At 43.5% G+C, this 102698-nt stretch overlaps 1 protein-coding gene and 1 pseudogene across 1 annotated transcript; one reads left to right on the plus strand and one right to left on the minus strand.

Moving 5' to 3' along the window:
- The first annotated feature begins 7637 nt into the window (after positions 1-7637).
- LUZP1 (leucine zipper protein 1) lies at positions 7638-102419 on the plus strand. Its single transcript, XM_028090844.2, has 4 exons — positions 7638-7686; positions 68409-68510; positions 93762-96949; positions 98491-102419. Exons 3-4 carry the CDS (start codon positions 93881-93883, stop codon positions 98644-98646), a joined length of 3225 nt encoding a protein of 1074 aa, XP_027946645.1. The 5' UTR covers positions 7638-7686; positions 68409-68510; positions 93762-93880; the 3' UTR covers positions 98647-102419.
- Positions 49924-50442, minus strand: LOC114199077 (ATP synthase peripheral stalk subunit d, mitochondrial pseudogene; annotated as a pseudogene).
- Positions 102420-102698: the final 279 nt, after the last annotated feature.

The raw sequence follows: 102698 nt of genomic DNA on the forward strand, positions 1-102698 counted from the left end.
CTTAATTACAAGGGGTGCTGGAAAATGTAGTGTGGGCTGCTTTTCTCTGAAACAACTCTACCCATGGAAGGTGAACATCTTGGGTGAACAGCTGACATTATTCCAGTTCACAAGGAACTGAACATTTTTGAGCCATCGGTCCTTATAAAATGGCTAAGAGTACCATGCAATATATACTGAAGCCACGAGGAGGGAAATGGTCTTCCTTTATTTATAGGGAGCCAGGAGCACAACGCAGTATTTCCATTTTGGACCAAACATATTTGTCCAATAGGAGAATGTGCTATTATGGAAGAGAGAGAATTCATCACGATAGAAGTATTCAAACAGAGGCTGAATTTTCACTTGGCTGAAGGTTCTTCTTCTTCTTCTTTTTTTTTTTTAAAGATTTTATTTATTTGACAGAGAGAGACACAGCGAGAGAGGGAACACAAGCAGGGGGAGTGGGAGAGGGAGAAGCAGGCTTCCCACGGAGCAGGGAGCCCGATGCGGGGCTCGATCCCAGGACCCTGGGATCATGACCTGAGCTGAAGGCAGACACCTAACGAAGGCCTGAGCCACCCAGGCTCAGGTTCTTCTTAGAAGGAGTCAAGCTAGATGCCTCCTACCAGTCCTTCCAACTTTGAGCTTCCATGCTGGGCTCCACAGTCATCTCTGAGCACCTATTTTGTGCCAAGCTCTAGGTGGGGTTTTGGAGACCCAAAAACAAATGAGACAAGGTTCTGGCCCTCAGGTTACTCGGCTGTAATGTGTTGAAGTAGGATATCTGGGAAGCAGGATAAAGGAATGGTCTGAGCTCTGGAAATGGGAGACTGGGGTTTAATTTCTTTCTTTTTTCTTTCCTTTTTTTTAAGAGTTTATTTGTTCACTTGAGAGAGAGAGAGAGAGAGAGATAGAGAAAGCATGAGCAGGGAGGAGAGAGAGAAGCAGGCTCCCCACTGAGCGGGGAGCCCAACATGGGGCTCCATCCCAGGACCTTGGGATCATGACCTGAGCTGAAGGCAGACGCTTAACCGACTGAGCCACCCAGGTGCCCCTGGAGTTTAATTTCTAACTCTGTTGATTTTAGCTGTGTGACATTGGAGAAGCCACTTGGCCTCTCTGGTTCTGTTTTCTCATTTCTAAAATAGGGACAATGTTATCTTCCTAGCTTCTGAGGACTTAAATGGCACAATTATATTTAGAGCATTTGCAGCACAGTGAAATGTAGTAAGCACTTTATTTTAGTCCAAGTAATACGTTAATGATGACCTTGGGTAGGTCATTTCAATTTTGTAAGCCCCAGCTTTCTCATCCCTAGGATGGAGTTAATGCACTCACACCACGGGGCTGGGGGGCTGGAATCTTGCTGTGTTGCGGGGTCTGCGGTCTGCCGGTCTGCCGTTTCATTTCGCGGCTTCCTCCCGGGGTAAGTGGGTCACATCACACCCAGTTCGTAAGGACTGAAAGCTTGGGGATGGCAGTCAGCACCTTCCGGCGGAGAGGAGGAACCTGAGTTAACGAGGACGCGATTTCCTGGCGGCGCTCCCCGGGAAGGAGGTTTGTGCTGGGTCCCATCCCCCGGCGGTCCTGCTCAGGAAACGTGGAGAGAAAGCCAGGAACCAGGCCTGCCAGGCGCCGGGCCCCTCAGCGCCTTCCCTCCTCCCCGGCCCTCGACTGCAGGAAGCCGGCTGGCGGGCACGCCCTGCCCGGAGGGTGGGAAAGGCCGCGAGCGCGCCCCGCACTGCCGGCTTCCCAGGCCCGCTGCGGCGCGGAGCTGTCCTGACCTGCGGCAGACGCGCCGCCTCCCCCGCCGCCCGCACTCCCCGCGCGGCGTGCTCGCACATCCCGATTCACCGAGGCTGAGTCTCCCAGGCGCCGCCGCCCGGCCCGGCTCGGAGCCCACGCCGCTGGGGCTGGGCTGGGGAGGGAGAGGTCGCTGAGGCCTGAGGGTTTGTAGGTGAGTGGTCCAAGGTCACGGCTAGCCAACAGCGAGGCCGGAATTCGACCCTCGGTCTGCTGCACTCTGAAGTGTGCCCCTTCAGTCTGCGGTCCTGGTCCAGGTTCTTGAAGGGCTCAGGGGGTTCAGGTTCAAGTGAAAGCTCATGAACAGGAGGTCTGAATCCGGGGGCTCCCAGAGGTCTGTGAACCTCTTGATTTTGTGTGTAACATGTTGTGTATTGCCTTTTTGCTCAGAGTTTTAAAGGTGTCAGTGACCCCAAAAGGGTTAAGAACCGTAGCTTTCCAAGGTCACGGGTTCCTCAGTGGGGACTCCAGCTTTACGAGGACTTAAGGTTCCTCAACAGCCTGTCGCACCTTGGAGAATATCTCTGCAGGGCCCTGCTGCTACTCTGGTGGGACCTGGGTTCTCTACAGGATCCCAGGATCTTCCTCCTGGATCTTGAGAATCTTTCCATAGAGTTTCTGGGGTCTGTTTGGGGATTTGCGGTTCCTATGGAATCCTGGAGTCTCTTTCCAGAGGTTCTAGAATCTCACTCTAAGGTCCTATGGTCCTCCATGGATGTCCTATGGTCCTCCATGGATGTCCTATGGTCCTCCATGGATGTCCTATGGTCCTCCATGGTGTGAGTTCTAAACCTGGGCCTTAGGATGCCCTGAGATTGTGGGCAAGATATTGTGGGTGTGTCATATACATATAATTCCTGGGAGAGGTTTCATAGATGTCACCAGACTCTCAAAAGGGTGTCTGATCCCCAAAGCTGGGAAAAACATTGCTTTAGAGCATCCAGTGTTAAACAGACCTTACTCCTCTTTCACCAATAAGAGTGAGGGAAGAATAAGATGGAGGAGATAGAAGGCAACATTCTCTAGAAGGTGCAGCATGGGCTTTGGAGTCAGGCGTTCCTAGGTTAAAATCCCAGCTTTTGTGCTTAGCAGCTGTGTGACCTTGAGCAAATTTCTTAGTCTTTCTGAACCTCAAAGCCACCTCCTCCAGGAAGCCTGCCCTGTGTCCTGGATTCAGTTAGGTTCCCACTCCACATCCCCCAAACCTGATGCTCTGTGGTGCTTAATGCAATTGTTTTTAAGTAACAAGTTGTATTTAATGTTATTTTGTCTCTCTACCCCATCAGCCATGCTCCAAGAAGGCAGGGCCCTTTGTTGTCTTATAGTCTGTGCAGTGCCTAGCCCATGTTAGGCCCTCAGCCATTTACTATGAAATACATAAAAGAGGGAGGGAATGGAGGGCTTCATGCCAGATGCTGCACTGGGAGCAGAAAGGGATCAGAAATGACTAAGTGTCGTTTCTGTCCTGGAGGAGGTCCCAGGCTGGTGGGGGTAATGACAGAGTTCCTGTAAGGAACCCTAAATGTGCTAAAGGGGATAAATGCTAATGGAGAAAGCACCAAGAGATCTAAAGATGAGTGAGACTCAGTCCCTCAAGAGCTGATGGAACGATTTCCCTTTGTATTACGTGTTATGACTTAAAAAGCTCATACCATACATAAAATATCTGGGTAAACCCTTATTTTGCAGAGATGGGGACGCGGCTGCTAAGAAGAGTTCAGTGACCTGGCCAAGGCCACCCACGCAATAATTGCTGCCCAAGGACATAAGTCATTCGCTTTGGAAGTCAGCCCACATCCTTTAGGAAATGGGCTTTGATGTTGTGAAGGTCTCGGTTTAGAACCCACTAGATGTGAGACTTTGGGCATGTTACTTCACCTCCCTTGAGCCTTGTTTTCCTAATCTGCAAGGTGGGAATAATGACCTCCATAACCTATATGAGATGGTATCTGTAAAGTGCCCAGTAGGATGCTTCGTTTACAGTAAAGGATCCCTAAGTATTTGTTGAATGTATGAATGAAATACACGTCTTGGTGGGTGGCCTGCAATGTGAAGGACTGGAAATCATGCCATTGGGGGGACAGTAGGAGAAATTGCGGGCAATTTTATCCCTTCCCACTCTCACTTTCTATGATTCCTATGAAATTTAGCAGTGGCCTCAACCACATTGTTATAGTTTATTGTTTGCAACCAACAAAAGTGGACCAACACCAGCTTGCTTAGCTTTCCTTTTATACCTATCTTTACTGTATTTTTTCTGATGACCACATAATGTATGCTCCTTGTAAAAAATTTAAATTGCAGAAAAGATAGGAGGAAAAACAGAAGTGCAAGTTTAGGCAGTAGACAAAAGATGCTGACATATTGTTATTTTTTGGGAGGGCCACAGGACAGGCAGCAGAAAAATTCTTCCTACTTTAAAGTCTTTCCTACTGGCCTTGCCATGGCTTCTGGAAGTTTTGTTAGGAGTCTTGCCTTTGGCTGTAGCATTGAAAGTTCAAGTGTAGCTAAGGGCTGGAGATGGGGAGAAGGAGAATTGTCTGGGCAGGGGCTTTCCCTGGAATGAGACGGACACTGTGGAACTTTCTATGGCAGTATGCACAATTGGTTCAGATGCCCACTGCTGATTGCCTCGTGGCACCCTCTCTCTTAGAATTTAGTAGAGTCTTTTTTTGAAAGTTCCTGCTATACACACACACACACACACCACACAGAAAAGCAAATCAGAAAGAAAAAAGGTGAAAACATCCTATTTCATTCTCTGTATTTTCCACCTTTATGCATGTACTGAGCATATAACATAACCATGAGATCCCACTACACCTATAATTCCGTACCTTACTCTTATTCTTTTTCTTTTTTTAAAGTTTATTTTTTTAAGTAATCTCTACCCCCAATGTGGGGCTTAAACTCAAGAGTCACATGCTCCTCCTACTGAGCCAGCCAGGTGCCCCAGACTTTTTCTTTTTTCACTAAAATTTCTTCCTTCCTTAAGAGAGGTATCAGTCTCCAAACAATAGGATGCGTATTTGTAACTGAGCTTTCTATTGCACTGTGGAAGCCTTCTACACTGTTGTCTGGCTTTGGCATATTGTCACATGTCCCTTGATCGCCGTTCCAAAGCTCTCTGGGAAATGTGGGTTCAAAACTCTGTGCCCCTGTACAGACCATTATGAGGGCTACGATTTACATAATATAAAAATAGGAGTCCTGAGTCAATGGAGAAATGAAACCAAACTATCTACCAGTTTGATGAAACCAAACTGTCAACCAGTTATTTTGATCTTTTATGGAAAAATTGCCTGAGGGCCAATGGGTTATGTGGTGAAAATGTTTACAGCAGAATTGCTTTGCAGGAAAAGTCCCTAGAACCAAAAATCTACCCCATTCCTTGTACTGACTGAGATGCGTGAGGTCAGGACTCCCCTGTTCACCTTACTGTCAGCCCAAAGGCCAGCACAGGACAGGCCTTACTGGGAGGATGTGTTGAAGTAGTAATAGCAGCAAAACCATATTGGGGCATGAATGAGGTGCTAGGCTCTAAACTAAGCTTTTCCATGTGTTATTTCATTTAATCCTCACAGCCACTATGAGATAGGTACTATCATTATTCCCACTTTTCAGATGAGAGGCTGAGGTGCAGAGACTTGAAAGCCTGAGGTCACACAACTGGTAAGTGACAGAGCCAAGATTTGCATCCTGAGCTTTTCTGTGCCAAAGCCTTTGCTGTGAATGAGCAAATACATGATTGATGGGCTTGTGGGTCTCGGAGGGAAAGTTCTACCTTCAGAACCTCCCCTGTGTGTCCTAGGTTCTCTCTGCTGATGGTCTGCAATGCTTGGAATCAGCATCCCCACACAGGAGGAACTCAGTAAAGGCCTTTTCTTTGCCTGCAGCAATCCTGTGGCCGTGCCTATTATTCATGGGAAGTAGCATTTTTTAATCTCCTCTTCTAAAAATAAGCTGCAATTTGTTAGGGGCCCTTGAGAACCAGCCCAGGCATTTCAGGACAGCCATTTGCTTGTCTGCAGCTCAGGAAATTAATCAGAACCCCAAAGCCCTTTCCCTCTTCCCACAGGCCAGCACTCTGGAAACGCCCAGTGCCTTGCTGCAGCTCTCCTCGAGGACTGCAGAGATGCCAAGGGCAGTTGAACACAGATCTATCTCTTTGTCAGGGAAGGGAAGTGAGAGCAGAAAGGCATGAGGGAGAAATGGGTCAGCTCTGCTGCAAATAACTTGCAGAGAGAACTTGAAGCTGTCCTCCACTTGGACGGGTGCTGAGTGACAGACACCCTGGGGTGTCAGATGTGACTCTGCAGAATCCCCCTGTGGTCTAGAAACTGGAGTGTTGGTTTCTGTTCTAATGACAATGTTCTGCAGGTGACTTTTAGTGAGCCTCTCCCTCTCTCAGGACCTCCAAGTCTAACCCTATGAAATGACTGGGAGGATTATCACTAGGTGTGCTGTGTGCTGTTAGGAGCTGGAAATAATATTGATGATGATGATGAAAATAAGAATGACAACTACATCATTTCTGGAACACTGTGCCCGGTGCTTTCCACACAGTGTTTTATGTGATTTCAGAACAAACACTGCAAGGACTATATCAATATCCCCATTTTTACATATGAGAAGAATGAGGCTCAAAGAGAGCTAGCATGGGCCAGAACATGGGTGTATAATTCCAGGGTTTTCTGGCACCACGAAACATGCGTGGTTTCTGACCTCAAGGAAGTGAGGAAGTGCTAAGAAACAAACAGGAGGTCAATTTGACACAAGTTAAAATGTGTTCATGCCCACATGAGCGTCAAACACAATGCACAGGTATTTGGGTATTGAGAGCAGGGAGAGTGGGCTCTTGGTTGGGGGAAACTAGGAGGAGCTGTAAGTTGAGATGAGACAGCAGCGGAAGAGCACGAGCCATGGGGCAGATGTGGGAAAGCAGTGGGAGTGCGAGTGGAAGTTTGGATAAACTTCACAGTGTGTGTATGTCTGTGTGTGTGTACAAAGGTAGGAAGAGACCAGACCAGGCCAGGGTTTTGGCCCTAATTCCACAGGTAATAAAGAGCTTACACAAGAGATGTCTTAAGAGACTAGCTATGCTGCTGCAGTCAGAGAGGTAGCAACCCTCCGCGCATCTGTGTCCCGGCTTGTGAGTGCAGCTCTGTGCCAGCACGTGGGAGGGCATCTATGGGGAGAGTGCATCTGTGGCTGTGGCTGGGTTTGGGCTCCCTTCAAAGGCCCCCCCCTTCTCTGGGCCCTAGGTATCTTGCACATAGTAGCTCCACTGGAAATGTGTCATAGAATTATGGGAGGGACTTTTGAGATCATCTGGTCATCACTCCTTCCCATCTTAAAGAAGGTAAAAGTGAGGAACATAGATGGAAAAAGACGTGTCTAGGGTCACACAATGAATTAATAGCAGAGCTGGGGACTGGAACCCATGCCTCTATTCTGAGCGCCTTTTCCACATTTGCTGAGTAATAGAAATAGTATTCGTTGAGTGATTACTCCAGACCAGGCCCTGGGCTAAACACCTTTACATGGATTATCTCATTTAATCCTCACAACCCTCCTGGGAGTGCTCCTCTTGAAAGCAGGACATCCTTCTTGTCTGCCATTTCGATTTCGCACCGCGCCTAGCACAGGCCCGGGGCATCTAGCTAGGCAAGCAATAAAAACTTGGGAAAGTCCAAGTCCTGGGAAGGGGGTTAAAGAACGGAGGGGGCGGGACTGCCGGTCAGCCCCGCCCCTCAAAACAGGCCCCGCCTTCCAGGGCACTGACGTCACAACTGGCCCCGCCCCTCATTGTCAGTCCCGGGGAGCCGGAGGAGGCGCCGGCCGCCGGGAGCGGAGCGCCGGATCCCTCGGCGGGCGGGAGCGCGGGCCGGAGTCGCCGAGGTGAGGGGTTCGCGGGGAGGCGGCGGGCGCGCGGCGCGGGAGACTGGGGCGGGCGGGCGCGGAGGAGGGCGGCCGGAGGGGGCGGCCTGCCCGGGCAAGGGGTCGGGGCACCCAGGGGCGACAGGACAGAATCGGTGGGCGCACCCGGGGAAGGGCTGGGGGGGTATGAAGTTGAGGCGTGGGGCAGTTAGAGCGGAATTTTGGAGAAAGTGCTCGCACGGGGAGATTTTTTGGGGCGAGACCTTGAGAAATTTCTTGGAGTTGGAAATTTTTCTGTTGGAGGGGGAGGGAAGGTTCTGAGAGACTTTTGGTGGGAGCGAGAATCTGAGGAGAAATGTTTGGGGCAGAGAGCCGAGGGGACATTTTCGGGGGGCGGAGGAGTTTCGGGTCGAGTTTGGGCTTCAGGGGGAGGGAGCGCGGGGCGCGGTGGGGGCGGGGAGCGGCGGGCCGGGCGGGGGGCCGGGACCGCCGGGGAGGGGGCTGCGCGGGGCCCGCGGGCACCCGGGAGGAAGGAAGTGATCTTACAGGAAGAGCCCAGGAGCTCCCGAGGAGGAGGAGGACGAGGAGGAGGGACGTTTGGGAACGCTCGGGCCGGGCTGCGGCGACCGGGCTGCGGGGGCGCGGGCCGGCTGGGGAGGGGTCCCGCCGCCGCAGCTGTCGGCCCGCCGCGACCGCCCGCGTCCCGGCCGATGCTGGTCTCGCAGCCAGACCGCTGGGCCGGGAAGGAATTCGAGGCATTCGCTTTGTTTAAGTTGCCAGTAGACAGTCCTTAGGACTAATTAATGGTGGAATCTGCAGGGGGACGCGGGCGAGCCGGGCCGGGGCCGCCCCCCGCCCGCCGCTGCCGCTGCCGCTGCCGCAGCCGCCGCCGCCGCGGTGAACTTTCCGCAGCGCGCGCGGCCCGCCTCCCTGCGCACCCCCGCCCCTGCCCGGGCCGGGAAGGAGCCATGGCTTCCCGAAGCGCAGGAATGAAGTGCGGTTTCTGGGGCCCGTGGCCTTTGGCTGTGGAGGCTGCCTGCGGGGAAGCCGGCGTCCCGGAGCAGCCGGGCTAGGGGTTCGCAGCCCGCGTGAGAGCTCTCAGAGGGGCCTGCGGTTTCTCTTAATAACCTTGGAGAAGGCTCTGCGAGCCGAGAAAAGACCATCTTGCTTTGGAGCATCTGTTTCTTCGTCGCGTCAGCCCCTTTCCTAACACTGCAGAGCTTGTTGTGGCTTGTTTCGGAAATGCCGAGACCAGTGCTCACACTTAAGGGTGGGAGAAGGGAAGAGACTAGGCGCCCCCCCCCAACAACCCTGCAGTGTAATCTCCAGAAAGCTAGAGATTGCTTGCAGATTCTCCCGTCGCACCTTCACTGACTTGAATGACCTTGGGAAAGGAATTGTGCTTCTGAGCTCCTGGTGCCTTATCTGTTGATTGAGGAGAAAATACTCTCTGGACCTCCCTGCCTTTTGGGGATATTTTGAGAGGTGTGGTTAGTTCAGGGCATTTTACGGACTGCTGCAGTTCTGGCCTAAGGAGCTGGATTAGAGTCAGAGTGGGGGGAATTCAGATCCACTAGTAAGATTTTATTAGCTCAGATTAGGTAGGGAAGGACAGGTTTGGATTTTAGGAGGATATTTCCCTTTGGAGAATCTGTACAGTATGTTCCAGATTGTATTCTCTCACTTTGTGTGCAGCTTTGGTGGTATTCGTGTGGTTAAATTAAGTAACTCCCATAGAAAACTCTTCTGTCAGAAATAATTATTTTGCTCAGGATTCCCCTTGGGGCAGATTAAGGTTTTGCTTAATTTACTCAGAAGAATTTTCCAGGTTTCTAAAATTAAATCACTTTTCTAAACATAGTAACTAAAGTTTGAAAAATTGGAAATAGTGGGATGGGGAGGGAGTTGATTAGAGTATGAACAAGGCAGCAAATACAGGTTCATTGTTGTGCTGTGATTACTAACAGGGATTATGAATTAGCCTTGATTAATAGGTATTTTCTTACTCCTAAATAGTTTAAGACCAAGAAAGGGAGCTTATTTTGTTGAGTTGCTTACTGTGTGCCCAGTAATTGTGCTAGGTGGTATATATCTCCTATAGTTTTCACAACAATGTTGTGAGGTGATAGTTGGCATCCCTGCTTCCCAGATGGGCAAACTGAAGGTCAGAAGGTAAAATGACTTCCCCAAGTTTACACATACAGCTGGTAAGAAGTGGAGCTGGAATTCAAACCCAAGCCTGTTTCTCAGGTCCACGGCTATCTCCATTGTGCACACTGCATTAGTTTCTAGGCCTTTGCCTCAGCCACTGGGTCACATTGGACTGTAGAATAAGTCAATTAAGTCTATTCCCCAGTAGCATTGCCTTCTTTTTCTTCCAGCAATGTTTTCAGTATGCTTTTGAGATGTTTTTGGCTTTTGGTAGAAAAACAAACATACAAGGTTGTGCTAGTGGTGTGTCCTATGTACAGTAGGTGCTTAATAAATATATATATGTATTTTTTTTTACGATGGAAGCATTTGTATTGAAATGCAGATACCTGGGTGATCATAGATTTCATTTATATAATGGAAGATGATGGATAGCTAGTGGTCCTTTTGTAGAGGCCATCATTAAGGTGACATTCATGATCAGAAGCAAGAACCATTTTTCATGTAATAGGGCTTTTTGGGACAGTGTCAGCTTCTGAGTAAGGCACATTACTTACAGGTAGGACCCAGATAGTCAAGCTGAGAAATTTGGTATAAACTTGGAAGCACATGATAGATGCTCAGTAAATATTTGCCGAAGAAATACATGCATTATTTATTTATTTATTTATTTAAAAGATTTTATTTATTTGACAGAGACACAGTGAGAGAAGGAACACAAGCAGGGGGAGTGGGAGAGGGAGAAGCAGGCTTCCCGCGGAGCAGGGAGCCCGAGGCGGGGCTCGATCCCAGGACCCTGGGATCATGACCTGAGCCGAAGGCAGACGCTTAACGACAGGCACCCAGGCGCCCTCATTCTTTTTTTAAAAATCAGGTTTATTGAGGTGTAATTTACATACAATAAAATTCATCAATTTTAAACGTGCAGTTTGATGAGCTTTGACAAATGTATGCAGTTGTGTAATCCCCACACTGCCATCATTTGTTTAAACTATGTGTTGTTTTTAAGGTATTGGTTAGCAAAGTGATCCCTGGGAATGTTGTTCTGTGTTCCTGATTCAAACCGGTGAGCTCAGGGTGAGTACTAAGAGAGTCAGTATGCCGACTTTGTAGGAAACAGGGAAACCTTTGGTATTTATTGGTGAGGTGCATGAGAAGAGTAAGACAGGTAGAGATAGGGAAACTTGGCAGATCAGGGGAAAGAAATTCATGAGGGACCAGGTTTTCATTTTAGGACGAGGATATACATTGTGGGGGGAAAATTACCCAAAGATTTATTAAGGAGTTGAACTTACATTTTTGTTTCCTTTTTGAAATGATACCTTCTGAAATATAAAACTTCAGCATCTTTGGCTATACTTAAGTGCTTTACACCTTATAGTTCAAATAATTCTTAAGGGTGGGGATGCTATAAAATAATTGAAGGCCTTGCCCTTCCACCTATGGCAGAATATCCTTAGTGTTTATCTCTAACTTATTTTAGTTAATATTCCACAAAGGGAATACATCAGTTAGAAATTGTGTCTTTCTTGGAAGACATAAGATTATTTTTTCCTTGTCATAATTTTTAAAGATTTATTTATTTGAGACAGAGACAGGGTCGTGGGGAGGAGTAGAGGGGAGAGGAAGGGGGAGAGAAGCCGACTCTGCGCTGAGCGGGACATGGGGCTTGATCTCACCACCCCAAGATCATGGACCTGAGCTGAAATCAAGAGTCAGATGCTTAACCGACTGAACTACTACCTGGGCACTCCTCCTTCTCATAATTTCTTAGGTCGCTGAACCTGTCCCAATCTGCTGCTATAGCTCAAGTCTGTCTTAGAAAAAGTCTGAAGCCTCTGTTGCCCAGCTTCTAGAAGCAACCCCATTAAAAAAAAAAAAGATTTTATTTATTTATTTAGAGAATGAGCGTGAGCGAGTGTCAGTGGGGGTGGAAGGGGCAGAGAGAGAAGGAGAGAGTCTCAAGCAAACTCCGTGCTGGTTGAAGGGTTTGCTATTAGGACCCTGAGGTCATGACCTGAGCCGAAATCAAGAGTCTGATGCTTAACCTACTGGGCCATCCAGGTGCACCTAGAAGCAGTCCCATTTTTATATCTAACTCCTCGTATCTCTTTATCCATTCTGTTTCTACATGTTGACTATTTTATAACCCTTCTCTCCCACCTGTCAGTCTTGAGAATGGAACCTCATCAGCCATGGGCCCTCCGTATATCATTAGGAAATAATAATTAAATTAAAATACCAGTCTACCAACTCAATATTTTGGGTGATGATAGGGAGAAAATAATAACTGTGCGGTAGTCATTATCCTCTTTATACATGAGGAAGCTGAGCTCAGGGCAGTTACTGCCTGAGGGGGAGAGACCATTGATTTGAACTCAGAGTGACTGGTACTCAAGTTTGGGATTAGTTTCGTTACAGTCTCTGTGTATTCGGGTTGGGGGAGCAAGCGAAGAGCTTGGAAATACCATATTAAAATATAAGCCAAAACATAAACAAGCATTGCAAATCTTTTAGGCTTTGCTATGTGTTATTATTATTATTATTATTTTAAGATTTTATTCCTTTATTTGAGAAACAGCACAAATAGGGAGGAGGGTCAGAGGGAGAGGGAGAAGCAGACGCAGACTCTCCGAGGAGCAGGGAGCCGGACACGGGACTCTGAGATCCAGCCCAGGACCCTGATATCACGACCTGAGCTGAAGGCAGACGCCCAACCCACTGAGCCACCAAGGCGCCCTCCCCCCCAATTTTTTTTTTTTAATAAAGATTTTATTGGGATGCCTGGGTGCCTCAGTCCATTAAGCGTCTGCCTTCGGCTCAGGTCATGATCCCAGGGTCGTGGGATCAAGTCCCACATCAGGCTTCTTGCTCAGCAGGGAGCCTGCTTCTCCCTTTGCCTGCTGCTCCCCCTGCTTGTGCGCTCTTTCTCTCTGACAAATAAATAAAATCTGTAAACAACAACAACAAAAAGATTTTATTTATTTGATTTTTTTTAAAGATTTTATTTATTTATTCACGAGAGACAGGGAGAGAGAGAGAGAGAAGCAGAGGGAGAAGCAGGCTCCCAAGGAGCAGGGAGCCCGATGCGGGACTCGATCCCAGGACCCCGGGATCATGACCTGAGCCGAAGGCAGACGCTTAACCATCTGAGCCACCCAGGCGCCCAAGATTATATTTATTTGAGAGAGGGTGTATGCATGTGCATATATATAAAGAATACAATTTGATTTTTTTTTTTTTACAAACAATATATCTAGATCAAAACAGTATTACTCGTACCCAGAAGCCCCCACCAAGTTCCTTTCCAGTTCCTGTCTCTCTTCCATCTCCCAGCATGACTTCTAACAGCATATATTAATTTTGCCTGCTTTGTACTTTTGCAAAAATGGAATCATACAGCAGATATTCTTTTGGGTCTGGTTCCTTTTGTTCAACAGTATGTTTGTGAATATGAAAAAACTTTTAAGGGTTTTCTTTAAGGCTTGGAATAAAATCCACATTCAAACTCTTTATCTTGGCTTATGATGTCTTATATAACCTGGTCCCGCCTACCTTTCCAGCTTCACCTTATACCAATCTTGTTGCCCATTATGCTTCAATCACATCAGCTTCTTATTTATCCTTAACAAGCTCTTTCCTACCACAGGGCCTTTTTACGTGTGGCTCTCTCTTCCTTGAACACCCTTTCCCCTGCTCTTTGCCTGGCTGCCTCTTTCAAGCCTCAGCATATGTATCAGAGATACTCTCCCTCATTATTTTATCTTGCGAGTCCTTTTCCATTATTCCCTGTTGCTGGAGTCTGTTGCCTCCTCCCTTCATAGCACCTATTACGGTTTATAATGATATATCTGCTTGCATGATTTTTTTTTAAGATTCCATTTATTCATTTATTTGAGAGAGAGAGACAGCATGAGCGGGGAGAGGGTCAGAGGGAGAAGCAGGCTCCCCGCCTAGCCGGGAGACCGATGCGGGACTCGATCCCAGGATCCCGGGATCATGACCCAAGCCGAAGGCAGTCGCCCAACCAACTGAGCCACCCAGGCGCCCTGCTTGCATGATTTTTATCTGCCTTCCCCATAGACTTCACAAGAGCAGGGAACTCATCTGCTTTGTTCATCAGTGTGTGCGTAGTACCTGACACAGTGACTGACATGTAGTAGGTATTTAATAAATATTTAATGACCACATTCCAATTCAGCATCTTTGTTCCCATTATCTTTTGTCCTTTTCTTATGCGGTTTAACTATTTAAACTTTCCTATCCTTCAAGGCTCAGCTCAGTTCCTTTCTATGAAGTCTGTGCTGACTTTGAAGTAGTAAATCTTCTCTAAAATTTTGACATTTATTGCTGATAGCCCTCATGTTCTTGGTAAGTCACACTGGCATGTATCTTATCTGCCTAATTGGATCCAAAGCTCTCCCCCACCCCCCAAATCTTGCAGCTTGTAATGCCAGTACCCCTTATATTCTTGGTCAATTTTACTAGTTTGTATCTTTACCTAATTTGATCAGAAGCTTCTTCATTAGAAGCTAAGTTGTTTTAGCTGGTAACTCCCCTCAATTCTTTTAAATGAGCTTTGCACATAGTAGGCCCTCAGCAGAATTTTTTTTTTTAAGATTTTATTTATTTGACAGAGACACAGCGAGAGAGAGAACACAAAACACAAGCAGGGGGAGTGGGAGAGAGAGAAGCAGGCTTCCCACGGAGCAGGGAGCCCGATGTGGGGCTCCATCCCAATCAGGACCTGAACTGAAAGCCGACGCTTAATGACTGAGCCACCCAGGCACCCCCCCCTCAGAATTTTTGATGATTGATCATAATGAGGCTTATGTATAGGTATCAGTTTTAATTTTTTTAAGCATTTTTTTAAAAGATTTATTTATTTATTTGACAGAGAGAGAGAGACACACACACACAGTGAGAGAGGGAACACAGCAGTGGGAGTGGGAGAGGGAGAAGCAGGCTTCCTGCAGAGCAGGGGGCCCGATGCGGGGCTCGATCCCAGGACCCTGGGATCATGACCTGAGCTGAAGGCAGACGCTTAACGACTGAGCCACCCAGGCGCCCCTCAGTTTTAATTTCTTAGGCTTATTAACATGGACTATTTTGCTTCTCTCTCTCCTCCCCCTGCTTGTGCTCTCTGTCAAATAAATAAAATCTTTAAAAAAAATGGACTCTTTATTAGAATTCTTAGGGTTTTCTCTAATCCAGAGATTGGGAGTGCTCCACCTGCTTCAGGTTGGTATGACAATTATCAGGGTGTGAAAGTACAGGAGTCCAGTCCTGGTACCACAAAGCAGATACTCCTTTGGAATCTGTCACTGGCAAAGAACTAACTATGCACAGTTCTTTCTTAGAAAGATGCTTAATCAGTGCTTGTCTGATGCTCTCAGATTGGAGTTATTAACTGAAATGAGAGACTAGGTAATACCTCACTTGAACTATTTTGTTGAATAACATTTTATTTTAATGGCAAGGGTGACTCCAAGCTTCTCTACCAGCTACCTCCTCTGACTTGCCAGTGATCTCTCTCAGTAGTAATTCTTCCTCTTTTATTAAAGGCAGAAGAATGTACTAATATTGTACATACTTTAAGCCAATTCCTGGTAACTGGGATGATTTAACTTAATATACTTATGTGGCACAATTGGGTGATACATGTAAAACTTTTTTTTAAGAGATGCCTAATATGTATTTTAAAGCAATGATAATTTTGACTTTATTTAATTAAAAATTTTAAAGTAAGCTCTACACCCAACATGGGGCTCAAACTCATGACCTGGGGATCAAGAGTTGCACGCTCCACTGACTGAGCCAGCCTGGTGCCCCATTTTGACTTTTCTAATGGAATTATATCAGAAGATTGTGGAGTGATGTAGTAGTTATTTCTATGGAAACATTGGAGCAGAGGTACTTAAGGAAGTTTCTGAGAGATGTTGTTGGAGTAATTTTGTTCACAATCATTCCTAATCTCTCACTGTTATTTTTTTCTTTTAACAACTTAGAAATATTTTATGAAACCAGCCTCTTTACTTTTTACCCCAACTAGGTCAAAATAAAAAGTAAAAGTAGAATGCATTTATATTTATCCATACTTCAGACTACCGCTGGACTTCAATAAACTTTTTTTTGAAATGTGAGGAGACAAATGATTAACTTTGGGGAATTCATTAAAAAAGTGACTTTCGAGGACACCTAGGTGGCTCAGTTGGTTAAGCATCTGCCTTTCGGCTCATTTCATGATCCCAGAGTCCTGGGATCGAGTCCCGCATGAGGCTCCTTGCTCAGTGGGGAGCCTGTTTCTCTCTCTGCCTGCTGGTCCCCCTGCTTGTGTTTTCTCTTTCTCTCTGACCAGTAAATAAGTAAAATCTTTTAAAAAGTGACTTTCAGAATGGATTACAAAGTTAGTATATACTCAACCCAGTCTCTTGCACTTTTCATATTCACAGTTGTTCATAACATTGGCTTCTAGGCATCAGGAGATCTTGGAGTATGTTTCTGAATCATTTAGTTTTATTCGAGTAAGCTTTTATTAAGGTGATTTATTATATTCTGATTCTTTGACAGTTGGTTATCTATTTGTGTCTTATTCTCATTCTTTGACCATTTTGGTTAAATGGCATTTTACCTCATAAGGTTATTTAAAACTATATAGTTTAAATTGCCCGCTGATCCCCCTGCTTGTGCTCTCGGCTGTAGCTTCAGAAAGGCTCAATTTTTCCATCTTTACGATGGGAGGTGTGGTTGTGAGGATTAAATAATTTATTTTTATTTTTATTTTTTTTAAGATTTTATTTATTTATTCATGAGAGACAGAGAGAGAGAGAGAAGCAGAGGGAGAAGCAGGCTCCCCGCAGGGAGCCCGATGTGGGACTCGATCCCAGGACCCCGGGACCATGACCTGAGCCGAAGGCAGATGCCCAACCATCTGAGCCACCCAGGCGCCCGAGGATTAAATAATTTAATGTACAGAAGCATTTAGAGCATAATACCTGGTACATAGTAAATATTGGCCATTATTTCAGTTTTACATTTTTGTTTACCCAAAGAATAGAAGAAAAATTTCCTGTTCTTAATAGGATTTAGTCTAAAGTCAGATAACATCTTTGTATACTGGGCAGACTAGAAGAAACTCAAGAATATTCATTCATTCATTCATTCATTTATGAATGAAAGACTTGATTTATTTATTTGACAGAGAGAGCACAAGTAGGCAGAGAGGCAGGCAGAGGGAGAGGGAGAAGTAGGCTCCCTGCTGAGCAGAGAGCCAGTGTTGCTCAGTCCCAGGACCCCTGGATCATGACCTGAGCCAAAGGCAGACGCTGAACCAGCTGAGCCACCCAGGTGCCCCAAGAATTTTTAAAAGCTTAATTTTAACTTGACTAATTTCTGATGAAGTTAGGGACTTTCTCAGTGACTAGTATAATTTCCTTTATTCATCTGTTTTTCTTGAATGACTCATCCTTAGACCAAGTGTTTGCTGTGTGGTTGTAATTGGTACAAATGAGAGATAATTTCTGGTTGTTCTAGCCAGCCCTTCATCACTTAAAGAGAGACCCTGCAGCTGGAAATTGAGACTGTTGGTAAGATAATACGTGAGACTATTTCAAACCATTGTAATTTTTGAAAATTATTTATTTGAAAATCATTGAAAAATATTAAGTCTGGTTATAGAATCTTGGGAGAGTGATATTAATATTGTTAGACATTTTTTTTTAGCCGTTTATTTTTGCTTATTCTAGGTAAAGATTTCAAGTGATTTTACAACATTAGTTATATTTGTCAGGTACTATCTTAAGCATTTTATGTGCATTATTTCATTTACTTGTTCATTTAACAAATATTTGAGTGCCTGCCATGTGCCAGGCACAAGCTCATTTAATCCTCACCACACCCATGAAATAGATACAGTGTTTATTATTTTAGCCCCATTTCACAGATTAGGAATTGGGGCACAGAGAAGCTGTGTATCTTGTCCAGTGTCACAGCTGTCGAGGGTCAAATTTGGGATTTTTAAATTTTGAATGACAGTTGCTGAAATATTGGCATAAATTAATTCAATGCCAGATTTTTTTTTAAAGATTTTTATTTATTTATTGAGAGAGAGAATGGTAGAGAGAGAGAGCATGAGAGGGAAGAAGGTCAGACGGAGAGGCAGACTCCCTGCTGAGCAGGGAGCCCGATGCAGGACTCGATCCCGGGACTCCAGGATCATGACCTGAGCCGAAGGCAGTCGCTTAACCAACTGAGCCACCCAGGTGCCCCTTTTTTTTTTTTTTTTTTAAGATTTTATTTGTTTGACAGAGAGAGAGATAGCAAGAGCAGGAACACAAGCAGGGGGAGCAGGAGAGGGAGAAGTAGGCTTCCTGCCAAGCAGGGAGCCCAATGTGAGACTCAGTCCCAGGACCCTGGGATCATGACCTGAGCCGAAGGTCTGAGCCACCCAGGCGCCCCCCAGATTTTTTTTTTTCTTTAGGAGAAGGATATTAATCAAATTTTGAAGTGTGTGCTAAATAGGTTACAGTCCAGGTACTTGGAGCAGGATGTGTTAGGTTTAGGTGAGCTAAACTGGGATAATTTCCTCTTAGTCCAAATCCATCTCTTTAAACGACCAACAAAAGAACAAAAGACAAGTTTGGGTTTGGGGCGCCTGGGTGGCTCAGTCGTTAAGCGTCTGCCTTCGGCTCAGGTCATGATCCCAGGGTCCTGGGATCGAGCCCCGCATCAGGCTCCCTGCTCGGCAGGAGGCCTGCTTCTCCCTCTCCCACTCCCCCTGCTTGTGTTCCTGCTCTCGCTATCTCTCTGTCAAATAAACAAATAAAATCTTAAAAAAAAAAAAAGACAAAGACAAGTTTGGGTTTTTTTGGTTTGTTTGTTTTTCCAAAAGACAACTTGGAAGTTCCTTCTTTTCGAGAATTCCAGTTTACCCAAACCAGTGTGAACCAAATGTAAATTTTCAAGAAGGATGGATGTAAATAACCGTATTAAACACTGTTCTTCACAGGCACTCTGGGAGCCAATGTTATGGAAGCACGATAGTTTGATTGTTTAAATTAACTTCAGTTGTTATCCACAGTATCATTTTGCTGCTTTTGCATAGATCTGTTACGATATTTCAGACTTCCACTTTTGTTAATTGTGCTTTTATGGTCATCTCTGTGGGATATTTATAGGGTGATATGACTGCTTTTTATTTTTATTTTTTTAAAGATTTTATTTATTTGACAGAGACACAGAGAGGGAACACAAGTTGGGGAGTGGGAGAGGGAGAAACAAGGCCTGCTGAGCAGGGAGCCTGATGTGGGGCTCGATCCCAGGACCCTGGGACCATGACCTGAGCCGAAGGCAGACACTTAACTACTGAGCCACCCAGGCGCCCCTATGACTGCTTTTTTTTTTTTTTTAAAGATTTTATTTATTTGACAGAGAGAGACACAGTGAAAGAGGGAACACAAGCAGGGGGAGTGGGAGAGGGAGAAGCAGGCTTCCCGCTGAGCAGGGAGCCCGATGCGGGGCTCGATCCCAGGACCCTGGGATCATGACCTGAGCCGAAGGCAGACGCTTAACGACTGAGCCACCCAGGCGCCCCTTATGACTGCTTTTTAAAAACAAATACCAGACGTTTCCAAAATGGGAAATAATTATATATTTATTTCAGTGAGATTTCCAAGCTGTGCTATACTTCTTTTGAATTTGCCTTTAGAACATATTGCACATTTTTAATCCTGATAAGTCTTCAATTTGGGGGAATTTACCTTTTGAAGGTAAGCAAGTCTGGTGAATGAAGTGAGTAATCAGTACGGTTTTTGGTCATAAATGAGTTGTAATTCTAAGAGGTGGAGATTAGGAATTTTGTGTGTGAGGTTTCATCTTTGAGAATCTGCAAATAGAATTTCAAAAAGGTTTTGAGCCTTGGTGGCATTGCTGGAAGAGGGTCTTGCTTCCCAAGATGACTTGAAGAACAACACTTATTTTGAACCTATAAATAAAAATCATTGCTTGAATGTAACTTATTTAACTTGTGTTCTTGATTGAATTGAAATTGTCTATAATGAAAATATTATCTTGTACTAATATCAGTATCTTATTTGTAGCTTTTAAAAGTTAGTCTCTTTTTTCTGTCTAAAAGACAGTTTTTTAAAAAGGAGAAGAACACGGGGGCCCCTGTGTGGCTCAGTCGTTAAACGTCTGCCTTCGGCTCAGGTCATGATCCCAGGGTCCTGGGATCAAGCCCTACATCGGGCTCCCTGCTCTGCGGGAAGCCTGCTTCTCTCTCTTCCACTCCCCCTGCTTGTGTTCCTGCTCTCTCGCTCTCTCTCTCTGTCAAATAAATAAATAAAATCTTAAAACAAAATAAAAGGGAAAAGAACATTTTTAGTCCGCTGTGAGGCAAAATACATATAGGAACAGATTTGAACCCCTTATAATTAAAAGGTGAAATGTATTTTCCTGACCCACTTACCCAGGCATTATGTGTGTGGCCTCTCTGTGGAGGCTGAACAGTTCAGATAGAAAAATGGTATCATCCACCTGGGTCTCACAGCATATCCTATTTCTAAAAGTAAAGAAATCTCTGGTTTTATCCAGTTTCAAGTTAACTGGATAAGTTAAATGCTGAGCAAGATAAATGTAGTTAATTTTTGGCTCTTTAAAACCCTGGAACAGCTTTATCATAATGTATGTTCTCCTAATTACCTGGGGGTGTTTGTCTTGTTTAGGCCATGTTGGTGATTTGTATCTAGTATCAGTGAATAAGCAGAATTAGAATTGAAAATTTTCTATGGATTCTTAGTCATTGAGGACTAATAATAATACCTAACATTACTGACTATGTGCCAGCCGCTGTATTTAAGCTCTTTTTATATCTTTATTTAATCTTCTCAAAATCCCTTGGGGTAGATATTATTATCCCCATTTAATAGATAAAAATTCCTTAATATAGGAGATCAGTATGCCTAAAGTCAACACAGCTGATGAATGCCAAGCTAGGATTTGATTCCTGAGCTTGCAGTTGAACATTACAATGAGCACATGATGATTTTATGAACTATGTGCATTTAAGATCATTCTTCCCTAAGTAAATGAGGCCAACGTTGGCTTATGTTACCTAGGAGAGGAAGAATATCATTTTTAGATCTTGATAAACTTAAAGATGTATTAAATGTCTTTAAAATGGAAGACTGTTCCTGAGTATACAAAAGCTGATTGAATTTGTAAGATAACTACCGAGGTAGTTTAGGCTGTTTGTGTAACAAAGTAATGATTGCTGGTTTACATCGGGAATACCAGTTGTTGTTTTTTTAAAGATTTATTTATTTGGGAGAGAGAGAGAGACAGAGACAGAGAAGGGGGGAGGGAGGGAATCTTCAAGCAGACTCCTTGTGGAGTGCACAGAACCTGAGGTGGGGCCCGGTTCCCGATCCCGCGACCCATGCATGAGACCTTGACTTGAGCCGAAACCAAGAGTCGCGGCTTCAACCGACTGAGCCACCCAGGCGCCCCAGGAATACCAGTTTTTATACTTTCTGCCACAGCTGTACTGGAGTACGATATGAGATACTCTTTTTTTTCTTTTTAAGATTTTATTTATTTATTTGACAGAGAGACACAGCAAGAAGGGGAACACAAGCAGGGGGAGTGGGAGAGGGAGAGGCAGGCTTCCCGCTGAGCAGGGAGCCTGACATGGGACTCTATCCCAGGACCCTGGGATCATGACCTGAGCTGAAGGCAGACGTTTAGCGACTGGGCCACCCAGGTGCCCCATGATATGAGATACTCTTAATATAATTTGATAAAATTAGATACTTTCCAGCATATGCTAATTTTTTTTTGTAGGAATTTGAGGACTGTTGATTATGTTAGACTTTTTTAATACTGGATCCCACCGTGACTTGAAAGAGACCATCAGGATCATAAAGAAGTATGATGAAAAAATAGATGGCTTAGTAGTGAGGCAATTAATGGAGCAGGGAGGAATAATAAGGTAATGGGGGGGATAAAATTTCTGATCATAAAAGGCAAGAGGAGTGGGATTAGGGCAGAAATAGGGGAAGTAGGTGGCTGTTCATTAAGTGGGTACAGTCGAGAAGAGTGCAGAGAATCTTTAGGGAAGAGAGGTAGAGAGGAGACAAGGAACACTGGCTTCATTTACATATTTGGTCAGGTTCACATCATATTTATTTATATATTTATTTATTTTAAAGATTTTATTTATTTATTTGAGAGAGAGAGAGAATGAGAGATAGAAAGCACGAGAGGGAAGAGGGTCAGAGGGAGAAGCAGACTCCCTGCTGAGCAGGAAGCCCGATGCGGGACTCGATCCCGGGACTCCAGGATCATGACCTGAGCCGAAGGCAGTCGCTTAACCAACTGAGCCACCCAGGCGCCCGGTTCACATCATATTTAAAAGCCAGTAATTTAGTCAGTTCTGTTCAATTTATAGTACCTGTTATATATTTAACCCAGGGCTAATTAATGTGGACAAAGCAAGTATTGTATATAGCCCTTGTTCTAAGGAATTTAACATTCTAATTGGGGAGACTACCTGGTTTTTGAAACGTTCCATGACAATATTGGATCATATGTTAATCCCAAAAGGCGTGATACTGACTGGTGATTCTGGAGCTTTCATTTGATAAACCATTCATATTTCAAAAGACTTTTTGTTTTCCAAGTAAGGACACAAAACTGAAAAACAGCCTTCTCATCTAATACCACTGTTTCAGAAAAGATGGGACATTTTAAAACAGAAATGAAAGGGCATCATCTCAGATGAAAGTCTTTATATTGAATAATTTAGCCTTATGGAAAGCTTAGTATTCTTTGGTGAAAATGTCCCTGATCTATTGTACAGTGGTACCTGCTCTAGGAGGTCTGTTATGCTACTAACTTAGAATGACAGGTAAGAGTTTACTGAGATTAGTCTGGGCTGAGTGATCTGTGAGGTCTTCATGGAGGCCGTTAGAGTAGAGTTTTACAATGATGGATAGGACGTGAATAGACAGAAAGAAGGGAATGGTATTCCAGGCCAGGGCAACAAAAGAACAAAGATGTTGAGATTGGGATAAACTTGTATTATTGATTGGACCTAAGAATACTTGTCTGCTCTACCCTTGAGGATCATTGTTGGGGCTTCCACGAGCTGGCAGCTTTGTTTCTTTGTTTTCCTGCCTCAGAGGTCTGGAGTTGCTGGGAGCCCCCGCTTGGTCCACACCAGGCATGCCGACCCCACAGCCAGGCTAGGATCTGAAGTGGTAGCACCGGGCTTGGGGCCTCTGGCTCTCCTTGGATAGTGCCAGGCTCTCATGAGCTGATCCTGGCCTGTGTTGCCCCAAAAGTAGCTTGGGCCCCTGCTTGCCCCATAGGCAACACCTAACAAGTAAACACACCTAAACACACAAAGATGCCTGGGAGTGGGGCCTCTCACCTCCTGCTCTCCTACTAAACAACTGCTTTGGCCCCAGGCGATATCACTGGGGGAGGAGAGGGTGTCCAAAAGTGGGGACTTCTGTTGTGGAAGGGGTGTCCGAGGCCACTTGAGGAGGATCACCATTTTTCCCTCCCTGGATTAGCTTGGGTGCCGGCCAGGCTGCTCCGTCCATCCACTGAGAGCTGTGTCTCCTGCATAAGGTCCCATACAGGATTGTGAGGCGCGGGGTGGTAAGAAGCCATGAGTGGGTGGTGAAGAAGGAGCGCCGCAGGCCTCAGGGCTGGGAGGTCAGACCTGACACTCAGTACACCGGCCGCAAATGCAAGCCCTGCTTCTAAGCCCTTAGCTGGATCTAATCGGGCAGCTCGAACTCCACACGCTTGCAGGTGGGACGTTTTCTCTGTTGAAGTGCCTACTTCATCAGTTGCCAAAATAGTGTTTTAGAAAAGTTTTCAACCTTTTTGTTCTAAAAGTTCTAACAGTTTTTCACTAACAGGAGTTCTGAAAGTATCTTATTTTGTTCTAAAAACAATAAACCACTTTCTCTGGAACTGGAGGAGGGGGGAGAATACTTGTCTGCTCCAATAATAGAGTTTAGATTATGGACAAGGAGGAGATAAGATTAGGGAGGTAATGCTTGAATTATGAACAGTCTTGAACATTATACTGGGGCATTTGGACTTGATCTTGCTACCATTTAGGAACCACTGAAGGTTTATAGAGGTAAGGCATTGATAAATATAGACTGATTAATCAGGAGGTGTTAGATAGATTATTGGAAAAGAGGTCACTTAAGGATTTTTGTAGAAATTCAGATGTGCATACTATGAGGACCTGAATATAGGGACTTAAAAAAGAAAAGGAGTATATTAGAAGTTTTGAAGAGGGAAGAGATTGGAGTTGTTGATGCGGAAAAAGAAAGGTAAATGTAAGATTATGAGATTGGTAAAACTGGGGGGGGGGCATTTGTGATAACCAGTTAACTGAAGTTGGAGAAGGTGAAAAACGAGATAGCCTTTTTGCCTCAAATTCTCTGCTAAATATTACTCTATATCCACACACTTTTATGACACCATTTATTTAAGATTTTGAGGGCCAGAATCTCAAGCAGACTCTGCGCTGAGCGCTGAGCCAGACATGGGGCTCGATCTCATGACCCTGAGATTGTGACCTGAGCCAAAACCAAGAATTGCGCTTAACCAGCTGAGCCACCCAGGTACCCCACGACACCATTTATTTGAGATATGTTGAGAGTCTCTAAAATTGCCTTGGGATTGAAGCGGAAGTTAAAAGTTTTCCTTTATTTTGGAAACACTCTTTTGGAAAAAAAAGTATATGTAGTACATTTCAAACCGTTAAACATTGTATAAGTTATTAGTTATAGAAATTGTATCCTAATAAATAATACCATTGTTAGATGCCCTAGCAAGTATGGAGGAATTTTTGGAATGCATTGGTGACTTTAGAATTTTTTCGTTTGCCCTGTATACATTGACAACACAGTGTGGCAATACACTGGTTCATCTTGGATGGTTTAATTTATCATGATAGAGTTAAAATAGTCTTCCGGTTTTTGTTATTGCAGCATGTTACAGTAGAATATGTTATCTGTCATTTCATTAGCATCTGCTGTGTAGCAGGTACCTGATGTCTACTAACTCTTCAGTGTTTCATGAAATGGGTACTGTTACTCCTACTTTGCAGATGAGGAAACTAAAACTCATAAGGGGTTTAAGAAATGTCCCTTGGGGAGCAGTAGAATTATGATTCTCCATCACTGTGACATAAAATCCATGTTCTTTCTTCTCCTCTGTCCTTGGAGTAGAGGTCATAAGAATAGGAATAAGGAGAGGGGAAGAGGGGCACCTGGGTGGCTCAGTCAGTTGAGCGACTGCCTTCGGCTCAGGTCATGATCCTGGAGTCCGGGGATTGAGTCCCGCGTCGGGCTCCCTGCTCGGCGGGGGGTCTGCTTCTCCCTCTGACCCTCCCCCCTCTCATGCTCTCTCTCTCAAATAAATAAATAAAATCTTTAAAAAAAAGAGAGGGGAAGAGATAATTGATTAGGCAGTAATTCAAATCAGTGAAGTGCTACGCACGTATTAATTGGTGTTATCTAGCCTTTTCCATCCTGTGTGTGCAGGAGTGGGGGGGAGGGCTTCAAAGACCAAATATGATCTAGCCCTAGTTCTTGTCAAGGATAGTCACTTTTGGATAATGTCTCTCATATCTTTTTGTAGAGCTTTCAACAAATCCTTCATAAAAATAAATGTCCGAGGGGCGCCTGGGTGGCTCAGTCGTTAAGCGTCTGCCTTCGGCTCAGGTCATGATCCCAGGATCCTGGGATGGAGCCCCGCATCGGGCTCCCTGCTCGGCGGGAAGCCTGCTTCTCCCTCTTCCACTCCCCCTGCTTGTGTTCCCTCTTTTGCTGTGTCTCTCTCTGTCAAATAAATAAATAAAATCTTTAAAAAAAATGTCCGATTCAGAAGACAAACACACACTTGACACAATTCGGCAAATTGCTAGTCTGGCAAATGACATCTAAGGAAGTTGCAGGGTCCATCTTCTGGGAAAGTGGGATTTGAAGGTCATTCTGCTTGAAAGTGTAGTTAGTGCTGGAGACTAGCTGTCATTGATATCTAGCACTTTTTTGGGGGGTATCTGCCTTTCTTGATTCTCCCCATTATCCACAGCCATAAAAGTTTTTAGCTTTTCTTCATGTGTGCTGTTGATAATTTCTTCAGTGTTCTCTCTTCTCAGTATTATAAAGCTCAACCCCACCCCTCTCCACCTCATTCCTGCTGTTCCTTTACCAGCTGCCTCTATTGGGTCTGGTAGAACCTTTGCACAAATGTGAGCAAAGTCCTAGGTTCTTAATCTTTTCTCCCAACATTTCCTCCATCTCCTAACACACAACTGAAAATGAGTTTTTTTCTCTAATGAATGTTAATTATTCGTATTTTTGCTGGTTGACTATTTTGTCATTCCTTGGACATGGGGAGCAATTAATATTTCTAGTCCTTCACTGTTGCTTCTAGACCATTTTTTGCCATTTTTGCACGGCTTCTGATTTTTCAAAGTCCCTACCATTTGTTCTCCTCTGTTTTCATTGCGTTTGGTGACTTTCAGGATCCACATGGATCATTCTTCTTCACCATCCCATTTCCTAGTCCCTCCCTCACTCTTAACCTATTCCTGTCTGTCTTGCATCTGTTGATTGCATCCCTTGCACTCTTTATTGAGTCCTTCCTTTGAGATGAGGAGTACACTGAGATCTTTTCTATCCTAAATAAATAAAATCCCCCTGCCTTTCTATCTCTTAGAGTGACTGCCATATTTTTTCTTTTACTCTCAAACATCTAAAAACAGAGCATTCCCTATGCAGCCTTTTCTTTCGTACTCCTCATTCTTTAACACCCTTCCTGTCTTGTTTCTGTGTCCAACACTTTAGGGTAAATGCCCTTTCAAAAGACCCAGTGTCCATATATTCAGTCATTTTCATAGCCTTTGTCTTCCTTAATCTCTTGTCAATATTTAAGGTATTGATCATCTTCTTCGTTGAACCTCTGTTCTTTGACTTGGAGTTAAAAATATGTGTGTTTGGCCCCACTGAGCCTGGTAAGGCCATTTTACCTGGAACTTGGCTGGTTGTTGGACTCTGGTGTTCATCTCGGGGCCTGTACTGACTAGCCGAGAAGGGGTGGAGCAGGTTGGCACTGTGCATCTCATAGTGCTCTGTACCCTGTGGACTTTTAAGTAAATAATTGATTTGACTTGCTAGTCTTCCTGTTCTCTCTCTCCCTCTCTCCCCAATCCTGCTATGGCTTGTTTGTAAAATGGATTGCCCACTTCTGCTCTTGACTCTGCTTAAATATTATAGTACATAGAGGGAGACATTTCTTTTTTTAGAGCAGACTTTTGGAAAGAGTGTTATGAATTAAGTTCTTTAAACTCACGTGAGATTTGAAATGCTCCAGAAAATTTGGGAAAGTTTAATGAATATCAGTTAAGTGGCCTTAATGAGAAAACTTTTATGTCTTCTCTCTTATATTAGTATTTTTATGAAAAAACCCACATCAGATTCTATCACAGCAAAAATAATTACACTGAGAATCTGAGTATAATAGAATTTCTAAGCCCCATTTATTTTCAGGAGTATTTGCTATAATAACACGGTACTGTGACAGTTCCCTGGAGTTTGTTACTAGGATTTTGACCTGAATTTGCCAAGACAGTTTCAGAAAGTTGCAGAGATAGCTGGGAAGTAGCAGCGTGAGCAGATGTGGGTTAGGCTAATACACATGTAGGAGAGCAAAGTTTTGAGATGACATGATTTTTTGAGAAGGAAACAGTATTGAGTAATGCCACTTTCTGTTGCTGTTTTGCTATGTTAAATGATCATGGAAGCCTTGTATCCTGAAATTTTTTTTTGTCCTTAGAGATTTGAGTCATTCTCTGTTCTCAGATGTTTATCACCTTCTTGTACAGGAAATTGAATTATTCAGCCCAGAGAGATGATAAAGAGATTTGGACTAAGCAAGTCTGGAGGTTCTGGTTCAGTTTTTGTCATTATTTAGCTACATAGACTTGAGCAAGTTACTTTACTCTTTGGGCTTCAGATTTGTCAAATGAGGTGAAGTAAATAATTTCTGAAAAGATACTGCTATTTTAATTTGAGGTGTTTTGATAAAAAGCCATTCACAGTGAGTCTCAAAGTCAGTTTACCAATTAGTCAGAAATGTGATAATTTGTATTGAGATAAATCTGTGACAATTTGTATCAAGAGATAAGAGTTTGCGGTATGTCTTTTGACAATGTAAGAAACACTGCAGCTGTATCTTCAAAATGGTAGAATAGATGCCTGTATCAGCAGCAGTGTTCCATGGATTATAAAGGTACTAGAAAATATCACTGAACTATGGAGATACAGAAATGTGAAATCCAGTACATATGCCTATTTCAAAATGATGTGACAGCTTTAAAACACATTTTTTTGTGTTTGTTTATATGGAAAATAGGTAAAATGGCAGAGTGAAATAATATTAACAATAGTAGCTAATGACATTTGGTTAGCACTTCCTGTAAGGCCAGCTACTATCTTCAGATGAATTTATAATGCATTTAGTCCTTCCTTAAATAATTCTACATGGTAGCTATTATCCCTGTTTTACAGGTGAGGACACTGAAACATAGTTAAGTAACTTGCCCTTGCTGCTATTAAGTGACATATTGTCACATATATGACTAGGTCTGTGTGACTCTAGAACCTCTGTTCCACATACATGTATGTGTTACATGCTGAGTTCAGAGTGCCTACAGATAAAGTATATGGTGGTGAGAACAAAGTAAAATTCAGATGTTGAATGTTTGACTAGGTTATATTGTGTTGCTTCCTTAAGCCATATGCTATCATATGGCTTATGCATTACAATTATGTTAGTTTAGTAATATCACTCATATTTACTGACCAACATGGCCTGGGTTTGAATTCCAGCCCTACCATGTGATTTTTGTGTAAACTCAGGAAAGGAACTGGACCTCTTTGTGCCTCAGTTTACTCATCTGAAAAATGCGGTTAATAGTATCTGCCTCCTAGTGTTGTGAGAAATAAATGAGTTGATGCAGAGGGCTTAGAATGACATGAAGTAAAGATACAGTAAAAAAGGGGCACTTGGGTGGCTCAGCCGTTAAGCGTCTGCCTTCGGCTCAGGTCATGGTCCCAGGGTCCTAGGATCAAGCCCCGCATCAGACTCCCTGCTCGGCAGGAAGCCTGCTTCTCCCTCTCCCCCTGCTTGTGTTCCCTCTCTCGTTGTCTCTCTCTCTCTCTAATAAATAAATAAAATCTTTAAAAAAAACCATACAATAAATGTTGGCTATTATGTTACGCTTTTAACTTTTCCAAGTACCTTAAATACCATTTCCTTCAATTATTTGAAATTATGAGAAATCCCTGAAGCAACTTGTCTTAAGGACACGAGAACAAAATTAAATGGAATTAAATTTAAAAGGTTAATTCTGGTCTGAAAGAGAAAAAAATTGGTTTGGGATGAGTGTCATGTAATAGCCACCTCTCTTGTAGAAGTAGGACAGGCCTGTGGTGTTTGGAACGGGAAGGAAGATCATTCCCAGCTACTCATTTCTTTTTCTAGTCCCTGATTCCCTTCCTGCTGTTAGAGGGGGATGTTGTTGCGTCATTCCTATGTCCTGGTTTAGCCATCTAGCAAGCTGAGAAACAACATTTGAAGGGTATCGGATTCTCTGGGAACTGAAAAAACAGCTTACCTTTTCTATGTGGAAAAAAGGTAAACCAAGTGGGAGGTGTGAGCTACCAGTATGAGCTATGCTGTCATGTGAGTTGTTTTATGGATTTAACTCTTGAACTGCTTTAACTGAATCCCACTCTTTTGTCATGTGTCAGTTTCCTGCAGTTGTTTAGAGGCATTTTTAGGATTTAAGTGCCTCTAGTTTTTTTTTTTTTTAACAGCTTCATGCGGCTTGATCTAGCTCAGCTGTCAGCACTTGATTTTGCTGCAGTATGTACTGCATGATCTCTGCATTGCTGTAACCAGATCTTGGTAAGACTTGCCTTTCCATCTCTTTGATGAAAAGATTTCTTTGCATCTCTCCCTCGGGCTAGTCTGGCTGTAGCATTGGAGGCTCTTCCCTACTCTTTGGAAAAACCTAAAGAGAGTTTTTGAGAAGTGACCTTGTGTTGGGTTTGGCTAGGATTTCTCCAGCTAACAGCTGTTAGCTTTCTGTTAGCTCTAACACATAGGAATAGTGTCTTCAGCAAATGTATATTGTACCTGCCATGCAAGAGGTACCACTACTACTAGTCACTGGAAATGCAGAATATAAAAATTGAAGAATATTGAATTAGACTGGATAATGATTAAGGAGAGATAAAATGTTATATCAAGGAGAAAAGATCATGGAGACCTGGATTTAATTCCAGGTTCTGCCTTTTATTCCCAGTGTGACTCTGGGCAAATTTGTGTAACTTTCCTGAATCTCAGATTTCTCACCTATAGACTAGAAGTACTAATACCTAGTTCTTAGGGTTGTTTTAAGGATTGATTGAGAGAATAAATTGATGACACTGAACAGAATGCGTGAAACAGTACTGTGAAATGTTACTAACCTTCCTGTGGTTGATTGAGTTTCTTGTTAAAATTAGGATATTAGTACTTAGCTCAGGTTTGTTGTAAAGATGAAATGAGAATTGAGATAGCTAGCTAGCTGGCACATAGATGTTACATGTGCAAAAAAGAGCTGGAGCAACTGAAATGCTGGAGGCAGTATTTCTTTGGAAGAAACAAATTAAAATAGTACCCAGGTTGTACTAGCACCAGCAACCAGTCAGTGTTATTTTTGTTGTGCTTAGCTAAATATGTGCATTTCCAATTGTATTTTGCCCATGATGCAGTCCCTTCTTTTTTACGCATAATCATGTTCTACTCGTTCTCAAAGATTAGCTTAAATTTTACTGTGAAGCTCTTGTAGATCACTTCAGAGAAATGATTTGTCCCACTTCTAAATGCCATTATGACGCTTAGCATGGACTGATATATAGTGTTTTTACTCTCATGATCTGCCTGGAGAGAAGTTCTGTTCTATTCCTTCTTAAAATCTCGTTTAGATCTCTTCTATGAAACCTTTCCTAACTCATAATCAATCCGCTCCTTCTGTACTTCTGTTTTTGTTGTAGTACATCTTAAACACTTGCCCTTACCATGTTGTTCTGATTATTTGCTTACTTTTGTCTGCTTATAATGAACTATGAATATCATAAGAACGGAATATTTTCTCTATTCCCATTTTATAGCACATGCCTGGTTCAGTAAGTAGTGAATTGAGACTTCAGTGCATTAATCTTGTGTTGGTATTTTCTTATTCCAATCCAAAAGGGCATGAGTGAGAAGTTCACTTTGGTGTCTCTGTGTGTGTTTTAAAGTAAAACCAACAGGGGTGCTTGGGTGGCTCAGTTCATTAAGTGACTGACTCTTGATTTCAGCTCAGGTCAGGATCTCAGGGTTGTGAGATAAAGCACTGTGTGGGGCTCTGTGCTCAACGGGAGTCTGCTTGAGATTCTCTCCCTTTCCCTCTGCCCCTCCCCTGCCCCAGCTTGTGCTCACTCTCTCTCAAATAAATCACTCTCCTGGGGTCCTTGTGCTCTCTCTCTCTCTAATAAAAAAATAAAATCTTAAAAAAATTTTTATTAAAAAGATTTTATTTATCCATTTGACAGAGAGCACAAGCAGGGGGAGTGGGAGAGGGAGAAGAAGGCTCCCTGCTGAGCGGGGAGCCTGATGCAGGGCTTGATCCCAGGACCCTGGGATCATGACTGAGCCAAAGGCTGACGCTTAACCCACTGAGCCACCCAGGCGCCCCAATAAATAAATCTTTAAAATAAAACCAACAAAAATATATATTGATGTAATCACATACCATAAAATTCACAACCATCATTTAATTTCAGACCCATTTTCATCACCCCAAAAGAAACCCCATACCATTAGCAGTCACTCTCAATTCTCTCCTACCTCCAGAACCTGGCAACCATAATCCATTTTCTTGTCTCTCTGTGGATTTGCCTATTCTGGACATTTTATATAAATGGAAATCATACAATATGTAGACTGTTGTGTCTGGCTTCTTTCACTTATCACAGTGTTTTCAAGTTTTATCCATGTTGTATCAGTACTTCATTTTTAGGACTGAATAATACCCCATTGTATGTATGTTTCACATTTTGTTTATTCATCGGTTGAAAGACACTTGGGTTGTTTCCACTTTAGGCTGTTCTGAATAAAGATTGCTGTACAAGTTTATGTGTTGGCACAAGTTTTCATTTCTCTCAGATACATACCTAGAATGGAATTGCTGGGTCATGTGGTAACTAACTTTTTCAGGAACTATGAGATTTTTTTCACGCCATCTGTCTGCACCATTTTGCATTCCTACCAGCAGTGTATGTGGGTTCTGATTTGTCCACATCCTCACAACCTTTGTTATTATCCTTTTTGATTATAGCAATGCTAGTGGGTGTGACATGGTGTTGTGTGGTGGTTTTGATTTGTGTTTCCCTAGTGACTAATGATGGAGCATCTTTTTTTTTTTTTTTAAGATTTTATTTATTTATTCATGAGAGACAGAAGCAGAGGGAGAAGCAGGCTCCCAAGGAGCAGGGAGCCCGATGCAGGACTCGATCCCAGGACTCTGGGATCATGACCTAAGCCAAAAGCAGACGCTTAACCATCTGAGCCACCCAGGTGCCCTGGAGCATCTTTTCATGTGCTTATTGGCCATTGGTATATATTTCTTTGGAGAAATATCTATGCAGATCCTTTACCATTTTTAAAATTGTTTATTTGCCTTTTTATTGTTGAATTATAAAAGTTCTTTGTATATTTTGGATACTAGTCTCTCATCAGATAAGTGATTTGCAGATATTTTCTCTGAGTTTTTGGATTTTTTTTTAAACCCTTTTTTTTTTTAAGATTATTTATTTATTTGACAGAGAGCACAAGTAGGCAGAGTGGCAGGCACAGGGAGAGGGAGTAGCAGGCTTCCTGCTGGGCAGAGACCCCCCAATTCGGGCTTGATCCCGGGACTCTGGGATCATGACCTGAGCTGAAGGCAGACGCTTAACCGACTGAGCCACCCAGGTATCCCTGAGTTTTTGGATCTACCTGCCTAGAATTCATTGCCCACCTCGTATGTCTACATGATATAGTAGAATTAGAGGTCCTAAAAGAGCATGTGTTGATTGAAGAAATTGCCATGCTACAGGTAACACTGAAGTTATGCAGTTCTAGAGGCCTTGGGTTACAAGAAAGATAGCATTTGACTGAGAGCTAGGGAAATTTGGGTTTTAGTCCTAGTGTTGCCATAGCCAGATAGTATGACCTTGGGCATATAATGTAATTCTCCGTTTTCTCACCTGTAAAGTGAACGATTTGGACTAGGTAGTCTTTTAAATTTTTTTGTTTTTAAAGATTTTTTTTAAATTTATTTGACAGAGCACAAGCAGAGGGAGGGAGAGGGAGAAGCGGGTTCCCTGCTGAGCAAGGAGCCAGATTCGGGACTCGATCCCAGGACCCTGGGATCATGACCTGGGCCGAAGGCAGCCACTTAACTGACTGAGCCACCCGGGCGTCCCTGGACTAGGTAGTCTTTAAGGTCACCACTAAAGTTTTTTGAATTGATAAGGGCCTGGGGGACACGTGTTACAGGTCAGATTATACTATCTCATTTGTTCTTAATACAGAAGTCTTGTGCATGCTGTTACTTTGCTAGAAAACTTTTTTCTCTTCAGTCAAGAACCCTGTCTTTCTTTAAAACTTATAGTAAATTCTGACCAGCTCCAGTCACATGAATAAACCTGGATTTTTATTAAAGAATTTAATCCAGTGTTCTCTATTACAAGTGATGAATTAGAGGCATAAAAATAGGGTCATTGATTTAATAATCACATTTGCTGGATGTCTGCTGTGTTCCTGGCTCAGGCTATTTAGCTAGTTGGTGGCAGAATTGAGATGAGAACTGAGATCTCCTGGACTCTCAGTTCGCTATTTCTAGTATACCACTTTGCCATGGATTACTAAATTAGAATCTGGTTAAGAAGTAGTATCAGGAATTTGCCAGTGTTTCAGCTAAGGGTTACAATAATTTGCCTCCAGATTTTGATCTTTAATTGATTAAGTGGGATTGACATATTCGTTACATATTTTAGGTATAAGTTGATCGATAGTTTTAATTTTTAATTATCTTTCTCTTGTTCAAGGACCTATTTTCAGCCTTAGAGAATTATATGTAGCTCTAAGGTCCCTAGTTGGCTGCCTGTGATTTTATTGTAACAATTCCAGTCCAACACCATTGGTGTTATACTGTCCCAGCCCGTGGTCTCTCTGGTCACTGACTCCTGATGAAAATGATTTATATTGGCACTGTGCCTATTCCTAACCACCTGTTCCTGTTAATGTGGGTTTTCCAATTCTTCAATGGAATATGGAACTTCATTCCATATGTGGAATCACAAATACAGTTCACTTGAAAATCTCGTCTCTACCTAACCTTGCCCCATAAATAGGTACTAGTGCGGCTGATGGAATTATTTGAGTAGGAGCATAGCGTATTCCCAAGGAGTCTGCAGTAATTTATGTGCAGTGTCAAAACCCAAAAAGCACTTAAATGAAAAACATGATTCACTTCATAGCAAAATTTGACCTGAACTAAAGTGAGGCTATTTATGAGGTTTATTTATCCTACTTAGCATTCATATATATATGTGTGTGTGTGTGTGTATACACACAATATATAATATATAATATATATATATTTTAAAAGATTTTATTTATTTGACAGAGAGAGAGTTAGCAAGAGCAGGAACACAAGCAGGGGGAGTGGGAGAGGGAGAAGCAGGCCTCCGCTGAGCAGAGAGGCCGACATGGGGCTTGATCCCAGGACCCTGGGATTATGACCTGAGCCGAAGGCAGAGGCTTAACGACTGAGCCACTCAGGTGGCCCTATATATATATGTTTTTTATAAACTCTACCCCCAGCGTGGGGTCTCAAACTCATAACCCCGAGATCAAGAGTGGCATGCTCTACTGACTGAGCCGGCCAGGCACCCTGTGATTATTCATATATTTAAACTGTGTAAATACTGATGTGTTTGCCTACTGCATATTGCCCTAGTCCCTATTATATTATCTTTCCAAAAATCTAAACAATTCTGAATTCCATAATATATTTAGCTCAAAACAAGGGTCTGTGGATCTGTATTTGTTTTGTTGTTTGTAGTTCCTTGTTATGTGGATTCTTCTTGAAATAAACCCCAGGGTGTTGAATTTTTGTACTGGGCCTTCATTGGACAGCTAACTTCCACTACTGTTCTTTGTTTTTCAAAGAACATTGCTGTGCCACCTATTCATTAATATTGCTGAAGGAGTTTTCTCTTGCTCTTTAAAAGAGTTGAGAATTCTTTATGGTTTGTTTTTTTACTCTTCAATTATTGTTTTGGAAAATTTCTAAACCTATTAAACAATTGAGCGAATAGTATTATGAATACTCATATACCTTTCACCTATATCAGTGGTTCTCAAAGGGTTATTTATAGCTCCCTGGGGGCCCCAAGACCCTTTAAGGGGATCTGCAAGGTCAGAACTATTTTCATAACAATACTAAGACATCATTTGTCTTTTTCATTGTGATATTTGTACTGATGATGCAAAAGCAGTCAATGGTGGATAAAGCTGTTGGTGCCTTAGCACAAATCAAGGTAGTGATATCAAATTGTATTAGTAATAATTATGTTTGTGACACACTTGCAGTAAAACAGCAAATGTCAGTTTCATTTAAGAATGTTCTTGGGGAGCCTGAGTGGCTCAGTAGGTTAAGTGTCTGCCCTCGGCTCAGGTCCTGATCTGGGATCGAGCCCCACATCGGGCTCCCTGCTCAGCGGAGAGTCTGCTTCCCCCTCTGCCCTCCCCCGCTGTTTGTGCTCTCTCTCTTTCTCTGTCAAATAAATAAATAAATAAAATCTTTAAAAAAATGTTCTTGATGAAGCAGTAAAAATTACTAATTTTATTAAAATTTGATTTTTGAATACACATCTTTTTAATATTCCTTGTGTTGAAATGGGGTGAAATACTTCTACATATCAGGGTATAGTGTTTATTTGAAGAGTTGGTTTGAGTTGCAAGCTAATAAACCTCTTTTTTCATGAAACATCATTTTTACTTGAAAGAATGAGTGACAAACTGGTTACTCAGATTTAGGTATTTGGAAGACTTTTTGGAAATGAGTGAAATGAAGTTTGTCACTTCAAGGAAAACAACTGAAAGTACCTATTGCCAATGATAAAATTCAGATTTCAAGCAAAAATTAGAATTTTGTAACTTACAGCTGTCACTATGAGCTTGTCAGCTTCTCAGTACTTAGTCTTTTTTTGATGGGATTGGTGGTATATTAACCATAGTGATTTTTGGGGGCACCTGGGTGGCTCAGTTGGTTAAGCATCTGCCTTTGGCTCAGGTCATGATCCCAGAGTCCTGGGATCGAGCCCCACATTGGGCTCCCTGCTCAGCGGGGAGTCTGCTTCTCCCTCTCCCTCTGCCTGCTGCTCTGCCTACTTGTGCTCTCTATCTCTGTCAAATAAATAAATAAAATCTTTAAAAAACAAAACAAAAAAACAATAGTGATTTTTTGAACTGTACAATGAAATGTGTCAGCATTTAAGATCTGCATATCTTTCAACTTAGTGAACCAGTATTTACCAAATGATCAAGGCAGGATTTTATAAAATCATGCTTGGTAAAAGATCCATTCAAAGTGCAAGATAGACCAGTGAATTTTAATGTAACAGTGTATGAAAAGTTCCTATGGATATGGCTTCAGATTCCAAATACAACTAACCTGTGAGAAACTACTACTTGTCAAGTTAGGTGTAGTATCATAGAAGAATATCTTTCATCTTAAAAGGCTATCAAGGCACTCTTTTCAACTGCATAGTATGTGAAGTTGTTATTTTCTTCTCATACAACAAAATGCCATATTGTAATCATGACGCAGAAACAGGTATGATATTTCAACAACAGACGTTAAAGAGAGTTGCAAAAGTGCAAAACCAGTGCCACTCTTCTTACTAAATTTTTTGATTTTGGAAAATTACTCTTCATAAAAATGTTACTTATGGTAACATAATGAGCTTATTGTAATTTGAAAATTAATATGGGTTTTAAAATTTTCTCAGCTTTAATTTTTTATATGGCAAATCTAGATTCATATAAACAAAAGCCCTTTGGGGTCTTCAGTAATTTTTAAGAGTGCAAAGGAGTCCTGAGATCAAGAAGTTTGAGAACGAATGGGGCGCCTGGGTGGCTCAGTCGTTAAGCGTCTGCCTTCGGCTCAGGTCATGATCTCGGGGTCCTGGGATCGAGCCCCGCATCGGGCTCCCTGCTCAGCGGGAAGCCTGCTTCTCCCTCTCCTTCTCCCGCTGCTTCTGTTCCCTCTCTCTCTGTCCAATAAATAAATAAAATCTTTAAAAAAAAAAAAGTTTGAGAACGACTGATCTAAATTCACGATTGTTAATCTTTAGTCATAATTGCTTTTTTCTGTTTAATATTTTTTCTGAAACATTTGAAAGCAAGTTGCATTCATCATAACCTGTAACCACTAAAGTCTGCATCCAGCATCGATACATTGTCTAATGTTCGTTCGTTTTCAGATATCCCAGTTGTTCCATAACTGTTCTTTATTTCTTCCCCTCCCCTTTAGAATCCACTTCAAGGATTTCTTGTTACATTTGGTCCTCATGCTCCTTTTAATCTAGAGCAGGGATTGGCAAACTTTCTTTGAAGGACCAAATAGTAAATATTTTTGGCTTTGCGGGCCATACTATCTCTTGAAGAGAAAAGCACCCAGAGACAGTATGTAAATGAATGGGCATGGCTGTATTCTGGTAAAACTTTAGTTTGCAGACCCCTGATCTAGAAAATCTCCACTCTTAACTTCTCTGTGTGTGTGTCTAATAACACTTCCTCTTTTGAAGAGTGGGCCAGTTACAATGTCCCGTAAACTGGATTTGTCTGATTGTTTTCTCATGCTGAGATGCGAGGTAAACATTTTTGGTAAGAAATACCACATAGATGATGCTGTGAGATTCCCTTTGTATCTTATTGGGAGGCACATAATGTTAGTCTGCTCCATTATTGTTGATGGTAAATTTGACTTCATTAAAAGGTACTTACTCCCCTTTATAAGTAATCTGTGGGTGACTTTGAGACCTTGTGAATATCTTATTCTCCTACCAAATGGTTTTAGCTTTCCCTGATGATCCTTTCCTGAATCAGTTATTACATTGGTGGTTGTGATTATAGTTCTTAACATCTGCTTAAGTAACAACAGCAATAAAAAATAAATTGTATTTTCAGAATAGTACTCGTGAGCAAATTTATTTAGAAAGCCCTATTAATATATATTGTTACTGTGAGTCTGTGGTTTAGTTTCCCATCGTAGACTGTTTCCCCGGGAGGGTGAGGCTGAAAGATTGGGTCTGCATGTGTTGTACTGAACAGCTGCTTTCTAGAAGCAGGGTTCTAAAATATGGTGTTGTCTTCTGAGCCCAAGGCTGCTTATTAAGGACCGGACCTAGTCTGGATTGGAAGTTTTCTTTGCCATGGCTAGTTTTTCCTCTTCTTTACCTTTTTTGTCAATATTTCACGGATTTTAGTGGTTCAGTTTGTGGATCCTGTAGTACTGTCTTGATCAATTTTTGTCTATGCGTTGAAGCTTGTGCTCAAAACCAAGTAGTTACAACTTAGAAATAAAATTTTTAAGAGGAACATTTTTTTCCCACTACCTTCTTATGAAAAATTTTGAACTTACAGAAAAAGCTAATAATCTAATAAATACTTATACCTTTTAGCTGGCTTCAGTAATTGTCAACTGTTTGCCTTATTGTACTTATGTTGTATATATATATATATTTGTATATATGTATCCATTTTTTTCTTAACTATTTGATACCCTGCAGATGTGTAACTCTCTAGAGTAAGGATACTCTACTACGTAACCACCATACCGTTATCACACCTGACAAAAGTCTGTTTCTAGTATATATCAGTTTATACTGTCTTTCATAGTTGTTTTTTGAGAAATATTCTTTTTTTTTAAGATTTTATTTATTTATTTGAGAGAGAGAATGAGAGATAGAGAGCACGAGAGGGAAGAGGGTCAGAGGGAGAAGCAGACTCCCTGCTGAGCAGGGAGCCCGATGTGGGACTCGATCCCGGGACTCCAGGATCATGACCTGAGCCGAAGGCAGTCGCTTAACCAACTGAGCCACCCAGGCGCCCCGAGAAATATTCTCTTGAAGAACAGTAATTGATGAGAGATTGACATACAATTGAGCAATGAAGTGCTCTGTGTAGTCTCTGACCGGAGTAACTGTAAGTTCGCGTGGTGCCCTGCAGGTAGCTGCAATTAATTGGATTTCATTAGTCAATAAAATGAGGTCATCTGATTGCAGGGGAGGAGGTTCAGGGCTTCTTTAGCTTATTATGATCAAGTGTTGGACCTTTCAGCATGTCAATGAACGTGATAAATTGAAAACATAAATGAGAATGATGTCTAGCCTAGTGCCTGGTTCATAGTAGATACTTAATGAGTATTTGTTGACTTAATTAAAGATGTAATTGGAAGCACGTGCCAGGAGACTATAATTGAGCATTTATTTCAGTGCATTTAGTGTCTGTTAGGTGTTTGTAGGAGATAAAGAAATAGAAAAATGGTATTCATGCTCTTGTGGAGAGCTCTACAGTATTAAGTGAGAGGAAATACTCTTTTTCCTTAAAGCGATCTTTATTGAATAATTATTATGTTTATAACATTGTACTGGGGGCAGTATAAAGGAATGAGAAGTCTGTACTAACCTTAAGGACTTTTGCATAATAGTTGGAGTAATGTGGTATAAACACACAAAAAGGGGCGCCTGGGTGGCTCAGTTGGTTAACCGTCTGCTTTCAGCCCAGGTCATGGATCCCAGGATGTTGGGATCGAGCCCCACATGGGGCTCCCAGCTCAGTGGGGAGTCTGCTTCTTCTCCGTCTGCCCTTCCCCTCACTCATGCTCTCTCTCTCTCTCAAACAGATAAATAAAATCTTTAAACACACACACACACACAAATGAGTGTACTGTTTAAGAGAATAATACCTCTATCATGGTAGTATATGCTTACATGCTAGATAGCAGTAGGTGCTCAAGAAGGGAAGAATTAATGAGTAGTGGGTATGGAATAGTTCCACTGAAGGACATGGCATTGAATTGTTTCTTGAACTGATTTGATGAGATGGAGGAGGAGATGACGGCTATTCCGGGCAGGGGAGATGTCTGGGCAAAGGTATAACATGAAGGAATTTGTCCTCAGGAACTATTGAGTAGATCAGTCTGTCCAGGGAAAGGAAAAGATAATGACTAGCATGCCAGGGCCTCAAGTGACAGACTGAGGAATTTAGACTTCAGTTTCCAGTTGTAATGGGTGCCCCTCATAAATCTTATGTGTGCATTAGTGCCTTGTATTCTGAATCAGTTAATCAACTAATACTTAACTGCTATATTCTTTGTATTCTTTGAAATTCTAACAGCCTTGATCACTTGCAGATGTAAAATTGTGATTCTGGCACATGGTTTCTATGTAGATATAGAAACAGATGCAGAAAAGAATGAACCAGGGAAAAAAATTCTTTTAAGTGGTCTTACTTCCTTGGGAAAGTTTGATGGGGTGGGATTTGTGTCACTAGTAGGTGCTGAGTAGTTGGGAGGATTTTGTTGTTGAGAGATGGATTGGGGGAAATGTTGGAACTGTTAAGAAAGGCTTTGCTGATGTTAAAATGTGTTGCAAGATTCCAAATCTTATTGTCATCTTTATAATCTAGATTTTGATAAGGCAATGGTCACTTATGTTTGAGGACCAAAAATAAGAGAATGTGAGCCCAATGGTGAGATTTTATCTTGATCATTATTTAAAATACAACCACCGGGGGGCGCCTGGAGGGCGCAGTGGTTAAGCTTCGGACTTGGTTTTGGCTCAGGTCCTGATCTCCGGGTCGTGATATCCAGCCCTGCTTTGGACTCTGTGTCTGCTTGAGACTCTCCCTCTCCCTCTGCCCCTCCCCCACCTCTAAAATAAATAAATCTTAAAAAAAAAATACAACCACCTACACATACAATCCCGATAGCGCCTTAACTAATTAACTCACAGTCTGTCTCACCTAACCAAACCCCACTGGTTTAAGAAGGATTTTATAATTTCTTACCAATCTCAGCCATGTCATTGATAAATGCACTTTATGACATTCACTAGGAGTAATGCTACATAGTCTTTTATTTAAAATTAAAGTATTTAAGATTATTGAGAATTTTTTTCTGTATTCTGCTTATTTTCTCTTTAGCTAATGGGGGACTAAGCCAGTATGTAGACTTATGCTGTGATAGTGTTTATTGGCTGTCCCTAAGAGTGAGCTTTTATAAGCTGGAAGAAATCATCTGGACTCTTGTTTTAATCACCCTGGTTTGTAGATCTGATTTATCTGAATGGGTAAGTGCCTTAGAATGAAAGGAAGGAATTATCTGGATATAGAGGAACCCAGGCTCCTCTTTCCTCTCCCCTCTATACATTGTGGTGAGATCATTCATGATCCTTCTCAAAACAAAATAATATATTGATGTTTATATCCCATTTCTCTGCCATTGAGAGACTTAATGGTGCAGTTGGAGAAATAGGACTTAAGACATAAAAAGGGTAAGGCACATCATTTCCTTTTTTTTTCTTTTTGACTATATTCCCTATGCTGTACTTTTTATCCCCATGATTTATTTATTTTATAACTGGACATTTTTTAAAAAAGATTTTATTTATTTGAGAGAGAACGAGCAAGTGAGAGAGCAAGAGAGCATGAGCCAGGGGAGGGGTAGAGGCAGAGGGAGAAACAGACTCCCTGCTGAGCAGGGAGCCCGATGTGGGACTCGATCCCAGGACCCTGAGATCATGACCTGAGCTGAAGGCAGACGCTTAACTGACTGAGCCACCCAGGTGCCCCTATAACTGGAAATTTACTTATTTTATAACTTCACCTATTTGTCCAACCCTGTCCCCTCTGGTAACCACTAGTTTATTGTCCGTATTTATGAGTCTGTTTCTCCTTTTGTTGTTTGTTCGTTCGTTTGATTTTTAGATTCCATATATAAGTGAAATCACATGGTATTTGTCTTTGACTTTTTTTTTTAAAGATTTTATTTATTTATTTGACAGAGAGAGACAGAGAGGGAACAGAAGCAGGGGGAGTGGGAGAGGGAGAAGCAGGCTCCCCGCTGAGCAGGGAGCCTGATGTGGGACTCGATGCCAGCACCCTGGGATCATGACCTAAGCTGAAGGCAGACGCTTAATGACTGAGTCACCCAGGCGCCCTGTCTGACTTACTTTGCTTGACATAATACTCTCTAGGTCGCATCCTTCCTTTCTTTAGGAAAGTTTAGGACTAGTTGGGAGTTTAGGACATTTACCTCTTACATTGCTTCCACCATGTAGTAGAACTTTAAATAATGCTGGCCTTATAGGTTGAAACTTACATCAAATTCTTATTCTGCTATCAAGGTTCAGATCACACTAATAATTATCTCTGTATAATGCTTTACAGTTTATGAAGTGTTTTTATAAGAATTACCACATTTAAATTTTAGGACACTACTGTTGGGTGGGGAGGCAAGAGCATTTATCACTATTTTATAGCTGAAACACCAGAAACTTGAACTCAGATTTTACTTCATGTCTGCCTCCTAATGTACTAAACGACACTGCTTTTATGATTTCATTTGCTTTATATCCAGATTTCCATAATAATAATTATGTTTTGAAAAGTTCCATTTTGGAATAACTGAAAAAGCTGTGTTTTCCATTACTTATTCAAAGGGAGTTAAATGAACATGATTTTTTTTTTTTAAGCTAAAGTTGGACCGAAGAATTTGATCTTAGGCAGATTCTTGAGTTTGAATTAAAATGTCCTATTTAACTCTCATGAATTCAGCAAACATTTATCAGACGTGTTCTATGTGCCAGGCTTTAGTGCAGGGGATGGGAGATGGGAGGAGACTTGGGAATGAAAAGTGTTAAAATAAAAAAAGCAAGAATTTAAAGTCAAGCAGACTTGAATTCAGAACGTAGCCTGCTACTATTTTATTTTATTTATTTTAAAGATTCTATTTATTTGAGGTGGGGGAAAGAGAGAGAGCGGGGGTGGGAGGCAGAGGGAGAAAGAGAAGCAGACTCCCCGCTGAGCAGGGAGCCAGACACAGGGCTTGATCCCAGAACCCTGGGATCATGACCTGAGCCAAAGATAGCTGCTTAACCGACTGAGCCACCCAGACACTCCTTGCTAACTTATTTATTAGTTGTAAATTATTTAATTCCTTGGAGCTTCAAATTCCTAATCTATAAAATGGGGATAATAATACCTATTTTGTAGGGTTGTTTTGAGGATTAGGGTGATGTATATGAAGCACTTGGTATAGTCTTTTATGAGTCATTATCACTCCTAAGCGAATGAATAGGCAAATGTGTGTGGTGAGAGTTAGCTGCGTCTTGACAGAAAGTGTTTGGCTGACCCAGTACAGAATCGAGTGAAGTATGTTTGGCTGCCAAGATACTATGTTCTGCTTTTGTTAAAACTTGCAGCTCTCACACTGGTGTTTGCCAACATTGCATTTGACTTCTCACATAGTAGAAGCCAAGTCATTCCTATGGAATATAAGTCATTTGGAAACATCTGTAGGCTGGACCTTTAAACCTCTATTGCAGTTCAGTTGGGGGGAAAAAAAAATCTCACATTACCATAGGGCAGTGAAAGTCATGTGACAGGGAGCCTTTTGGGCAGGCACCCAGATTCAGCTTCCTGAGCCATGTAGCCATCTGAAGGATGACACTGGTGACGGTGCATATGGAAGGCAAACTGAATGGGATGAAAGACCAAGAACTTATTTTGTTTTCTGAAAGGGTGTTTCATTCATTTGTAAACATTTATTGAGCATCCACAATATGTCGGGTACCATTCTGGGTGCTAGGAATACAGTGGTGGTGGTGGGAAAGCCCTTTTTCTAGTAGAGCTTATGATCTAGTAAGGGAGAGTGTAAATAAATATAAAATATAATGAATCTCTGGTAATGCTAAGTACATGAAGAGAAATAAAACAGAAAAAGCAAGGTCCAAGTTAGAGGAGGGGTGCTTATTTATAGAGAGGATCTCACTTTAGATAGGATGGAATGGAAGACTTTTCTGAGAAGTAAGACACAGCCCAGAATGAAGCCAGTGAGTCGCCATCCAAGAAAAGGAGCCCAAATGGTGTGTTTCAGTAACCCCGTAGAAGGGTCTTTGGTATGAGGAGTGGAGGTGACACTGACTTCGGAAGTGGCTTTAGGAGGTGGAAGTGGGGATTACCTTATTAAAGTGCTTAAAATCAGCCCATATTGATTCTCAATATGGGAGAGAGTGGGTCTGCTACTGTTGAAAATCAGTTGGGCATCCTTGGAACACATAGTGTAGGTTACACCTCCCAGAAAACGTACATTTAGGTGTCCAGGAGAGCTAACAATGTGCTTTTTCCTCACAGTGTTTTAAAAAGCATAGTCTTTGGACCTTCTGTATCAGAATACAAATACAAATATATGGGCTCCACAATAGATCCAATTAATGAGACTATTCGAGGATGGTCCCTGGGAATCTGCAGTTTCAACAAGTAATTCCATAGCTATACTGAGATTTGAAAATTAGTGTTTGTAATCTTGTTGATAGAAATCATCTTTGTCCCAGGCTTAATAGGTGGGCAGGCAAGTACGCTTATTTAAGATTCATTACTTTTCATAATTTACATCGGAGCTTGCATTTCCTTTTGCATTGATTCAATTGTTGGCTTTAGTCTCAGATATACTGTAGCCTCTATATTAAGATGTTTTGCTGATGAGCCAGCAGAAAACCAAACTGGTCCTCTTTGCTTACATTATTTGGTGTTTTCACCATCAGCCATATCCCTGGGAAGGAGCAGACTCTGAAAGGAGAATGCTGCATTGGCTGTGTGACTTAGATGCTGTAGAAAAAAGCTTGCTTACGCTCAGTCGTTTTGTCTTGTTTTGTCTTCTGTTAATTGAAATTTCTAGTTATTTACTTGTGATTAAGGTTTTTACATTTTTTTCATAGGTTTTTAACATTTAAAATGCTAAATCAAAGGGAAAATCGAGAATGAGGATATTGGGAAAGTATTTAATATATTTAGTGGTAGACACTCAATAAATACTCAGTTTGATTTCAGTGGAGGGGCTGGAAACAATCAGCAGTGGCAAATTTAAACCATCTGTAGATGGTCAAACCAGATCCTTAAAGGCGTCACAGCCAACATTCTAGTGGGCACACCGTTGAAGAAAGTATGCACTGTTTCCCCCATATCGAATTTTAGTGGTACCCTTGATATTCATGGTCAGGTTGTGGGAAGGCTAGCTTCGAAGCCTGTCTGCCAGGACCCATCTCCAGACTGGTGGCCCAGCTTAAGACTTTTGTACCTTGCCTCTTGGGTACTATTGTGGTTGCAGTCTTTCTGTGGCCTCTTGGAAAGAGGTGGAGCCTTTTATTTATTTTTTATTTTATTTTATATTTTATTTTAATGTTAGTCACCATACTATTTATTCTTTTAAAAGATTTATTTATTTATTCATTTATTTATTTGACAGAGAGAGACACAGCGAGAGAGGCAACACAAGCAGGGGGAGTGGGAGAGGGAGAAGCAGGCCTCCCGCCGAGCAGGGAGCCCGATGCGGGGCTCGATCCCAGGACCCTGGGATCACCATGACCAGAGCTGAAGGCAGATGCTTAACAACTGAGCCACTCAGGTGCCCCGAGGTGGAGCCTTTTAAAATTTGAAAGGGCCTTCAAATGAATGAAAGTCTGTATTTTTTATCTTACTGTTAAAGAAACCAAGATTCAGAGAATCAAAATTTTCTCCAAGGCCTAGATACTGGATACTAGAATATGAAGTCTGGTGATGTAGTTTCCTTCAATAGGGTCATCCAGTTGAGTCATCTTTTTAAAATGTGCCCCTTCCCTCAAGGGCTGTTCTGGTTTTGCTTCAGGGTTCTTGTAGCCCTTCCATCGTAGCACTTGGTTGTTTTTGACTTTGCCTGGCCAGTGATCGGGAGGCCCAGGTAAGGTGTGGGTGGGAATTTATATCTTGCTTCTTAGTAAAAATTATGTAATGTTTTAAGAGAAAAGCTCTTGCAATTAGGGCATATGGAGGAGCAGAAACTGGCCCCGAGTCACACCACAAAGCCCAGAGGAGGAGGAGAGTTCACGGAGTTGGTCTCTTTGCTTGGAACCATATATTTACTTTCTTTTCCCTCCCTTTCTTTAGCCACTTGACTCCCATAAACTCAGTCTTATGAAGAGGTATGTATGGTGTGGCTTAAAGGGTTTGAGTTGGGATTCTGGACACCTAGCTTTTAGGTCTAATTTTGCTCCAAGCCTCCATTTTCCTCTCTTTGGACCTTATTTTCCCCATCTTTAAAATGAATGGCTGGATAATTGATCCTCAAAGATCTTTTTAGCTCTGATATTCTTTGATTTCATGGGTCCTGGAAGGTTCTGACGCTGTTCGATAAGGGCCACAACTTGAAGTTTGCTCCGACACACAGCATAGATTCTTTATGGGAACTTTACCACAGTATACCCTGGGAGGGGGCCTCAGGCTAATCCCCCCGCCCCCCCAGGAATGTTTCTGAGACTGTGGCTTTTATAGATAAGGCAGTTTTGTTTTTGTTTTTATTTATTTATTTATTTATTTTTAAAAATATTTTATTTATTTATTTGAGAGGGAGAATGGTAGAGAGAGAGCACGAGAGGGAAGAGGGTCAGAGGGAGAAGCAGACTCCCCGCTGAGCAGGGAGCCCGATGCGGGACTTGATCCCGGGACTCCAGGATCATGACCTGAGCCAAAGGCAGTCGCTTAACCAACTGAGCCACCCAGGCGCCCCTGTTTTTGTTTTTAAAGAGAATGTAAAAGGTTAAAAATAAGAGTGAGAGAAGACTTCAGAGTTGGATCTGTGGGGAGTATATTAATGTGTATCCCATGTAACTGTTCTAGAATAACAAATGCTTTGTTCAGTCTATGTAGGGTGGCATAGTATTGTGGCATTCTTCTGATGCTGTTGCAAAGAACAAGGGGCCATAAGGAAGTTCAAAGTCCAGTTAGTTTCCACCTTTGGAAAAGGTGTGCCAGCTTACCTCAGGGCCCATCAGGAGGAAAAGCTGCTGAGGACAGGATTTCCAGCCTCGTCTGAGCTCCCACTTCCTAGTAGAATGATTTGAGCCCCTCTCAGCTCTGTACGACTAGAAAATCTGCAGTTTAAGCTTGGCTTGTTTGGCTTAAATTATGGGAGTTTGTTCCCCCTAAAAATGTCACTTCAACCCAAGGACAGCTTAATGATTCTTGTAGGGTACTCAGAGCTCTCTGGGGATGAGTCTGTCCCCAGAGCAGGCTTGATGGCTGTGTTGTAAGGACCTAAATCCAGAGAAGAGTCTGGCTCTGTGCTGGAAACCATTCACCTCATGCTTTCTTCTTCCCAGTGGGTGGGGTTCCCTCCAGGCCTGCCTGAATGAAAAGCATTTAGCTGACTTCCTGATCATGCCCTGTCTTGTCCTTCATTTTTTCTTTGCTTTTCATTATTTGCTGCAGCTCAGCCCATCTAGTTGTGGCTTTACACAAGGCAATAGCCTCCAAGCTTTGTACATGTTTGTAACTGGAAAAAAAACTTTAAAAGCTTGAGTTAGGGCAAAGGAGTTTAGGTCTGTTCAGGGGATTAGGGTGAGGAGTGGGGAAGGTAGAGAGGTGGGGAGACTGGGATCCAAGAACACACTGTAGGTGAGGGATTTGAGGAAAGGGAGCTTTGGGTTGCTGACAGGGCAGAAAAAACTTGAGGAATGCTCCCGTTTGATAAATAAGCTATTTCTAGTTTGCAGAGTAAGAGTAGTTTCACCAGCATAGTGGAATCTTCAGTCATGTTTGTAACTTAAATTAATCAGTTTAGGCTGTGCCAGAGAAGTGTCAGGTGGCATGCTAATTTCCTCCAACTTTTAGTTCTGTCTGGCTAAACTCCTGTAGTCCTGTGGCTGGGCCTCAGGGCATGTGAATGAGGAGTAATTGGGGGAGGGGGGAGGGGGAGAGCTGCTGCTGATGGAGATGCTCCTCCAGTAGAGAGAACCTGTGTGCTAGGCCCCCGCCCTAAGGCATGCACTGGGGCTATAGGTCTCTGCGTAGATGTAATGTGGTGTTTAAATTCAGAGTGATCCCTTGTGGAACCCCAAGCATGACCTTGGGTGGAACTGCCTTAGAATCTGATTTGCTATTTTTCCAGTTAACTTGGCATTCTGTGCTCATCTTTCTTGGTCCTTATTTTACCTCTGCCTTAAGTGATTTTTAATGGGTTTTAAGCTCCCAGTTATCATTTATTCAGCACACTTTTATTCAGCGCCCTCTAAAATGTGTGCCTGGCATTATTGTAGTGCTAAGTGTCCTTTGATCTTTGTTTCTTAGAGAATCTCGATTCTGTATGTGTTCTCTTGAAGAATGTCAACCTGTTAATTAAAGTGTTTTAATTTTTAATTTTGGGAAAGGCAGTTTATGTCAATTATTGGGACACAAAAACATGTTTAGTGATCTGATTTTGGGTACTATATGCTCATTTAGAGGAGCCGGACCTTCCTAACTAGAAGATGTGACCTTTGCTCTTGTAAGAATTCACAGTAGTGTGGAGAAAACAGTAACCTTACAAGTTAGTGAGAAAATACTGGAGCAGGTACAGACTGAATCAGCTGTGCGTGGCTGACAAATAGCCCGAGGGCTGCAGGGCTCTCTGGTCGGCAGGGTTTAGAGCTTCCCACTGGAGCAAATTTTGCTCTTAACTTCTTTAGCTTTTATACACAGAGAGGTTAGCTAGTAGCTTTTGAGTGTGGCTGTGGGCTGGCCTTATTTTTTTGCTTAAAGCATAATAAAAGTAATCAATAGGGGCACCTGGGTGACTCGGTCAGTGAAGTGTCTGACTCTTGATTTCTATTCAGGTCATGATCTCAGGGTTGTGAGATCAAACTCCGTGTGGGGCTCTGTACTGGGTGTGGAGCCTGCTTAAGATTCTCTCTCTCCTTCTCCCCCTCCATCTCTCTCAAAAAATAAAAGTAATCTCATGGGGATAAGGAAAACTTAAGAGGTAGTTAGCTTAATAAAGCAAAGCAGCTAGTGGGCTGACCGATCCATCTTATTTGGGGGAGACTGGGGGATTGGAAATGGTGATGTTCCTGTTTCTCTTTCTGGGCACGGACGACAGGGGCTCCCTATGAAAGCCTTCCTTTAGAAGCTTTCAGCTTGCCTTAGGTTAGCAAATTATTTAAAATATGAGCCTCTGTTTCCTCACATATAAAATGGGTTTGATAATACCTCCTCATAGAGTTGTGAGAGTGTATGGGAGTGAAAGCGCTTTGAACTATGAAATCATGTATAAGCATTAGGTATTATTATTAGCAGGCATACTATTTAGGGAGGAAGAGGCATGGACTTTTGAGGGGGCAGGACATCTTGGAGCCTTTCTGATGATTCTGAGCATCCTAGAATCTGGACTTCCTTTAGTTGGTATTAATAAAGAAAATAATGTTCAGTGTTACTACTCAGTGTTACATGTGGGAGATGATTTGTTCTTATATAAGTACACCTATGCTTGTAAGAACATTAATATAGGCACTCCTCATAGTGTCCAGCTATTTAGCCATTGAACATTGACTGAACTATTACTGTATGCCGAGTTCTATGTATGTGCTTGGATTTGGAGATGAAATACTATAATCTTGGCCTTCTAAGAGCTCACAGTTTGGTGGGGGGAGATAAACAAGTAGATAATTACAATACAGGATGGTAAGTGCTATCTATGTTAGAAGCAATCCTAGGGTCTTTCAGAGGGGCCTGTTCTTACTTGATTCCTCTCACCTTCCTCTCCAGACTTTGTTTTTTTTTTTTTTTTTTTTTTACCGTATCATTATTTTTAATGTCCAGCGTTTACAATACGAGGGCCAGAGCTTTCTCCCCAACTCAAGTTTATAAATTCTCAGTTGGCTTGTGAGGCCAATCGGGATACTTCTTCTTGTCTAATCTGGCTTCTGGGAAGACTTCAGTCAGGTCCTCAATGGTCATCTGATCAAATGGAATTATGTTCCTCATCTTCTCCAGCTCTTTTTCATATTCCTCAATCCCGGCCTTAGAGAGAGACAAAAACTCGGCACAACTTTTCACATCTTCTTTTTCTTCAGCATCCACCCGAACAGTGTATTTATCCTCTGGCACAGGAACTTTCAGGGCATTAAACTTCTTCTCAAAGTTATCTACTAAACCAGCCTTTGCCACATTGGCCTTGTAGTAAGCCCAGTTGATAGCAGGTGGTTTCTCAGGGAGAGTAGCCAACCTGGAGGTAAGTGTCTCATTCCAGGATTTCAGGGAGTTAGCAATGGCCTTCTGGTTTCGGGGTATGATCTCCCCAAAAGCTACCCAGTCAATGGTTTTTAGAGCAAGTTTTCGTGCAGCCATCTTGAGATCCTTCACCGACCCCGGCGGCCTAGAGTCCACAGCAGCAAGGAACGGAACTGGGTCCCAGACTTTGTTTAAAAGCTGTACGAGATCATAGGGAGGCCTGGAGAGATGAAGCAGTTTGCCTAAAGTGATACCCATAGCTAGTTGGTAGTGAAACTAGAACTAAAATATGAGTTGTGATATTCAGTCTCTTAAAACTTTGTTCTTAGATCCGTTAGCACTAACCTAAGTTTTTCCTCCCTTGCCCTAGATTCCTACTCTTCTCAAAGAGGTAACTCTCTGTCCTCTCTGCTCCACCATCTTTTCAAGCTTCGGTTCTTACTACCTTGTCTCACAGTCCTATTGAAATGGAAGGAGAAAGGCTTGGGAGTCTTAAGTTTGAGCTTGCTGAGGTAGAAGAATGGACCTTAGCATTGGCTGCACATTAGAATTGCTTAGAGAGCTTTTATAAAATACTGATACCTAGGATTCTGATTTTTACTTACATAGTAATTTTGTAAAATATTCGTTTGCTCATTATTGAGATGACTTATTTTTTTAAATCTTTTTTTTTTTAGATTTTATTTATTTATTTGACACAGACATAGCGAGAGGGGGAACACAAGCAGGGGAAGTGGGAGAGGGAGAAGCAGGCTTCCGGGCTGAGCAGGGAGCCCGATGCGGGGCTCAATCCGGGACTTCGGGATCACGACCTGAGCCAAAGGCAGACGCTTAATGACTGAGCCACCAGGCACCCGAGATAACTTATTTTAGCTTAATATTCCACAAAAGGAATACATCAGTTAGAAATTGTCTCTTTCTCAGAAGACATAGATTATTTTTTCTTTCTCATAATTTCTCAGGTCACTGAACTTGTCCCAATCTGCGGCAGCTCAAGTCTGTCTTAGAAAAAGTTTGAAACCTCTGTTGCCAAGCTTCCAGAAGCAGACCCATTAAAAATTTTTTTTAAAGATTTTATTTATTTAGAGAGAGTGTGCATGAGCGGGTGGAGAGGGAGAGAGAGAATCTTAAGCAGGCTCCACACCCAGCAGCTCTAAAGACCCTGAGATCATGGCCTGAATCAAGAGTCGGCTGCTTAACTGACTGAACCACCCAGGTGCCCCAATACTCAATGAATTTTTATATATGTATACTTCATGTAAAGACTGCTCACATCAGGATATGCATCAAGTCAAGATAGAGAATATTTCCAGAACTCCAGAAGGCTCCCTTGTGCTTCTTCCTCATCAGTACTGGCTGCCCAAGTTACCACTTATTGTGACTTCTATCTCCATTGATTAGTTTTGTGAATTCTTGAGTTTCGTGTAATAGAATATAAATAGAATCAGTATGCACTCTTTTGGGTCTGGCTGCTTTTGCTCAACACTGTGTCTGGATATTGGGGTTTACATTACATACTCCTACATACATCTATGTTGTATGTAGGAGTATGTAATGTTTTATTGTTTGGATGTACCACAATTATTTATTCTGTTGATGGACATTTGGGATCCTGTTTTTTTAAATATTTTATTTATTAATAAATAGAGATAGAGCGAGAGCAAGTGAGAGAACATGAGCGGTGGGGAGGGGCAGAGGGAGTGGAAGAAGCAGGCTCCTTGCTGAGCAAGGAGCCCAATGTGGGGCTTGATCCCAGAACCCTGGGATCACATCTGAGCCGAAGGCAGACGCTTAACTGACTGAGCCATCCAGGCACCCTGGACATTTGGGATCTTAACAGTTTGGGCTTTTTGACAAAGCTGCCATGGATACTCAGAAGTGTTGTGTATGTCTTTTGGTGGACGTATGCACTCATTTCTCTTGGGTGTATACCCAGGAATAAGATTCTAGGTCATATATCAGCTCTGGTAGATACTGCTAAAGAGTTTGGTTGTACTAGGTGTTAGCATTCATTTTTTTTTTTTTTTTTTTTTTAAGTAGGCTCCATGCCCAGCATGGAGCCCAGTATAGAACTTGAACTCATGACCCTGAGATCAAGCCCCTAGCCAAGATCAAGACCTGAGCTGAGATCAAGAGTCAAAATGATTAACCGACTGAGCCATCCAGGTGCCCCTCAAGTTTTGTTTTTGTTTTTTGTTTTTTGTTTAAAGATTTTAAAAGTCTTTTTTTTTTTTTTTTTAAGATTTTATTTATTTGAGAGAGAGAATGAGAGAGAGAAAGCACATGAGAGGAGGGAGGGTCACAGGGAGAAGCAGACTCCCCGCTGAGCAGGGAGCTGATGTGGGGCTCGATCCCAGGACCCTGGGATCATGACCTGAGCCGAAGGCAGACGCCTAATGACTGAGCCACCCAGGCGCCCCTCAAGTTTTTTTTTTTTATTATGAAAAATTCCAAACATTCACAGAAGGAGGGAGGCTAATAGAGTGAACCTACGTATATCTATATTCAATAATTTTCAAGATGTTGCTGCTACATTTGCTTCATTTCTGTTCTAATTTTTAATGTGTTGAGGAATTTTAAAGCAAATCCCAGAAATCATGTCATTTTACCCCTACACACTTGTTTAAAAAAAGATTTTATTTATTAGAGAGAGCGCACGTGTGAGGAGGGGTGGGAGGGGGAGGGAGAGGGACAAGCAGACTCTGTAGGGAGCCAGACACGGGGCTGGATCTCACAACTCTGATATCCTGACTTGAGCCAAAGTGAAGAGTTGGACACTTAACCAACTAAGCCACCCAGGTGCCTTATCCCTACACACTTTTATATGCATATTTAAATATGGACGTTTTCTTACATAACCATAATGCCGTTATCAAATTTAATGAAATTAACAGATCCTTAATAATATCTAGATAAGATCATAATGAGATTTCCTTGATTGTCTTGAAAATGTCTTTGCAGTTAGTTAGGATAAGGATCTGACCAGCCACACGATACATTAAGTTGTTATGTTTCCTCAGTTTCTTTGTATGTAGCAGAGCCCTTCTTTCTCTGCTCCCCCTTTTTCATATCACTGACTCATTGTGGAAATTGAGTCAGTTGCCAGACAGTAAGGATATTTTTGAAAGCTCCTAGGTTTTTCTAATAATTTCGCTAAGGTTGAAAACCCCTCGGAGTATAAATCTCAGGACTGTTCTTTTACAGAGAGGTGAAGGCTAGGGTCTAGAATATAGTCATGAAGCTCTCATTTGTCTGTCCCGATTTTACTTTGTGGTGTGAATCTTCTTGTTTAGTAGGAACTTCAAAGGTTGATTCTCTAACTTAAGAATCAGAGACTCTGACATAAAAAAGCAGATATGATTTCTTCCCTGTTGAAGTTCTTTTCTTGTAGAACTGTTGATCATGAGGTTTTTTTTTTTCTTTTTTAATTAGTTGAACACAATTGGAAATTGGAAAATAGGTCATTCACGGCAGTTGAAAGAAAACTTTAAGGGATTAGGAAATTAAGTCTATACACAGCACAGGGAGGAAGTGTTAAAACATCCATGTAGGTGGGACGCTGGAGTGTCCCCAGGCAGGCCACAATAAAGTGCAACAGGAGTTGGTTTTCCAAACTGGGAAGACCTAGGGTGATTCCTTCTAGTTTGTGTCAAGCATCTTCTAGCAATTAGCCACCATATCACTCCATCTTCTTTATCTATGTGGGCCAAATTGTGCAAATAATCTTATTTTTCTTAATTTCTTATTTTCTTAATCTTAATTCATCAGATCTAAGTGCTTAACAGAGTTTTTTTGTGGGAAAGTCGGTAATGTTGGTCACTGGCGTGGACTGAAGTGGTATATCCACTGTAAACCTACGGAAGGTCAGAGTGGCTGTAGCATAGGCTTTGAAGTACTGTGGGATTATTACCTAATCCTAGATTGTCAGAACTAGAAGGGCCCTTGGGCTCTTGGATTCTACCCACCCCCTCCCCTTTCTTAGGTTTTTTTTGTTAGAGAAAATGTCGAATTTATACAAAAGGAAACTTCATAAAAATGGGACTCCCATGTACCCATCTCCCGTTTCAGCAGTTAGGAACTCATGGCCAATCTTATTTCATCTATACCCTTATCCACTTAACCCCATTCTGTATTATTTTGAAGCAAATTCCAGACATTGTATCATTTCATCTGTAAACATTTCATTATGTATGTTTAAAAGTTAAGGGTCCCTGGGTGGCTCAGATGGTTAAGCGTCTGCCTTCAGCTCAGGTCATGATCCCAGGGTCCTGGGATTGAGCCCCGCATCAGGTTCCCTGCTCAGTGGGAGCCTGCTTCTCCCTCTCCCTCTGCCTCTCCCCCTGCTCATGTTCTCTCTCTCTCTCTCTCTCTGTATCTGTGTCTCAAATGAATAAATAAAATCTTAAAAAAAAAAAAAGTTAAGGGCTTCTTGAGGCGCCTGGGTGGCTCAGTCATTAAGCATCTGCCTTCGGCTCAGGTCATGATCCCAGGGTCCTGGGATCGAGCCCCACGTCGTGCTCCCTGCTCGGTGGGGAGCCTGCTTCTCCTTCTCCCTCTGCCTCTCTGCCTACTTGTGCTCTCTATCTCTCTGTCAAATAAATAAATAAAATCTTTAAAAAAAAAAGTTAAGGGCTTCTTAAAATTAAAAAACCTACAATTTTAATAATCACATAAAAAACAAGAATTCTTTAATACCATCAAATATCCAGTCATTCAAATTTTCATTTTCTTGTCCATGATTCTGTTTTGTTTTTTACAGTTAGTCTGAATCAGGATCCAGTTAAGATCTATACATTGTGATTGGTTGATATGTCTTTTTTTAAAGAATCTTTTAATCCATAGGTTCTCTGTCCACATCCCCTCCCTTTTTTATTTAAAAAATTAAAAATATTTTAGTTCTTTATTTTAGAGAGAGAGAGAGAGAGAGTGTGAGGTGGAGGAGGGGCAGAGAGAGAGGGAAAGAATCTCAAGCATATTCCACGCTCAGTGTAGAGCCTGACTCAGAGCTTGATTCTACAACCCTGAGACCATGACCTGAGCCTAAACCAAGAGTTGGATGCTCAACCGACTGATCCACCCAGGTGCCCCCCTCCCTTTTTTAAATATACAGGGTATATTAGTTATATGTTGCAGCATAAAACAATACTCATTTATTATATCAGTTTCTGTGGGTTAGGGAGCCAGGCATGGCTTTAGCTGGGTCCCCTGCTTCAGGGTCTCACACAGGCTATAATCAAGATATGAACCATCAAGGTGGGACTGAGGAAGGACCAGCTTCAAGTTCTCTCAGAGGTGGTTGGCAGGATTCAGGTCCTTGTGGGCAGTTGGATTGAGGGCCTCAGTTTCTTGCTGGTTGGTAGACAGAGGCCACCTTCAGTTCCTTGCCATATGGGCCTCTCCAGCACAGCAGATAGCTTCATCACAGCGAGAGATGGCAAAAGAGAGAAAGTGCCAGCAGGAAAGAATTCAGTCTTTTATAACCTAATCTCAGAAATGACGTCCTAATTCTTGCCGTATTCTTGTTATTAGAAGAAGGTCATGAGGCCCAGACCAAACTCAAGGGGAGGAGCCCACATAGAACATGGACACTAGTAGGTGGAGATCATTGGGAGCCATTTTAGGAGACTGCCCATCTTCTAGAGATAAACTCTGGAGTCCAGATCTGACTATCAATATATTTGCCTTTTTACCATATTTTTGATGCACTGGCAAGAAAAAGGCCCCTCAACCTGTGCATTTCATTTGCCTCTATGTAATAACTCTGTTATGCAGTTTCCTTTTGTTACAATCCGATAAATGCTATGTTTATATTTGTCAGTAACCAGAGCAAGTTGTTAAAAATCATAGGTAGAATAGGTTGATAGGACTTTTTCACCTTGACCAAGAGATAAACCAGTCACTGGTCTTTAAAAAAGATATTGACGATGTGTTTCACACTCTGCCAGGCCTGTAGAGGTACCAAAAAAGCATAAAAGAATAAGAGGGTAGTCTGTAATTATTGTGTGGTATGGACAATAAGTGCAAAAAAATAGAAATGAGCATTGAGTCAATCAGCCAATATTTTTGGAGCACAAAGCTCTGTGTACAAAGTTCCATGTTAAGTGCTGTGGGGAACATAAAACTAGACAACCTTCTGTTCTTTCCTTAGGAGATGATATAAAATAAAGCTATGATGCAAAGTAGACTGGAAATTGTGCAAGTAGAGATACGGACAAAGTACTTTGGGTGCAAAGGATGGATAGGCTTAGAATGTTAGAGCCACAAAGGGCCCTTATAGAGCATCAGGGCCAGTGGTCTTTACCATTCTGGGGACATGGAGCCATTTAGTCAGAGAAGTTGAAGAATCCTTGCTAAGAAAAGAGAATCATGTGAAATTAGAAAGAATATAAATTTTCAGCTGCCAGGGATGGGAGGACTTGAGATGAAAACAGGTAGCCATAGATCATAGAACAAGACTACTCCTGGACTGAGGGCTTTCTTAATAGCACCCCTAAACTGGCCAAAGGTAGACTCTGCAGCTGCCTTACGTACCTATAATATAACAATAACCATGTTTTATAGTGGCCAAAGTACTTTCACATATATTATTTCATTTTATCCTTACAATCTTATAGTCCAGATATATTGGTCATTTCTGTTATACAAATGAGGAAACTTCTACTCAGAGGATTATAATAATCCACAAGGGTCACAGACCCAGTAAACTGGAGAAACAGCACTGAGTCTGAGGATTTCATTGCCCAGCGTACTGCCCAGTATGTCTGTGCTCTGAGTGTGTGCGCTCTTTGTTCTGTGTGTTTGTGATACTGAAGACGCTGACTTGAGACTTGCTCGCAAGCAGGACTTACGAAGAGGGCGAGGTAAAGGGACACATGCAAGGCTACAAGAAGGGAACTTGGACCAAGGGGTGGTGGGGAAATGCCGAGAACCGGGCGTGGAGCCCGCTGAGGTCTTCTGACGGGGGCGTCCTCCCCGCCCTTCCTGATGCTGCCCGGTGACACCTCTGGTCCCGCCCACCTCTTTTAGTACTTCTTTAAAATTATTTCTCCTGGAACTGGGCCAGTGAATTTCCCAAGGTTCTTTTCCCAAGGGCTTCGTGGTACACTTAGAGGGAAAGAGAAACTAAATAAAAATGTGCAGGGGGTGTAATGCTTTATCCGAATGGTGATGAGGAGAAAATTGGATTAACATTTATAGGATACACTTTACGCCAGGCCTTGTGTGTGTACACTTAATGTGTATTTTCCTATAATCCCGACATCAGCCCTGTGAAGTTTAGAGAGAATCTCTGTGTACACTTGAAGAGCCTGAGATTGGGAAGTGGTGTCACCTGAACTGCTGTGTGACTGAATTGTAGGGGAACCGCGATTGCCTGGCTTCTGAGACCATGCGGATTTCTTCCTTCGTAGTATGTTGCCTGGGCAGCAGGCAGGGTGCAGGAGGAGTGTGCCACAGAGACAAAGGGAAGCTCTCTAGAGGCTATAAAATGGAAAGAAAATTCTTGCTGGGGTAGAAGTAATGATGATGACTCCAAAATGTGCCTTGAAATTAAAATGTCAGAGCAGACCTTCTAAACCCAAGCCCTCCAGTATAAACAGCCATGCCTTCTGTTCCTGACACACCAAGGGGAAGTGTATAGAAGGGCATTTTTATCTTCCGTTGTAGTGAGGAAGATGAGATGTAGGTATAAAAAAAGACTTCCGGGTTGATACTCCGGACATTTGGGAATCAGTCCAAGGGGAGTAGAATTCTAAGCTGAGGAAAAAGGCTTGAAGCCTTTGGGTGACTTTCTGCCCGTACGTGAGGCGGTGCTAGGATAGTGCCTCCTTTGAACAGAAACAGATGAAACCGAGTGTCCTCAGCCCTGCGTCCTCTTGGGTCCATCACCTTCACTTTGAAATAGCCAGACTTCTCTAAACAGCTGTCTGTACTCACTGCCTCCCTCCACTTAGCCTGTCCCAGGCTGGTTTCTGTCACTCTACTGTACACCTCTCAATAAGGTCACTTGTGTCCTCCGTGAAGCCGAAATCAACAGATTTTTTGGGGTCATTTTCTCAGGGAAGTTGACGCTGTTGACCACTCGTTCCTTCCAGAAACACTCTCTTGTCTTGGCTCCAGTGATGTAACACTGTGCTATCCTTCCTCCTCCTTCTCCTCCGTCCTACAGCTATGAAATGTTCTACTGTCCCAAGCCCTCCTCTACTCATAGTAGATCCTCTCCCTCGGTGATCTCATCCACCCCATTGGCTTTAGTAACCACACCTCTGTGGACATGACTCATAAATTTATGTATCCAGCCTGGATTGTTCCCCTGTGCTACAGACCCATCTATTTATTGTCAGCCAGGCCCCGTTCTAAGATATGGAATACCCCGGGGATATAGTGATGAGGTAGACAGAAGGTAGGGGTAGGGGCGGGGAGGAAGAAACGAACAAGAAACAAGTAAACGAGATACCAGATGGGGTTAAATGCTGAGGTGCACATAAACTAGGGTGATCTGTTAAGAGGTTGAGAGCTACCTTATATTGTCTGGTCAAGTCTTTACAGAGGTGGTAGGAGTTAAGCTGACCCTTCAGTGACCAAAAAGAGCCAGCTGTGCAGAGGGAAGAGGAAACAGCTAGTGCAAAGGCCCCAAGGCTGAATGCTGTGTGCAAGTATCAGGGAGTGGGGAGGGGACCTGTTAGGAGATGAGGTCATAGAGGTAAGGACGGACCAGATCACCCAGGGCCTGGTAGACTTGGTGAGGACTTTAGATTATTCTAAGTGAAAGGGAAAGCTGTGAGGTGTTTTGTTATGTTGTTTTTAAGCAGAAATAGAGTCTTGATCTGATGAAATGTTTATAAATTTAATTTGTCACTATCTAGAGAGTGGTGTATATATGGGGGGAGAGTTGGTAGCAGAGAGACTTAAGGAGGCTGTTGTAGTAGGTAGGGTGAAAGTCCAGTAGCTTGGGCTAGGGTGCTTTATAGGGGCTAGAGAGCAGAGGGATAGGTTCAAGAAAATTTGGAAGTGGAGTTGATAGTGGAGTTGATTGGACCTGCTGATGGATTTGCAGGTGGGGTGTGAGGGAAAGAGACACCCGGCACGGTTGGGTGTTCAGCCTGGGCAGTTGGGTGAATGGTGGTATTGTGAATTGGGGAAAGATGTAAAGAGGAATGAGTTTGGGGACAGAAGGGTGGGAGGTAAAATACCATCAAGAATCTGAGAATATATGGATATGTGATATCAGTTACACATCCAGGTAGAGAAGTCATGTAGGCTGTCGGATATGCCTCTGGAATTCAGGGAGGTCATTGCTGGAGATAAAAATTTGGAGGTCATTGATATTAAAAGTCATGGGACTGGAGGAGATTGCCCAAAGAAGGGAGGGTACAGGTAAAGAGGAAAGGCCCCAGGACTGTCTCTGGTCAAGTAGAAGAGAAGGCAGAGCAGACTGAGGATGACCCGTTTAGTAGGAAGATCAGGAAAAGTGTGATATCCTGGAACCAAGGAAGAAAGGGTTTCAGTAGAGGAAGAGTGGTTATTTGTGTTAAATGCCATTTGGAGGATAAGGAAGGGACCACACAGAATTTGGCAGTGTTGAGGCCTTTGGCTCTGATGGACAGTTTTCGTGGAGCATTGAAGATAGAAGACTGATTGGCGTGAATTGAGAATGAGAGGTACCAAGTGAAGAGTAGAGACCACTCTCGGTTTTGCTGTGAGGAGAAGCAGAGGCATTGGGGCTGGACTAGCTGGAAGGAGGTGTGAGATCAAGGGAGAGTTTATTGTTTCTGGTTTTTGTTTTTTAAGATGAGAAATTCTAGAATCTTGCTTTCCAAATGTGGCCCCTGGATCAATCTGGGAACCTGTTAGAAATAGGGAAACTTAGGCCCCACCCCAGACCTACGGAGTCAGTGCCTACACTTCAGGGCGATCCCCAGCTGATTTGGGTGCATTTTCAGGTTTGAGAAGCACTGTTCTGGAGTGTGGCTTCTCAAGCTATCGGTGATGCAGGACCAATTAATTTTTTCTAATCTGTCTAGGACCTACATGTGAGACTGCTATGTGCATTTTGTCTGTAACTCACTCCACGTGTGACTCACTGTGTGAGTTGATCAGCATCCTCACTGGTCTAGAACCCTATCTGAGAAGTCCTCCTCGTATCCTGTGCTTGGATGTTGTAGCCAGGTCAGTTTGCTTCCCAGATGTCCAAGTGCCTCTTCTCAGTTCCTGTACTCCCCACCGGTAGGAGTCTGCGAGCCAGTGCTGGCCTGTGGGCCACATGCTGGTTGAGTAGGGGCATTTGAGAGTCTGCGCAGGGAGAAAAATGATGTAAGCGAGCAGAGGTTGCTTCTGAAGAGGGAATCGGATCCATCCTTAGACATGAAAAGTTGTACTTCATGTATCAGCAAAGCCTCTTCATTGTAACAACAGGGGAAGCAGAATGCTCGACTTGGAGTTAGGAGATGATGGTCTGAGTGTTGCTTCTTGGGGACAAAGTCATTTAGCTGATGAGGGCTGGAGGTTTATTGAGAAAGAAAAAGATGTGCAAGAGTCATTTTGGGGAGTCACAAAGTGAACCTAGCAAGAGAAATGTTGTGGGATTGCTGGCAGCATCGAGGGGCGTGTTTGAGATTTGTGGTGATAAATTTAAAATGTGGGTGCCTGGCTGGCTCAGTTGGTAGAGCATGTGATTCTTGATCTCGGGGTTGTGGGTTCAAGCCCCGTGTGGGGCATGGATCCTACTTAAAATTTTTTTTTAAAAACGATGCCAGTCAGTAGTTGGCATTCTCTCTAGAGACACAGCTTAGTCGGTAACTTAGCTGCTTTGGTGTGGGCCTGGAGAGGTTGTTAGTATGGTTTAGTGTGATCTGAAGTTTTACTAGTTGAATACGATGGGCAGGGGGGCAAGTGAATGAAAGATATTTGCAGGGCGCCTGGGTGGCTCAGTCGGTTGGGCGGCTGCCTTCGGCTTGGGTCATGATCCTGGAGTCCCAGGATCGAGTCCCGCATCGGGCTCCCTGCTCAGCGGGGAGTCTGCTTCTCCCTCTGACCCTCCCCCCTCATGTGCTCTCTCTCGCTCTCTCTCAAATAAATAAATAAAATCAAAAAAAGATGTTTGCAAGGGACTGACTATGAGGGAAGTGAGCACATGAAGGGGGCATGTAATACCATTAAATTACTTAACTTCTCTTTTATAAGATGGGGATAATAGTTTGTAGAGTTGTTGTAAGGGTTCAGTTAATTCCTACAAAGTGCCCAGAAAGGGGCCTGGGGCATGGTAGGTGCTGTGTATCCCCCCAGTGTGGTTAGCTCTTACCGCCCTCATGCCTCCTGGCCCACGGATCTGGCCTCCCTCCACATCTTTTGGCACCTTTCTTCTCTCCTTCCATCTGTGGTCCATACTGAAGCTGAAGTGATCTTTTTGAAATGTACACACCTTACCCCTTACTTAACACTTAAATGACTTTCTGTAGCTCTTTGGATAAGGACACAAATCCATAATTTGGTTTCCAAGTGCCTGTGTGGTATGGCTTTCTCCATACCTGTCCAACTTTGTCTCCCGTCATGCGTCTGCTTGTTCCGCCTTGTTGTCATCCAGTTTAGCTCAAGTTCATTGTGCTCCGTCTTCTACTTAGAAACGTCCTGACCACTAGTGGTAGCCTCTTAGACTTCTCTGTGAGTGGGTCAGCTTCTATTAATTTACTAGTGTGATTTTTTAATCACTGTTTTCCTGTTGCACTATATAGTAAATGGCATGAAGATAGTGCTTACCTCAGAGCTTGATGCATGGTAACCACTCAGTATTTGCACGAATACATTATTGAATGAAAGAATGCACAAACTACCCATCAACTTCTTGTCGGTTTGTGATATTTGGGATGTGGCTCAGGACTGGCTTTCTTGAAGGTTAGAGCTCAGAGAATTCCTTGGAGAGGTGGTATAATGCAGAGGAGAAAGCAAATTGGGGGTCAGAAATACCTAGGTGAGAATCCACTTATCAGCTATGTGACTTTGACCCTTTATCTCTTCCTCATTTATAAAATAATCATGATGGCATTTACCTGAGGGGGTTACTGTGAAGATTAAATTAGGTAATAAAAGCACTTTTGGTTTCTTTTTCCCTGGGCTGCTTGTTGTGACTTGCTGTTTACATTTACCATTACCTGCCCTAATCCTTGTGGCTCCTTGATCCTAATTAAAGACTCCTAGGGGTGAAAGCGAGCCAGTGTGTTCTTCTGATTCAGCCAACTTTCTAAAGCAGGTCTAAAACCAACAATTTTAGACATGTGGTTCTGTTGCTAAACCCCACAAACATGGGCTAATTGCAAGGAAGCCTAGTCTCAATTATAGCCTACTTTTAGAAAAGGAAACGGTGGATAGGTGGTGGTCCTTGAGGGCCTGCTTCTAAACAGATGCCCTAATCACAAGCTAGTATTTATCAATTGTGTATTAATAAGTGGTTCCAAAGTGTTTGAAAGTTCTTAAATCCTTTCTTTCTAATTTTAATCTTATTTATTATACTCTTGGTTCTTTGTTAGGTAAAGTTTCTTTGGTAAGCTTTCTTTGGTTTCTTTGGTGAAGTTCAGAAATGGGATTACTGGATTCTAGTCCTGTCTCTGTTAGGAGCTTCTTGAAAGAGTCACAGATCTTAATCTGTTTGCTCATCTGTCATGTGGGGGATAAGAGTATCTGCCTTCTCATCCCAAGAGTTACATGGATAAAAGAGTTATCCTAGGAGATCAGACATTGTTATTATTATTTTAAAGATTTATTTATTTATTTGAGAGAGCACATACGAGTGGTGGAGAGGGGCAGAGGAGGATGGAGAGAGAAACTCAAGCAGGCCCCGTGCTGAGCATGGAGCCTGACACAGGGCTCGGTATCACGACTCTGAGATCATGGACCTGAGCTGAAACCAAGAGTCAGATGCTTAACTGACTCCACCACCCAGGTACCCCAAATTGGACATTATTTTAGCAACCCTCCATCATAGGTATTGAAATCTGTTATTAACATAAACTCTAGGAATTAATAATTAATAATAAGATTATTAATTTATTCTTTAAAAATTTGAATAATTGTATAACCCTGAGGTATTCTAATAAATCATGTGAATTGGGATGTTGCCACTTTTGCCTTTTGGGACCTATTACTTATGGTTTCTTCAGGGGCATGGTGACAGCATGTTAAGGGTTCATACGTGTTGTTATTGGAAAGGCCCTTAAATATCATTTTGTCCTTAGTGTTTTGTTTGGCTAATAAAACAGAGACCCAGAGTATAAAAAACTTGTGTGAGGTTGACAGCATGTCAGGTGGCTGTGAACTCCCTGCTTCAGGTTCCTCACCCTAAGAGGGTACCTCTTCCGCAGTTTCCCACTTGCTCTGGATTCTCCGCCCTTGTGGCAGGTGGGGTGGGGCAGAGGGGGGTTGAGAAAAAGGCAGGGCTTTCAGACATGTCTTCTGCAACCTGTGTTTTTGCCCCTATTTTTACCTGGAGTGTCGTTTTTGTTTTGTTTTTTGTTTTTTTTTTTAAGATTTTATTTAACAGAGACAGACACAGCGAGAGAGGGAACACAAACAGGAGGAGTGGGGAGCGGGAGAAGCAGGCTTCCTATGGAGCCAGGAGCCCAATGTGGGGCTCAATCCCAGGACCCTGGGATCATGACCTGAGTCGAAGGTAGATGCTTAACGACTGAGCCACCCAGGCGCCCCTACCTGGAGTGTCTTGAACTCCTGCATGAAGTGATTTGAGTGTGGGAAGCTGGTCAGGGATGGCATTCAGCTTAGCTGCTTTTATCAGCCTAGGTGGCACTAGGTTGGCTGTCCCCAAGCTGCTGCCATTCTTAAGCCCCAGACCCAGTGATTGGTCCCACTCCATCCTGCCATCAGCCTGTTTACAGGTTGGCTTTTTGGTGAAGATATTGCATAGGGCAGAAAAAACAAAATCCCTCCTCGCTTTTTTCCTGAACACTCCTGAGAATGCTCCCTCAGCAATTCTAGGGGCAAAATGATTGTCTCCTTGCTTCTTGCTTCTCATTAGACACAATGGGGCACCAGATTTGACTCCTAGGACTTTGGATATTATGGTTATCTCAGGTTTAAATTTTTCTTTTCTTTTTTTTTAAAGATTTTTATTTTTATTTATTTATTTATTCGCGAGAGAGAATGAGAGATAGAGAACACGAGAGGGAAGAGGGTCAGAGGGAGAAGCAGACTCCATGCCGAGCAGGGAGCCCGATGTGGGACTCGATCCCGGGACTCCAGGATCATGACCTGAGCCGAAGGCAGTCGCTTAACCAACTGAGCCACCCAGGCGCCGTCAGGTTTAAATTTTTATCCCGCCCTCTCATTTTCCACCTTCAGCTTGGTTCTTTGCTTACATCTGGAAGAACTCAAAAAGTTAATTAGTAGATATGAGGGGTGGCCTGCTCCAGCAGAATTGCAGGGCCACGGTATCTCTGTGATCCTTAGTTATTCTGGTTCTCTCTGGTAGCGGTTTTTCTGGTAACAAAATCAAGGTATCACTGTGTACACTCAGGTGAAGGACTGAGGGTGGTTCTTCTAGAGACTGCGGATGACCCACAGTTTTTCAATTTGGATAATTTCTCTTGATCTGCAGATGTCATGGACTCTTTTCTCTGTCATCTCCATTCTGTTCTTAAGCCCTTTCAGAGGATTTTTGTGGTTGTTGTTTCAGGTATTACATTTCTGTTCTGAAATTTCCACTTTTTTTTTTTTTTTTTAAAGATTTTATTTGAGAGAGAGACACACAGCACAGGTGCACAACACAGGTGCCTGAGAGAGGGAACACAAGCAGGGAGAGTGGCAGAGGGAGAAGCAGGCTTCCCGTGGAGCAGGGAGCCCGATGCGGGGCTCGATCCCAGGATCCTGGGATCATGACCTGAGCCGAAGGCAGACACTTAACCGACTGAGCCACCCAGGCGCCTCTGAAATTTCCACTTTTCAAATAAAAGTTTTTTCACTTCCTGTGCTTAGCTATAATTGCTGCTTTAATATCCTTGTCTGATAATTCCTGTATTTGGGTCATCTTGGAATTGCCCTCTGTTCATTGTCTTTTCCCTTGCAAATTGGGTATAGTTTTTCTAGTTCTTCATGTAATCTGGGATTGTAGCCTGAACATGAATGTGTGTGGATGTTATGTTGTGGAGACCCTGATGATTTCTGCTGATGTTTTTATTTTAGCGGGCAGTTACCTAAGATTCAAAACTGCAGGGTCTCTCTCCCCTGTGGGGAGTGGGTATGCAGTTCAAACCTTAGTCCAGTTCTTTGGTCCTTGGCTGAGGTGCTTGGGTTCTGCCCTGTGTGTGCACGGTTCAGGGCTCAGCTAGAAGTTTGGATGAAGTTCATACACAGCACCTGGGACTTTGCTTCTCTGGCCCTCTTTCTTATTTCCCATTACCTGTGGCTGCTCTGGACTCTGTGGTTCCTCCAGAGAGAAAGCCTGGGGTTTATTTTTCAATTGGCACTGCCGCTGGTCAGCCCTCTGGTGAAAGCTCCAAAACTGGGGAATTTGTCCCATCCCAGCCCCTTTTCCCAGTTTTTGACTTCTCTCCAAACTCTGCCGGCCTTTGTTCACTTCAGATAGTTTTTTACATTTTATCCAAAGTTTATTGTGGTTATCTGTTGGAGGATAATACTGGAACCAGAATCATCTCATAGCATTTTTATCCGTTATCAAAGTGTTTTGGGAACAAAAGTGATACATATTTAGAGAGCTTCAGTCTTCAGCAATCATAAAAGGATAATTGGATGCATTTTTTTCCAGTGTAGCCTATTATCTCAGGTGGACTCAACCGTGTTCATTTTAACTTGCTTTGCAACCTTGGGTAAGTCTCTTCTCGTGGGACTCACTTTCTCCTCTGGCACATGAGGCAGTTGGACTCTCCGTGGTCTGTAAGGGTTCCTTTCATCACTGCTTCTAGACTGACAGACAGACAGATAGACACTACCCACACATATACACTGCCACCACTATCTCCAGCAAAAGGTAACGAGAAGCAGCAGAAGAGGTGCCAGAGGGAAGTGGTATGGGCGGTTCTCCCAGGGTGGAAAGCTCTCTGAAGGGGCAGCACTAAAGAGTATGAGGATCTTTACAGTCATCCTCTTGTGCTGGGGACAGAAGGCCAGTATCCAAGGATGCAAGAAGTAAATGACATTCAGAAGCAAAGGAAAGAAATCATTTGCTGCTTGCTTCCATCCCTTAGAAATAAGGAGAGAATGTAGACAGTTGAAAATAAATCTGGATCATCAGGAGTTCCTGTTTGTTTGCTTCTGGGCAGTGTATTCTATCCTGTTTTGAAAGGAGTAGCCCCCTGCGCCTTAGTAATATGCCGGGAAATGTGGCAGGAGGCTGTGGGGGCAGTAGCTCTCAGCGGTGCTGCTGTCATTGTTGGGCCGAGTGGAGATAGAGCAGATTGAAATAGCAATTATACACGGTCTACTCCGACTGACTTTTTTAAAAATGTGTGTGGCGGGGGGAGGGTTTCTGGGGGAAGCTAAAACTTCTCCCACATCCACTCAGGCCATCCCTTGGGTGCTGACCCTGGTATAGATCTTTTTTCCTACTTTTCTATTTTTATTGCTTGTCACTAATTCTTTTCTGTTCTGGTCTTACTGGTTTGAGGCTTCAGGCCCTCATATTTCTTTTAAAGATTTATTTATTTATTTCAGAGCATGTGCAAGAGGAGGTAGGGGAGGGGCGGGGGGGGGGAGAGGATCAGTGAGGAGCCTGACTCCGGGCTGCATCTCATGACCCTGAGATCATGACCTGAGCCAGAACGAAGAGTTGGATGCTCAACCAAGTAAGCCACCCAGCCGGCCCCCTCATCTTTCTTTTAAAGCCATTTGAAAAAACTATCATTCAATTATCTCTCTCTTTTAATTTTAAGCCGTCTCACTCTAGGAACATAGAGGCAGGGATGGACACTGTGTGTGTGTTAAGGGGTTGGTAGTGGAGGTGGAAATCAGACTAAAGGGACCAACGGCCTCCGAAGGAGGCCACAAGGTAGTCTGTGGGATGTGTAAGGGAGGGATGGGCCATGATGATGAGAGAAGGGGGTTAGTTTGTGTTTAAGATCAAGTATGGAAGCTTTACTTCCCGTGTAGAAGGTATCTTTCCATTCTTTGGCAAGATGAGGATAGACAGAAGTTTGCCCCAGATCTTCCACCTCTAGTAATTCTTCTGAAACTTTAGGGGTAACATTCAATGGGTTAGTAGACCTTTCAGGTCTCCGGCAGAATGCTTGTTACAAAACCAGAGGGTAATTTTCAGACAGAGAAGCCCTACTTGGTTCTAATTGATACAGGGTGGTTCAAGGCCCTTTTGAGGACCACATCTCGAAGGCAACCCAATGAGAGTCAGCCTGGTGAAGGGGCTTTTTTGTCAGACAGGCATGGGTTTAAATCCTGATGACTGCCATTCATTCATTCATTTAAAGATTTTATTTATTTATTTGACAGAGAGAGACACAGTGAGAGAACACAAGCAGGGGGAGTGGGAGAGGGAGGAGCAGGCCTCCTGCTGAGCAGGGAGCCCGATGATGCGGGGCTGGACCCCAGGACCCTGGGATCATGACCTGAACCGAAGGCAGATGCTTAACGACTGAGCCACCCAGGCGCCCCCTGACTGCCATTTATTAACAAGCTGTAAGATCTTGGACAAATTACTTGACTTCTTGAAATTTAGATTCTTTAGTAGGGGATGATATTATTGTATTATTGTCTTGTATGAAATATATAACATATTGCCCAGGGTGTGGTAGGTACTCCACAGATGTTTGGGGTTTTTTTTCTTACCCATCTTCTAGAACATCATATTTTTAGTAGCATCCTGGCTTTAGTCCTAAGCAGTTGTGTGACTCACCCTTTCCAAGTTTCAGTTTCTTTCCTTAAATTGAGGGCATTTAACTGATTTGTGAGATCCCTCCCAAGCTGTAAGATGTCATGAGTTTTAGACTTTTGGGGACTGTGGAGTCATGTTAATTTAAGAAAGACAACATAGTCTGCCTTGAGACCATATCATCAGGAAAAGGGAAGTCTCCTCTCCCTTCAGCTCATTCTTGGTGCAATTCCCGCTTTACCTATGTCTTGCTTTCTGTTTATATTCTGTCCAGATCAAAAGGCAGCTGCCATTGAAAGTTAGCGCCTGTTTCCAAGACAGCAAGCACCAGGGGGGCCACCAGGAGCATTAACGGAAAGCTTAAATTACCTAAATGGTAAGTATGCTGTACAGCGAAACCTGGCCACAGATAGAATTGCGTGGTTTCTGAAGTCTCTGCAATTTTTGCATCACTGCGGGAGAGGGAGGAAAGTTAATATTTGTTGAACCAAACACTGTGCGCACTTAATTTTTTTTCTTTAAGATTTTATTCATTTGAGAGAGAGACAGAGACGGGGGGGCGGGGCGGCGGTGGCAGAGGGAGAGGGACAAGCAGACTCCATGCTGAGCAGGGAGTCGATGCAGGACTCGATCCCAGGACCCTGAGATCATGACCTGAACCGAAGGCAGACACTTAACCAACTAAGCCACCCAGGCACCGCCTTCATGTGTTTTCTAATGTAATCAGCCAAACAGCCAACCTACCCAAGGTAAAAATCCTCGCTTTTAGTCAACAACTTTCAGAAATAGGCCTAAGCTAGCATTTGCTGAATACTTGCTGTGCACCAGGCATGGTCCTGTTTGACATGCATTATCTCCTTTAGTCTTTACACCGATGCTGCAGGTAAGTGCTGTTATTTTCACCCCAAGGAAATGAACCTGGAGACATTAAATAACTTCTCCAAGTTCACACAGGGAGTGAAACTGGATTTCACCCTGGGTTATTTTCATTGTACTGTAATGTTTCTCTTTTGAGAAAGTTACTGTTTTTGGTTGAGACGGTGACTGACTTAATATTTTAAAAAACAAAGCAAAATAAACAAAAACCTGTCTTGGTTGACAGCTAGCTCCTTTTCCTAGCCCTTCTGGATTCTGCACTCTAGTTATTTTCTTGGTTGTTGCTGACCAAGGCGGAGCGCTGTGAGGAAATAGAAGAAGATCACACTTGTGTAGCCAAAGGACCAAACTGAGTGGTCTTGGTCACCAGGGGTAGCTGGAGAATAGCTAGAGGAAGGTTCTCTGGAAAGGTAAAGTGATGGGGCGGCTGCTGACTGAGTCTGGGAACTGGTTCTAGGCATGGTAGTGACAGGACAGGATGTAAGAAAGGAATCTCAACAAGACCTCTCACTCGCAGGGTGACCCCTCCCAGGGAAGGGGGCACATCACACATAGCTCGGGCTCTTCTTAAGGGAGTGGGAAACTTCGAGACAAACTCTTGCCCTGTTACTTGGTTCAGGATTCTTGGCACGCCTGGGTGGCTCAGTTGGTTAAGCATCTGCCTTTGGCTCAGGTCATGATCTCAAGATCGTGGCATCAAGTCCTGCATCAGGCTCCTGCTCAGAGGGGAGCCTGCTCCCTCTGCCTGCCGCTCCCCCTGCTTGTGCTCTCTCTCTCAAATAAGTAAATAAATGTTAAAAAAAAAAAAAATTGGCTCAGGATTCTTGTTCTGTTCCTTTCCCTAGAGCATTTTTCCTACCTCGGGGAACTGGGTTGGGAAACTCGTTCTGTTTGGGTGGTGTGGCAGCCGGCATTCGCTGTTCATAGATCTTTCTGATGGTATTATAGTCCCTTTTTATTGGAGCACCAGTGTTTTGTGGTTTTGTGTGTATTTTTTTTTTAAAGATTTTATTTATTTATTCATGAGAGACAGAGGGAGAGAGAGAGAGAGAGAGAGAGAAGCAGAGGGAGAAGCAGGCTCCCAAGGAGCAGGGAGCCCGATGCGGGACTCCATCCCAGGACCCTGGGATCATGACCTGAGCCGAAGGCAGACGCTTAACCATCTGAGCCACCCAGGCGCCCTGTGTGTATGTTTTTATGTAAATTCTACTTAGTTAATATATAGTGTAATATTAATTTGAGGAGTAGAATTTAGTGATTCATCACTTACGTATAACACCCAGTGCTCATCACAAGTACCCTTGTTACTGCTCATCCCCTGGCCACCTTCTCACCAGCAACATTTAGTTCTCTATAGTTAAGAAACATCAATGTTTTTTAATATACTTGGTGAGTTTGACCGGGCAGGTGATCATTTTCTTTAGCAAAACTTACTACGCATACCTATTGTACATAGAGTATTTTGTTATATACTGGGGCTTATGTTCTGGTGATACAAATTGACTGCTTACTACATGCCTAGCACAATTCTTGGAGCTCAACAGCTCTAAACAAAACAATACAGCAGTAAACAAACCAGGAAAAGTCCTTGCTCTCAAGGATTATATACTAAAGGGTAGAAACATAAAAAGAGAATGAATAACTAGATAGAAAAACAGGTAAGTAGATAAATAATGTCCACTAGGTGATATGTGCCCAGAAGAACAAAAGCAGGGTCAGGTGGCCAAGTGATAAGGTGCCTGGAGGACTGCTCCTTTATGTAAGGAGATCAGGGAAGGCCTCTGATGAGGTGGTAGTTCCAGCCAAGATCTGAGGGAGGTGAGGGATCCAGCCGAGGATATCTGGGAGAAAAGCATCCCAGGCAGAAGGAACAGCAGGTGGAAGATTCCCAAGGGATGAGTGTAACTTGTCCTTGACAAGGAGGCCTGTGTGGCTGGAGTGGAGTGGGGGGGAAGAGCAGTAGGGGGAAGAGCAGGGAAGCAGTAGGACCCAGATCAGGTCGATGCTCAGAGCCAGGGTAAGACCTTTGCAGTGGATTTTATTCTAAGTGAGGTGGGGGAGGCACTGGAGAGTCTGAGCAGAGGAGTGAATGAGCTGACTTCTGTTCTGAAAGGCTTCGTCTGGTTGCTGTGGGAGAATAGACTGGAGCGGGGCAAAGGGGAGGGCAAGGCAGACAGTGTGAAGTGAAAGAGAGAGACCAGTGAGGAAACTCTTGCAGTGACAAGTACAGTCTAGGGGAGGGATGATGGCTTGGACTAGGGTCCTAGGGTGCATAGCCAGAAAGCAGTGGATTCTGGACATGTTTTGAAGGTAGGGTCAAATTCTAGATCTCCCTGTAGAAATGTTTGATTTCTCTCTGGACTTAACCTTTAGGTCACATGGGTTTGAGGGATCAGTGGACACTTGACAGTAATCCCTGGTGAAATTCTAAAATTGACTGAGCAAGGGATGAGAACACAGTGTCCCCTAGAAGCCACTTGTGTTCACTAAGTAAGTCATGCTAAGTAATAACAGTTCTTTGTTTTCTTTAAGTTCTGCCTAGTTTTTTTTTTTTTTTTTTAAGATTTTATTTATTTATTTGAGAGGGTGAGAGAGATTGAGAGAACGAGTTGGGGAGTGGCAGAGGGAGAAGCAGACTCCCTGTGGAGCAGGGAGGCCAATATGGGACTTGATCCCAGGATCCTGGGCAGTCGCTTAATTGACTGAGCCACCCAGGTGCCCATGCTCTGCCTTGTTTTTATTTAAACGATAGCATCAGTACAAGTTTATTATAGAAATATAGAAAATAAAGATAAATAATAGGAAAAAGTCAAACCATCCATAGATGATTACTACATATGACATTTTGATGTATGTCAGGACAATGCATTTTTGCAAAGATTATAGGTTGGATGGTCTGGAATATGCTACAAAGATAATGTGGTGTAAGTCTTACAATTAGGTTTTTAACATTTTCTCATATGATCCCAAGACAAAATTTTGGGCTGGCTTACAAGCAGGTATTGTACAAGTATTAATAATGGATCAGTGTTTACCAGGAAGGGCTGTTTTTAGTGGCATTCTGGATGGCTGTTGTTATAGTTTAACAGTTTGAACATAAGCACCAATGAAGATATAGAAAAGATGTGCCTATCATATTTACAGTGAATATTTGCAAGCTGGAATGTGTAGAAGTATTTAGACAGTCGAAACTATTGATTGAAACTAACTTTCAAGTTGTTGAAATACAAAAAATGGTAAATAATTTAAGCTAAAACTTCCATAGCACTTAAGATGGATGGGGTACTAGTCTAAGCACTTCATGCATTAACTCATTTGTACTTACAGTAACCCTCAGAGGTAGGTATTGAAGCACAGAGAAGTCAAGTAACTTATCTGAGATCACACAGCTAGTAAGTGGCAAAATCAGGGTTTGAACTTAGGCTTTCTAGCTCCAGTGTCTGTAATCTTTAATCCTTGTACCATACTGCCTACAAAAGATATAAGAAATAGTCCTATATTTGGGTTATTAAAATTAATTAGACTTAATAGCAGTTTATGTAAAAAAAAAAATTCATTGTGAACCTACAGACTGGTAATGTGGCTGCCAGATTAGCTCATGCAGTCTTAGGTTCATTATTAAAACTGGATTAACCAGGTCATCTTTCAAATCCTCCCCCACCCCTTTACTCCATTGCTACTGTCTTAGTTCAGGCCCTTATTCTCTCTCTTGCCTTGACTATTACAGTAGCTGCCTAGTTTATCCTGTCAGACTGTTCTTTCAAAAATGCAGCTTTTTTTTTTTTAAGATTTATTTATTTTAGAGAGAGAGAACGAGCACGCAGTATGGGGAGGGGCAGAGGGAGAGAGAAACTTAAGTGGACTCCATGCTGAGTATGGAGTCCAATGTGGGGCTCAATCTCACCACTGTGAGATCACGACCTGAGCCAAAACCAAGAGTCGGATGCTTAAGGGACTTGCCCCCCCAGGCGCCCCACAAATGCAGTTCTCATTGTGTGGCTCCCTTGCTGAAATCCTTTTGTCCAAAGCAGGTTGCACATTTGCTTCCCATGGCCACTTGTGGACATGTAGGATGTGTTGTGGAGGGTCTGTACAGTGGTGGTCTTTTTATTTCCTTTTTGAATTAGTTGGCCACATTTAAAAGACTCATATAAAAGTAGAGTGTGATCTCCTCTTGTAGCCAGTGTCCTACCAGGGCCCCGTCACTCATTGACATTATTGGCCTGATCTCTCTGGCATTTGCATTTGCAACCTCTGGCATAAAGGCTAAGTATCTTTCCTCGAATGTGTGGTACCCAGATCTGAAGACAATTCCTTAGATGTAGTTTGGTCAGTACAGGACACAGTCAGACTAATAGCTTCATTTATTTTCCAAAACATTTGTAAGGTTCCTTGCCTTGCTCCATCACAGTGTTCAGTGCCCATGAAGGGAAAATAAAGATGACACAGCCCCTGCTCTTGGAGCTCAGAGCCCAGAGCCCTAGAGAGGAATACAAACATATGAGCAAGGAAGCACCATGGGTCCAGCGATGGAAGTTCCTACAAGGTTTAGGGTGGAGCGTTGTGTTGTGGGAGGGGCTGTCTGAAAAGGCGGGAGAGGACCGGCGCCTTCGTGAAAGGTGGTCTCCTGGGAGTGAGGCAGAGGCGGTGCGCGAAGGAAGAAGGGAGGCTGAAAGCGCACTCGTAGACTTGTTCCTTGGACCCAGCCACCTCAGCCTCTGTGCCTGGTGGCAGATTGCAGGGGTCTCTGTTGCGCCCCTCTCTGCCCTCCGTCCTCACCAGTTACCTGCTCTGTTCTCCTCGTGCCTCTCTGCTCAGTCCTGGGGGAGGAGGAAGGTTGCCCAGATGCAGCAATGTTTTGTCCCTCTCCTCCTCTCCTCACTTCTCTCCTCCCTTCCTCCTTTCTTTCCTTCCTAAAAACAGTTATTTTATATCCTTTACGTACCAGAGACTTTGAAGTGTGAAGAGACAGCAGTAAAAAACAGCTACAAACACGAAAAACCCTGTTTCTGGCATCATGGATTTTACATTCTAGTAAAAAGAGGCAGTAATCAAGTGGTTAAGTGTGCTTTAAAAAAAGGAAAAAAAAAAAAAAAAGGACCTGTCCAAAGATGGAATGAGTTGCCTTGAGAAGAAAGAAGTGTCCTGCCTGTTGTTAGAAGTGTTTGAAAAGGAGTGGAGTGGCTACTTGCAAGGTACCTTCTGCGAAGAGCGGAAGGTTGGATCACAGGGTCTCTAAATCCTTTCCCACCTGGAGAATCTTTCTGTGCTAGGTGGGCTACTAACTCTTGAGGTTTGCATATCTAAAACATGAATTTGTGCTTCTGGGAAAAATAACTGAAGCCCAGTCATGACATAGAAGCCCTCAGGAAGAAGTGGAGATGTGGGCAGCCTAAGGGTTTAAGACAGGTGACTAGAAATGGTTGGGAGGAAACTGCTTAAAAATAGTCTTCCCATTTTCCTTTCGATCAGGGGTTGGCAAATGGTGGTCCACAGGCCCACTGCCTGTTGTTGTAAATAAAGTTGGATGGAAACACAGCCGTGTCAGGCACTACACATTGGGTATGACCGCTTCATGCTTTAGTGGCAGAATTGAGTAGTTGGGACAGACCCCGACTTAGGTATTACAAAGCCTAAACTATTTACTATTAAACTAAATTGTATACTTCTGTGTACACTCTCATACTTCCCAAAATTGAAGTGTAATTAACATGCTGCATTGTATTAGTTTCAGGTGTACAGCAGTCAATTCAGTCTTTCTACTCCGTGCTTACCACGATGGATACTGTCAGACTCTGAAGACAACTTGCCGACCCCTTACTTCAGGGACTGTTGGGAAGAGGAAGTGTGAATCATTGGTAGCTGTGTTAGGGGGAAAGGGCAAGGCAGGTTTGATTATGTTCCATTTCAGACCTTCCTGGTCCAGGAGGACAGGAAGAAGAGCCAGCCGCCAAAATGCTGGATAGGGCCATTTGGAACTGGATTCAAGAACTTTGGCAGAAAGGAGCCCTGAGTGAGAGAGAATTGGTGCTGGATCTTTCTAGTGTGGATTGGAACTGAGCTAGACGCCGGTGTGGGGGGCAAGTTTGCATTAAAGGATGGGACCACCCTTCCCTCTCTTCACTTTCCTATGATTCCTGAGGTTTAATATCAGTCATTTCCTTCCCCGAATCCACCCTTGGGCACAATTAGTCACTTCTTCTGAGCTTCCAGTGCAGCCTCTATCAAGTGGTAAATGGTGCTAAGGGAAAAAAGCATGGTAGGAAGAAAGGAAGTGTAAGATTGTCAGGGAGTTTGCTTTATTATTGTTTTATAATTAGTTCTGTCTTGTGCAAGGGCCTGGCAAGGGTCAGGTCTTGATAATCTGTCTAGCACTTGGCAAAATACTAGGAACATCATAGATGTTCCATAGATGTCTACTTCAATTAATGAATTTTACCTGGATAAACATACTAGGGCATGTGGGAGGCACTGAGAAGAGAGGCATCTGCCCCTTCCTTTTGGATGGTCTTGGAGGTAGCAAAGCATTTCTTACTCTGGTTATGCTTAGGGCCAAAAGATCAGAGAAAAGTGACACTCTGACCCCATTTTCTTGTTTTTCCTGGGCATGGAAGGGCTGATTTTAGTGAGAGGCTATTTCTAGGAGGATTTTGCTGGTCAAACTTACCTTAGGTCTGCATAGGAGTTTTCAGAGTTCTTTAGCGGACTGTTTTTTGTTTGTTTTGTTTTTGCTGTGAGGTAGGTCAGGTTGGTATTTTATTTGCTCAGAGGAAGGTGCTGGGGCATAGAGAAGATCATTGATTTGGCCAACAGGTTAACATTCTCAAAGACAGTGGATTATGGAGGTAGACTTGGGTTCAACATCTGGCTGTCCTCCTTGCTAGCTGTGTGACCTTCGGAGGTCAAAGGTCCCAATCCCATAATATTATTGTGAAGGCTGAATAGAATAGTAGTGATAGGTACTGTTGGTTGTGATTTATGCGCAGGGCATTCTGCTAAGCCCTTTACATCTCCTGGGATTACCATACTTGATGGGAAGAGAAAGCCTCAGAGAGGTAATTTGTTTAAGAAAAAGTAAGTGGTAGATCTGGGATTCCTAGAGAAAGCATGTATTTAATATATTGTCTGTAATACAGTAGTGCTCCATTGGTGGTTGTCCTCTGTACCTTTTTGTTATTGGTCTGTGTATAATCAGAACTCCTCACTTTGTAAAAATGCTTAAGAGTTTCCAGGAAGGTGATTCTACACAATGGGAAGAATCCTGGATAGACAATTGGGAGACTAAAGTTCTTACCTTTACTGAGTTGCTAGAGAAACCACAGTATTTATCTCTGAGTCTCAGTTCCTTTGTTTTTTAAAATAAGGGGATTGGGCCAGATTGGTGGTTTTATTTTAAATAAAAGCAGTGGAACTCGTTACTGTCATATGGGGGAAACCCGGTATGTTAAGAAGCTAATATGAGTTGCTTTGGCTGATGAAGTGAATGAAGGAGCCTGAAGCTCAGCCTGCTGAAACCACCTTCCTTGTTCTTTCCCCTGGATGACCTCTGAGGGGATTTGCTGAGCCCGGTTTGAAAACCAGTGGACTGAATGATCTTTGAGAGCTACATTTTGGCTCAAATCCCATTCTAAGGAGTGGAAAAAGGTCCAGGTTTTCTTTTTCCCCTTCTTTCCAACATGTGGTCCAATAACTAGAGCTAGACAGCCTGTGAATGATGTGGTTTTTGGGTATTTATGCCCCATTTCCATGCATAGACCTGAAAGCCAGAAGGGGCAGAGTCCAAACAGGAGAAGCACTGGGACCGCGACGCGGCAGGTGGCACTGGGCTTAGGATGAGGTCACTCGGAGCATCATCACAGGACCGGGCATCTGTGCTGGCCTATCTGCTCTTGCCGGTTGTTTTTGCCTTTGTAATCCATGAGTAGCTTGTTGACATTTTTATTATTTTGTGTTAATGGTTAGTGCCAAAGGGCTGATAAAGTCATTTAATAATTGGGGGGCTCATTCAGCCATTCATTCATCAAATTTTAAGCATTAATTATGTGCTTGGCTTCCTGCTGGGTGCTAAGAATACAGTGGTGAATAAGAAACAAACGGGAGACAAAAGGGGAAAATGCCACTTGAATACAGCACATTGTGTGCTGTGGTGGGGCCGGTACAGCGCACGCACTGGAAGAGCGAGGAGAGGCCCTGATCTGGCCGACGATTTGGGGAGGGAGGTGCTCCAGGAGCTTCCAGGAGGAGGTACTGTGTAAGGTGGGATTTGGAGAAAGAGAAAGATTACCAGTCAAGCTAGTGAAGGCCTGGAGGGGCGGGAATGCAAGGTCTGTGGGCTGCAAGAGTGCACGTGGCGTTTGAGAGGTGGGCGGGGCCAGATCCTTTGGGGCTGCACACGCTTCGTTGGGGACCTTGGTCTTCATCTTGAGAGCAGCAAGGACCTTGAAAGGCTTTTGAGTCGTGGTGTGTAAGAGCTCCTTCTCTTCACGTTGCCAGTAAGTGTTTGCTGGATAGTTATTGGCCTTAGCTATTTCAGTTCTTGTGCTGTGGTGACTCGCTCGTATCTGAGTTTTGAACAGAACGTGTAAAATTGGCACTAAAAGCTAAATGAATAAACAAGCAATAAGATTCCTGGATTCTACTTATTCAGAATTAGAATTTGTAAATGAGCTATACTAAAGTTGAACATTTCTCTTTTCTGGAAAAGGAATTTGTTTATGAAAACTGTAGTATAAGTGAGAGTTGCTGAGGGAGATGTTTCAGGTTGGGGTAAGCTGTGTTTTTTTTTTTTAAACAGCTTTATTGAGATCTAATTTATGTATCAGAGTTCATCTCTTTAAAGTGTACAATTTAATGGCTTTCTAGCATATTTATGAGGATGAGCTGATTCAGAGCACTTTGTAGAAACATCATGTATCATTTGTTTTCTAATAACTTATGTCAATATAGATCCTTTTAAAATTGGTTTATGGCCCATATTTATTCAGTTCCCATTTCCTTCACCCTCTGTATAAACTGGTCAGGTGTTTTGTGTTTTTACTGGACCACTAGGCAAAAGGCCAAAAACAAGTGGCACTTGAAGTAGGAAAAGTGGATGGGAAGGGAAAAGGTTCTTTTCTTATATAAATGTATGTAGGGTTTTTCTTTCCCTTTTTGAGAATGAGGAAGTATATAAACTGGAAAGAGAAAGGAGGGAGACCAAAAGAAGCAAGGAGAAGACAGAGAGAGATGGACTCAGGAAGCAGAGTGGCAAAGAGAGAGAACCAACCGGGAGAGGGCAGGATCCTGGAGGCTGAGGGAGGGGGGAGGCAGGGAGGCTCTGTAGTTCTAGCACCTCCTCGGCCTTGGCGGTTTTAGGGCTGCGCATGGGCTCCATCTGGCGGCTGGCGGCGTACAGTGCGGGCAGGGGAAGGGATCTTAGGGTTGGAGACAGGTGGCTTTTGGCATTTCCTCAAATCTTTCTCTTTTGCCCTGGGTTTTCTTGTGGGATCATTGCTGAGGCAATTCTTCTCTTCCAAGCGGTGGCTATTTTTCTGTTATGGCTCAGACGGTGTTCCCTCACTCCTTCCACCTGGTTTTAAATCTAATCTCATCAGACTTTTTCACCTCACACCCTTAGTGCTGCTCACCTTCTGATGCCTCAACCCCCCAAAGTGCCTCTGAGTTCTGTGACTTTAGCTTCTTATTTAATGTCACTCTTTCCAGCTCTGGTCTTGTTAGTTTGTGGTGCTTTCAAGGTACAGTTCTGTGGTCCTTGCAGTGCCTTTGCCTCTCGGTTGCTTCTCTCTCCAGCGATCTTCCTAGCCCATCCTGGCTCCTAGCAGTCCCATGATCGTGGTCATCTGTGACCACAAACTTCAGGATTTTTATTTTTGTTTTTTTATTAAGACTGTCTTGGGCGGCGCCTGTCGGTTGTTTTTGGCTCAGGTCATGATCCCAGGGTGCTGGGATCGAGCCCCATGTTGGGTGCTTCTCCCTTTCCCTGCCCCCCCCCCACGCTTGTGCACTCTCTCTCTCTCAAATAAAATCTTAAAAAAAAGAAAAAAAAGACTATCTTGGGGGCACCTGGCTGGCCCAGTTGGTGGAGCATGAAACTCTTGATCTTCAGGTTGCAAGTTGGAGCCCCATGTGGCTGTAGAGATTACTTAAAAAAAAATAAAATATTTAAAAAAAGGAAAAAGACTATTAGAGTATTTTTTGGTTCACAGAAGAATTGAGGGGAAGAGATTTCCCATATACTCCCTGCCCGCCTGCCTTCCCCGTTACCAACATCCCTCAACAGTGTGGTACATGTTACAACTGACAGACTTACTACATTCACACGCTATAATCACCCAGGGTCTGTAGTTTATGTTATGGCGCACTCTTGGTGGTGTACATTCAGTGGGTTTGGACAAATGTATAATGACATGTATCCACCATTACTGTATCATATAGAGTAGTTTCACTGCCCTAAAAACCCTGTGCTCCACCTATTCATACCTTAGTTTTTGACATTCTCCATTACTGCAACCCCTTGGTAATTTCAGTTCCTAGAGATCTCCCCTCTGATGACCATCTCCTGTCTTTCAAGCTCACTGCTGCTAGTACCCTGACTCCAATGATCCTTCAGCCCTTTGTTGGCACCTTCAGTTCATTTGGTCCTATTACATTTTCACTGTTCTTCACATGTTCTCATCCCTCTTTACCGAACGAGCTTTAAGTTCTCTTGCACATGGCTGTATGTGGCCTTCTCTTGCTTTGTTATATTTGTAGAGCTCCAGCCGGGTTCAGTCCAACTCTGTCTCCTCTGTGCCTTCATCTGGTCGGCTGAACAAGACTGGATATAGAGATAAAACCTTACTGATTGGATTCACTTTAAATCATAACCGTGAATTTTAAGTGGGCCCTTAATGTTGCCTAGCAGTCATTCACTATTTCCCACTCACCTAGCTGACCAGATCTGAAACCGGTAATACTTTATCCCCCATTGCCACTTTAAGATGATGACCTTGCTTTCTATTTCAGTGAAGACACAAAAACTACCTGAAGAGGACTTTGCTGGACCTCCTACCGCCGTACCTGCCTTCCCACCTGCCCATTAACACGTACGCTGCATCCTCCTGCCTGTCACCACGTATACACTGCTGAAACCTTATGCTGGAGCCCCATTTTCTCTCTTCTACCCAAGAACATTGCTCTAGAATGTTTCCACCGGTTTTTCATAACTTGTCAAATTTTCCCTTTTTTCCTGGATCATACTCTTATCAAATACACCAACATACTTTTTCTTGCATCTTTAAAAAAAAAAACAAAACCCAAACCTTGATGCCACTCTTTCTGTCAGTGGCCTGCCCACCCATTTGCTCTGCTATTTATTTATTCATTTTTTATTTTTATTTGCTGTGCTGGGCGCCTGGGTGGCTCAGTTGGTTAAGCGACTGCCTTTGGCTCAGGTCATGATCCTGGAGTCCCGGGATCGAGTCCCACATCGGGCTCCCTGCTCAGCAGTGAGTCTGCTTCTCCCTCGGAACCCTCCCCCCTCTCATGCTCTCTCTCTCTCTCTCATTCTCTCTCAAATAAATTAAAAAAATCTTATTTTTATTTGCTGTGCTTTTTAACAGAATTAAAAAATCATCTAATATTTGTTATCTCCAATTCATCACCTTATTTTCTCTCTTAACCTCATTCTTTTTTTTTTTTTTTTAAAGATTTTATTTATTTGAGAGAGAGAGAGAATGAGAGACAGAGAGCACAAGAGTGAAGAGGGTCAGAGGGAGAAGCAGACTCCCTGCTGAGCAGGGAGCCCGATGCGGGACTCGATCCCAGCACTCCAGGATCATGACCTGAGCCGAAGGCAGTTGCTTAACCAACTGAGCCACCCAGGCGCCCTCTCTTAACCTCATTCTAATAAAACTTTCACTTCCATCACTTTACAATGCTGCTCTTGTCAGGGTGACTTCCATGTTGGAAAATTTAGTGGTCTGTTCATAGCCTTCATTTTACTTGAGCCATCAGCTTCACTTGACAGAACTGAGCCCCCTTCCTCCTTCAAAGGCTTTCTTTGCCGGGCTTCCATGATACTATATTCTCTCCCGGTTTTCCTTTACCTCACCACTTTGTTTTTGTGTCCTTTGCTGCTTACTCTACATTTCCACCAGTAAAAAATATTGGCCACCTTGGGGCTAAGATCTTTGACTTCTTGATTTCTCTGTATTCACTCAGTCCCTTGACAGTCTCATCCAGATCATGGTTTTCTAAGCCATCCATTCATTGTTGACTCACAGATTTATACATTCAGACCGTTCTCTCCTGAAATCCAGCCTTCTGTATTCAAACAGCCTCTTGAATGTCTCCATTTGGATGACTAATTGATATTTCATAAATAATATGTCCCAAACCAAATTCCTGATCTTCCTTCTCAGACTGCTTCATCCAGTCATCCCTGTTGGAATTGATAACAATTCAGTCCTTCTACAAATTCAGTCCAAAACCCTTGGAGTTTCATTTTTTTTTTTTTTTAAGAGCTTTGTATTTTCAAGACTGATTTATTTTTTAGAGAGCATGAGCGGGAGGGGCAGAGGGAGAGAGAATAGACTCTGTTCTGAGCAGGGAGCCTGACATGAGGCTTGATCTCATGACCCTGAGATTATGACCTGAGCTGAAACCCAGAGTTGGATGCTCAACTGACTGTGCCCCTAGGCGCCCCCCCCCCCAGAGTCACACTTCACATTGCCATCCAAGAGCAAGTACTGTGATTCTCCTTTCAAGTGGCCAGAGTCGGACCACTTCTTACTGTGTGTGTGGCCACTGTCCTGGGCCAGGCCACAACTGCCTTTTGCCTGGATTACTGCTCTCACCCTTAACCTCTGTGGTCTGTTTTGAGCACAGCAGTCATGTCGGTCTGTCTCTTTGTTTTACAGGTCATCTATTTCTATTTTTTGTTATTGAGGTAACATAGGGTGTACAAACCTTAAGTTATATAGCTTGGTGGCAGGAATCTGCCATCCATAGAACATTCCCTGGCAGCCTCCTCCTAGTCACGGTCTCCCCAGAGGTAGCCACGATCACCATGGATTAGTTTTTGCCTGTTTTTCAACTACATATAAGTGAAATGATATAGTCCAGATTGGTCCCTTTAATTCCAAGTCAGAATATGTTATTCCTCTGCTCAGAACCTTTGGATGGGTCTCCATTTCTTAGATGAGAAATCAGAGTTTCCCTGGGGCCTACAAGATGCCCCCACATCCTCTTTGACTCCATCTCTCACTACTGTCTTTTTGTGCCCTCATCTCCGGCCATGCTGTCCCTATTCCTTGAATACATTAAGTATGCTTTTTAAATAGTCTGTTTTCAATCTTCTCTTTGCCTAGAATGTTCTCCTCTAAATATTCTTCTTTGCTTCCTTCAAGTCGCTACCTAGGTGCCACCTTGAGGCCTACCCTAATTACCCTGTTAAAAATTGCAACCTCCTCTCTCAGCAGCCCCCCCCCAAGCTTGTCTATCTATTGAACTTAAATAAAAAAAAAAAAAAAGATTTTATTTATTTATTTGTCAGAGAGAGACATAGCGAGAGAAGGAATACAAGCAGGGGGAGTGGGAGAGGGAGAAGCAGGCCTCCTGCTGAGCAGGGAGCCTGATGCGGGGCTTGATCCCAGGACTCCAGGATCACGACCTGAGCCAAAGGCAGATGCTTAACAACTGAGCCACCCAGGCACCCCTGAACTCAAATACATAAATAAAATCTTAAAAAAAAAATTTTTTTTTAAAGAGCACTTTTAGATTCACAGCAAAATTGAGCACAAGGTAGAGATTTCCCATCTACCTCCTGCCTCCATATATGCACAGCTTCCCTCATTATCTGTATACCTGACTAGAGGGTAACATTTGTTACAACTGATGAACGTACACTGACCCATCATTATCACCCAAAGTCCATCGTTTACATTATGGTTCATTCTTGGTGTTAGACAATCTCTGAGTCTGGACAGATTTATAATGAGATGTATTCATTGGTATAGTAGTATGCAGAGTAGCTTTATGGCCCTACAAATTCACTCTCTTTATCCCTCCCTCCTTTCTAACTCCTGATCTTTTTATTGTCTTCATAGTTTACATAGTTTTGCCTTTTCCAGAATGTCATATAGTTGGGATCACATAGTATGTAGCCTTTTCTTATTGGCTTCTTTTACTTTTGAGCTTCCTCCGTGTCTTTTCATGGCTCGATAGCTCGTTTCTTTTTTAGCCAAATAATCCATTATCTGGATATACCACAGTTTGTTTATCCATTCACCTACTGAAGGGCATCTTGGTTGCTTCCAAGTGTTGGCAGTTAATAGAGCACCTAGAAACCTCTGCATGCAGTTTTTACTCCCTTGGGTAAATACCAAGGAGTGCTGTTGCTGCATTGTGTATGGCAAGAGTATGTTTAGTTGTAAGAAATCACCAAGCTGTCTTCGAAAGTAGCTGTATCATTTTGTATTCCCACTAGCAGTGGGAATTCCTATTGTTCCACATCCTCACTGGCCTTTGGTGTTGTCAGTGTTTAGATTTTGGCTATTCTAATAGGTGTATAGTGGTATCTCCTTATTGCTTTGTGTTCCTCTAATGATATGTGGAACATCTTTACATATGCTTATTGGTGTATATCTGTATATATTCTCCGGTGAAATCTTTGTTAAGGCCCATTTTTTAAATCAGGTTCTTACTGAGTTTTAAGAGTTCTTTGCATTTTATGTTTACACTACTTTATCAAATGGTCTTTTGCAAATATTTTTTCCCAGTATGTAGCTTCTCTTTTCATTTTTTTGACATTGTCTTTTGCAGAGTGGAAGTTTTTAATTTTAGTGAAGTCCAGCTTACCAGTTATTTCTTTCATGGATCACTCCTTTGGTGTTCTAGCTAAAAAGTCATCACCATACCGTACCCAAGGTCATCTAAGTTTTCTCCTATGTTACCTTCTAGGCATTTTATAGTTTTATATTTTACTTTTAGGTCTGTGATCCATTTTGAGTTAATATTTTTGAAGAGTGTAAGATCTGTGTCTAGATTCATTGATTTGCATATGGATGTCCATTTGTTCCAGCACCATTTGGTGAAAAGACTATCTTTGCTTCATTGTATTGCCTTTGCTTCTTTGTTAAAGATCAATTGACTATGCTAATGTGGATCTATTTCTGGGCTCTGTTTTCTGTTCTGTTGATTTATTTGTTCTTTTACCAATACCACACTCTCTTGAATACAGCAGTTTTATACTAAGTCTTAAGGTCAGGTAGTGTCAGTCTTCCAACTTTGTTCTTCATTATGCTTTGGCTGTTTGGGTCTTTTGCCTCTGCACATAAACTTTAGAATCAGTTTGTTGATATCCACAAAATAATTTGCTGAGATTTTGACTGGGATTACATTGAATCTGTAGGTCAAGTTGGGGAGAATTAGCATTTGGATAATATTGAGTCTTCCTATCCATGAACGTGGAATATCTCTTTATTGACTTAGTTCTTTGATGCATCAGTTTTATAGTTTTCCTTATATAGATCTTGCACATATTTTGTTAGCTTTATACTTAAATAATTCTTTTTTGGGGGGTGGGTGCTAATGTAAATGGTATTTTGTGTGTGTTTTCTAAAATGGTATTACGTTTTTAACTTGCTGGTATATGGGAAAGCGACTGACTTATGTATGTTAACTTTGTATTTTGCAGCCTTGCTATAGATTTTTTTTTTAAAATCAAGTTGAGGAAGTTCTCCTCTATTCCTAGTTTGCTAAGAGTTTTATCATGAATGGGTATTGGATTTTGTCAAATGCTTTGTCTGTAATTTTTGATAAGATCATGTAATTTTTCTTCTTTAGTCTATTGATATGCTGGATTACATTAATTGATTTTTGAATGTTGAGCCAGTTTTGTATACTTAGGATAAATTTCACATGGTCATGGTCTAAAATTCTGTTTACACATTGTTGGATTAGATCTCTTAACATTTTGTTGAAGATTTTTACATCTGTGTTCATGAGAGATCTCTAGTTTTTTTTTTTTGTAATGTCTTTGTCTAGTTTTGGTGTTAGGGTAATGCTGGCCTCATAGAATGATTTAGGGAGTATTTTCTCTGCTTCTAACTTCTGGAAGAGTTTGTAGAAAATTGTATAATTGGTATAATTACTTCTTAAATGTATTTTACAATTACAAGTCACCCATCTGGGCCTGGTGTGTTTCCTGTTTTTGAAGGTTATTAATTATTGATTAATAATTTATTAAATGTATATAGTCCTATTCAGATGATCTGTTTCCTTCTTGTGTGAATTCTGGCAGATTGTATCTTTCAAGTGATCGGTCCATTTCATCTAGGTTATCAAATTTGTGGGTGTAGAGTTGATCGTAATCCTTTATTATCCTTTTTTAAATTAACATATAATGTATTATTTGTTTCAGGGGTACAGGTCTCTTTATTATCCTTTTAATACCCTTGGGATCTGTAGTGCTATCCCCTCTTTAACTGCTGGTATTAATAATTTGTGTCTTCATTAGCCTGGCTAGAGGCTTATTGATTTTGATTTTGTCCATCTTTTCAAAGAACCAGTTGATTAGTGCTTCAATTTTATTTCTTTTCTTCAGTTTATTTTGGTTTTAATTTGCTTTTCTTTTCTAATTGCTGAGGATGGAACCTTAGCTTATTGCTTGTAGATCTTTTTTCTTTCTTGATGTATGCATTCATTGCTATATATACCTCTAAACATTGCTTTTGGTACACCCCACAAATCTTGATAATTTTCATTCAGTTAATACTTAAAAATTTCTCAAGATTTCTTCTTTGACCCATGTTGTTTAATCTCCAAATATTTGGGTATTTTCCAGCTGTCTTTCTGGTATTGATTTCTAGTTTAATTCCATTGTGGTCTGAGAGTACACAGTATATGATTTCTGTTTTGTTGTTAATTGTGTTTTATGGCCTAGAATGTGGTCTCTCTTGGTGAATGTTCCATGTGAACTTAAGAATGTATATTCTGTTGTTGGATGAAGTAGTCTATTCATGTTTATTATATCCAGTTGATTGATGGTGGTGTTTACTTCAACTATGTCCCTACTGATTTTCTGCCTGCCGGATCTGTCCATTTCTGACAGGGGAGTGCTCAAGTCTCCAACTATAGTAGTGGATTCATCTATTTCTCTTTGCAATTCTGTAAGTTTATGCCTCGCATATTTTGATACTCCATTGTTAGGTGCATATACATTAAGGATTATTATGTCTTCCTGGAAAATTTAGACTCCTTTATCATTTATGTCTTTCCCTGCTCTAAAATCTGCTGTCTGAAATTAATGTAGCTACTTCAGCTTCCTTTTGATTAGTTAGCATGGCAGATCTTTCTCCATCCCTTTACTTTTAATCATTACTTTAATCATTACTCAATTACAATCAATACTTTAATCATTATCTTTTTTTTCTTTTAAGACTTACTAGTTTATTTTAGAGAGGGGGCAGGGGAGGGGCAGAGGGAGAAGGAGAGAGAATCTCAAGCTGTCTCCCTGCTGTGCATGGAGCCCGACATGGGGCTTGATCTCATGACCCTGAGATCATGACCTGAGCCAAAATCAGGAGTCAGATGCTTAACCTACTGAGCCACCCAGGCACCCCTCGTCATTATGTATCTTTATTAAAATTTTAAAGTGGATTTAAAGTGGATTAGCACTGAGTAATGCATAGTATTGTTGAATCAATGTATCGTACACTTGAAACTAATATAATGCTCTATGTTAATTATACTGGAATTAAAATAAAAGTTAGGGCACCTGGGTGGCTCAGTTGGTGGAGTGTGACTGTTGATCTTGGGATTGTGAGTTAGAGCCTCACCTTAGGTGTTGAGATTGCTTAAAAATCTTTTTTTTTTTTTTTTTTTTTTAAGATTCTATTTATTTGACAGAGAGAAACAGCGAGAGAGGGAACACAAGCCGGGGGGGAGCGGGAGACGGAGAAGCAGGCTTCCCATGGAGCAGGGAGCCCGATGCGGGGCTCAGATTACTTAAAAATCTTAAGAAGGGGCGCCTGGGTGGCTTAGTCGTTAAGTGTCTGCCTTCGGCTCAGGTCACGATCCCAGGGTCCTGGGATCGAGCCCCACATCGGGCTCCCTGCTTGGCGGGAAGCCTGCTTCTCCAACTCTCCCTCTGCTTGTGTTCCCTCTCTCGCTGTGTCTCTGTCAAATAAATAAAATCTTTAAAAAAAAAAATCTTAAAAATCTAACAGTAGGTTTTGGAAATGTATAATTGGGTCTTGATTTTTTTTCTACTCTGACCAATCTCCTTTAATTGGTATATTTAGACTGTTGATGTTTAAAAAGTGATTATATGGTCTTGTTTTTTGTTCCTTTTTTTTTCTCCTTTTGTGGCTTTAGTTGAGCATTTTTATGGATCCAGTTTCTGTCCTTAGCATATCAAATGTTTTTTTTTAGTGTTTGACCTTGAGTTTGCAATGTACATTTATAAGTAGTACATATACCTTATAATAAAGTATTTCTTTCTCTTGTGTCCCTTTCACTGCTGTCATTCATTTTATTTATACATAAGCTATAACCATTGAATACATTGTTGCTATTTTTTTAAAAGATTTTATTTATTTATGAGAGCGAGACAGAGAGAAAGAGCACACAAGCAAGGGGAGCGGCAGGCAGAGGGAGAAGGAGAAACAGGCAACCCGCTGAGCAGGGAGCCCCATGTGGGGCTCCATCCCAGGACCCTGGGTTCATGACCTGAGCCAAAGGCAGATGCTTAACGGACTGAGCCACCCAGGTGCCCCTCGTTGCTATTATTTTCCACAAACTGTTACCTGTTAGATCAATTAAGAGTAAGAAAAATTAAAAATGCTGTTTTACTTGCACTTTAATGCTCTCCCTTTATGTGATCTGAATTTTTAATTGATATTCTTTTTCTTCTCACTGAAGAACTCTAACATTTCTGGCAAGGCAGGTCTACTGGCAGCAGATCTCAATTTTTATTTGAGGTCTTTATTTTTTCTTCGTTTTTGAAGTGGTATAAAATATTTTTTTCATGTTTGCAGGGTACAGATTTGTAGATTGGTGGTGTTTTTTCCCCCTCTCAACATTTTAAATATTTTACTCCACTCTCTTCTGGCTTGCATGACTTCTGAGAAGTCAGATGTAATTCTACCTAGTCTTTGTACCTCTGTAGGTAAGGTGGTTTTTCCCTTGGCTTCTTTCAGGACTTTTTCTTTGTCTTTGATTTTATGCAGTGTGTATTTGATACGCCTAGGTGTTGGGTTTTTGTTTTTCTTCTGTCTTTTCTTTTTGGCATTTATCCTGCTTGGTATCTGACACTAATTTTTGGAGATTCTCAGTTATTGCTTCAAATTTTTTCTTCTGTTACTCCCATTACATGTTATACATTTTGTAGTTCTCCTACACTTACTGGATGTCCTGTTTCTTTCTTTTTTTTTGTAATTTTTCTCTTTACTTTTCAGGTTTGGGAGTTTCCGTTGACATGCCCTCAGGCTCAGAGGTCCTTTACCGAGCTCTGTTAGTCTACTAATGAGATAATCAAAGGCATTCTTCATTTGTTGGTGTTTTTGATTTCTAACATTTTTTTGATTCCTAGAATTTCCACTTCTGTTCTTGTATGATGTCTACTTTTTCCACTTAGCATATTGATCATAGTTTTAAATTTTTGGTAATTCTAACATCTCTGCCATATCTGAGTCTGGTTCTGATGCTTGCTGTGTTTCTTCAAACCGTGTTTTTTGCCTTTTAGTATGCCTTGTAATTTTTTGATGCAAGCACGACTTGATGTCCTGAATAAAAAGGACTGAGTTAAGGAGGCCTTTATTGATGGCCTTCTCCCCTCAAACTCCCACACCCCTTAGGTGGTACAGGATGGCTAGAGGGAGCTGGAGTTGGGTATTTCCCTTCCTGCAGGCTCTGGTTTCAAAATGCTTGCTTTAACCCTCCCCCTGCTGGATGCACAAGGGAATTTTCTCTCATCCTCACTGTGAGAATCTTGTACAGCTCCTGGAGGTAAAGCTCATAAAATGTGCTGCATCCCCCCAAGATTAAGACTCCCTCTTGTTCTTAATTCACAGAATTGTTGAGGCTGAGCCTCCAGCAATTTGTCAATTGCAGTTTAGATTTTCCTACCCTGGTGCCAGTTGTTCCCAGGGATACTCGTGAATTTCTCTTCTGTTAAATTAGGATTCCCTGCATCCACTTGTCTGATTTTTGGAGAAGTGGTTTTTGTGACCTCATTTCTCTCATGGATCTAAGAAGAGTTGTGAATTTTCAGTCTGTTCAGCTTTTTATATGTTAAGACACAGTGATGACTTCCCTACATGCTGGACTAGAAACTGGAAGTCTGCCCTACCTTCTGTATGCTTTTTACTTCTTTCCTGCCTTAAGATTTTTTATTTTTTTATTATGGTAAAAATGCATAACATAAAATCTATCATATTCACCATTTATAGTTGAGTAGTGTTAAGTATATATTCACATTGTTGTGAATGTGAAAACTGGAACATTTTTTCTCTTGTGTGACTGAAATTCCATACCCAGTAAACAGTAGTTCCTCATGCCCCCCTCCCCCGGCCTGTGGCAATTACCATTCTGCTGTGTTTATATGAATTTGAATATTCTAGGTACCTCATATGAGTGAAATCATATAGTATTTGTCTTTTGTGACTGGATTGTTTCACTTAGCATAGTGTCCTCAAGCTTCATCCACGATATACCAGGTGTCAGAATCTCCTTTTTTAAGACTAATATTTCACTATAGCATATACTACATTTTGTGTCTCCATTCATCCATTGATGGGACACTTGGGTTGCTTCCACTTCTTGGCCATTGCAAATAGTGCTGTCATGAACAAAGGCATGCAAATACCTCTTCAAGATCCTGTTTTGAAATTTTTTATACTTATACCCAGAAGTGAAATTGCTGGGTCAAATGGTAATTTGATTTTTCACTTTTTGAGGAGCTACCACACTGTTTTCCATAGAAGCTTTACCATTTTATTTTCCCACCAACAGTATACAAGCGTTCATTTTTCCGTATTCTCACCAACACTTGTTTTTTTGATAGCAGCCATCCTGATGGGTATGAAATGATCTCCCATTTTGATTTTGATCGCATTTCCCTAATTTTAGTAATGTTGACTATCTTTTCATATGTGCTTGTAGGCCACTTGGATATTATCTTTGGAGCGATGCCTGTTCAAGTCCTTTGTCCATTTTTTTTTTTTTTAAAAGACTGTATTTATTTATTTGACAGAGAGATAGGGAGAGAGGGAACACCAGCAGGGGGAGTGGGAGAGGGAGAAGCAGGCTTCCCGTGGAGCAGGGAGCCCGACACGGGGCTCGATCCCAGGACCCTGGGATCATGACCTGAGCCGAAGGCAGATGCTTAACGACTGAGCCACCCAGGCGCCCCCCCCTTTGTCCATTTTGAAATTATGTTACTTGTTTTTTGTTAAGTTGTAGGAGTTCTTTATATATATATATTCTGCTTACTAATGCCTTATCAGATAGATGATTAATAGTTACTCTTAACGGACACCTGGGTGGCTCAGTCGTTACGCGTCTGCCTTCGGCTCGGGTCATGATCCCAGGGTCCTGGGATCGAGCCCCGTGTCGGGCTCCCTGCTCGGTGGGGAGCCTGCTTCTCCCTCTGCCTCCGCTCCTCCCCCTGCTTGTGCTCTCTTGCATGCTCTCTCTCTCAAATAAATGAACAAAATCTTTAAAAAAGAAAGTTACTCTTAAGTTCTAAACTTAGTTATAACTACTCTGTCCTCCCCTCAAACTACAACTTTTTAAGAACACTTGAATTCTGATTTCTTTCTTTATGACTTACATGTTATTACCCAGCATTTTAGTTCAGTTCTCTTTTGGTTTTATCCTGCCCTACCTACCTCCTCCTATCCCCAGTTGATTTTTGTTTGTTGTTTAACTGAACCAGTGCTTGTTTGGGTTAATTTCTTTGCTTTCCTGGGGTGTCTGGGTGTCTGAGTTGGTTAATTTCTGCCTTTGGCTCAGGTCATGATCTCAGGGTCCTGGGATCCAGCCCTGTGTCGGGCTCCCTGCTCAGTGGGGAGTCTGCTCCCTCCCCCTCTGCCCCCCACCCACCCTGCTCACTCTCGTGTGCTCTCTCAAATAAAATCTTTTTTTAAAAAATCTCTTTGCTTTCCTTTCCTTCTTGCATATCATGCTCACCTTAAGTGATCAGTTTCTTTCTATATTTTTTTTAAGATTTATTTTTTTGAGAGAGCATGTCCACAAGCAAGGGGAGGGGCAGAGGGAGAGGGAGAAGCAGACTTCCCATTGAGCATGGCACCCAAAGTGGGGCTTGATCCCATGACCCTGAGATTATGACCTGAGCCGAAATCAAGAGTCTGACACTTAACCGACTGAGCCACCCAGGTGCCCCAGTTTCTATACTCTGAAGTACATCCATAAGTAGCTTTTTCAGTGAGGGTCTGTTAATAATAAACACTTAGGTTTTTATTTTCCTTTTTTTTTTTTTTGTTCTGAAAGGGCTTTTCTAATTCTGTCTTTTTTCATAGTTTCCCTGGGTATTTTCTTCTAGGTTATGATTATTTTCTCTTAGGAATTTAAAGATGGCACCATGTCTTTTGTCTTCTGTTTGATACAGGTTTCTGCTGAGAAGCTAGTTCATTTGTTACTTCTTCATAGAATACATATATCTTTTCCTTCTTGTTGCTTCTCTTTGTGGTATTTTGCTGTATCCTTACTTAAGTGTCTAGGTGCAGATTTAACTTTACCCTGCTTGGTTGGGACTTTGCTTCCTAAATATAAGCTCCCTATCTTTCATCAACTCTTGAAAATACTAGTAGCTCTTCAAATATTACCTCTCCCTCATTCTCTCTGTTCCTTCCTTTTGGGTCACATGTTAAACTTCCTCATTTTTGGACCTCTTTGTTTTATTCCCCACCTATTAACCTTTCTTTCTTTTTATTCTTTTCTTTTTTCCTTCTTCTTCTTTTTTTTTTTTAAAGTAGGCTTAATATCCAGCATGGAGCCCAGTGCTGGGCTTGAACTCATGAATCTGAGATCAAGGCCTGAGCTGAAATCAAGAGTCGGGTGCTTAACCGACTGAGCCACCCAGGCGCCCCATTAGCCTTTCTTTCACAAAATCTTTTTAAGTTTGTGCTACCCTTTGTAATCTCCTTATATATCTTCCCAACCACTGGACTCTTCATTTGCATCTAATTTGCCATTTTCCATTTCTAGTGATTCTTTTTGGTTAATTTTAAAATCTAATCGTAGTTGATACCATCTTTTTCTTATCTCTGAACTAAAATGCTGGGTAGTAACATGGGAGTCATAAATCAGAATCCTAGTGTTCTCAGAAAGTTGTAGTTTGAGGGAAGACGACACAGTAATTATAACTAAGTGTCGAACTTGCTGAGAGTAACTATTAATCAGATATCCTTCTTTTATGACTTTAAACATTGGAATGTGCTTAATTTACGGTCTCTATCTTACGAACTTTGGTTCTTATTTGTAGAAGTATCCTTTGTTCAGTCATAGTAAAAGAGTGGTCCTTTTTTTTCTTTAAGATTTTATTAGAGAGAGAGAGAGTGAGTGGCAGGCAGAGGGAGAGAGAGAAGCAGGCTCCCCACTGAGCAGGGAGCCCGATGCGGGCCTTGATCCCAGAGGCCTGGGATCATGACCTGAGCCAAAGGCAGACGCTTAATGACTGAGCCACCCAGGCACCCCTCCATATGTGTTTTGTAATTTAGAATTGTAAACCCAAGGTTCAGCAGGACTTTATCTGTGGGACTCTTGTGTGACCTGGGTAAAGAGTGTATCTCTCCAGAGTATTTTTTGTTTACCTCTGGTAGGTTTCCCAGGGATTTTACCAGGCTGAGACCATTTTAGGTTAGATTCGCAGTGAGGACAGGTTGATACCAGACCACTCAAGGCACCAGACCACTCAAGGCAGTAAATTTGAATTCAGAACTCAAGTGAAGGCATGCTCAAAATTATAAATTCTCTAGGGGTATAACCCTTTCTTTCTCCCCTCATGGAGCCTAGGTCCTATTATCTCCCTAATGCCAGTGAGGTGATTTTCTTTTTCACTAATCTGTTTCTTTCCCTGAAGCTGTCATAGCTCTTAATAATCTTATGATTATTTACTGCTTTGTTACCAAGAGCTTCCTCTGCATTATCTCAGAACAATAATGGGGAGAGATATGGTAGGGATCACTATACCCATTTTACAACTCAGTAAAACTGAGGCTGTTTACTTAATGATTTGCAGAAACCTAAGGACACTCCTGAGATTATGTAGGTGGCACATGGTGAAGATGAGAAATGAGGCATTCCTCTGTGTATTTTTGCCATGTGGCTTCTGTGGAATTCTTCATTAGGATGAAACTAGATAATCACCTCAGTATAAAGCACCAGTGTTTTCCTGCAGGATTGTTAAAATTCATTTCATTCGGGGCGCCTGGGTGGCTCAGTCATTGGGCGTCTGCCTTCAGCTTGGGTCATGATCCCAGGGTCCTGGGATCAAGCCCCACATCAGACTCCCTGCTCCGCGGGAAGCTTGCTTCTCCCTCTCCCACTCCCCCTGCTTGTGTTCCCTCTCTCGCTGTCTCTCTCTCTGTCAAATAAATAAATAAAATCTTTAAAAATAAATAAAATTCATTTCATTCAACACATTTGAGCACCTGCTATGTTCTAGGCACAAGAATTAAAACAACTGGGAGCTGAAGTACAGATGTTAGATTTGCTGCCTGACATGCTTTCTGCTTTCCTTCTATAGACTGATCATGGTCTCCAGCTGCCAAAGAAGGTTGTGGATGCCAAGAGAAAGGTAACCATTTCTCATCCCCTCGAGCGTAACTGGATGCCTCTAGGAGCCCACACCGGCTGGCAGTAGACATGGCTGAACTTACAAACTACAAGGATACCGCCTCCAGCCGCCACCTGCGGTTTAAGTTACAGAGTCTAAGCCGCCGTCTTGATGAGTTGGAGGAAGCCACAAAAAACCTCCAGAAAGCAGAGGATGAGCTCCTGGATCTGCAGGACAAGGTGATTCAGGCAGAAGGCAGCAACTCCAGCATGCTGGCGGAGATTGAAGTGCTGCGCCAGCGAGTGCTGAGAATCGAAGGCAAAGATGAGGAAATTAAGAGAGCGGAGGACCTGTGTCAGCTGATGAAGGAGAAGCTTGAAGAGGAAGAAAACCTCACCCGGGAGCTGAAATCAGAGATTGAGCGGCTTCAGAAACGAATGGCTGAACTGGAGAAGCTGGAGGAGGCCTTTGGCAGGAGTAAGAATGATTGTACCCAACTCTGTCTGAGTCTGAATGAGGAGAGAAACCTGACAAAGAAGATCTCCTCTGAGCTGGAAATGCTCAGGGTCAAAGTGAAAGAACTGGAATCTTCCGAGGACCGCCTGGATAAAACTGAGCAGAGTTTAGTGTCGGAGTTAGAAAAGCTGAAATCGTTAACTCTGAGCTTTGTAAGTGAGAGAAAATACTTGAATGAAAAGGAGAAAGAAAATGAGAAACTGATAAAAGAGCTCACTCAGAAACTGGAGCAGAACAAAAAAATGAACCGAGATTATACAAGGAATGCTTCTAATCTTCTGGAAAGGAATGACCTACGGATTGAGGACGGGATCTCCAACACACTGCCATGCAAAGAATCAAGAAGGAAGGGCACTCTGGACTATCTAAAGCAGGTAGAGAACGAGACAAGAAACAAATCCGAAAATGAAAAGAACCGAAATCAGGAAGACAACAAAGTTAAAGACCTTAACCAAGAGATTGAGAAACTTAAGACACAAATCAAACATTTTGAATTTTTGGAAGAAGAACTTAAGAAAATGAGGGCCAAAAATAATGATCTTCAGGATAATTACCTAAGTGAACAAAATAAAAACAAACTCTTAGCCAGCCAGCTGGAGGAGATAAAGCTACAAATCAAGAAACAGAAAGAGTTAGAGAATGGGGAGGTGGCAGGGGATGAGGCCTTCCTGTCCAGCAAAGGCAGGCACGAGAGGACTAAGTTCAGAGGCCATGGGAGTGAGGCACCTGTGTCCAAGCACATGCCCCGGGAACTGTCCCCTCAGCATAAGCGGGAGAGGCATCGAAACAGGGAGTTTGTGCTCAACAGTGAAAACTATTCTCTGGGCAACAGGCAGGTTTCCTCTCCCAGTTTCACTAATAGGAGGGCAGCCAAAGCTTCCAACGTAGGGGCGGCTGCAGACAGTGGGACTCAGGAGACCAGGAGAACTGAAGACCGGTATGCATCGGGCTCTTCTCAGAGTGAAGGGAGGAGGCCCCGGGAGCAGCCTTCAGTGCTCAGCCGCTACCCACCAGCTGCTCAGGAGCACAGTAAAGCTTGGAAGGGTACTCCCAAGCCAGGTACCGAGAGTGGGTTGAAGGGAAAAGTGGAGAAGACAACACGAACATTTAGTGACAGTACCACCCATGGATCTGTTCCCAGTGACATACTGGGTAGAGCTGACAAGGCCTCTGACACCTCCACGGAGGCCCTCTTTGGCAAGAGGGGGCAGGTACCCGGCAACGGAAGTCCGTTAAATCAGGCTGCAGACTGTGGCAGTCCTAAGGGGATTGGGTCCCTGGCCTCATCTCGAAGATCTTCCTCAGAAGGGCTCTGCAAGGGCAAAAAGGCTGTCACTGGCCAGGAGGCTGATACCGGTTCCTCAAATTCCAAGCCTCCACTTTTATCAAAGTATCCTTATAGCTCCAGAAGCCAAGAGAACATCCTTCAGGGCTTTTCAACCCCAAACAAAGAAGGCATCGATCAGCCCGTAGCCGTTGTGATGGAAGACAGCAGTCCACACGAGGCCCTGAGGTGCCGAGTCATCAAATCCAGTGGCAGAGAGAAGCCAGACTCAGATGACGATGTGGACGTAACCTCTCTCGTGACTGCCAAGTTGGTAAACACAACCATCACTCCGGAGCCAGAGCCAAAACACCAACCCAACTCTAGGGAAAAAGCCAAATCCCGAGGGGGACTTAGAACCTCCCTGTTTGAGACTGATAAAGATGTTGGAACAGAAAATGAATCTGTGAAACCTGTCCGAGCCTCCACCAATGCCGTGGAGTTCCCAGATACCAATGGTGCTGGGGCTACAAGCCAGCGGCCCTTCAGCCCCAGAGAGGCCCTGCGGTCCAGGGCCATCATCAAACCTGTCATCATTGATAAGGATGTGAAAAAAATCATGGGAGGATCTGGAACGGAGGCCACCACGGAGAAGCAGAAGTCCACCTCCAGACCAGGGCCAAACAAGGTGACAAGCAGCATAACCATCTACCCCTCTGACAGCCCCAGCCCTCGGTCCGCCCCAGGTGAGGCTCCGCGGGAGAGGCACACGTCCACCAGCAACATCCAGCTTGGGCCAGCAGAGCTCCCGTCAGGTAGCAACCACATCAGCACCCCCTTGGAGCTCTCCATTCACAAACATGACATTGCCCTGCAGCTCCCGGAAGCTGAAAGAACGGGAGATGGGCCCCTGAAGAACAGGCCAGAAACAGTGGTCTCTCGGAGCAGCATTATAATCAAGCCCTCAGACCCCGTGGAGAGAAACAGCCATGCACCCCCAGCAGAGACAATCAGGTGGAAAAGCCATGGTGCCCCTTCAGAAGCGGGCTCTGCAGACACCAGGCATGTTACCGTGCGGAACGCCTGGAAGAGTCGGCGAGACTTGAACTCTTTAGAAGACCCCCCAGCTCGAGGAGGCAGAAACGTGGAAGCTCCCAACGCCTACACCCAGAGGGCCGCCACAGACTGTTCAGACCTCGGACAGCCCAGGTTGTACCTTTGCGAGCAGGGCACTCAAAGGGCAGGAAATTCAGGGGACGCCCCCGAGCTCGCCTCCAGAAGGAGCCACAGCAGCCTCACCGTGTCCGAGGTGCTCACTCGTCGGAATCGGGTGGGAGACGCAGGCACCACGGCAGCCTGGAACCACTCGGCAGGCGCGGTGAGCCCCCTGCTCTCCTCTCCCTGTCCCCTGCCTCTCTCCCTCCCCTCCTTCCACTTGCCTTTGGTAGAGCTGGGGTGCCCAGAGAACTGCTGAAAATCAGGTGGGTTTGGCCTTGGGGAAGAAGAATGAAGTACGTTGAAGAAGGTATTTTGGCAGAGGGCAGCATGACTTTCCAGAACCCTTTTCCTGGTTTTGTCTCTTCTGTATATGAAGGCCACACGAAAAGAAGAGAGATCTGGCCTCCATTCTCTGGGTTTGCCAGAGTAGCCAAAGGAAGTCCCCTTAAAGCACCCCCCAGAGCAGCACCTAGAAGCACAAGAAGCCGTGCCCAGAGAGGAGAGCCCGGGAAAGGGTCCCCACAGCAGAGCTCGGCGGCTGCTGGCATGTGGGGAATGAGAGCGAGGGCTTAGCCTGGGCCTCCTTGATACGCTTTATGCCCATGTGTCACTCTCTTTTGCCCTAGACAGCTGTCTGAGTCATTGCATCTTCCATCTGAGGGCAGGGCTGGTACAGTAGGCTCATTACAGGATAGATAAATCCATAACCACCTCCTCATTGGAAGGTCAGAGCGTCAGGGGCGTGAAGGGGAAGCCTCTGGGAGTGTCTTTTAGATTCGGAGCCTACAGGGATGCAGGACATGTTGGACTTAGCCTTGTTTCCTTCTTTTTAAAAGGCAGGTGACGGTGCATTAACTTGAAATGTCCTGTAAGTCCTCACAGGGTACTCAACATCTGACAAAGCACTTCCCTACCATCTCAGTCTCTCCAAGAGCCCTGCGGGCAGGTATTATCCCCATTTTTTAGATCTAGAAACGGAGGGTCAGTGACGCAAAGTGCCTTATTACCTAAGGCCACCCGAGGGAATTACTGGAAGAGCTAAGATTTGAATCTCTAAGATTCCTGTTTCTGAATCCAGCACTTCCTACCCTGTCAGCCTGACGTTCTCACTCGTGTTGTTTGTGTTCTTTGATCTGCATTTGCTCGAAGGACCAGTGAGAACACAGAAAAGGCAGAATTCTGGTAGAAGAGGAGTTAAGGGGGGGGGCGGTGTTTAGGTCCCTGAAGCTTTGGATAGGAGAGAGAGGAAGAGGGATAGGTATAGGACCTGAAAGGGAAGGAAACCGGCCTTATGGTAGTTTGTAAGTGGGAAGTAGGAAAAGCCTGGTCCGGCTTCCTTTTCAGGTTACTTCCCTGCTCCTCAAGCAGGGAAATGGCTCACCCCAAGAAGCATGCAGTCTGCACGTGCAGAATGCAAGGACTGCCGGGCACCTGCTTATGGGGCCGGCGCCATACCCCCACTCCAGGCCCTGCCCTACCCTACGAGCCCCAGAAGCTTGGGGGGTGTAGTCTGGCCTAGTTTCCAAGGAACGTTTAAGTTGGCCTGTTCTCAGACCAAAGCACATCTCTGCCGTTAACGCTCTGGTCTGCTACACTGTGCCTCCCTCTGCCAGGCTGGAGAGGACCCCTGGGGCAGGGAGTGAGCGTGTCTTGTCCCTCGCTGTTGTCCCCCACAGCTCACTTCTGTCCTTTCTGGCCCAGGAGGAAGGGGACGACTGCGCACTCGGTGCCCACAGGCGACCGCACAACTCCCTGGAGCGGTGTGAGCTGCCTGCGAAGCCGGGGCCGTCAGAGCCGGGGCGAGCCCGGGCTGAGGAGCGGTTACGGCCAGCCAGGCCCTGCGCCGAGGACAACTGAGCCTGCTGGGTGAGGTCTGCCGTCTCCTCTGCTCCCGCTTCTCCGCTCTCCTGCCTTCCTGCCCTATGAAGGATGCCGGGCCAGTTAACGAGGCTGGACGCCAGGCCTTGGCTGGGAGAGATGGCAGACCAGGCTGTGGCTCAGGTCATTTTTGCCAGTTGGCCAGAGGGGATCAGAAACTACAAGCTGGACATAAGTCACCCAGGCCCGGCCTTCCCCAATGCATGAGTCCTCTCTCCTTGTCCCTGTCCCCAGGTCGGATGGGCCCCTCTGGCCCCCAAATGGGGAAAGCTCTAGAAACCCCTTGTATCCTCGTCACACAACAGCAGCCGAAAGCCCTTCTCTGCTCCTTGGTGGGTCAGAGGGCGCCCTTTCAGTGCTTAGTTTCTTCCAGTTCACTCCTTGTTTGGTCTAGGGGCCTAAGTACCGGCCGAGACCCAGCAGCGGTCCGCGCCACCTGGGGGCGTCCCTCAGACTTGGGCAGCAGCAGGTCTGGGCTGCTTCTGGGGGACTGTGGGACCAACCTTTAGGCTGAAGCTTCTCTGACGTGGCCCCCTGGCTGATGATGGTTTCCTGGGGGCAGAGCACACGGGTACCCACCTACTGGACTGATGTCATCCCCCCCGCCCCCCGGCTCTCGGCTGACCTTCCAAAGGCACCTGGAAGCGCACAAGCCTCACGCATCTCCTTTCCTGGGCACCAAAAAATGCTGCTGGCCCTGCCCGCTCCTCTCCCTTGGCTGGAGACTTCAGGCCGACTCCGTCGTTTCCAGCCTTCGGAATTCTCCCGGACTAAACTGGGCCTGGCCCAGCGCGCTCTGCCTTCTAGCAAGTGCCCAGCAAGGGGGAAGATGGGCAGGAAGAAGCATTTCCCCAGACACTGCACAGAGCAATATTTCCGTGAAAGGTATGGACTTTGTCCCTCTTCCTTCCCCCCATGGAGGAGGTATGGCACTTTACCAAGCTGGCGCGTTCCTCCAGAGGTGGGCCCTCAGGGTCTGCGAACTATCATGAGGAGGACTTCACTGGAGGAAAGGTAATAAATGCCTACCGAGGCCCCAGGTTTGTACAAACGCGAAATGCAGCAAACCTTTCAGGAAGCCGCATAAATAAAAATGGATTAGTTTCCGTATACCAGTCACGGGGGTGGGAGGGGCGCGGTTACAAAGAACCGTATATTCTTGGCACTGCTTTTTGTAGAACACTCAGTTCAAAGAAGGGATCCCTTTTCAGAGGCTTGTAACGGTGCAGACACTGTTCCTTCATAGTGAGAGTGTAACTAGGCTCAGGAAAGCGGAATTTTCTTCATGGCTTTGCTGTGGGACTTTGGGCGAGTCACTGTCCTCTTGGGGCCTCAGTTCCCTTATCTATAAAGTGAATTCTTTGAAATGGTCTCTAAGGGTCCCAGATCTGGCATTCTGCGAGGATTCTGGTTATACTGTCCTGTGGGGGGTTGATGCTTTTGGAAGGTAGCATCCAGATGGTTCAGGGAAGGGGTTACCCCCCTGCCTTGTTTTTCTGGACCTTATTTTTTCCACGTTTTAACATCATGAGGATGAACTCCGCAGAGCTCGGTTGGCCTCGTTTTTCTAGTCTGTGAGAGGAGGGATTAGGTCAGCTGGCTTCTGTAGCCCTTCTGGCGCCAGCCTTGCCCACTTGGCACACAGTGTCCTCTGGCTTTCGGGACACCAGTTGGCCGTCTTGTGTTGCTGTGCCTTGCGATTGGTCTTCCCTGTCTGCACTCAGTGTGGGAACCAGCGCTCGTGGCGCCCGTGTCTGCCATCAGACTGGGCGACCCTGGAGGCGGCTTGGGGCACACCTAGCTTCCTTTCGGGGACAGGAAAGTTTTGCGCCGACTTCCATTTTCTGGAGTGTTGCCAGTCTAAGGGCATTGCTGTCTAGCTTCTCTTTGCTTACAGTGCTGCCTCAGAGGCTCTGTTTAAGACGCTGTTTTCAAAATCTCTTCCTGCTGCTTCCCCTGGGTCACTGCCCAGAAACTAGCTTGCCCAAGGCTGCAACCTCTCACCTGTAGCCTCCCTGCCCTTCTTCTTCACTGGTTGGCAACCTTGAGAGTCCAAAGGAAACGGACCTCTGTCGTGGTCAACTGAGGTTACAGGAAACTAAGCCTGTGGCTCTTCTCTGCTGGTGGAAACAAAAGGGTGCCAAGCCATGCCTACAAAGATTTTGCCAATAATTCATATCTTTGGGCGTTGGAGCCCTGGATTCTGGTGCTGTAGCTCCTGGTGCCAAAGTCTGGATCTTTCCACATTGCAGCAGCACCGACACCTGCCACTCCTCAGAAGGTCTGTGGAGGAGGGACAGTGGTGGTGCCCTCTTGCTGGGGGCTGCGATCTTAAACTGAGTGCAATAGGGTTTGATTGTAACCATTATTTCAGGATAAGTACTGTGTTTCCTTAATCGGCATACTTTCTAGAACCATTGCGAAATAGATTTTATTTTTAAATGTCCTCAGCATTGCAGAAGATACCATTTGTAATAGCAAATGAAGGCTGGAGGCTCAGTTCCTCTGGGTTTCAAACGGCTGGCAAGGCTGGCTCGCAAATTCCGAAGTTCGAAGGCACCTTTCTGAAAAGCAACCTGTGTGTGTGACCACCTGGACCTCACTGTTAGGGGTCCTAGGGAAAACTTCCACGAAAAGGGGAGAACTGGTAGTGAAATAGCTGTCCAATGGACCAGCTGTCCCCACCGCCTCAGCCAACAGACCCGCTGTTAGGACAAGCCTCTGCTGCAGCACGGCTCCAGCTCACTGGCAGGTGGCTGGCTGTGGGAGGGTGCCCAGGGAGCCTGGCGCTCCAGAGCTGCACGGTTGGAGCAAGTATGTGAGGGCTGAATGCCAGAGGCCAGTCCCTCACCACTCTGGTACTCAACCCCCTCCCCCCCCCGCCCCGAGAAGGATGCAAGGGGTGGCAGGCAAAGAAGCCCTGGCTATTTTCTTTTACTTGGCAATGAAAGCACACGGGCTGAAGGGACCTGCAGTGGGGCCCAGGACACCAGTCTCCATCACAGGCAAGTCGGCACATTCATCCTCCCCCCTCAGCGGGTGTGGGGAGGGTCTCTGGAGCTTGGAGCTGGCATTCTGGGGCAGTTTTAGTGCTTTACATGTAGTGGGTTTGTGCCAAGTGCTACCCTTTTCCGGTAAAGGAACGGGGACCCAGCCGCTGGGTCCCCAGTCGTCCCTGTTGAGGTGGGGTTTGTTGTTACTCCGACAAGACTGCTTTGGAAGAGCTGCTTTTAGGGATTATCTTTTGACTACCCCAGGTGGGGCACAGGGTTCTCCTCAAAGCCTCACACCCAAGATCATAGGAAAGGGGCCCTATTTTCCTGCTGCTTCACAGCTCAGAACATGTACTGAATGGAATGTATTTTTAAGAGAATAAAGTCTATTTTTTTGTATTTTAAAGAAAGATTGGGAGGGCTGGGGAAGTAGCCCTCAAAAAACTCTTAATGCATCAGAGGCCCCTTTGCTGGGGGGCCTCGGTCTCTGTCAGTCCACCTCTGCTCATTCAGGCAGGTGCTCTGGTCTCACCCCTGCCCCTTGGAGTCTAGGTGCAGCAGCTTCTACAGTCCTGCTCCAAGCATGGGACCAAGGAGGCCGGACCCTGTTGCTGGAAACCAGGGCGAAGCCACGAGCAGTGACTCGGGGCTCCTTGGGTGCATGTGTGTAGTGGAAGCTGCCTGTCTGCATGTATCCTCTGGCTCGAATGCTGTCTGTTGGCTCTGCAGCACGATATGTAACCAATAAAGCTCCCTAGTTTCCATGTGCGCTGTGTGAGTCACTGATGCCATTTTTGTTGTCATCTGGGTACAGCTGTTCTGTGCACTGGCACAGCCCGTGTGTCACACTGTATTTTATTTAAAATAACCAACTAATTAGTGATGCCGTAAGGACTGGAAACATGCTGGGGCTTGGAGAAGGACACGCCTAGCACCCACATAACTGGACTTAAATGGAGCAATGAAACAGCTGCTAGGATTCTTAGTTTTAGGCTTGTCTGTTGTCACACACGAAACAGTGATCTGTCTCAAGGTGCC

The sequence above is a fragment of the Eumetopias jubatus genome, unplaced genomic scaffold (assembly GCF_037043125.1).
Source record: "Eumetopias jubatus isolate StellerSeaLion01/CBP00866 unplaced genomic scaffold, mEumJub1_p1.0 scaffold_4, whole genome shotgun sequence".
NCBI lineage: Eukaryota > Metazoa > Chordata > Mammalia > Carnivora > Otariidae > Eumetopias > Eumetopias jubatus.

Excerpts from the sequence above, each read along its gene's own strand:
- LUZP1 (XM_028090844.2), top strand. The coding sequence starts at position 93,881 with ATGGCTGAACTTACAAACTACAAGGATACCGCCTCCAGCCGCCACCTG. Across the intron at positions 96,950-98,490 it reads GGAACCACTCGGCAGGCGCG|GAGGAAGGGGACGACTGCGC; the intron begins GTGAGCCCCCTG and ends TTTCTGGCCCAG.